The 144,179-nt window shown below is 40.3% G+C and overlaps 3 protein-coding genes across 12 annotated transcripts in view; 1 reads left to right on the top strand and 2 right to left on the bottom strand.

The window, feature by feature from the left end:
- Nucleotides 1–14,168, bottom strand: part of LOC110483312 (p53 apoptosis effector related to PMP-22) — a 15,856-nt gene extending 1,688 nt beyond the window's left edge. The window contains exons 1-3 of one of the 2 annotated variants that reach the window (XM_085575340.1): nucleotides 14,094–14,168; nucleotides 13,671–13,984; nucleotides 137–280 (exon numbers count right to left, since the gene is read on the bottom strand). In XM_085575340.1, coding sequence (XP_085431466.1) covers nucleotides 137–280; nucleotides 13,671–13,881 — 355 coding nt within the window. In that variant the 5' untranslated portion in view covers nucleotides 13,882–13,984; nucleotides 14,094–14,168. Of the gene's footprint in view, nucleotides 1–136; nucleotides 281–13,670; nucleotides 14,021–14,093 lie in introns of those variants that run through there. The other variant, XM_021553096.4, reaches the window with a different exon arrangement.
- Nucleotides 14,169–21,735: 7,567 nt separating this feature from the next.
- On the bottom strand, nucleotides 21,736–32,197 carry PERP (p53 apoptosis effector related to PMP22). Its single transcript, XM_021553053.3, has 3 exons — nucleotides 31,906–32,197; nucleotides 24,774–24,917; nucleotides 21,736–24,171 (listed from the first exon to the last, which is right to left on the bottom strand). Exons 1-3 carry the CDS (start codon nucleotides 32,114–32,116, stop codon nucleotides 23,936–23,938), a joined length of 591 nt encoding a protein of 196 aa, XP_021408728.1. The 5' UTR covers nucleotides 32,117–32,197; the 3' UTR covers nucleotides 21,736–23,935.
- A 20,592-nt stretch (nucleotides 32,198–52,789) lies between these two features.
- ARFGEF3 (ARFGEF family member 3) lies at nucleotides 52,790–138,645 on the top strand. Of its 9 annotated transcripts, none has more exons than XM_085575299.1 (36): nucleotides 52,790–53,169; nucleotides 54,259–54,310; nucleotides 66,278–66,359; nucleotides 69,395–69,526; nucleotides 83,134–83,202; nucleotides 85,869–86,000; nucleotides 87,761–87,880; nucleotides 89,347–89,389; nucleotides 90,370–90,448; nucleotides 92,332–92,436; nucleotides 95,131–95,455; nucleotides 96,806–96,918; nucleotides 97,660–98,570; nucleotides 101,782–101,865; nucleotides 103,041–103,207; nucleotides 105,169–105,334; nucleotides 106,715–106,822; nucleotides 107,061–107,276; nucleotides 107,520–107,630; nucleotides 109,006–109,156; nucleotides 109,582–109,896; nucleotides 111,509–111,642; nucleotides 113,146–113,291; nucleotides 114,015–114,194; nucleotides 114,553–114,697; nucleotides 115,788–115,910; nucleotides 117,952–118,055; nucleotides 119,399–119,543; nucleotides 121,965–122,093; nucleotides 122,626–122,802; nucleotides 123,358–123,472; nucleotides 124,241–124,343; nucleotides 124,759–124,890; nucleotides 126,692–126,822; nucleotides 129,606–130,836; nucleotides 131,543–138,645. In XM_085575299.1, exons 1-36 carry the CDS (start codon nucleotides 53,085–53,087, stop codon nucleotides 131,732–131,734), a joined length of 6,753 nt encoding a protein of 2,250 aa, XP_085431425.1. In that variant the 5' UTR covers nucleotides 52,790–53,084; the 3' UTR covers nucleotides 131,735–138,645. The 9 variants fall into 9 exon arrangements, with proteins under 9 accessions (XP_085431425.1, XP_085431424.1, XP_077638266.1 ...); XM_085575298.1 differs by having other exon boundaries at nucleotides 87,761–87,883; XM_077782140.2 differs by lacking the exon at nucleotides 85,869–86,000.
- Nucleotides 138,646–144,179: the final 5,534 nt, after the last annotated feature.

The raw sequence follows: 144,179 nt of genomic DNA, 5'->3' as shown, positions 1-144,179 counted from the left end.
ACTTTGATGTTTCACAGAGAGCTCAATTGCACATAGGCAGAGGCTTGGGTATAGGATCAGCTGAGGAAAATATCAGCTCTAGAATGCACAAGCATATATCTGCACAAGCTAAACTTGACTCCATATGCTGCCTTACCAGCCACGAAAAGCAAGCCTCCGATCCCACGAATGAAGTTGAACCGAAGTGTGTCAATGGCAAATGCTATGATGGCCAGTGCAAAACAGATGACTAGAAGTAGAAAGCCAACCAGGTATGTGGCAGCAGCAGCTCTTCCCCAGGCTGAAATCAGAAGGAAGATACATTAGAAAGGAACAAAAACAAAAACAAAGGCTGGCTTTCTCTGGTTAGTAATTAAAGGTTAATTTTAAAATCAGTGAAAAGAGGATCATCTCCCAAGAAAGAAAGCATGGGAGCTTTCTATCCTCTTACAGGTGAGCATTTCAGTTCCAACAGAAATCATGCACTAAGTGCAGAATGCATAAAATTTCAGATTGGTCTTCTCATTCAGAATGAAATGGGGTCTTGGGTGCGAGCTTACTCTTTAGTTTTAACAATTAAGAATTAAGAGAGAAATGGCTTTAAAGGTGTAAAACTGGACACTGTCCTTCAATAGCAAATATTACCTCAGCAGATGCCATAAAACCAGCTTTGTTTTGCACAGACAAGGAGAATTAAACTATCCCTGAAACTAATAAAATCTTCCTTTGAAACAAGTTGCTTATATAATCTGGCAACCTTAAAGGAATGGAAATAGCCCATAAATGTCAGAATTCATTTCTGTCTTTCAGCCTTAGTTTAGCTCTGTGTCCTAAATGGAGCTAAAGATTTGAAATCTGTTTTGTAGGGAAATTGGATCTTTGATTTTTGTTCAAATTTAAACCACTGAAATTCAAAAAGCTTGTTCCAGATATTAATTTTTTCATTTTCAAATTATAAATTTTTATGTTATAACATGTTAAAGCAAAGCATATTGCATTGGCATAACAACTGGAAAAAATATTTATTTAATATTTCAAAACTTGAGGAGCAACTACTGTTCAAAGAGATCAAAGTGTCTCTTCTGGATGTAAAAAAAGCCACTTTGACACATTTTAAATTGTGTATTAAATTGAGCAAGCAGTTAAAGTCTGCTACACATCTACACACTTCATCCCCTCATCTAAGCCACTGTCTTTGTCAAGCATTGGCTTCTAACCAAATATATGCAACAGCAGTGCCAAAAAATTATCACAGCCCAAACAACCCTGACAATAATTACAATTCAACTTAAATGTAGTGTATGCTGTTCAGTAAAAGTTCCCTCTGAAACTGAGTGAGTAACCTATCAATTTGTTTGCTTTAAGCATGGAAGTAATAAAATGCAAAGTGCCCTGTCTTTCCCTTGACCAGAGTCAAGCAAGCATGAAAGCAACTGTCCTGTCTTCAGTGAGTGACAGCTTGGTGTTCAATCAGTCTTTCCCCAGGGCCCACACCCACCACTATTCTTGGGCAAGAAAAATGGATCAGGATTTTCCAGCTATCCTTTTCTACCCCTCAGACCATCAAAACCGATTTCCGTTTTGTTTGCATTTCAGCATTCTTTATGTCTCCTTCTCCACACTGTATCTTCAGTTTTATTTCATCTCCATTCTCTTTCTTATTCCACAAAGTTTCTGTCTACTTGTAGGGCTTTTCAACTGGGTTCCCAGTAAACAGGCAGCTAGCTGCCTAGGAAGACTGAAAGGGACAGCACTTGTGTTCTTACATCTTATTTTCTAGCCCAGTGTTTTAGCTCAAACTCTTTTCTCTAGGAGTTTACAGGGGGCTCAGAGGTATAGGGTGCAGTGTGGAGGCACAGGAGGGAGGACAGCACCTCAGGCAGAGTATCAGAAAAAACAGTTAAGAAGAGGAATTTCTTATACTGCTCAATATACCCCATTGAAGGTGTTCCTTTTCCCAGTGTCTCTGTTACCCCTTCAAAACAGCAAAAAAAGGGGCATCTGGCCATAAGATATTTTCTCAGCACTGGTGACCTCACTGCTCTTGGATACAAGAGTTCTGGACACTTCTAGCAAAAGGGTGAAATTACAAGAACATCTAGAGGTGATGTTTTTTTTCTTAGGTACACAATTGCTTGTGGTTAGATACAAAACTCCCAGGCAAAGGAGCAGACTCAGAGCACAGCTGCCTGCCCAGCAAGTTCTAAGACACCAGGAGTCCTGGGGGTTCCACCTCCCCTGCTGCCAAAGCTCAGCCTTGCTTCCCAGGAGCAGCTGATGGTAGAGCACCAAGCCCTGGGGTGGGAGCAGCACCTGGGCTGGGGGCTCAGGGAGCTGTGCCTGGTGGCTACAGACATGTGGGGTGGCAGCTTGCCCATGCCAGCAGCTCCCTCCCCCTCCAGGCTCACCCAGGTGTTTTTCCTGAAGTAGTGTTCCAAATGCTGTGACTGTATGGAAGCAGACTGAGCGCACGCCCAGCCCACTGGGCGCTGGCTATGTGGCAAGAAGAGACATGTTTGTTGCAGGATGCTTACACCATTTGGAGGCATTGCTCAATCAATCACCTAACAGCCAATTTTGTGGCTCTCAGTTCTACAAAAGAGAAAAAAAAAAAAAAAACTCAACGTTGGAAGAAAAACAACACACAACTCCAAGGCAGTAGAGCATATGAAGAGTGAGTCTCTACAGGGTTTTTTTGAAGAACCCTTTTTTAAAGGTTTTTTTTTTACAAAAAACAGCAGCTATCAGTAGTCTAAGACCACAGTGTGTAAGCATCTTACCTTCCTAGAGTAAAAGGTAACAAAGGCTTTGTGCAGCAATAATTACAAGTGTTTCTATATTTGAGATGCTCATTTTGTCTTGTGCCAGCCAGGAATACTAGAGTAGCTTAGTTCTTTATGAATAGAACTAAGACTTAAAATTCCTTAGAAATGTCAGAATTAGAAGAATAAAATTGGTCAAAAAACACTGACAAGCAAGTGGCTGATTTGGTCCCAAATATTTTCTTACCTTCCAATGTTGTGGGGGTTTTTGTCTTTAACATTGAGTAAAAAAATAAATAAATTGTTTTATCTGCAAAGCAGTTTCTTAAAAATATGGACTCTAGGCCAAAGAATCCTCGTTGATGCAACACCAATTCAGTGTATTCTTGGCTGTAAAGCAAGGGCAGTAAAAAGCTGAAAGGGCCCAGTCTACCTGTCACCAAATCAAAAATTGAAACAGAGGGAGCAGCAGGTTACAGGATAGCAAACTGACTTTGTAAAATATTCAGCAGTTTTTGAGATTTATTTTCTCAGCCCCAAAAATGGTGGTGATTTTTTGGCTGTTTAAGAGTTAAAATGTGCTTGTGGGAAAAGAAACATGAGTTTATACAAAAGTGTTCTTGAATACCAGCAGCATCCTGTAATGCTTTGGTGCCAGTCTCATTTCTCTCTTTTTCAGTTCCTCCACCAGCTGAAAGATCACCAGTGAACACTATGAAAGAGTTTGTAGGCAGCTACACACCAGACACTCTTCAAAACTCCTTCTAAATAGCAATTTTCTGAGCAATTTGGTCTTTAAACAAGACATTGCTATCCCAAACAGGCAAGAGGAACCCATGGTCTCACACTGTCTCAAGTGGGTGAGGACAGTGCTTCTGATAGCAGAGTTTTTATGTCAGTCAGCAGTGATTTGTGAGAGTCTGGGCTAGCCAAAGTGAATACAGTAATATGTGACTACTAGAAAATGAAAATAAGTGCCTGACTTCTATAACTCCCAGCTGTGTGAGAAGACCCCTGAGTTAATTTAGAGACCAGAAAGAGCCCTCCATGCCAGGACAGAACTCATGATATCCTATGAGCTACATAATTAGCCGAGACAGAATTCAATAATAACACAGATTCATTACTCTGCTATTAAAGCTAACTCGGTTCGGAGGCAGCATTACTACCTCTTGTATTGCACCATATTAACATATTCTGCTTATCCTGTATCTGGCTGCAGCCACAGGGAAGCTGATGGACTTAATTAGACATCCAGGACTAAGAATGTCTCCAGTTTCCTGCCTTCCTGATTTTGCTCTCTCACACATTTTAAAGTTTATGAAAGTGTAAACACTGTTGGTGCTTCACACAAAAAGAAACAAACTTTCTTGCTCAGCAGCAAGTTGAGCCAAAACTTTGAGCCATCAAACCTAGTATTTCCTTAGCCTGTCATCTTTCATGTTCCAAATGGTACCTTCAAAAAAGGGCTATTTTGTCTTGAAAAAGCATATAACCTTTACTTCCTCCATGACAAATACAAATGCCCAAGTTCCTGGTGTATATGTTTCAAAACATGGGAAAACACAATAACATTCTCATGTTTTTCTTGATCTGGTACTCCCACACCACATAAACTGCTGAGTCTCTCCTTGGGTGACATTTTCGGAAAATAATCCCAGAGAGTTCAGAAGTACCGCTCCTTGTATAATCAATAAGAACATACTTTAAATTTTCCTCTTGGCTGGAAGCTAAATACACAACTAGCATTGGAAAGAAAAACAAGTATTTATTGCCAGCTCAAAGACACTAACAGTCATCTAGAGGTTCTTGCTGACTGATCATTTTCACACTGGAGTGAATTGTGCAGTGGCTTGAGGAAGGATAGCTTGAATTCACAAGAACCAGGGAGGGGTGAAAGAAAATTTAACAGATATTTTGCTCTGTTATCCTTCATACCACTGAGGGAAAGAAACATAAACCCTGCAGTTCTAGCTGCAGTCTTGCAAAGCAACTCTTAGGAGAACTAAAATCTGCAGTGGTAGCAATTCATCTCTGTGTTGTACGTAATGAGAATGTTTCTAGGCTGAGTTTGCAGAGCTCAACCTGTTTAACATCTCTCTGATTAAAGGGAAAGAGTATTATTTTGGAAACAAAGCTGAACTCACTTGAGTTTCTCAACCTGGCGTTCTTTGTCAGGGTGTGACGAACACTGCAGAGCACATGCTTCACTTTGAAAAGGAACTGCTTTGGTCAGGTTTTACCCATTTCCCTTTGGTTTGTTCTCCTCAAGAAAGTGCACGTTTGCTGCAGAACTCGTGTTCCCTTAACCTGACTCTTATGGTGGTCCATCAAACCCACATCCCTACCAGCTGAAGGGTTACAAGCTGCTGGTGTACATGCACAACACTATCATCAGGACTCTGGATTTCCTATGTTGCCTGTGCAACATGACACAGTGCAAAATCCTGTCTTCTGGAAATACTGACTCTGTAACATGCCAGCAATGGGAATTTCTGTGCTCTTTCTGGAAACAAATGCCCACTGTAATCTCTGTAATTCTTTGCTGATCACATGAGCTGGCTTTGAAATACCAGTGTGTACAATGCGTTTGTATACAGCCAAGATAAATCAGAAACTACCAAAAGCAGCTTCTTTCAAATAAACTGCATGTGCAAACTAACAGCCATTGACTGAAAGTTATTTCAAAGGAAGTTTGTAGAAATGAAAAAAAAATCACGTATTAGTCATGGATAATTTATTAACAAAATAAAATGAGGAAAATAATATCAAAGGTATGACTTTTCAGAGTTTCTGTCTTCATTGCATCTGGATCATTCATAAAAAAACTTCACTGTCTGTATATCTTTTATGTGGGTAGTCAATACTGGGTTGAAATTTATATCTTTTGCAGTGGAATATAGAATTTTTAGTCTTTCTATATGGCATCCTCTTTGGCAACTCTGTTCTTTCCCCCCTAGCATTACTTTTTTGGAATTCATTGGCTGTTAATACAGATTTCTCATTTAATAACAGAGTATTATCTCATAAAAGTAGTTTTTGTGTGAGCCAGAACCAGCTTTTAGCTTGCCACTATTTAAAAGACAGCCATAGAAACAGAGAATGACCTATATAGGTTCACATTAGGATAATGTCAAGGCCAAAGTTTCTCAATGATTAGTAACAGGTCCCATATAAATGAGAAAGGATTAGGACATTAGGACAATTACCCCACAATAATGATTTTAGATGACAACATTAAGGAAAATAACCTTTATAAGTAGTTCTTCTATCAATAAAACACAGTATACATTAGCAGAAGGCAGTGTTTTGTCCATAGCTGCATGCTAAAGTGATAGCTCAGTGTGGCTTGCTGGGCTTTAACTCCTTTAAAGGAAAAACTTATTAATTCCTCACCCCTGACTTCACCCACAAACAAACACAGGCAAAACCTTTGTGCAATCTCCAACCCTCTATTTTTACTGAGGCAAGCAATTAAACTTAGAAGATATTCTGACTTGAATTTGAGGGGAGGAGCAGTTACGTCTTGAGGGAGTGGTTCAAATTCATCTCATCATAAGCTCAAGCATGTACAAACTTGACTTAGAAGCTGGCTTCTGCAAATTCTGCATTAATGAGGACTGCTCCCTGATGCTTGCTTAGTGCTGGGAAGGCAGAAGGGGCAGAAGGTGTAGAGCCATCATCAAAGGCAGCACCAAGGGAGTAAGTTAGATATTAAATATAATGCACACACAGTGCCTCAAAATCAAAGGTTTGCTCACGAGACAGTCAGGGAGTACCCCTATCTCACATTATCTTTACAAGCAGTTGCACATACTGAGAAAATCTCAGGATTAAAACTCAGCCTCACACACTTTAATGCTGTAACATTTTTTCCTCCTATTTTTTTCCTATTTATTTTAAATTAAAGCAGGATTACTTATATGTGGATGGAGTTTGGGAGGGTCAAGTAAATAAAATAGATAAGGTATTGATTAATCGGTTCATTTACATAAGCTCAGTTAATGAGAATAGCAAGATGTACCTGCTTCCTAATTACCCGAGTGGGTTGAAATATTTAATGCAAATTAAACAGCATCAATTTCCATGATAACACAGGCTATGAACTAGGACTTTTAATCAAAACAGTAGAGTGGAACCTTTTTTAAAAAAAAGTTCTTTTTAAGTTTTATATTCCCAGAGTCATTTGGGACTAATGAACACTGAATTTACATCTTATTTTCATGTGCGCTAAGAATTGTTGTCATTCTTGATCTGTAGTTTTCATGCTGTGACCAAACTTTGTTCTGGAACCCTGATGAAAATCACCTCTTGCACTAGGGAATTTCCCACTAATAGACAGCAGCTGTGAACCTGGATCTGATTTTCTGATGGAAGCAATATAAAACCTTCAGAATATAAGCAGAAGTTGTGCTTCATACTCATAAAAATATATTGAATTTATTTACTCTTCTTGTTAATGAAACAGCTTTTACAATGCATCCTGAAAATGTTTGTCCCTTGATACTTACTGCTGATGAGGTTAAATGAACTGCACAGAGACTTCATATTTTCGGGGGCCTGATTTGGGCACAGCATACATATGTCAGCACAGTAGGTGACATTAGATGTATTCAGTTTCAGATTAGTAATTCAGCAGGACAGAGGTGAAATGTTATTTAGTACTAGTAGAAGGAAGCCGGATACCTCTGCAACACAGGCTAGTGTCAGCACTCCACAAGCTACTTTGAGTTCCTGGGAATTTTTGAGCAATGAGTTATTTTGTAATGGTACTTGACAAAGAAGAAACATGGCATTACAATGCTCACTTGTCAGTGTGTTTGAGGTGTCTCAAAACAGCACAAGCTGCCAGTAAAAAGTGATACAGAAATGTGAAAGAATGTTTTGTTTCTTTTGCTATTTAACACCTTCCCACTTAAGTAATATGTTTAAACCTACAGTGGAATTTGAAATACATCTTGCAGCCCTTATCATTGTTCAGACTATGGAGATATTGTTATGGCCATGCTGTATTAGTTTACCTCAGTAAACTAGAAGAACAGATGAGGTGAAGAGGATTGAGAGTTTGGCCACAAGTTTCCACATGCCTGTCAGCAGAGATGCCTCCTGTGCAAGTGAATAGAATCCTCTCTTCAGGACTTTAGGGCCTGAAAATACAAAGTGTTGAGGATCTTCTCAAAATCCTCAGCACCAGCAGTTCATATCTCCTGATGGGCAGATGAGAATGTTCCACATGACTGCTATTTTTCCACATAATCTAACCATAATTATTAAGTGAAGGCTGGATAATGAACAGCAGGATTACACATGCAATTGCTCTCTGGAGCATTAATTGCTCAAGAGCAATACTATTATTTAGAAAAGAATCTGATTAAATGAATCTGCCACTGAAATTATAAAAGTACAAACTAAAAGTACGAGGGAAAGCACACAAGCAATTGCAGAAAAGGAATAAAAATTGCCACGATAAAAAAATGTACTGGCCTTGATTCCCTTCTCTTATACCTGTTTAGAAACAATGGAGTGTCTTCTACAAACTGGGGAAAAATAAAATATTTTCTTTCCTTCTTGCATCATTCCTTACAAACACTGCTGTGATTTTTTCATTAGCTATATGTTTAAAACTGTATTTTTTCTAATTCTAAGCTTTGAATAATTATTAAGTATTCTACATTATTCAGTAGCTAATCTTGTAATCTCATTTCTCGCTGGTTAATCCCAGGAAACCTTACACTTTAAGGAGAACAATGTCTTAGGAAATTGTACACTTCTCTACACACTGTCATTAAAACTACAGCAACCAATTTATATAAATACAACCATTTTATGCTACAATGCAGCAGGAACAGCTGCAGCCCTTTGTTTTCATTTCACCCTGTGCCAAATGAGTAGAAGCCTTTAACCCAGGCCATGCACAGGGCAGAGCTGGGCTGCATCTTGGGCTCTCCCACAGGCTTTCTTGAACTACTCAGAAACCTTCCTAGCCTCTTTTCCAGCTGCAAAGACACTTTTGCAAACCTACTTGGATGCTACCAAATTCTTAAAGCTGCTAAGTGCAGAACCTTGACTTCAGGAAAAATCTGCAATAAAGGCCCAGTGACTTGAGTTGGTCCCTACTTCAAAAGCACAATTACTTGTTTACTTCATTTCTCTTGTGATGTACAGACACCCTCAGGTGCCAGAGAGCCACTGGGACATCTTGTTTGTCCTCCATCTGCTGTATCCCATCCTGTCCCTCTGGAAATATCCCCATGTGACTCTGCTCAGGGTGCTTACTTCATCTTGGGGCAAGTAAGTGTTTCCCCATGCTGGGATTAGGTGCTGGCTGTGATGTGATGGGAATGTGGGGAAAGGAGAAACAGTTTTATGTAGGTAGTGTGGCAGTGGCAAAACTTGGTGTCTGGTCTGTCCTGTGCCCCAGGTGTAATGAGTCCTTGCTCTGATGGAGAAGGTAATTTTCCAGAGGGAGAGCTGTGCAAGGCCAGTGCTAGGTGCAGTATCAAGAGAGAGATTTTGGAAACTGATCCCAACTACATCATGTAACCTTGTTGTTGTATCACTACTTGGGGATTTTTAGTAAGTGATTTCCATTTTGTTCTTCCTCCAGGATACTATATGTGCTTCACTGTAGCAAAAGATTCCCTGGAAACAAAAGCCTGGTACAGGAAAAACAGGGGAAAAAATCTACTCATCAATGGGGATGCAGAATATTTATTTTCTCAAAAGGATATTACTTTTGCAACATTTCCTTCTTTCATTTATCCTGTAGCCATACTTATCTGCTCTCATAGTTGAATTAGTTTTTGTTTATTATAATCATACTATACTAGTCTACTTATCTTGTAGTATTGCATTCATATTCATAGACCAAAATAAAACTGGATACCTAGAACACAGTTGCCTATTATTTGCCTGGAGGACAAGCTGCATAAAGGCGTCCTTTCCAGATAGCAAAATCATTAATCCCTCCACTAATCTCCACAGCCACAAACCCCTCCACATATCCCTAGAAAAACCTATAATAAGATGTGAAAAAAACCCTATTTTTACAATGTGAAAATAACTGAAGATGTGGATTCCACTTGCCATATGGAAATACCCTTTCCTGATTTTCCCCCAAGATCTCTGTTTGCACTATGCAAATATGATGACCTCTTCAACATACACTTTAACATTTCAGTTTTTTTTATGGCAGCATCTGCAAATGGAAGAACTGCAAGGCTGGGTGGAAGATAAGACAAATGTAGTCACAAGTTTTCCACCCTTTGTGCATCACATTCAGACAAATAAAATCAGCTATTTCCCCCCCCCCCCATTATTTATGTTTATTATGTATTTATTTACACATGTTTAAACATCTTCAAAGCCTGCAGTGGAATAAATTACATACTGAAGAAATGTCTCAGGTCTGCAAGACACACCTTGTTCAAGACAGGTAATATAGCCAAAGAACAAGAAAAACAAAGGAGTGTTTTGCCAGCATCATGATGAGGTTTAACCTGTGCATTTTCTTTGTAAGCTCAGCCATGTCCCACAGAGACACATTCCATATTGCTCATTATCTATCCAAAAAGTCTTAATCTCTCTTTGTATATGTTCAAGCATGTCACCAGACTGAGCCCTTTGTTTTTTCAAGTGCAAGAAAAATGAAGAGCAAGAGCAATGAATCTCTCAATGAATCCCTCATCCTAAATTCCATGCATTTTGAGTAAGTGCCCTAATGCATTGGATATTTTTCCTAGAAAGTTATATTTATTTGAACTAAATATGCTTGAAAAACGACAGTCTTTGATAAAGTATACATGAGTGTCATGTTTAAAGCAGATGATCTGAAGTCTTGGAGAAGATACCTGAGTGTATAAACTCTTCATAGTCTCACTTTTCACAGTGTTCATAAACTTTGCAAAAAAACATGGGTGAGCAGATACTTTCACAAAAGGTAAGTGCACCTGGGGAGTTCACTGTCTTTCCAAAAAAAATCAAAACCTCTGAACTCCACTGATGCAGCCAATGAAATATTCATCCTTCTTCCCTTCCAATATAACCAATCTCAATTACATTGGGGTTTTGCCTTCCAACTGTATAAATGTATCTTAAGCAAAACAGCCGAGATTCAAGGGGAATTATAAACATTGCCCGTGCAGAATTTGATTTGAATTTGCACATTATAATTAACAACTTGCAAGGATGTTGCAATTATATCTAATTATGATAGAACGAAAATGACTGTAGTGGATTAAGGTAACTATACTGTCCAAGTAATGTTGACAATATTTGCTGGCAGCTCCTGGGGTACACATACACATGTTTGTCAGTGAAACCACCCCTGCAGGAGGGCCAAATTTCAGAACCTACCCAGCCAGCGGCAGATTAGGCAGGGAAGCTGTGAGTAAAGGTCAGAAGAAACAAGACAAAAGCTGTGGAACAGCGGGGGGAGAAAAGAGATCTCTCCTCAGGAATGCTATAAAACATTTCTGTCCTTTACGTTTACATCACATCTTTGTCTCTGTGCTCAGGAAGGCGTGTAATTACACTTTGTTTAACCAGCATTGTGTTTAGCTTGGCACAGAGTTAAACATCCCACAGAACATGATGCTAAATGCTTGTTTCCATGACCTTTCTGCAGCACAGGAGATAAATGTAATCCCAGAATTACTAAAACCCTCTACTTCATCACAAAGGCAGGTAAAATCAGGCTCAACACAGGACCTGGATGTTCACACATGACATGCTTTCATGACCTGGTCTTTTGGGTGGAATCCAAGACCAGCATAGTTACCTCTGCCCTGCATGAGAAAAGGTGGGAGTCACAAAAGCAAAATCCCAACCCCGCATCACTGAGCAAGATAAAATGGAGAATGGGATTGGCTCTGAGCACTTCCCACCTCTGTAGAGAATGGGTCTGAGAGAAAGGTCTGGAAAAGTTCAGGACAGTGACATGAGTTTGAAGCCTTAACAGTCAGGTCTACAGTCCTCTTCTGGGTCAGGGATAACTCACCCCCATGAAGGGCAAGATCTGCATTTTAATGGCATAATCTGGCAAAGGCAGAAGCCTGGCAGAATAACCCTCTCTCTGCATACAGGCTTCACGTATTCTCCCACTGGCTAGGTGACTCCATTGTGCCAGACATATCCAGGAAATTTTGTCCAGGAGGGTTCTGAGGATTTGCTTAGGCTTCCTGGGTATTCAATCACCTTGAAGAGTTCAGGTGATAGGTGCATGCCTATTGAGGGCATAATGCAGTCATGCAGCTCAGGAACAATGTTTCTAATGCTTTCAGAAGCACCAGTGGACTCTCCAGTATACCTGCTGGATAATGTCCTGCATGTGTGTAGCAAGTCCACAATATTTGTGTTAAAAGTGCTGGACTTATTGTGGATGTTATTCATGGTAACCCCAGACGTTCCAGGACAGTCGACACAGAGGATGACGTCCCTGCTTTGTCTGTAGATGCTGTCCAGTTTCCAGGGAAACTGTGCATACAGGTGCAGAATTTAAAGCTATCAGAGTGAGGCAGGATAAGGAAGGAAGTAAAATGCCAAACACTTAACTAGGTCCCAGAAGTAAGGAGAAATTTCTCTTGTATTATCAAGAGAAACAAGGTGAAACATCTCAGTGTTTTCTGTCCACCTGGCATTCATAGCATTCTCCAGGGGCTAACTTGGAAATCAAGAGGAGGGCTGGCTTTTCAGGAAACTTAGGAGGAAACTCAGGACTGGGAAACCCTCTACAAGCATCAAGTTCTTCCTCCTTCTTCCAAGTGCCATGTAGCAGAGGCCCATTTGCTGGCTTGACTTTCACCCAGCCACAGAGATGATGCTAGAGCCCTGAGAGCAGGACTGGATGGTGATGCTTGATGGAGCTGGTCATGCCTGGAGCCCTACACTCACAGACGCCTGTTGCAATTAACTCGTTACAGCTGAATTTTTTGCATAGAAGGTAGAGTTTTATGACATACAATAAACCTTCAGGAACAATTTTGAAACACTGTAATAAATGATCCCTGAGATTGCTTCAGCAAGTGCTGTTACTCTTATTTTTAACAAGAAGAGCTGAGATTCTGAGCCCTAGAGAAAACTTTCTTCCTTGTAATTTGAATGATCATAAATTGTAAGAACTCTTGAACATCCTTTCTGTCTTAACCTAACAGCCCTTAATTCACAATTACTTATTTCAAACCATGGCCAATAGCAAATATACAGAAAGAAGAAAAAGGAAAAATAAAAAGAAACAGAGCACATCCAAAGTGACCCTTCTCTTGGGCTAACCTCCCACACTTGTGGTTTACAAGTCTTTTCAAGCTGAAGATTGCACCAGGGTCTACATGTTTAATAGCATACTTCACCAAAACTTAGTGCGAACAAGAAATCCTTTCATCTTTTAAAGCTTTCTTTCATAATCACAAGGAGACTCTTTCACACGACCCACCCACCAAAGCAGTTTCAGGGCAGCATTCTGTAGCCTGACACTCCCTGGGAATATCTTGCTACCACCTTACATTTTTACCTCCCTGTTTCTGGCACTCATACCTGCTTGTCACACTAATGCCAGGCTTACCCACACAACTTGTTGTTTGGATGTTTGATCACCAGTAGCCGTTGAGTTTTGAGAAGCAGCGATAAGTGAGAAAAGGTTACCAGATCCTTCTGAGAGAGGAAGGAAGTCCTGTATTTTTTTATTTTTTTTTTCACTGGTACAATACCGTGCAAGGGTTTTTATGTATTATGTAGCCGTCTAGGTTCATTTCTGCACAGGAGTGTTGAGGGCATTTTATTTCTTCACCCAGTTAGTCAAAAGCCTCGGTGTACTCAGCCACTGTTGCCTGTGGCTTCACCTATAAATGCCAGGTACTGAGTGCCAGGGAAGGTGTCCTGGGGGACGTGACCCTCTGCTTCAGGGCCTGCTCCCGCCACCCGGCCGGCGCTTACCGTAGCCCATGAGGGACTCGCAGCTCCATTCCCCGCCCTGATCAGGCCTCCTGCAGATCTGCCACAGCGACGCTTGCAGCACATAGGGCAAGGTCTGCGACTCCAGCCAGCCCCAGCCCGCCAGCGCGATGATGCCGAAGATGACCCCAATGCCCAGGAGCAGGGGCAGGATCCACCTGCAGCGCGTGTAGTCGAGGCCGTACTTCACCATGGCTCAGGGCAGGTGCTGGCAGGACGGGGCCCTCTCAGCCGCAGGCTCGGCCGCGCAAAGCGATGGGTGCTCTGCAGAGCCCCTGGAAAGGCGGTGCTGGCACCTGCGAATGTGTGTGCAGATGTTGGAGAAAAGCTTTTCAGCCAGCACAGACACAGCAGAGAGAGAGGGAGGGATGGAGGGAGTGAAAGGAGGGAGGGAAGGAGCTCCACCTAGATTCGGATGAGTAAGAACTGCCGCTGAGCAATAACCAGTTGAGCTGGGGAGAAGCTTCGAGGCTGGGTTTATCTGTGAGATCTTCTGTGCCCTGCTGACTAGGTAACAAATCAGGAGATGTTTGCTCTCAGCATTTAACACTTTCCTTCCTGACATCCCCACTAGCAGCGGTGCTTGCACCTTTCCATCTCTTCTAAGGGATTTGCGTTACGGCAGGAGAAAGCAGAGACAAAGAGGGAGCTGTTTGCGTGACGTGGTGGATGCCTCTGAGACGTGGCACCTGGAGGCTGTGAGCTGCCTTTCTAGGACTCCATTGAAAAATTAAATCATACCTTATTTTTCACAATTAAAGAAATCCCCATAGCTGTTATAAAGCTAAGGCAATAAAGAATGTCACTGTCGGCTCTTCCCCTTCTGGAGCACAGGTACAGAGGGAAAGAAAAATGCAGTATGATCTGGATATAGCCTTATTGGGAGAACAAAAGCTGAGTTCTGATTTGACTAAGCCTCACAAACACTCCCTGAGTGTGGGTCTGGCTGTACAAGAGCTTCCTGGGGCCTGTCAGAGCCTGTCTGCAGCTGCTAAGAGTGCAAGGCAGAGATGAGCCATCACCTCTCTATGCCTTGGGAGGACACCCAGCCAAGTGTGGGGCAGAGCTTTTTGTCTGTCGGCTCAGAAGTGATATTGCTGTGTTCCCTGCACTCTCCCTTTGAACTAACACATGCTACAACCTAGTATTTTGGTAGGGCCCAACTGCATTTACATCTGGAAGCAGCTGCAGCCCTTGATCACAGTTGATTTGTGTGAAAAACAGTTAAGCCCAGAGGATGCAAAGTATCCTTTGCAGTTGTCAGGTAGGGCTGCATCCAAGTACTGAACTCATATACTCAAAGAAATTTGTTATTGTATTGCAGCTCTCATGGTGCAATGTGACAGCTAGGAACTGTTTGTGAACTGCAAACTCCACAGCATTTTTCTGAATTAATATTCATAAATCAATAATGGCCTAAATGAAAGAAATTAATAATTTACATTGCAATGATACACTGTGGCTGAAGAGGTATTGAGCTTGAACCAAGCTGGAACATCCACAGCAATGAGCTTCATGGAGTTACTACTTCACTACTTCATGAAGAATTCAATTTGAAGAAGTAAATTTGACACCATGCCTTATCTCTCATAAGATACCTGATTTGCCTGCTGGTAGATTAGCAGTGGTGTGGCTGCATTATCTCTCATTCTGGCCAGCTGAAGCATCCTGCCAACACCTGCCCTTTGGCACAGACAGTCCAATATCCCTGTGGCTGTGAGAGGTCCATCAGGGATATCCAACAGGACTCTGTGGGAGCAGGAGATATTTTTACTGTTTTGGCCATTGAATTTGAATGTTGCTGAAAGCTACGTCCAACTATGAAGACACCCCAGATGCTGTTTTAAGTTTGAATTAAGGGACAATCTCACTTTTTTTTTTTGAAGTAAACTTTACGGAGCAACCATTTCCTCAGAATGGAATGTATCTTCCGTTGTAGCCCACATTTGTGCTATCCACAAATTCAGTTATCATTAACCTAATGTTTAAAATACCATTTACATGTTCTATAACACTGCAATATATAATTTTTATGCATTATTTAAATAAATATTTACATTAAAGCCAGTATAATTTGAAGCCTAACCTTAATATGCTATGCTTTTACCTGCAGGTTGTCCAAGTCTTTATATGCATGTTCTTTCTGTTGCCACAGCTGAAGTAGAAGTGGACACAATAGAATCCAAAACTTGGAGAGAACACAGGTTTGGATATTGAATGGCTTTTAAAATATGGCTTCAGAAATACTTGTGAATGTGGCAGCAGAGTGTAGACACGCCTTCACTCAGCTGTCTCTATCTAGTCTCTTGCCAAGTTTCAACCTTTCACAAAATTACAAATTTGTAAGGATATACGCAAATCAAATTAAAGAAATTTTGTACCTGAAATCTAGTATGAAGATAGGTACTGTCATGCATTTGAGAGACAATGTCTGTTGAGGACTAAAATGGTCCTCTCTGAATTTAGAATGCTCAGCCATGTTTCAAGTAGGTACTTACTGAAGGATTTGTCATTAGTTTCTAATTCAGCTCACCTGTGGATGAATGAATGCTGTCACAAATGTTAGCATTTGCAAGGTGATACCACAGAGAACATTGTTATGTTGTGAAAGACAGGTGAGTAGTGTTCAGTCACCACAAATGTTTCTGTGTCTTGCCACCTTTGTCATCCTTAAGTAATTCAGAAATTCAAGCAATCTTCACATTCAGAAAAGGCTGATTTGAGATATCTTGAACAGTAGAGAGGGAGATACATCCAAAGGTAACAAAATTATGTATCTATCTCATGTAATTCTGGTACTCCTATGGCAAACAGGGAAAAAGTATTGGAAACTTTAAGTGAAGGGATGACTTACCTTCACCATGCTTCACCTTTTACAATGTATAAGCTGGATGTTTACATGACAGCAAAAGCTTGTTCTCCTTCTCCAATATCTGTGGCTAGACCTTCCTGGCTAACAGCAACATCATCCATTGAAAATGAAGATATATTATCAATGTTAAAACTGTTAGATTGTAGTGCACTTTCTGCACCTAAAAATATTCCTAATGAATCTTCATTGTTACTTGAGGTAACCAAGTAAGTAGAAGGATATTGATAAAACAAACAACTCTACAGCATTAGAGTTAGAAATAAAATATGCCTTTTTCAGCCAAGACACAAATGATTTTCTTAGTAGAAGAAGAAGCTAAGAAGTCACTAGCAGCATATTTTCATTCATCTTTTGTCTCTGGTCAGCTAAGCTGTATAAATTACTGGATTGACATAAACTGACCAGCTGTGGTGCATGGTCATGACTCTTGCAGCAAGCACATTTTCATTCTCTTACATTTACACTGCTTATAAACAAGAAGTCCCCAGAGTCTGAATTTTAAAAGCTTTGCTAAAATGGTTTTATGATCTGTTCTCTTGTGTTACATCTAACAAGTCACTCTCAGCATGAATTTTGTAACTATTACTGCTATCTTTGTTAATCTATTTACAACCAGACATCCTTTACTTTTGCTGGTAATGCCAGTGTACTGTTTCTCTTTGGAAAGGGCTGCACTGCAGTTATTGTTACAACCACAGCCCAAACAGTGATGCCAAATTGTACTTTGTGGTACCCTGTACCCTGCATCCCCTGGGCAGCAAGGCAATAATGTTCTCCATGTGACTAATATGTCATCCATACCAAGCACATGTAGCAAAAGACCTTTAGACATCATTGTAGAAATCATCATGTAGAAATACATTCTAAACAAGACCTGACTTTACATCTTTTTCAAAATGAAAACATCCTCCAGCAAAAATGCACACAATTGAGATCTTGTCGTTTTGCTACACCAACCCTTTCAGAGGAACTCTCCTGTGGTGGCCAGGAACCGGGACTTCTCTGTGATGCTTATGATGACGTGGGGAATGGTGAGTGCTCAGTCCTGCCACCATGCACTTGGGAAAGCCTTCTTCTATCTGTCCCGCACACCACAGGAAAGCTCTGCAGATGTTGGTTACTTCCTCTGTTCACTGACTGCTGAGTTTGGAGGAAAATTCCTACAGAGTTTTGTTAAGATTTTTAGCAAGAGTCATCCAGGACCAGCTTGCTGCAGGGCCTCTGAAGCCTGCCCCACATGCAGCACTGTCTGGCTCGTTTGTAAAACAGGCTTGCCTGGACAGGATGAAGGTTTAGGATTAAAAGGGCTTTCTTCCTCTCCTTAGCAAGGCTACATGTGCAAACCAGTAAGTGTTAACACCTGAGATGCAAACATGGGGCGGCATCCAGGATTGTAATTTATGTGAGCAATTCAAGACTCTATTGGGAAAACAGAAATAAGGAAAACACAAGATGAGGAAACTACAAAGACTCTGTATGCCTGAACATGGATTTAATTGGCAGCTAGTTTTTGCTTAAGGTTGTGATAAGCTATATACTGGAAAAAGGTTTAATCCCCAGGTATTTCCTACAGAGGTTCTGTAGAAGTTTAATCAGTTCAGTCAACTCCTCATTCTCCAGGCAAAAGGCTGAAATCAAGGGTGTCCTGTAAACCTACTATTCAGTTAGGAACTGAGATGGCCTCTGGACACTTGTGACCATTGTGAGTGTCTGTATTTTCCATGAGTGGTCAGGAGCACAGTCTCTCCAATGAGCACACAGAATCATAGAATGAAATAATCATAGCATGTTATGTACAGAGATTTTATGAACCCATGGGTAAGCAGTTAGAGTGGCACAGCACAGTCCTGTTCTACATATGGGATAATTTTACTTAAGCTACTTTCTTTGGGCTCCAGAACTTCTCTGTGGCATAGGTAAGATAACTAAATACTTGTCCTGTTGTAGTGGATCATACAGTAACTCCTTGTAAAGCATAAAGGCCCAGTTACCTTAAGAGAGGAATAAAATCAGCTTCACTTAGGTAATTCCCTGGTGCCACAGCCTTGCTATTTATAGTTCCCTGTCAAAGAAATAGCTTTTATCTGCTCTGCCTTATGGGTCAGCTGGGAATAGCTATTTGTTTAAAGCTCTGAGATTTACAGATAGGACATGCATGCTAAGCATGTCTTAAGGGGTTTTAGCCAGAAATTTTGACTTTGAGATTCTCCAGCCATAAGAAGGATTTTGCTGAAACTAATGTGGACATGGACATGATGCCTTCAGTTTCAAATGTTTGATGTGAAATTGATTTGACAAGATGGCTAAAATTAAAACAGAAGTCTCCTAGCAACATTTTCAACTTATTGTCTTATTACTGAATGCTAATTATGATTTTCCTAAGTTTGGTTTTGTGAGTTGTTTTGCCTTTCTATTTGAAGTCAGAAATTAATTTTCATGTATAAAAATTCACCTATTTTTTTTTCATTATAATTTCTGCTTATTTCCTGTTGCAAGCCATTGCTAACACAAAGAGAGCTTAAAAATAGGCTATTTCCCAAAAAGGGACTGTAATGGCTAAAGGTCAGGTCCTGCCCCAATCATATACCTCCACGCATATTCAGAACTATGACCATCAAACCAGCCTATTCAATCCATGATCATTCCTAAGGGCAGCACACTGTAGGACAGGGCTTGCCCAGCCTTTCTATTCAATTTCATCTGAGTGCTTGCTCCAAACCTTTCTGGAGCCTCTCAAATTCAGTGAACATTGATTGGCAATGTGTCACCTTGAGTCTTAGCAAACTTTGATGCTTATAAAATAGTCTATATTCACAAAGAACTCTGTAAAAAATAGCATGTATTGTCCCCATTCCCATGAATAAACAAAAAGCAGCAGCCATACCAACTCTTCTCATGTTATTCAATCCTGCAAAGATAAGGACTATAATTAATTTCTATTTATTAATTATATTATGTAATGTATAGTTCTTATCACAAATTATTATTTATCTTGTTTATAGCTGTAATATTTATATTATAAATCTCCAGGCATTTCTGTATGTTCTGCTACAGTCTTTATTATAAATACAGCCTTATTAACTTCATGCGTTCAAAAATCCTAATGAAAAAATCCTTTGGATTGTTCCAACAATTCTCAAGTAATTTAAATGTAATTTTACATAGGCAAAATTTGAGGACATCGGATTTTTGCCTGGAATTTCTAGATGTCAAGTTTCATAGCTGGTGCAGCTTTGCCCACACCTTAGGACACCAGGGAATCCCAGGCAAAAAGCTGCTTACTGTACCACTGCAGACCTGCATCATGGAGTCATTGGAATGATCTCATAAATATACAGCACATGTGCAGGAAATGGGGTCCACACATATAAACTGCTGCACCTGTGCAGTATCATTGGCATTTATCAGGTTATGTGAATCCACTGCACATGGCTTTCACTACCTCTGTACTGATGCCTGTTATGGGAACCAAATTTAGAAACTCAGCATCCCTATTTTTGACAAATGCATCCTCCAGATTTGATTAAACTTTATTCTGGTTGTGAGTGTCATCTCCAAAGTCCATTTAAAAACGTGCAACTTCACCTACTGGCACAGCAGATATGCTGTTCCATATCGCCAGTAACCCCCACTGCTCCGAGTTGTGGGACCAGAACCTCAGCTCTCACATGTTTTGCATCTCCTGAAGCATTTTGGTTTCCACAGATATGTGTGCTTGGTTCATCATTAGTTTTTAAGTGCTCAATGACCTCAGCAGCTCCCTTTGTGTGTGTGTGTGTGTGCCTGCAACATTTCTCTTAGCATGCGGTTGTTTTTGTTTCTGGAGTGCTTATCACCATAACAATCCTCCCCCTCCCGAATGATCTGTTACTACACTCCCTTGATTTATGCACACATTCTACATCCAAAAGCCTTTGTGTGCAGCATGTAAAGGTCAGGTGAATAATCTTTCAGAATTCTATCTTGTCAATGAATTGTCTAAAAAATTAGTCACTTGTTACATCAACTAAAAATACAAAATCCCAGCAGGGTGTGGCAGCTGTTTCCCATATCCATGAGATTTAAGCATTAATCATCCCATTCAGGTCAATTAGTCTTCCCTAGCACTCAGTCATGCACATTTTTGACTGCTCATAACTCTTCCTGAGACAGGGGCCAAGTGTGCTCAGATTCCCCATAATTGCTCTCTCTTCTCACAAACTGAATTAGAAGGAGCAGCCCTGTGGCCTGAAGCTCACTGGAGATATTCAGATGATTTTAGTGAGCACAGATTTAGGTTGCAGCTTAATACAGACTGGTAGGTAAACAGGAGTACAAATTTTCTTCTTGTCAAAAGAAGGGCATTATAGAAACCCTGCAATTATCTTGAGGGCATTTAGGAAGCTCTAAAAGGAACCAAAATATTTTTCCTATTTGTTTATTTAAAATTAGAAGTAATTAAAAAGGGGGATACATGGAACCAAAGCCCAAAAAAAACTCCACATGGAAGGCACCAGAATCCAGGGTAGTAAATTAATTTTAAAATTAAGAAATTTAGGGAAGAGGACAGATAAAAAAAGAAATGAAGAGGAGGATGATGAACCTGTCTTTCTAGAAATCAAAAGCCACAGGCTGGTACAAGACAGCAGTGACTGACTGATTTGCTCTCTTTAAAAAAACGTCACTAGGACAGGGTTATAATATGGGCCATGCATAAACTGAGGTTAGAACTGGGAAGGTTTCTAATCATGGGAAAAGTGCAGCCTTCCACTGAAAATAGCAGGCAAGTACACCACCTTTTGTTCATTATTTAGATTTCTTGATCATTGTAGGAAAGGCACTTGGAACAGTTTTGATAAAGAACAGACCTCCCACACACGAGACCTCCTGTAAACTATTGTGTATTTAAAATGTTTAGAGTTCCGCCTTATCTATGATGCACTTAAGAGGTTTTGGCTCAGGAAAAAACATTTCTATACCTGGAACTTCAATAAAAGCACACAGACATGTTTTGCAGTGTATTCTGAAGCTTATTTGACTGGAAAATGAAGTTGCTGCCTCCTGGACATGAGGTCTTTAACTTCATTTTATTAATCTGACACTTTATGGATATTGATATTCAAATTAAGAGAAGGAAAGAATGGCTCATTTGTTTGATTTTATGAAATTAATCTACTGACCACAAACACCACCAAGTTTCTAGAACCATCAGTTAAAACATTTTTAATTAAGGCACCACATTTGAAACAAGTGTCACATACATTAATATCTCTTGAAAGTAATTAATAACTTTTTGCAATAGCTTTCTCTGGAACATCGAAGTTGTGTAACATGCTGGTTATGCTTCTACCCCTCCCAGTACATTCAGAGCCAAGTTTATTTTACATTAGACCTCTTCTGACAAGTTATGCCAATGCTTATAAAAAAAGCATACAAAAGACATAGATTATGCTAATCCTCATTACCATATTACAATACCATCCTCCCTGTCATTAGGAAAGGTGTGCATTTTCTTACACTTTCTTCTCCTTTTCAGCTTTAGTTGTGCAAGTGTTTTCCTGACTTGAGATTCTCTGCAGTCTTTTGAATTCACTAAAAGTAGGTACTATAATTAGTTACAATAAAGTCTACACAGTATTCCCCACCAGCCAGTACTGTACAGAAAAGGGAAAAAAATTTAAAAGGACACATTTGCCTCAGAATTCTCTTATTCGGCAAGAATCATAAATACAAATGGTTGTATATGCCACAACTGAGGTCATAATACAGTTCTGAAGTCTGCAGACATTTATGCTCCGTAAAGTTATAAAACACAGGCCTAGAAGGGACCTTCAGGAATCACCTGGCCTCTCTAAAACAGGATCACATGCAATATATAGCCTTATCAAATTGAAAAAGGTGTTACAAAATGGAAAGCTATACAATATATAATACAAGAAATACAGGACATTGCAAAAGATCAGTTGTAAATTACTTTAGCTTTACAGTCTGTTTTAATGCTTTCTAAGTTCCATTCTGTATATGTGCACAAATACACATAGCCACACACTTACCCTCTCCTAAGTACCAGGGTCATGAGAGTAAGAAATGACACAGAGCAACATGTAGCATTTGCTTTCCACCTCAGTCTGTCTCTCCTAAAGCTACTTCCCCCACAGCTGGGAGAGAAGTTCAAAAAATGAACTTCTTCCTTCTTCCCCAGCTGAACAAAGCCCTGACAAAGATTATAGACCATAATTAAATCTGCTGGAAGATGCTGGAGGTCCATGACCAACACAGACATGGCCACACCTCGCTGGAATACTTATTTGGAATTGCTGGCTGCAGAAACACAAATGAGGAGCCAGCCAGATTACTCCAACACTGATGTCTGTATGAAGTTCACACATGTAAGTTGCTCACAGAACTGCCTTTCTATTTCTACCTGTTACCCTCACTCACTCATAAAGCAGCCCAAGTTTGCTAAACTCTGAAGTACATGCAGTGTTAGAAACTTCTGGAAGTTTTTAAACACCTTATGCTAAAATTTCCCTTCAAAGCACACTGATAATTAAAACACTGCAACTTTACAAAGGTAGACAAATAGAATAGTTTATGTTTCTGCTCAAAGATACTTTCTGAATCAGAATCCCTCATATACCATGTAAAAATGTATGTAGCTTAGCATCTGAATCTATTACAACATATATATGTGATTCCATCACAAGTCCTACTGTGGCCACAAACCTGCCAATGCTACATTAGCCACTCTTATGTTATACACACCAGCTCCATGCTTTGGAGGAGACCTTGTCCAACAGCACCAATTGGTGGAAAATAAATTTTAATTTTATTTTCCCCTTTATTCAAATAGCTAATAGTCAACAACAGTCCAGTAACAGGAATGAGAAAATATTTTTAGGCAGCAGGTGACTGTGATAGTATCACAGAAGTTTCTTCCTTGGGGCTGACTTTGACAGAATAAAAAGTATTCCTTGGAATGCTGTGTTTTTTCCTAGCTCCATTTAAAGCAATTTTGCCAGAGGTGAAAAAAAACAACCTATCTTGCAGGACCCACTAATGGGTTGTTTAAAATCTGTCCTTTTCCTTTCTACACTTGAAACACTATAATCTATATTTATAAGAAAATATTTGAATAAAATAAGGATGACTCAATTACTTGGGAGGGGAAGGAGCAAGTAAACCACCCAAGCTGAATTGACATAAGAATATGTAGATAATACTTTGGATAAAAGCTATTTGGTTTAAGATGCCAATGGTTTTCCTGATTTATTGCCAGGCACAGTAAGAAATACACTGGCAAAATAAGGTGAGTTTTAGTCTTCTACAATCACACCAAATTCACATCAGAGCTGCTCCTCTGTTTTGACAGTTGACTGTACTTGGACTTAATCTTTCAATTTAAGTATGGTGCTCTCTCTGGGGAGGAGTAGTAATAGGTAGGCTTGATGTTTCCCAGGACTTCATCTTCCCAGTTGGGGAGGCAGCAGAAGAAGAAGGCACAACCAATTACAACAACAGTGCTGGCCCAGCCAAAACCATAGGCCCAGCTGAACATGTTATCTCCTGTCAGTGGAATGTCTTCTGTGAATTTCACTGGATAAATGACCAAGCCAATGATCTGGAATGCAGCTGGAGAGAGAAAAGAAAGAAAACCAGGAGTAAGTTACGGCTCCCATTAAGAAAAGGTAACTGGAGATAAGTGCATACTTAAGATATGTAAGGGTTATCTTCAGACCTGCAATCACATCTGCATTGTTACAGAGGTATGTGATTTCTGTCCCAGGCAGATCCCCACGCCTGTGTGGCTGCAGCACCTTAGCTGCCATTGCCAGGTTGCTAAGGCACATACCTGCATGCTGTGACCAGCCCTGTCCCACAGCCAGCACTGGGAACCCTGCCCAGCCGGTTACCTCCCAGAGCCCCGTTCCTCCTCCTCCCATCAGAAAGGTGGGAAGAACCCACAGCTCTTAAGTCTTAGCATGTGACATGAAGGGTCAAAGGTCTTGGGTGTCCCCATAAATTGCTCTTGGGAAAGTGAGAACTGACAAAGGCCACTGCAGCTCCCCTACCCATTATGCTTTCAGAGAACAATTCAGCCTTCCCTTGTTCCTCATGAAAATGAGTCATAAACCAGACAAAGCTAATTTCATAAAGGAGGCTCCATCTAGCATGTTTTTCTGCTGATGCCTGTTTCACATCTAAAATAACCTCGTCTTTGTGCCCCGCCTTACCAACAACGAAGAGCAGGCCTCCAATTCCTCGCACAAAGTTGAAGCGGAGGATCTCAATAGAGAATGCGATGACTGCAAGGGCAAAACAGATGACCAGGATCACAAAGCCAACGAGGTATGTGGCAGCTGCTGCTCTCCCCCACCCTTGAAGAGAAAACAAGTAAGGTATTACACACAGCAGTACTCTCCTATAGGTCTTTGCAGCTCTTTGGTTTTCTTTAATCATTTTTATTGAAACCCTTTACTGTAAGAAGCATGTCCTTATGTCAAAGCAATACTGAATGCCTGCAAAGCACACAGCTGCAGAGCAGGGGGGCACCATCACTGCTGGAGCAGCACAGGTATTCCTGCCTGCTAACTTGTCTGGCTGAAAAGGGGGATAGAGTGCAGCATAGTAGAGAGATAATACCTTCAAACTCTGTACCTGTAAGACACCCACAGATATATAAGCAGATAGGGCACACAACTGCTGACAGTGCCCTTTATTATTACAGCTCCTGTTTGATATTCAGGTTTTCAAAAGCACTTCCATGCACGGGGAAGTGTGAAAGCAGACAAGAGGGTACCACCACAGGAGATAACTGCTGGGAAATAATAGTGCTGTCTGCATAAAACTTCTGGTTTTTTATGACAAGAATAGGGCATGTGGAGCAAAATAAGCATGACCAAAAAGAAGTAAACCTGCAATAGCTGAAAAGATGACAAAAAGAAAGTTCTTGAAAATAAGTATCTATTCATAGCTAAAATGTAGCAAGCAGGTGGAGGAGAAACAACGAAATCTGAGGTAAAAGTTGATGAGTCCTCTTTGAATCATTACTTTGACATTTGCTGGAACAGGGTGTATCAAGCTACTTAGTGTCAAGCTATTGCATGCTGGAGAGGCTCAGGCATGAAGCAAGCGCAGCTGTATTCCAATGGAGCAACACCAGCATCCAGAACTCACCCGGCACAGGCCAGGGCCAAGGCAACAATGGCAGGAAAACCTCCTAGATCAACAGCCAGTGATTCTACTTTGGCAGCAACATGGCCTCGTGAAAAGGCCCTCACACACCTTGTCCTCTTCAGAAACCAAGCAATTTAGGTGAGCCCAGTGCAAACAACTCCAAGCAAAGATGTTCCTGCCCTGGAGGCAGGATACCTGCCCACAAGGGCTAAACCATATTGGCTAGTGCTTTGTTTTCCAGTCAGCTGTCATCACAGTTCAATTCCCACATCTACATATTATGGGTTTTTACTTTCACACACTCAGACAGAGGTAGGGCTGGATCCTGAGCTCCCTCCAATGTAGGAACAAAGAGGCCAGTGAGATCTAGGTCAGAACATAAAAAAAAAAAAAATCTCTTTCATGATAGTTGTCCATTCCAACACAGTTGAAGTGACTTTGGAGATATCCTGCTATCATTGTAGTCTCCATTCTTTCTCTGCAATTTGCAGTCTGAAAGCAAAGCATTGTTTTACAGCTATTTTAATTAGATCTATTTGAACTGGTTTATTTTTCTTCTAATCCAACAGCAAAACCAAAATACAGCAGGTATCCATCAACCAAATCTCTGCCAAAACTCCCAACAAGCACCACTGCTATCTGAAGACAATAAAACTGACCTGACATAGAAAAGATAAGGAAAAGTGTTTCTTTCCCTTCCTGGAGCTACTCAAGACAATACAAACTTCTCAAATTCCTTCTTCTTCAACTTGTTATGCGTGTCTCATACCCCTTCCCTGAGGGAATGCTGAGGGGAAGAAGTGAGAAGGAGACTGATGAGTGTCTGGAGAGTAGAGCTATGTCAGTGGTTTGACAAAATCTTTTCATACAAAATATTCTCTGCCATACCTAATGCAGGTATTGAATATTGTCTCCACAGTAGGATTTCTTTAGTGATAACTAATATAAAGGGATATGTAACCATTACACACAGCCAGTCCAGTAAAGCACATTCAGACTAGATGATTTAGGCAAGGTTTTATCAATATTTGCCCTATTAAGGAAAAAAAAAAAAAAAAAAAGGCATGACAAGAAGGAACACTAAGTTACCATAGCATATTCCCTTTCAGATGCATTATTTATGCTGACAAGATGTAGGAAGACAAATCTGGCATCTGTTTGATAAAATGTAAGTTCTAAACTCAAATACACCTGCATGTTAGAGACCTTGAGGTTTAATGCAACACAAACACAGCTGAAGGAGTACAAGGCAGAATGCCATAGTGCTCTCTCTGCCATTTTTGTATCATCTGTACTGTCTTTACAAGCATAATAAGCTTTTGGATACAGGTCAGCCTAGGCTCTGCTCGCAGTGATTTATTTTCTTGTCTCTGGCAATAAGAAAATGACAATACATACAACTGCAGGAGCTATCTTGTCAGGAAGATTAATATCAAGCTCAGCTTTGCTTCAGGTCTTCAGAAACAAGGCAGCAGTAGGTACCATCATCATGAAACTCAGTGAGTTTTGTGCTTATGTGTGACAGGGCTCAGTGCTGGTGACCCAGTACCTTCTGCTCTTTCTTCAGCTGGATTATCTTTTCCAACAGCACTTAGCAGCAGGTTGATGCTGACAAGACCTGATAAGACTGAGTCATAGGTGCTGCCCACAGCACTAGATGGGTGTGCTCTGGGCTGGGTGAGTGTAGTCAGCCACTGAACTGTCAGCCAGACACTTGATCCCCTGGAGGAATCACAGCATTTATGCTTAATTTTGGAGATTTCTCTTACATTTTGTATATATATATGTGTCTCTTAATAAATGACTGATGGGAGAGATTAGGGTGGGAGGGTGCACCTTTCCTGAACATAGAGTGCAGCTCTGGGATGTTCCTTATCGACATGACCTGTTGCCAGCCCCACTGACAGGGAGACTTTTCACCAGAGACTTTTCCCCCCGTCTTTCTGAAAGATCCTCCCACTACAGCTCCCAGCTGCCAGGAGGGGAGAGTGCAGGTTTACCCTCTCACTGTTTGCTGCCATAAGAGCTGGAGAGACCGGCTCACAGTCAGAGAATGACAGATTAGCCCCAGTTTCTATCTGGTTTATGCTCAAAAGTACCTTGTAATCATAAGATATGAAGCCAGAATTTAAGCTTTTCCACAAAAATAGAAAATTCACAGGCCCATTAATTTGTCAGAGAGAGTATTTCTTGTGGAAAATAACATAAATATGATGTATGTTTATGAAATCAACCAAGAACACCACAGTGATTTGGGACTGCATAAATAGAAAGGCAAAAGAAGAGAGGAACAGAAAAGCAGATAAATAGTTGGAGGTATTAGTGTTTCCAGGTCAGCTTGGCCTCAAATAATAGTCAAGTTCTTTGCATCTAATCAGCAGAAAAGTATTTATCTATTAGGTGGTGTTGAAAGAATATTTAAAAACAACTGTTCAGAAGGTCTGTAATTATTAGGAAGGATTAAGAGTTTTATTACATAGCATTACATTACATTAATGATTACTATGGGAAGGAATTAAGCTGCAAATATTATCATGCAAATAACTAGGAGGGGTCATGATTACTAAATGTTAATGATGAGCACCAGTAATATGATGAAATTAAAAGAAAGCAAGCAGCAGTGCCTTAGCATTAAGTGTCTTTCCTGACTTCATTCAGCCATGCCTCAACCTCACCAGGGAGGAAGTGGAATCTCTAAAGGCTGAGATATTTAAATCTAGATTTCTCTTTAGAAATCAATAAAAGAGCTGTGAAAATAGTCTAGCAAGAAGATGAACTGCTACAGGATTTGAATTAACAAGACTCTCATATTTGTTCATTCACTTCTAGAAGCCAAAGCTAGTTTGTTAGCTTGTGAATAAATTGAAGTTTTTCTCATGACCTGCAGAGACTGGGCATGTTTTGGCAATGTAGCTTTAATATTCTTGTGTATGTAAATGGCAGTAGCAATCCTTGTTTGGCCTCAAGAGCCCATTACACAGAATGTCCAAAAATATCTCCCTTTTTTGATGTAATAAAGGAGCAGTGGACTGCAAGCAAAAGAGCAGTGTCAGCTCTACTTTCTTGCTCAGATAATGTGCAAACTTCCCTGATAGCATGACTGGTGAGAAGAAGTTATGTGCAAACCCACTGAGAGCATAGAGGACTCCAGAACTGAAGGTTTGCTGGGAGGGCGGGTTGGAGATTAACGCTGGGAATCACAATCTGTTTTGGCTTTAGGAGTGCAGGAAAAGCAAAATATTAAATACAAGCCTCCTAATATAAACTTGGCTTCAGTTGAAAGCTGAGGAGAGGCACCATCTTACATATTTCCAGCTTTTAGTCTCTGGATTGTTAGCAGCAGAAGTTTGCTGCTCAGGAGCCAACAAAGTGCACTGTCAGAGACACCAGCCTCACATTTCACTGGGATCTTTTACCAGGAAGTTGCAGTAAGTGTTTTCTGGGTGTAGGCAGGGACGCCAACTGTTACACCTTTCCCATCAGCATTTCCCAAGTGCCTGCACTGCACATAATGTTAGTTTGTCTTGAATGCATCCTGGCATTTGTAAATGAGACAAAAGCATGCCTGAAAAGATGTGTATTGGAAAAGTAAGCATACACCTAGCATTCCTCCTTTACTTACCTGGCCCCTCAGTGAAGTCTCCACATGCACTCAGTTTCACCAATAATCTGTGGTATCAAAGTCCATGCCTCTATGGACATAGGTGCAGTGGCACAGCTCCAGTGAAACATGATTCACAAAGGTTGGGCTCCTTTTTATTTTTCTGGCACGTACTAAGGATCCAGAAAAATGCTTCCCTTTTTCTTTGTTGGCTGGTACATGCTAAATGAATACCAACTGGCTCTTAGGAATATAAGAAGGAGTTAACCTAATGAGGTTATCTTTACTGCACATGTACATGCCCATCTTTTACAGTCTTAATTCAAAGCAAAGTTGTTGGGACCAGTCACTGAGAACCAGGAGGGCGCAGCCACCCATAAATATTGCTCCTAAACTTACAATCTCATCACTATAAAGACAATCATCCGTTCCAAGTTACACAGTGCAAATAATCTTTGTCATAGCTGATGGCTTGCTGATATGTTTTAAACACACAGTCAACAGTTAAATCCTGCAATGGTCTAGACTTAGTCATCTTGAGTCATTCTAGTGCACTACAGCACTTCTGCATTGCAACATTTTGATAATACATAGACACTGCCAGCCAGGGCATTTCTCAGACTTAAACTGGAACTCTAAACAAAATCCCTTCCCTGCCTCCCTACCACATGACATCCTACTCTTCTTTTTCCCTTTCACTTTTTCCCCTCTCATGTGGTATTTGCAAATGGGCATTAAGGAGCTATGCAGTTTAGGAGACACTCCTATTTGCAAATCTTTGTTTGCCTTTTCCTGCCCCTTTCCCCTTATTTAAAATAAGTGACTTGTCTGCTTTTTTCTTCCTCTTCCTCATACACATGCCACAGCTCAATTAAGTATTTGTCTAATAGCACATTCTGTTAATGGAGGTCCACTCTGAAGTCTTCATTTCATCAGAAGAGGTGCAGGATGGTTAGTGCACAGCAATTATTGTATGCAAAACACAAGTTATGCATCTCAATTAGTTAACCTTTATTTTCCTGCAGCAGTACTACAAATACCTGCTAGGCATTTTTTCCTCACCTCACCTATTTTGACAGTAATTGCATTAGCATAGAAGAAAGAAAACAAAACAAATCAAACCTGAACTCATGTGTTACATCCTGTCTCTAGATGTAAATACTATTTGAATGGACAGTGGCATTGATGTTATGAAAATTTGAGAACAGGCAAATTCATATAAATAAGCCAAGGACTTAAATAAGTTTTGGTTTAAATAAGACAAGGCTTAAACAAGTGAAGTCAAGGATGCTATTCTTCTGTGTCAGCCTGTTCACTAGGAAAAAAATGCAGAAAATTACTTTTGTCCCACAGTGCTGAGGGCTGACGCAAAGCACACACCCATCAGTACTCAGGGACATGCGAAGCCATGTCACTACAGGAGAAAACCAATTCCAGCGTCTGTACTGTATTAGCACTTTTCCCCTGTGCAATGCAAATTTCAGCAACTCTGCTCTAGCTTTTCTTCTCTGTCTGAGGGGGGAGATGGATATTTTCATCTCACTAGCCAGATTTCTTCTACCTTCAGTAAAGCCCAAAGTCATCACCCAGCTGAGAAATGAAGCCACTTCTCTTAAGAATATTCAGGATTTAGCTTGTGCATGAGTGTTGCAATGAAAAGCTTCTGGAAGTGAGTCTGCCGTGCTCAGGCAGCAAGGGATCTGCGCAGGGAAACAGTCCCAGCTCTCCCAGCTGAAACACACCCTTCCAGCCCCCCAGTCCCTAAAGAACCCTCATCCAAGATCTTAAGGCGGGTCTGCTTATTTGTCCAGAAATATTTTGTTTGAGGGAAAAGCAGATGTAATCAGACCCACGTGTCCTAGCAATAAAACAAAAAGTCCCTCAAAAGACCTAGGAACTGAGAGTGTGCAATAAGAATGTTACAGTGGCGATGCCAGATACAGAAGCAGCTAAACAAGTTAAAACAGAGGCACCCTTATCCCGGATTTAGGCCCCAGTGCAACGGAGAGGTACAAAGGAAAGAGCATTTTTTTTTCTCTGCCTGCAAACCCATATCAAACCATTTTAAGCTGCAGATCAGGAAGTATTTTAATAACTGCACTCCCTTGGCCAGGAGAGTTAAATTAAGGTGCTCTCTTCCCCCAGAGGGTTGGAAAAATACTGTTTTACTATTGTCCAGGTGTAGTTCTGCATAGGACACCTTGCATGAAGGTTTCCACACTCGCCATCCGACCGGGGAAGCCAGCGGCACAGGGAGGGAGCAGCCAGGTAAGGCTACGGCCAGGTAAGGCTATGGCTTCAGGGAAAGCAAACAGACAGCTTGGAGCCAGTTGCTGTCTTACTTTGGTTGTAAAATGACTTCAGAAAAACCCAAAATAGCAACAACACGGCTTGTCAACGTGGTACTGATTTAAAAAAAAAAAAAAAAATCGTTCTGGAGTAGTCTACTCCTGCGTTTCGGAGCTGGTTTAAGCCCCGAAACAGCGCGGATACTCCATTCCAGAAAGCAGCTGCTCCACAGCGGAGTTAGGGGAGGTCCATAGCCTCTCAGCCGCTGTCCCGGATCCCTCGGAAGGTTCCTCACTCACCGTAGTCCATCAGCGACTCGCAGCTCCAGTTGAGGTCCTCCTCGCCCCGCGTGCAGCTCTCCCACAGCGACGCTTGCTGCACATAGGGCTCCGACTCGGACTCCAGCCAGCCCCGGCCCGCCAGGGCGATGATGCCCATGATGATGGCCAGGCCCAGCAGCAGGGGCAGGAGCCACCTGCACCTCCAGCAGGCGAGGCCGCACACCACCATCGTGCCCGGCCGGCGGCGCGCCCAGCGAGCCCGGGCGTCGCGGCTGTGGTGCGGGGAACCTCCGCCGGGACGGGAGACTGCGAGCGTGCCGCTCCGAGCGGGGTTTTAAGGCGCCGGGGAGGAGGCAGTCCCACCCACATTCCTCTGACTAAGCCTGCCGCCGCCGGCGGCCCCGGCCGGTGAGGCGGCGGAGGGAGCGGGGCCGGCCCCGCTCGGCCCGCCCGGGATCACCCTCGCCCTTCTCCTTCGCTGCCCGCCACCCTCCCGCACCCGCTCCCGCTCCACCGTCGTGGCACAGACACCGCAAAAACGCAACCGGCGGTTCTCGGGGCTCCAGGAGCTCTGCCTTTCTCATGGGGGCTGGAGATCATCCTCCTCCTCTCTGATCACTGGGTAGACCAAACAGTATTGCCCAACATATTATCAGTGTTGATCCTTTCCCATTCTGTGTCTGGAAATGCACCCCAAGACACCAGATGGCTAAAATGAATACTTGCCCATCACATAGCATGAATGGACACCCAAAGTTTTGATCATGAGAGAAGCGCTTCTCCACAATAAGATATCTATATATCCCATTGTGTCACTCCGTTGCCCAGCATCAAATCAAATTCATTGTCTGAGCAGGCACGTGCCCATGAGAGGACTAGAGGAGCTTGTGTTTTGGGCACACAACTCACACATGTTTGAGTTCTGGAGCAGTTTCTGAGGCGTCACCAAAGAAGACATTAGGAAGACAAATCTCTGAGATCTGAAGGACTGAAAATAATACTGGATGAGAGGGATTACATGTGCTTCATGGAGAATGGGAGCATGTGAGTTCGTACTGAACTGCATCAAATGGGATTTTGCCACAGCTATGTCACGTATAATCAAACTGTGCCCAATGCCAATTCCTCAAAAGATATTAATGGGAGGCATCCTGTAAGGAGTGATGGTCAGCCTCATTTGAGTACTATTAGGGAATGGATTGAGATGCTAAAATAAGGACAATAAGATGATATCACTATAGGCAAGTTGCAAAAATCTCAGGCAGGGTACCTCAAATCATGTGGAGTTTCACCAGTTCTCTCAACATCCTTTTGATGTTCATTCCTACTGTTCAGACATCATTTCAAATTCATAATAAAGCAGAGTCATAAACAAAATTTGCCAGGACTACTTGCAAGCCTATGTCATCAGCACACAGGTTTTGCATGCTGAAAAAGTAATGGCAGAACTGGGCACTATCATCCTCTCATTTTGCCACACAACAGAACTTCTTTTGTGCAATGCCAAGCAGTGATTTTCCAGCAGTCTCATTATCAGCACTCAAGTCACGTCAGAAAGAGGTGCAGAAAGTATTTTCTTCAGAAATTCTGCAGAAAATATTTTCTTCAGAAACTGAGTGCGGTTGGAAGAGAAGTGAGAGTAAATTTCATCCATTGATGAAATGCACCCCTCAGGAAAGTGTTGTCTTCATTATAAGGTCAAAAGTAAGAGAGTTCCCCCAGTTCAGACAGGAGTATAGCAATTTTTAGTAATTGCATTACTTAGTTTCCCAAGGCTATTCTACACCAGGAGTGCCTCAATGTCTGGATGCTACATTGGTGTGATGAGAAGCTCTGAGAACAGCCTCCAAACCCACCTCTGGCATTAGTGGCTTGTGTTGCCTGTGGCCTAGCCTACTCCCAGTGACACCATGAAGAAAGAAATGCCATCTTCTCTTTTCTTCTTAAATCCTTGGCTTTTTAGCAACTAGGAAATCCAGCTGAAGTTAAAGGATAATACACCAAAGATTACATTCTGTATGAGTGAGGGCCTATTACAAGTCCACGACATTGTCTGCCTTCAGTCCCAATATACTTGGATTTATTAGCAAAGAGATCTAGCGAACTATTAATAGTAGTAATAAACCCGTGCCTCCTGGAGCAAAACAGGCAGCTCCAGCAACATATGCAGCTTTTCTTTTCTCTGGGCTGTATAACCCACATCTTCCAGAAACCAGGTGGTAGGAGTCAGCTTTGTAGGGCTGCAATGATACAGGTATGAAAAACAAGTAGTGCTTTGATTATGAGGAAAAGATGCCCTTATATGTATAAGGGCAAAACAAACAGGAGGTTTGCTCTCCTTAACACCAAACCCTCCTGAATGTAGCTGGGCATTCTGGATCAAGCTGCACTGACAAATGTACATTACCTTCAGCTGCGAGCACAGCTACATGTTCTGTAGTCATGAAAATAAGAAAATTTTCCCCAGTTTTATCTTTGGCCATGTTAAAAAGCATCATAAGCTTCTTTCACCACCACTACCCTTACCTTTATTTATTTATTATGCAAATAATAAATTAATTTCATAATCTTTGTGGCCCTATAGAAATATTTTTCTCCGCAATGTAAGAAGGGATATGCCTCTCTAGCAGGCGGTGCTTTACATGGAGTAAATCATTTACTGGTGCTGGCAATCATTCACCTAGCTATCAGAGAAAACCAAGTAGCACTGAGAGAAGGTCAGGGATCAGCTCCAGCCCAGACAGGTATGGCTGGGCTGTCATGGGCTTTGAAATACACCAGCAGGAATCTGCAGGCTGGTTGCTGAGAGTGCATCTGGGGTGAGGGGAGGGGAGTGGGACACAGTGGGTAGCACAGTGCCAAGGACATCTCTCTGCCCTGTGGAGTCCCCTCAGGGATAGGGTACTTTCCTTTAGCCATTTTACATGCCTGGTCTTTTCTAGCCTGTTTACTTCTCAGAAAAAAAAAAATTCAGAAAAAAAAGTCCACAGTCTGAGTATCAGTTATAAATCCAATTCCTATGTAATTCCTGGGTGTTGTCCTTCAGCAGCGTCCTATGCTCACTTTCCTCCATGTCCAAGTGCCCCAATTCTGCTTAATCTCTCTTCAGGCATCACAGCCATCTAATTAACATCACCTAAACAGGGTAGTCACTCAACCCATAAAACAGGATAGGCATGGGATGTAATTTGTATAACACACAACAACAACTCCATCAGTGTTTTCAGATCTAATTTCAATTTCCTCATGCGTGCTCAAAAGCTGCCATTATGTGAATTTACAAGAAAACAATTTTTCTGGCCAGCTCTTGTTAGTAGCCCTAACTGAGTTTACATTACAGACTCCTCTATGGCTGGCATAGATGAAATAAGCTGGCTCTCTGCAATTGATGTGCTGTGGAGACTACTTCAAAAGACTTGTGAAAATACTGGGGCAACAGTTCAGCCTGCAGAGGTGTGACTAATGCTTTATCATTCCTTCAAGGGGCAACTCATGTGACTCCATCAGCCTGAGATGACCTAAAATCTTAGAAATAAAAGGATATTAAAGAGTCCTACTTCTGTGCGTGCAGTTCCTATGGTTGTCATACAGTAGTGAAGGTGCATGTGTACTTGCTAACTTCAGTTTTCTACATTTAGGTTGTGCAAAGGTCTCTCTATTGTCCTGAAGTGGGTGAAATTCCATTTCAGTAAAGGACATGACAGAATCCCAGGTGGCAGGGATTTTACCCCAAAACTCTCTAAAGGCTTCAGGCTCACTTAGACCATACCCACAGAATAATGAGGGTCTCTAGACAACTAAGTCCTATGGACTTGTTGCTGCAAATTTTCCTCCTTTGTCTCATCCTCTCATTTGCATTCCAAAATGTAAGAAAAGAAATCATCAAATAAAGAACTGTGTCATCTTTGATCTCATTATTGATTTTTATTTTGTTCATAAGACCTTTTCCAAGGTTGCAAACTGGCCATCTTCATGTGTGATGTTACAACATCCTAGCAATTGCCTGGCTAACACTGGAACTATTCCTGTAAGAATGGGAGATTGGTGCAGTGTGTGAATGTTTTTTCCTGAAGTTGCTATTTACTTGAACCATCCCTCCAAGAAAACCCAAGGTACAGTATGTACTTGTCTGGAGGGGCCAGAGGGTTTTACTGGCTTTTATCTTTATTTTCTTTTAAGATAAACTTTCGTTTATTCAAGAACGAGAAAGATTAATTCTTGCAGAGCAGTATGCTTGTGTTTCTTCTGACTTTTACATTCATATCTGATAAATCAAGAGAATATGTGTCTTAGAAAATATCACATTTGTGTAATATCAGACGCAAAACTGGAAACCTTTCTTCGCTTAAACTCCCCTTCATACCTGAGATTTCTCCTGCGCTGACACTGTTTTGTTTAAACAGCGCCGCGGCTGCCCGGGGGCACCGGGGCGCGGCCGGGACCGGCAGCGCCTCTGCCGCCAGGGGGCAGGAAAAACCTGGGAAAGCTGGGATCGGGAATGGGATCCGGGGCAGAGACACATGGGGAGAGCTGGGATCGGGAATGGGATCTGCAGCAGAGACACATGGGGAGAGCTGGGATCGGGAATGGGATCCGGGCAGAGACACATGGGGAGAGCTGGGATCGGGAATGGGATCCGGGGCAGAGACACCTGGGAAAGCTGGGATCGGGAATGGGATCCGGGCAGAGACACCTGGGAAAGCTGGGATCGGGAGTGGGATCCGGGGCAGAGACACCTGGGAGAGCTGGGATCGGGAATGGGATCCGGGGCAGAGACACATGGGGAGAGCTGGGATCGGGAATGGGATACGGGGCAGAGACACATGGGGAGAGCTGGGATCGGGAATGGGATCCGGGGCAGAGACACCTGGGAGAGCTGGGATCGGGAATGGGATCCGGGGCAGAGACACATGGGGAGAGCTGGGATCGGGAATGGGATCTGGGGCAGAGACACATGGGGAGAGCTGGGATCGGGAGTGGGATCTGGGGCAGAGACACATGGGGAGAGCTGGGATCGGGAATGGGATCCGGGGCAGAGACACATGGGGAGAGCTGGGATCGGGAGTGGGATCTGGGGCAGAGACACCTGGGAGAGCTGGGATCGGGAATGGGATCTGTGGCAGAGACACATGGGGAGAGCTGGGATCGGGAATGGGATACGGGGCAGAGACACATGGGGAGAGCTGGGATCGGGAATGGGATCTGTGGCAGAGACACATGGGGAGAGCTGGGATCGGGAATGGGATCCGGGGCAGAGACACATGGGAAAGCTGGGATCGGGAATGGGATCCGGGGCAGAGACACATGGGGAGAGCTGGGATCGGGAATGGGATCCGGGGCAGAGACACCTGGGAAAGCTGGGATCGGGAATGGGATCCGGGGCAGAGACACATGGGGAGAGCTGGGATCGGGAATGGGATACGGGGCAGAGACACATGGGGAGAGCTGGGATCGGGAATGGGATCTGTGGCAGAGACACATGCGGAGAGCTGGGATCGGGAATGGGATCTGGGGCAGAGACACCTGGGAGAGCTGGGATGGGGAATGGGATCTGTGGCAGAGACACATGGGGAGAGCTGGGATCGGGAGTGGGATCTGGGGCAGAGACACATGGGGAGAGCTGGGATCGGGAATGGGATCCGGGGCAGAGACACCTGGGAGAGCTGGGATCGGGAATGGGATCTGTGGCAGAGACACATGGGGAGAGCTGGGATCGGGAGTGGGATCTGGGGCAGAGACACATGGGGAGAGCTGGGATCGGGAGTGGGATCTGGGGCAGAGACACCTGGGAAAGCTGGGATTGGGAATGAGATCTGCGGCACAGACACCTGGGAAAGCTGGGGGTGGGAATGGGATCCTGTGGCAGAAACACCTGGGGAGAGCTGGGATCAGGAATGGGATTCTGGGGCAGATGCCTGGGGAAAGCTGCGATAGGGGATGTGATCTAAGGGACAGGGCAGCCTCCTGCCAAAATTGCCTGCCTGTAGAGGGGCTTATCATGTCCTGGGACACTCGGCCCAGCACCCTGGATCTTCCTGAGCAGCTTGGCCACGCTCAGTGGGGCCCTTTGAGCCATCCTTATTTCTGTTCCTCTGGCACCAAGACAGGTGGTCTAGAAGGCAAATAGCATCCTGGCCTGCATCAGGAATAGTGTGGCCAGTAGGATCAGGGCAGGGATTGACCCCTTGTATTCAGCACTGGTGAGGGCACACTTCAAATCCTGTTTTGAGTTCTGGGCCCCTCATTACAGGAAGGACACTGAGGTGCTGGAGTGAGTCCAGAGAAGGGCAGTGAGGTTGGTGAAGGGTCTGGAACACAAGTGCTATGAGGAACAGCTGAGGGAGCTGTGATTGTTTAGCATGGAGGAATGGAGAGTCATGGGCGACCTTATTGCTCTTTACAAGTCCCTGAAAGAAGAGTGTAGTCAAGTGGGGGTCAGCTTGACAGGACAAGAGGAAAAGCCTTCAAGTCATATCAGGGGAGGTTTAGATTGGCTATTAGGAAAAAATTCTTCATGGAAAGGGTTTTCAATCCTTAGAATACAATGCCCAGGAAAGTGGTTGAGTCACCAACCCTGGAGGTATTTAAAAGGTTTGTAGGTATGGCACTTGGGGAAATGATGTATTGGTGGGCTTGGCAGTGCTGGGTTAGTGGCTTGACTGAATGTTCATACATGTCTTTTCCAACCTAAATAATTCTATGACTCCCTGGCATTTAGGTGCTTATCCCCCCTGAAACTGCAGGCCAAGGACCTAAAGTGGAGTTGCTCTCACTCAGATGTTTTAGACTGAGGCTGAAGTGGAGAAAAGTGTCTGATTGTCTCACCACTGATGATGAAGGGTCACCCAGGCCATGGAGTTAGTTTCCACTCAGACACCTGCACCACTGGTGTGTGCAAGGCAGAGCCTAGCACCTGTATGCCTTCCACTGGGAGAATGGCACTGTCTTCCATCCATGGGTTTGAGTTCATTTAGGGAGATGGAATCCCCTATACTGCTGTCCATTCTTAGCACTGAGATTTTACATTTATATACATATACACACACACATGCCTCTGTGTGTGTGTGTGTGTGTGTGTATGAGTATTTAACTCCGTATTTCTGGGAGTTTTTCATTCCAAGATCTCATGGAAAAACTGGTGTGATAGATATACAATTTTTCTTTCCACCAACATTTGCATTTGCTTGCATCAAATCTGTATTTCCTGTCTCCATTCCTTCTTCTTCTCTGTAAAAGCCACATGTATCTCAGAGCTGCCCACACAGCATTGTAGAATCACCATTTTTGTGCTTTCCAGCCTCAGCACAGTTAGCTCTTGTGAAACAGCATCTTGGTTCCCAGGAGTGACATCAGGAGCTTTTGGGATAAACATAATCACCACCTGCACATCCAGAAGAAAACAGAGTACATTTGATTGAACAACTCCACATTAAAGTCTCTGTATAGCTTTTATAAATGACTCACCCAATAGCTCAGTTCACTGAGGCCTGATTTCAGAGTACAGTCTGGTCTTTAAGCACATACTCAGATGAGGGATCACAACTCTAAATCAGCAGCACATGTGGACATGATGCTGATTAGCACAGCATGCATGAACGTCAATACTTTGAGTCATTATTTTCAGGGGCAAATCAGAGGTGCTGCTTCTGACGCAATTTCTCCCAAGCCTTGTTCCACCAGGAGCTGCTTCTGTGCTTCTCCCTGGCAATGACCCACTTTGTTCTATTATTTAGAAAAGCATAACCATATAATTCTGAGTTATAATTCTGAGTTTTCTCTCCCATTGTGCTGGATAGAGAGTATAAATTTCCATCTATTTGTCCTGCTGCAGACAACTCACCTTCTTCACACCAGGCTGATCACACTTGTGTGGTTTAGCTTTCCCTTGCAGAAACCATGCTGTACCTCTAATTTTAAAAGCATGTCTTTCTTGAGCTCCTTGCTGTGACAGACAGAGTTGAGTGCAGGAAGATGAAACGGGATTGTGCAGAACATGGTGTTGTATATGCCTAAAAATATGGGAGAAGAAGTAATTTTAAAACTACACACAGAGTTAACACATACATGACCAAGAGTATCGAGACCAGTAAGAAAGGGCTGGGAGTTGGAAGAGAGAGGACAGGGAAATACTGCTTGTGGGGAGAAGTTTCTGTTTTGGGGATGGTTGCAAGGAAGTGTGACAGCATCTACCTGTTTCCCTCAAGTGTTGGTGGGCTTATTTTGTAAGCTCAAAAGCTCAAAGCTTTTGTGCTTTGTAGTAGCAAATACTGAGGTAAAAGCATTGGACCCATGTAGCAAAGAGTGGAAATGAGGGATTTAGTTTAAATGCTGTCATTGATAAAAAGTAAGCACTGAAACTATGTGCTTACATAGAAAGAGAGGAATGGTAGGCAGGGGAAAAATACCCTCGTCTTTTTGCTCCTCTCTCTCTCATTTACACATCACACAGTAGATAGCAATTATAATGAAATACAGTCTGTGGTATAGCATGATCTGTGGGAAAAGTGAGACCACAAGAGACTTTAACTGATCACTGAATAACAGATGGGGTTATAAAACCTGGGACAATAAGGAATATTTGTGGAACAAATGAAAGATCAATTCCCCTTCTGTTGTAGAAGCAAGAAAACAGGCAAGTGTTAAAGAACAATCTAAAAGGCAAAATGATGAGGGAAAGAACATATGGCAAAGATAGAAACTGCTAAATACACACAGAGGAAAATATATGTTTTTAAACTTGCTTTATAGCATGCCTCTTTCTAGTTTTTGCATGCTTCTTTTGCTAGCATTTGTGAAGAAATAATTACTTGGATCTCAGTAGTTGGATCTCAGTAGTACAAACCATGAAGAAACTAGGTACAGAATATAGGTTCAGTAAAAGTTTAAAGCACAATAGGCAGAGGAAAAATGAGATTTATCACAGGTCGTCTGAACAAAAATGCTACCAATTATCTTTTTCCCACACATATTATTGTAAAGAAGATTATGCCATGTTTAGAGAGTGAATGCAATTAGAAATGGGAAAGAAATCAGCTCTGTGCAGCCACAGCCACTATACATTATAGTGCAGTATCTAAGCAGCAACACCAAGTGTGTCCCTTACTCCATTCTCCTGGGAAAAGAAGTGCATTAAGCATGGGAAGCACTGATAAATGACTCAAATACTGAAATCCCTTTCAACTACTCAGAGTCTGTTTGTACAGTCTGATGAAGGCCAGGAGGAGGCCAGCATGTGAAATGAATGACCAGTGCAGAAACTCAGCCAAAGAGGGCAGCTCCAAGGACAGCCAGAGCTTGCTGGCAACCTGTGGAACATGCAGGGCTGGATATGGTTGGCATTTCAGCAGCCCCAAATGGTATTCAGTTTCTGGGTGAGACAGATGTGAGGATGAGAGGTACCCAGATCAGCGCTTGCTGCCATCCCCAGCTTGGCACATTCAGAGCACCCTGGATGTGTGCAGTCGTCCATGTCCAGCAGTGACCACTCCAGGGACCCTCTGTGAGAAGTTCATTCCAGACTCAGCACTGAACAGCCTCACTCCCACTGTGAGCTGGAAGGCTGCATTTAAACATGTGCTGGAACTGCAGATTTCGGGGAGAACACCGGGCTTTCTTGTTCCCTCACTCTATGCCCAGTTCTTTGCTACAAAGTCCCACAGAGTTCACTAGGACTGTCCTATATTTAAAAGAAAGACCTGCCACCCAGAAGTAACACCTTTTATTTTTATGTTTCCGTGTTTGTTCTAAACAAGTATTTATTTTTCTTTATGCTGCATTTTTTAAAATCATATTAGTATGAAAAAGAAAAAAATGAAATTAAAAGAAGATAGCCCTAAATCTGTTCCTACAGCTCAATTTGACTTCATCACAGTGAATATTAGACTACATCACAGTGTGTAGTATCATTAATGGCAATATGAGACCAACAGCATGGAGAGAACAGCAACACTGATTCTTATCACCTGGGCTACACCGCAGAAGAGTGTGAGCTGTATTCTCAGCAGAGCTTTTTCTGGGTTATGACTCATGCAGAGCCCAGTTTTTCTGCTGCTGTCCCACCTACTGAGACAAAAAGGAGAGCTACAGTAAATAAATAAATAAATAAATAAATAAATTACCAGCTATTGTTATCAACCAGAATTCAATAAAGAAATTTACACTGATACGCATCCTGCATGCAGGCACCCTGGGATCCTGAATCCAACATCACACTTCTGCCTTGCCCCCTCCCACTCTGAAGCTCTGGTTGAAGCTCCCTTATTCCAGGTTTTCTCATTTGCAGGCATTTACCTATAAGAGTAGGCCAGCAAAGAAGAGATGTTTTTAAGGACTCTACAGCTAAGGAAGAGTAGGTGGAGAGGTTGGAAGGAAGATGTGAAAAAGCCAGAGGAGGTAAGCAGTAGGGTAATCAGATGCAAGTCTGGGCAGTGGGTGAGAGCTTGCTGACAGCAGCTTTGTCACCCTGTTACAGACCTTTCCAGTGATGTAGGTAGGGCTTGTGACTGTAAGGGCTTCAGTTTTCTCTTTTTTAAGAATGGGTGTGTTCATGTGCCAGATGGAAGTTACAAATGTGAACCAGCATTTATGCAAGTTCGGTGGAGAGCCCTCTTCTTCATACCCACCATAGCAAAGCTGATGCTGAGATAATCAGAAGCTGAACTTGGGGTACCAGCAATCTTTTACCATCCGGTGACCTTTGACAAAGTGAATTAATATAGGAGGCATCTGCATATCTAGATGGGAGGGGATATGTGCTCCATGAGCCTGCTTTGTCTACACTGCATTTCATCTTTTTGCTGGCTTAATGAAGGGGCAAAATCTTGACATAATTGTAAACTCTTAACTACCTGGAAGTAGAGACTGTCTTTACAAGGTTCACCAAAATAAAGGACATCAGCATCTGTTTCAGATAGCTGTGCACAACCAGACTTGAAACAGTAATAATAATACAAGTGCTCAAGTATGACACATTAGGATAAAATCAGAATGCACAGCCAAGTAAGTGACTTAATCTTCCATGAAGCTGCTTTTATTTGGAACCCTTTAGAAAGCTGCAATAAATTCATTCTTTTGGCTGAACTGGCATAAGCACCTTAAAACATGGCAACAGGTTTCCAATTTCTTGAGTGTTAGGCTTTGGGGCTCATCTTTTTGAAATATTTAGCAGTTTTCTCCCATCAAGTCATTTTGTGGGGTTTTGTTTTGTTTGGTTTGGTTTGGTTTTTTGTTTGGTTGGTTTTGTTTGTGGGTTTTTTTTTTTTTGTTTGTTTGTTTTGTTTTTTTCTGGGGAGGATTCTGCAAGGTGAAGCTCTTCCCTCGGGCTGGTTTTATTTTGTAGACATCTGAAACATTTGGGATCAGATTACATACTGGCAAGTAGGACAATGGCATTGCTGTAATGAGCTGGAGGCTAATTTATAGGCTTTGCAGATGTGAATACATTACCATGCAAATCATGTATACTCCTGCCTATAAATAAAATAACTTACCTTGCCAAGGATGGCTGTCCCAAAAATATAATGAGTATTATAAATTATAAGCAGGTGTCAGATTTCCATTTCCTTTGTATTCTTGTTTGTGCTTCTCTAAGGAAGCATTTAAAGATAAAATGTGCAATACAGCGTATGGCACAGGCAGTTACAGTCTTTGCTGCCCAGTACTATTATCACCTTTTGCCAACTGCCACTCCTTCATTTGTTAGAAAAACAGCTAGTCAGACTTGTCAGCAGCTTTGAATAATATGTTCCTACATGGTAGTCCTCTGGAAAGGAAGGATGAGCTGTGGTGAATGCACTGAGCAGTGGTGAATGCACTGAACTGTGGCTTAAAAGTTTTCTGTTCACAGCTCTGCCTCAGACATAGCTCTTCCTCAGACCTGGTGTGTGGCCATGGGCAAATCTTTTAAGCAGTCCATTTCATTATTTCTTTAGCTAAGAAATAATCAACATTGAAGTTTGTTTTACCAGTATTTCCCATTCAAATATTGTTTTGGACTAAAGCATGTCTTTGCTGTCTACCTGTGCAAGTTTGTTTGAGTTGGCGCACAATGGGCACACCTGGCGCAGAAATAACAGCAGAAATAATTTCTGAATTTACAGCTTCAGAAGATATTTAGAAATTAGCTCAAATCTAATGGGTGCAAAATCTAAGGGTTTTTTGTGGTTTGTTGTTGTTATTTGGTTTTTGGGATTTTTTTTGAAACTTGAAGAGAACCTAATGAGACTGCACTTAATCATGTGACTTGCTTAATCAAGTCATGAACACAGGCAGGACTGATGTCTCTATGATTTTGCCAGCTTCCTGCCACTCCCTACTTCCCCAAAACACCTTTTAATGACAGAAGAGCAGAAACAGCAAAACTGAAGAATTTCTACAAGTTTCACTGGAAAACACTGCCTTGTGGAGGAGAGAATCATGAAGTATTGCCTTCCTCCCCTAAAGAAGAAATTCAACAGTGAACTTAGAGAGAACCTCAAAACTCTTAAATTTTGGTCCTAGTAGAACTACTAGTTTCTTCTTTAAATCATATTTTTGAGGCTGAGTCCAGTGCAAGAAAAATCTTTCTCAAAGTGGAATAGGCCTGCTGGAAACAAGGCTCACTGACAGTTTTGCTAATTTTATGGACATATTAGACCAAGCTAAGCCTTTGCCATCTGCTCTGCCACCAATTTTAAATGGAAAAATCTCATACCAACCAAACAAATAGAACAAATCACAAGAACATCAAGGAGATAAAAGTGATTTAACCGCCTGTATATACTCCACCAACAATGCAGCTTGCACTGAAGGTGTTCTTTCTCATGATTCTGACACAAATCACAAGGAAAACAGTTCACACACATGGTAAGTTTTCTGCTGAGGTGGAATTTTCTTGAATCAGACCTGACTCCACTAGAGTGTTCAAATGTATTTATATGAAATTATGTGAACTTTATATAAAGAGTGTCCTTAATAACTTTTTATACTGTTGGCATCACAGGCAGTAAGGTACAATGGGATGTGCCCACAGCTTTGCAAATACTACTGTGGCTAACTGCAATTTACAAGAACAGCCTTTAAGAAGCAAGCAAGGAAGGAAAAGAATACAGGAATTGCTGCTGCCCTCCTCAGAGTCGAGTGTATGTACATACAATGAAGCATCCAACAATTGCATGGAATATGCGAGGTATGTTAACTTGTGTATTGGGAAGGGTTATGGTAGCTACAGGATTTGCATCCAGTTCTGAAGAGAAAGCCTTTCCCTATAGTGGTGGTAGGGAGATGTATCTTCATTCCATGGCCAATAACAGTAAATTAGCTTAAAATATCTTGCATAAGGCTGAATGGAAACAAATGGAACTTGAGCATTTAATTTTAAAAAATTATATTTCATATACTTTGTACTTATAAATCATGGCTTAAACAACATGACTAAATCCTCTTATTCTGATATCTACGTCACTGTTCATTAATGGGTCAATGATGCTCTGTTCTTCTGCACCATAAAGATCAGCTTACCCCTGGCCTGGGAAACAACTGGATTAATTTGTTCCCAAATTAAGAAATTATCCAAAGTAGACCCTTGGTATTTAAGAGGATAATGTTTTCAACTTTCACAAAGATCGGGAAAGACACAGTAAATTAAATGAACACTTTTCTCATTACTAATTACATGTAGCTACATAAAATCTATATTGTATCTGTAATACATATGTCATTTATAAAGTTGGCTGGCATGATAGGTGGCATTGCTTCAAGGTTACCTGGCAACTGCCACAGTACAATCTCTTTCTCACCCACTTTATCAAATACTAACTGGAGCTGAAATCTTCCATCTGGATGGGTGCAGGGGTGATTGCTTTGCATTTCAATCAGATCAGTTTCACCATTTCGGGACAAAAGAGAGCAGATTATGTTTTGCCAATTTTAATGCAATCTGATAACCTTTATTTGAGAAAATGTCCCTGTTTGTTTTCATGAAGAATTAAAGCAAAATGTAAGATTGGCTTATGTATCTGGGTCATGCTTTTTGTTGGATGTCAAAAATTTGTCCAAATGTGTACAAATTTCAGATCAGCTTACACACATTCAGTAAGGTGACTAGTTTTTATTAGTTCTTACAGATCAAATGTGAGAGAGCACATTGCAAAAGTAAAGGGCTGTGGTAGAAAAGCTGCACTCATTGCACATCAACAAGACCCAAAGTAACATAGTTCTGCTGGTTGCAATTGTTTCAATAAAACATGAGGGAAAAAAGCTGCACAGGACCAATCATGTACTAATGAAATCAATGAGACTTACAGTACTACAGAAAGCAACAATACTGGTAGGCATATTTAAGATCAAACCATCAAAATCCATTTGTGCTGTATCCTAAAAATAGTCTTTGTTCTTTAAAGGACCATCATTTTAATAATCTCCCAAGAATTTCAATCTTTTATTTTTCTTTTTGCTTGCCCCATAGTACACTGAAGATAGCAAGCAGTCCAGTTTGACTACTAGAAACCAAATGAAACTGAAATGAAAAACCCCAAGGTTTTTCATTTATAGTCTGAATACGTTTGATCTGGAAGGTACTGACTTTTAAACACATAACTTTAGAATGCCATTCCTTGAAATCTCTTTTCAAAATACATGTTGAGAAACACTGTATTTCTGCTTGATTTTTCATTTAATGCAACAGAAGTTTTCAAAAATTATACATTTGGATATCAGTGCTCTCCCTCAGGTCCACAAGGCTGGGTGCTTGTGACTATTGCTGTAATGAGAGCTTTTGTGTGGTTCAATATCACTTAGCATTGGATCATGACTTAGAGGGAATTACTGTCTATTCCCAGAAAAGTGGAAGCTGAATGCTCTACTCTCTCTGATTATATCTCCAGAAAGTACATGCCAATAACAATCTGAGCATTGATTTCATGTTGATTAATACTAATAGTGAAATATAAAAGGACATCACTCAATATACAAGTTCATCAGTCAGTTTATAGCAATCTGGTCTCTTGAAGAACATTCCAAGAAAGCTTCCAAGTGTGTGACTATACCACAGGTCTACTTACAGGTCAACTTTACTGCTAATATGCAATTTAAGTGTCAAATTCAGAAAACTAGTCCTGTGCCCAGTCAGATGGCAGAGGGAGATGTAGAAGTAATTGATAGTCTTTTCCAACCTAATTGATTCTGTAATTCTGTGATACCTTTGAGATGAAAACTAGTGTCCGCAGGGACAAGAGCAAATGAGGTGTAAAATATCCTTATACCCTTTGGAAGAGCTTTTGGAGACTGGGACTTAATTCCCTTGAAAGCAGTTCCCACTTACTATTGTGAGGAAAAGGCATAATAAGTAGGAACTAAACTATGATCTGAAGTTAACTATCTCTCTTAATTCAGAATGTTTTATGTTTTAAATCTTATAAGTTGGTTTTTAAAGCTGGAAAAATATGAATCATTGACTAACAGAGTCAAACTATATCTCAGAGAGTTTGGGAGCATCATGGAGAAGAAGGAGATTTTTTCCTTGTGTTTATTATTATGTGACTGCATAAAAAGATGGCTCTGAACTGAATTCTGCCACTGTTGGCATTGTAAACCTAAGAGCATTGCCCTGAAATCAGGGAATTCATTTCAGATTGATTTGTCTGTGGCAGAACAAAATCTACACATTAACACTATTAAACATCTACTTGTCCCTTTGTGTGTCTCTTTACTTCGTACCATACTTTACAAACTCAGAGATTTGTCAGGGAGTGCTCCTACCTTAAAATTTGTAATAGTGGTGGGAAAATCTATTTATCTATTTCAAAAAGAGCATAGGAAGTTGAAAACTTATATAATATCTAGCTTTTCTAGGAGTATTTCTAGTACTTCAACTCATGTATTTATATGCTTAACACTAAACTGGTGGTGCAATTCACAGTCTATTTCCTGGCCAGTAGAGATGTATTTAATTTGACCTTGCTGACTTTTCTTGAGTTTGTAACGCAAGCCTCTGACAGCTGCAGATGTGACAATGTCCTTGTTTCCTCATAATGAGAAAAGGCCACAACAGATTTCAAAGCAGGTTATGAACACAAATATGTAGAATACATTTGTAACTTTCAGTGACCTACATTTCATACAGTTACCAGCTCAGTGACTTTTCAGAGACAGCTTCAGAGAGTTTGGGTTTGTCCATTTTGCATATTCCAAAAATATGATGGCCAGATGATACAATCTTTTTGTATCCAGCTTTTTAATAGAATACACTTTTAAGCTTTCTTTCCACAGATTAATACTAGAGGAATCCTCTGGATTAGAGGAGAAAAGTTGGACACAAGGAGTCCCCTGAAGTTTAGTTTTCTGGTTGACTTGAAACTCTTGTGGTATTAAGGTTTTATAGTACACATCTCCATGCCACCTTTTGCCATGTACTCCCTCTTCTTCACAAACTCTTGTATTTCAGGGTAGAGAAAAACTAGAATTAGTACAGAGAAGGACAGTCAGAATGACCAAAGATAATTTAGGGAGAAAAATTAAATAGAATAGTCCACTGTAGACTGGAATAAAAACAGCTGAGGGGGAATATATTCAATGCATAAGCAATCACGAAAGACAGGGAGAAAATAGGGGATGCTTATGCAGTGCTTCTCAAAGCACAAAAGAAGTACAAAAGGTAGGTTGCTTCAAAAACCTAAGCAAAAAGAAGATAAAACTGGTCAAAAAAGAACTTTCTTTTGTTTGCACACAACTTGGCTGTGGAACTCACTGCCAAAGGGTGGTAGTGCAGGTCACAAGCATAAAAGTTTCAAAAGGTACATTCCCAGAAGAAAAATCTGCCACTGTCTCAGGAAATGCCTAGTCTGCAATTTAACAGAAACTGGGAGAGTTTGGAAACTGGAAGGGCATTATACTTTTTCTGCCCTTTCTTTAAGAATGCCCAACTAACTTCTGCCACAAATACAACCACTAGGTAAAAATTACCTTGATGTGGCCCAGAATAGCTGTTCTGATGCCTTCTTCAACTGCCTTGGCAACTCTGCAGGGATGAAAAGATTATGGTAAATTGAAGATAGTCATGGTGAGTTCTGTTTTCTGTCTGTCTTTGCAAAAATTATATCTTCAATGAAGTCAGAAAGTCGGGTCTCATATTTCTATCCTGGCATGGATCTGAAGATTCTACATTGGTTTCAACTGTTCTTCACAAAATAAATGCTGTGAGGCTGTACTGAAAAGACAGTTCTGAATATATGCTGGCTTTTTTATAGCTGCCACTTCAGAGGCTTTTTCTCCCTAACTCTGTAATCCTGCATTGAGCAACACTGATGCTTAATGTACTTTGCTATGCTGAGAAAGGTCATCATTTAAATGGTGCAGAAAGCAGCAGCAGCCCAGGAAGGTTTTCATTGAGCTCTCAGCTATTGCCTCTGGTAACTCACTGTATAATCAGGCAAACAGTGACAGATGCCACCCCACCATCAGGGGTGTGCTTACAGTCTAGACAACCAAAACCAAAATCCTGACAAGGGTCTTGCTTGTCTGGGTCTTGATGCCCTCTAGGAGAGAGAAGAAAGGGTACCTCCATCTGCTACGAGGTGTCACAAAGGTGATGATGAGCCCATGGTCCAGCTACTCCCTTCACTTCAAATTTTTTTAGCAATTTATCCTTCATAAGGGGAGTCAAAACAGAGTACAAGCTTCTGACTGCTGGTCAGTCCAGTTATAGAGGTGCTTCTGGGAAGAATAATTTTGAAAAATCTGGCTAGGTATAATTTTTGAACCATGGAATCAAGTGGTTTTCCTGTCATGAGAGGGAATTTCTTAAAATTTTGTAATTAAATTTGTAAGAAGGTCTCAGGAGCACAGCCCATTTCTTTGGTCCATGCTTTCCAGCATCTGCAGTATACAATGAGATCAAGAATATTGTTAAAATGGCTAAAGCACAGGTAATACATGAGTGATAATGACTGATGGAAAATATATGTGATTATCTTGCAGTCTAACATGCCCGTCTCACACTTTTCCACTTTTTTTCCACTTTTCCTCATACTTTTAAATTTTTTTTATATTCCCAAAGACCAGAATTACAGGGCAGGTGTGTGCATGACTAGTATGGCTTATGCTACTAGAAAATATTAAAAATAGGGCCACATTGCCTTCCTTGGCTACTGGAAGGCACAGAGACATAGTAGCATGGTGACCTTCTTTGAAGTCAAGCAAACTTTGCTTTCTAGCCTAGACAGAGAATTATAATACAGATCTATTACTCCAGGTATCTTGAGCAGCTTGGCTTTGCTTTCACACTCCTTGGCTTTGCTCAGAGCTGTGAATGTATCCTGGGATGTAATCATTATTCACATAATGCAAAAGATCAGTAGCATTGGCACTGCCAGATGAAAGCTACAAAAGCACACTGCACATCTGCCACTGCTTTTTACTGATACAGGACCACTGCATTGTGCAAATTCCAGATCTGCACAGAAACCTTCTGACTCCCAGTTGGACCAGGCTTCAGCTGTGCAGGGGATCAAGACCACTGACTCCTAGGTAGCCCCTACCGCTGTAGAAGGCTGCTTTGCACAGCCAGGACCAACCAATAACAATTTATGAGCTGTAAGGGTGACCATAGAAGGTTTCATTTTCTCTTCATGATAGAAGAGAGGAGCCTTCATCACCATCATCCTAACTCTTTAGCTGTACTTTCAGATATTGTGACATTTTAGGACACTTGCCTTGAAATGGCATCCAGAGCACATGATTAAATATAACCTCCTCCCTAAGCAAAGCTTATGCATGGAGTGACTTTCAGCAGGACATAGTAACAGTGTATTTATGTGAGTACACAGACAACACACCCAAGGACTGATGGACTCCTGTCCATCTGGAAATGGAGGGCCTCAAGTGAAAAGTTTCAGCAGGCTGACTCATGGCATTCTGACATACATGCTCAGGAAGAGTCACCATGCCTTACTTATTTCTCCCTCTGCATAATCTTACTGGCAGGCCTTAAGGTGCTCTAAGGAGCCTGAACATGACCTTTGTTTCTCACAAGCTGATGACATTACTACTGAGAGAAAGTGTTTGGCAACACAGAGTCCATTTTGCTTGAACACATTGGACAGCGAGTGAAACACAAATGAATAAAAATCTTGGTTCAGTGACATAGAGCATCTATGAAAAACAGCATAGCTCTGATGAAGATGTCAGCTACAAAGGCCTTCCTGTAGAGACTACAGAGAAATTAACCAGTAAATTCAGGATACATATAGCTAGAAATAATATGAAATTAAAAATTAATTCACTTTCATCAGAGGTTCCCTGAAAATATGTAATTAATTATTTACTACTTACAGATACATATTTATCTTTGAGTGTTTCAGAGGCCCAAATGAACTCTGGTATGTAATTTCTAGATTAAAAATATTTAAGTCATCATCATGGGGGTTTTTCGTTGTTGTTGTTGTTGTTTTCCCCCCAGGAAAAACAAAAACAAAGCCTTGAAAAGCCAGAAATTGACGCTCATGCTTCTTTCTACTAAGCACAATGCAGAATAAAGAGGAAGAACATAGGTGGGAAACAATTTATCATCACTTCAACATGAGTCTTGACTTATAGCATCATAGTGCCCTGACAATCCCAGCCACTAGCTATGTTTTCCTTCCAAGGAGGGTGGCAGAGCATGGTCAGAGAGAAGAAACTTTGAGAAACTATTTTCAGTTTCTTAAAGGTTGTGTTATGGCCTGAAATTGGAAGCTAAATGGTATTTCTGTTAAAGTTTGGGGTTTTTTTATTATGGTCGGGGGTTTTGTTTGTTTGTTTGTTTTTGTTTTTGTTTTTTGTAGGTCTTGGGCTTTTTGTTTGGTTGTTTTTTAAATGCTTAGTATTGTAGCAATAGGCTCCACCTTTTCACCTCCAGCAATAATCTGTGCACCTCTAGACCCTTCTGGTATTATTCTAAATCCTTTTCTTTTCTGACAGGACTTTTACATTCTGGCTCTAAAAGGCAACTATAGATTATGCATTCATTATATGTCTGAACACAGGATGAGCCCTTGTAAGTATTTGGACAAGGGACAGCCTTTGAAAGCCCAATATCCTATGGGAAATGCTATGGCTGATTCACCAGGTGCCAATATCCTGCCTGGTAATTCACTACTGGTACTCTTCCAATTATCAGTCGGAGACATAACAGGGCTAATACCACCAGCTGCTACCTGGAATGCCTTTCTTATCTGCTGTCTTTTCATTGTCTGCTTGTTTTCTTGTCTCTTTTAAGAGAGATTCTGCAAGAAGACAAGGACGTTGTAACACTCAGTTAAGCGATGCAGTCACAAAAAGGGCAACTAGCATATAAACTAGAGATAAGGCAGGGAAACAGCAAAGAGAAGAAGGCAGAGGTTTGGTGAGTAGGAAGCGTTCCAGGTCTGAGCGAGTGGAGTGGCTGCTCTTTCTCCTGGAGGCTGGCGTGTTGGGGACATGAAGGTGTGCGTTCCTGTGAAGGCACAGACAGATAGCTAAAGCCGTGACCTTCAGGAGAAAGGCACAGAGCTCACAGCCCCTTGCTTGACCCCACTCGTTTCAGGGTACACCCAGCGCCGGCACTGACGCCGGTGCGCTGGCCTGGCGGCTGCGCCCGGCCCGGTGCTGCGCTGCGGCAGCGCCGCCGGAGCGGAGCGCGGGCAGCAGGAACCCGCCCCGGGTGCGCTCCGCGGCTCCCGGCCGGAGCGGCGCGCCCGAGGCGCGCCCAGCGCCCGCCCCCCGCTGCCCGGGCGGGCAGGCCGGGGCTGCCCGCGCCCCCCGGCCGCCGGTCGCCATGGCGACCCGCCCGCCCGCCTCCCGCGGGGCCGCCGCCGCAGGCTCTGGCTCCGGCGGCGCCGGCCCCGCTCCGCTCCGCGCCTCCTCCAACCCAGCGCCGCCAGGGAGTCCCCGCGCTCCCGCGGGCAGGCCGGGCCCGCCCCAGCGCCCTGCGCCAGCGGGGCCTGCCCGCGGTGCGAGAGGAGGAGGAGGAGGAGGGACTCCGCAGCGCCAGCAACTGACGTGTCCCCGCCATGGAGCTCGGCGTGATTCATCGGCGGCAGCGGGGCGGCAGCGGGGCGCCGCGCTCCGCTCCCGCGTAGGCGCTGCCGCCCGCGGACAGCCCCGGCTCCGCTCCGCCGCCCGCGCCCTCCTCCCTCCTCCTCCTCCTCTGCCTCGCCGCCTCTCCTCTTCCCCCGCGGCTAGGCGAATATCCCGGGGGAGGCAAGATGGAAGAAATCCTGCGAAAGCTGCAGAAGGAGGCGTCGGGGAGCAAGCACAGGGCCATCAAGGAGAGCTGCACCTGGGCCATCGGTAAGGGGCGCGGGGTCCGCCCGCGGCGGAGCGGAGCGGGAGCCGCCGATGGAGCGGTTTTGTAACGCAGGGGGCTGGGAGACCTCAACAAACTTGTTCCGCGCTAAGGAGAGCCTCCTTAGCTGAGCCTCCGGGGCTGGGAAGAGAGCGGAGCACCCGGGCCGTTCAGAGTGCCCGGGAGCTCCGCGCTGCGGGAAGGGGCCGTGGCACCTGCTGCCGGTCCCGGAGAGCATCCGCGCCCTCGCCTTCCCCACCGCCTGGATCTGCTTCGTGGCTCTTGCGAGGCAGATATACGGGTATCAGTAGCTGTCAGTTTCCGTGTATGTTTTGGAGGTGCTGTCTTTTTCTTTAAAGGCCCCCTCCCTCCCTTTAAATCATCGTAAAAAACATGCACTACAGCTTTTCTGCTGGCTTATGTTCGGGAATCTATTTTAAAAGCTAGAAGTTTTGTTTTACTGGATTACATGAGCTCTTTTATCCTTGCAATGTAATGATCAGTATAACGAGTTAATCTTTCAAGGGAATAGAAGCTTAGGTACATTTTAAAATCCACCCATTTTCCGAGATTGTTTGTGGCTTGAATTGTTTTTTGGCATTTACAACCTTGAACACTGATCATCAAGACCCATAATTTAAATCAACATAACTGGGATACTTACAATTGCTTTAAATTTTTGGGTTTTATCCATGCATAGCTACAACATTCTGTGGTAGATTAGACCTGTTGCTGTCTTATTACTGTCCTTTCATCTTGATGTTGCATGAGTTGCTTCATTAATTGCATGTTAGTCTTGCACAGCAGCCAGGCAGGTATCCTCTATACTGTTCCAGTTTTAGTGGATGTGCTACTGAAGTGCTGATAAGTGAAAGGGAAAAGATGGTACTTGGTGCCTTCTCGTTGGGCATGCAATGTCCTGACAGATTTAGGCAAAGCTTTGGCAACTCAGAGCAGCAGTGGTTGTTGTTCTGTCAGGTGGAGTAGGTGTAAACTTTAGGATCATTGGCTCAGAGGCTATAGCCAGATGCATTAACTGTGACTGAACTTACAAGTTTCTTTTAAAAGCCCTGTTATTTCTTTTAATTATACAGAAACCTTGGATTCTCCTGATGCTGCTATCAAGATACCACCATATCAGCTGAGGTAAGAGCATTGAACTTGAGTTCTGTAGAGCTTGTATTTGTAAAATTGAAGCAAAAATTTTGAGTTAAAAGTGAGGTAGAGGAACAGGTTGCATCTCTGTGTTTTTTGTAGTTTGTAGATTTCCATATCTAGGCTGGTAGTAGTAGATAATTTTCCGATATGCCCTTGGCCTGAATGAAATGTAAGGAAATGTGATAAAATGGCATGTGTATGGATAGTGGTGACATTGGTTGTAAATAGGGCTCTCTTATGAGATAAAGGGTTTCCCTGCTAAATTCCATCTTTCAGTATAAGCAGTGATGCTTCTTAGTTTTCTTTGCAGTGTGCTTGTGTTCTTTTAAATCTAAATCAGGTTTTGTTACTGAAAATAAATATTCCAGAAATGAAAAATTTATATCATCATATAGCTAGGACACTGACTAGGAGCTAAAATAATACAGTTTCTATGCCTACTTCTTCCTTTAGCCTGCTAAATTATCTTGAGTGAGCCTTCTTCCTTCTTCCATCTTCCATTTGTACACATATAAAATGGGGAGAGATGGCATGGCCCTGATTTATCTAGCTGTTTAATATCTCATTTTGGAAATTGTCATTGTTACGGAGTAGGTAAATAAGCAAAATTATTCACTATCCTTTTTGACAAAACCATTAGGAGTCATCAAAGGAAACTAGCAAGTGCACTGTTTAAGACAAAAGCACGTTCTTTCATACAGCTTAATAGTTAAGATGTGAAATGCTTAGGCTTGCCTTATTAGAGAATGTAATGGATGCTGAAAGATTGTGTGCATGTAAAAACCACCTCAACAAATCCATGGAAGAAACTGATTTTCTTATTCAGAAGTACTTTAATCAGAGGTGATCGAGTTTATAAATGAGTATGTAGGAATGCTGCTGTATGTTTGGCCTGTCCTGTGATCCTCTCAGGTATCCACTGTGAGCTGCTGACAGGGAGGACATTTTCTGCTACCATGTTTCTCTCCTGGGAGTGTTTTTATCACCTCAAGATTCCCTAATCTTCTTCCATATATGCTTTGCAAGGAAAGTTAGGGATTGGAGAGCTAGTTATTCCAGTGTAGTCGCCAAACAGGGAAGGAATAGGAGCAGTTCTTTTGCCACTCTGAATTCCTGTCAGCTGCAGTCCACAAGAGGCTTCAAATCCAATGGGGGCTGGATGTAGCACAGGTCTGACATGACCAGTACCAGACACAATATATTTCCAGCATGGGATGGAAACAGCTGGATGATTAATTCTCAATAGGTCTACTAGAATTATGCTTACTTGACACTGGCTGGAAAAAACTTGGCTCTTCACCTTCCCTTTTATCAGCCTCTAATGTGGTGTGTGGCCTTTAAGTGCTATTGTCATTCCCTATGAATTAGTTAGCTAGCTGTTACCACATTTCTTCCTTTTTCCCTTGCCTACTACTTCTTTACAGAGGCCTTTTCTCTTCTTCCTCCAGTGTTCTTAATGATGTATTTGTTTAGTTGGGGTATTTTTTCCACTGTAAATCCCAATTTTTAAAAATAAAGTTAATACCTTTGCAGGTGTAGCTATGATTAAATAATCTCTTAATGTTAGACTTGTCAGTAGCAATGGACTCATTATTACTGGATGTTTTGGAAAATGAAAGATACACAAGAGGATTTGGACAAAAGCTTTTCTTGTGGGGTCCTCGGTAAGGCTTAGCCACATAGCCTTACCACACTGTGGGAGATATTGCTAAACATACCCTTCACTGTCTGATAACAAACTACTGCCAGGCTCCAGATCAGCACACTGGGCCACATCTTGGGATGGAGTTTGCCTGCACAACGTGCAAATTAGATAAAAGTTCTTTGCTTGGTATTTGTTAAAAAGCAGCACCATGATGGCTTGCTTCCTAAGGCTGGAAAAGAATAGCCTGGAAAGAGGAGCAATGGCTGTGACAGAAAGAAACAGAGCCAAGACACAGGATGGAGGTGTCCTGGCCATACCTTTTTTCTTTATGCTTTCATCTTACATCAGGTGCAGGTTGTATCAGCTGCTGTAACACAGATAAGCCTCTGGCTGCTCATCCAGTTGGAATCTTAATCTACACTTCAACTTAGGTTTTCTTTCTAGAACTGAAGAATGAAGGCTGCTCACAAGAATGAGAGTATGCAAACTCTACTCGCTTTTTTCTTACTGATAAAAAAACATTTTCTACTTCTGACGCCCCAGTTCTAGATGAGTAGAGGTTCTTTGTAAAGTTGTCTTTTGTAAAATTGTGGTCCTAATGTGGTAATGGGGAGGACAAGGTGTCTCTGCTTTTCCTCAGAATATGGCCATTTGAGTTCAAGAGGTTTTTGACATGTATTATATCAGCCACATGCTTACTTCTGCTGTAGTATTGGGGTAGATTGTGTTCTGTCTTGTTCCTGACCTATCCATAGTTTCATCTTGTCTTGGACTTGTGTTACTGAAAACAAGGCAGGCCACATTACAGTTCCCTGATGTCTGTGCAATTAAATGAGGACATCAACCGTAGAATTTTCATGGGAGCTGTTTCCAAGCAGTTATCTGGTAGCAGTTTAGATAACATGCCTGCTATGTTTGGGAGCACCTTTTACCCCAAGGGAGTCCTAGTGACTGACCATCCAGACTGGTATGGAATTCTTTAGTTAGTTGGATAGAGATCTGTTGAGTATATCTTCAGGGAGCTATATAAGACTATTTTGCTGTTCAACTTCCTTTGATATCAATTTGACTTATGAATCAAAATCCCTGTTAATGACCTTGCATATTGATTCTTGTAAGGGGCATTATTTAAATGTCTCACTTCCTAAAGAAATACAAATCTCCAACAAATACAAAGTTTCCCACAGAGTCTTGTCAGCTCTGCCTTGAGATAAGAATATGTGTGTGATTTTTCAGTACTTTTAACTTATAATCAGAGTATTGGGCAAGGGTGTGACATAGTAACAAAGATTAAAGTGGATCAAGATGGAAATGGCCTTAAGTCAGTTAAAGGCTTTGCTGTAGATGTTCCATGAATTCTTGAGAAGGGAGAGTCACATAACCCATTGGTAACTGGCCTCTTGTTATCTGTCTAGTACAATGATATTTGTCTCTGAACATGAGTTGAAAATTTGGTATATACTGAGTGCTTAAGGAGGCTGGGTAGCTGACTTTTAAATAATGAATTAGATAAGAGAAATTGATGTGCTCGTGTTTTAATTGGTGAATTGATCACATGGAAAATAGCTTAAGAGACCTTAATGTTGTCTGCCAGCAAACAGTTGTTTACTACTCAGCTAGGCTATATTCACTTCAGCACTTTCAGGATGGCAAATTCTCCCCTAGGGCTGGCACTATACATTGAACAAGGTTCTCTTCTTGGCTTGTTGTGATTTTAGAGGCTGAAATATGAGCTATAAAAGGTAACTGAACAGACACAAGAAAATGAGCTTTGAAAAAGAATGTTTGATTGGAGCAGTTTAATACTCATGAGGATTATCTACATATCAGAGGATAAAATAAGAGGCTAGACAGCAGTTGTCAGCCACATACTGCTTTGAAAAAACTTGGGATTTCTTGGAATGCATTATGTCATTAAGTCATGCCTTACAGGCTATGTAAAACTAAGTGACTTGCTATCATCACAGACTTTGCTGGAAAGAAGAGGTTGGTGGGGACTTCTGAAGGGACATTTCTTTTTTGAAGAAATGTGAATTGGGTTTGTATGGCCAGGTTTGGTAGCAGGAGGGGCTACAGGGGTGGCTGCTGTGAGAAGCTGCCAGAAGCTTCCTCCATGTCCAGCAGAACCTGTGCCAGCTGGCTTCAAGACAGAAGTGCCCCTAGCCAAATATCAGCCAGTCAGAAGTGGTGGCAACCTCTCTGTGATAACAAATTTAAGAACAGGAAAAAAAGATGTTTTGCAGATGTAATTGCTTCCAGAGAAGAGTGGGGTGAGAATATGTGAGAGGAACTACTCTGAAGACACCAAGGTCAGTGAAGAAGGTCAAGGAGGAGGTATTCCAGGTGCCTGAGCCCAGATTCCCCTGAAACCTGTAGTACAGACTGTGGAGAATCAGCTGTGCCCCTGCAGCTCATGGAGGTCTGTGGGGGCACAGAGATCCACCTGCAGCCCATGGAAAAATTCACACTGGAGCAAGTGGATGCCTGAAAAGAGGCTGTGAGCCTGTGAGAGGCCCATGCTGGAGCAGGTACCTGGCAGGTATCTGTGGATGGACTTATGAACAGAGGAGCAAGTTTCCTGGTAGAACTTGCATCCTTGTGGAGGACCTACATTGAACCAGGGTGTGACTTCTCCTAACCCATGGCAGGAACAACGTGTGATGAACTGACCATAACCCACATACCCTGCTTCTCTGTATCTCTGGGTGGGAGGAGGGAGGAGTAGGGGGGAAGGTGTTTAGGTCTTATTTTACTTCTCATTATCCTGCTCTGGTTTTGGTAATAACAAATTCAATTAGTATCTCTAATTTGGGTCAGTTTTGCCTGTGGCAGTATCTGGAGAGTGATCTCTTTCTGCCCATACCTCAAACCACAAACCCTTAATTATATTTTCTCTTCCCCATCAAGTTAGGGAAGAGAGTGACAGAGTGGCTTTGGTGGGAACTTGGCATCCAATCAGGGTCAATCCACTAAAATCCTTCTTATATTTTTCACTGGCTTTTTAAAAGTGATCAGTAGTTCTGGAGATTACAGCTGGAAAGTCAGAAATGTAGTAAGGAGCAGGGGTCTGTGTAATAACCAGTTCTGTCTCTTCCTGCTTGTGTCCCAGTACTAATCATGTTGGTGCTAACTTTTGAGGGCAGTTTGTGAACTTTTTCTATAGCCATGGACAGGTGGGGAGGAGGACATTTGGAGATGAAAGTGGTAGTTCTGCTCTTTTTTTTTTTTTTTTGGTATCTCTAGATTAGCATCTGGCATACTTCTTGAGAAATATGCAGTTTATAATCTCTTCAATAAAACAACATGCCCACTCATTTTACCTTGCATATGCTCAACAAATAATAAAAGCAGTAATTGTGGTGTGATCATCACTAAATAAATGATGCTGTAGAGATTTTCAGTCCAATTAGCTGTGCAGGTAATTTAACCACTTACAGCATCCCGAGTCTTGGGATGCATTTCACCTTTTCTATTGTAAAGAAATGTTTGTGATTTCATAACTTTTGTCTTCTCCCATCTCTTAATTTTGTTCATGTTTTCTGTTAGTTTCTTTCTACTGGGAGAGCGTGGCTAGGAAAGCTGATACATACATAGCAGATCCCCTGAACAGAAGCAAGGAGTGGGGAGGGAGGAATGGTTGTCTCTGAGGGTTTTTTTCCTGGAAGGTGGTTTTAGTATATCTCTCTCTATTTTACTCTTTCTCTTTTTTTTTTTTTTTAACAATTTATTTCCTGTTCTTGCTGCCACAGCCACCTGGCATTAGGTTCTCCTGTGCTTTCTTCCTGCATGTGACTGCTGGATGTGACTCATGGTGCTCAACCATTAGACGGTCACTCTCTGCCATTCAGCAAGTGAATTATGAGTTCCCTGGCAGGCAGCTGGCCAAGAAGAGATCCTAGTGACAGTGTGGATTACTGAACTGCATCTCCCATGCTGGCAGCCTGGATCCAGACTTCTGGGAGCACTTATGTAGTCCATTTGGTGTTTTGATGGTGTATACACACTGGTCTTGATTTAAAATTTTACATTCTGAGTTCTAATGTTGAGGAGTAGATGAGGGAAGGAAATCAGTGTTTAGAAAGTCAGTGTGCCACTGATACAGTATTTGGATCAATCTGCATGTTTAATCTGGGATATATAAGTGGCCCTATTTCTTGTCCAATGGGCAGGTATTCTTATCTCAGCAAAACTTAGCAACTGTTCTGGGACTCCAAAAGGTGGTAATGCTGGGGAGGAAAGGGATATGTAGGGTCAGCCTCAGGAGTCCCTGAAAACCTGTTAGCTGGGGTTGTGACTCTTGAATATATTGAGCCAAGTTTAGCATTGTTATGAAAAAGACACATTTCTGTTACCCTTACTTGTGAGTTTGAGTGAGGTTTTTTTCCCTTGGTTTTAGTGGGTTTTTTTGGTTGTTTTTTTTTTTTTTTTTTTTTTCAAAGAGCAGTGCTTGCTCTTTCTGAAGCTGACTTTCTGCATTTCCTGATGTTCTTTGTATTAGTGAACCATAATAATCACCACTGCCTTGGGTCTTTGTTCCTTTTACAGACTCTTCTAAAAATTCATTCTACTTTTGTGATGAAAGCCCACAGTCTTTACCGGGCTGAAGTTATTTTTCTTCATGGGAGTTGGTAGAATGGGAGTAGGGAGCGGCTGGGTTGGGCTGAGGACGAGAGCAGCCATAGTTTTAACTCTCTGACTTCTAACAACAAATGCAACTGAAATATTGACTTAAGGTTCTAAGGATGATAATGGGATAGCAGTGTGTGTGGTTGTTTAAAACATTTGATCACTTTCAGTGCTTTCAGAAGAGAAGACAATGAGAACATCATGAAGCTTTTGATAATTGACTTAGAGAATTAAATATGGTTGGGGCAGGAAGAGGAGAGGCACTGAAACTGAGAGAACTGTTTTCCTGTTAAATGCTCTGCTCTGATCTTTGTGTGATGCTGTGCAAGTCGTGACTTTTCTTTGTTTTGAAAATGAAGGGGTGAGTGGGAATAATGAAAGTAATTTCTCACATTTCCTTTATTTACATTCCATGAAAAGTAACAAAACTGCAGGAGATTTAGTACTTTTCCTTTCCCTCAGTGTTTGTTTGCTTAAGAAACTGAATATGTTGAAGTGCAGTGAGTATAAAATTACGTAATGCATTGCAAACATGGGGATATTTTTAGCAACCATCCTTAGGTCTGTCAAGATTTAGCACTGAACTGCTGTGAAAGTTGAATGGCATTGCAAATTACAGCACTGACCTTGAAAATGTAACTAGTAATGACCAGAAATATACCTCATTCTCCTGTTTCTTCATCTGATTTCTGTAACTCACAGCTGCAGTGGAGAAAATAAAGTAATTTGCAGGATGTCCATGTGATGGTACCTCTGTGTCTCTTTTTCCATTCCCTCAGCCTGCCTTCTTCCAGCATTGTAAAACTTCTCTTGATGGAAATTTAATTCTCATAAAACACTTTATTTGTTATTTTGTGCTTAAAATTTGAAACAAAATGCTTTCACTAGACAAATCTTTAGCTTCCCTTGCAGAGTTACCAAACATAGGGAAGATAGGTTTAATGGAATAGTTTGATAAGCTCAAAATTGTAGACTGAGCAAGTCTAGCTTGTCACCTCATCTTCATACTCTAATTCAAATCATAATCAACAAAATCACCTAAAGGCTACAGATTGCTTTATGATTAAGACCTGGTGAGGAATACATGTGTCACCAAGCTCTTAGGAGCAGAAATTGCAATTGGTACCTTGTGCAAAAAGGGCAAAAGTATCTGTGGGGGTGGATGTTGTAGGGAAAGCAATGATAACATGTCAGAGAGAGATTACACTAGAACTTTGGAGACTGGAAGCATCTGATTATTATTTTGGCCTTGTCCACCTTACTTTAATATTGTAGAGAATCTTCTGCTGTCTCTCTTCCTCTCCTCTCAAGTAAAAGTACGCCTTGTGCTTATAGGGTTTTTTTGTTCTGTTTTGTTCTCATCTTGACAACAAGTTCCTATCTAGGAACTTTGTGTTTCTGTTAAAATCAAGATGTTATTAGCTAGTATAGCAAGGGGGCAAATGACCTCAGAAGTGCTCTCCAGCTGAGTGATTCTGGTGAGCTACTTAATTATGATAGTATGAATTCTGTTGTCTTGGCTGCACTGGGTTGGCTGGAAGATTGAATTGCTCATGTTTGCCTTTCATATGAGTAGAGTTATGCTGCTTCTGTAGTGGCAAATTCATTTATCTTAGAAAGGATGTAAATAAAAAAGATTATAAATACCATTATGTCACTTCTTTAATACCAAGCAGTTTTAAATTGCAATCTCATTCACCAGTACAGGTGGAAAAAAGAATTATTAAAGTTCTAGCTAAGAAACTGTGTGAAATTACATTTAGACATTATTCTGCACTTTTTTCCCTGCTGTGTTATTAAACATCCTCTGATAAGCAACTCATATTTTCCTGCAATGGCAGGCTTATTTAACTGTTGGGTGAAGACTTTGTGTCTGGGTTTGAAAAGCAAGAGGATTGAAGGGAAGAAGGAATACATGGAAAAAAGAGGAAGAAAAACTTAAATACTGAGTTGGATGGAACTCTGAGAGAGAGCTGATGTCAGCAGCTGAGTTGAGAAAATTGGATATGGAAAGAAAAGGAGCATTAACTTTAAGTCAGAGGAGAAGTCTTTCCATTTTAACTGGATAAAACCAAAGAGTTTTGTGCTCTGTAGGAAGGAAAAGAATGAGATTTAAAAAAAAAATGAGGTGCAAGTGGTGAGACAAAAAAATGAAAAGGCTTTCAGTCAGAAATTACAATTTCTTTAGTTATTAGTAAAGGTGGAAGCTCACTTGATGTGTGCAAATATATGAGGTAAATCTTTTGATATGGGAAACATGCCCACAAGTGTCGCTATGTTTGTGAGTAACTAGAGTAAAATCCTGGCCCTGTTGATGCAAGTCAGCATTTATATATGCATAGTTTGGCAACAGTCTCCCGACTGTTTTCTTTATTTTTTCCAGAACCTGTAAACTACAACACTGAGTGCTTGTTCATTCTTATATAGCATGGTAGCACCAAAGTTGTCTAACAGTGCATGATCATCTTGTAGTGGCACAGTGTCATAATTTGTTGGTTTTTTTCCTTGAAGACGAGGGTTCTAACTGGAAGGCTTCAGATTTTGTCTTTTATCTTATTGCTCTACTATGCCCCTAAGTACTATTGACAAACTTGTACTTGCATGGAGGTGCTGGTCTGTTGTAATCATCTGGTTTGACTTTTTGCATTGTGGAGGTGGGTGAACTTGCCCTGTATTTATATACTGTGGATTCCAAACCTCTCTCCAACCTGCAATTATCTTTGTAAGAGGGATGATAATATTTCTGCAGTAATAATTTCTCTAGAATGTAAGGACTTTAATCTTCCTTCTTCTTGAAGAGTTGTTACTTGAAAAATGATGTATTTATTCCATGTTCCTATTCCAGATTTTAAATACTTCCATTACACCTAAACTTGTTGGTGGAATCTTTTATCAATGTTCTCTAGACTAGTACAGGAAAAAAGATTTATGGTTCTATTTTTATATTTACATGTGTTCATATATACAACACTAGAATTTGTTTTATGTAAATTAAATCATTCCTATTTGTGCAAGGACAGTGTTTGCTTCTGTTTGGTTTACTTAAGGATAGCAGCTGTGGGTACTTGCAGAATTCTGAGAATTCGTCTCTACCAATTATTTTCTCATCATAGGCCAACTCTTCTTCTTGAATAAGTGATGCTAATAATATTACACTGTGCTACTCTGTTCTTTTTAAGCAGCCAAGACAGAGAAAATATTTTCAATCGTTGCTTACTCTGACTGTATGTCAGACTTCAGCTGTGACTGTTATCCTGCCTAATAAACAGTGTGTCAGAAAATGGCAACAGTGGTGAATCAAATTCTTACCTGTTTTTGACTGGGCTGTGAATTATTCTATGGAATGCAAACTGGATGCTGATAAGGCCTTGACGTTCTGAATTTTGCTTCTCCTATGTAATTTTCAGCAGAAAAATAATGCAGAGAGCTGTCTTATTTTTAATCTTTAATTTTCAGAAATGGGATTAAAAATAATAGGATTATCACCATTTGCATGAAGGGAAAAATGCTTAATTTATCATGCCCCTTTCCTTAAGTCAAGGAGGGGAAGGTGGGCTGTGAGACTGTGTTCCAGGCACCAACAACAAGGAGTTTAGATTAGGCAATTTCCTATCTTTGTTACAGTTTTGATCATGAGAATGAATTAATGAACCATTATTCTTTTCTCACTAAAGCCTTTTTTGTCATTACAGTGAGAATAGAAAGATTTTTATGATCTCTCTATGTACAGTAGTGATTTGTCTTGCTCTGACCTTTCTGGCAGTCTGTTTTGACTGATCTGCCATAGCATCTTTTATTCCAGACCTGCAGGGAAAGAGGTAGGTTGATAGGCTGACAAGCCTCAGCAAGCTTGGAAAACTAGAAAGGTCATTGTAACCTACTGTGTTGAATATAAAGGCTGTGTGTGTTCTCATCACTCATTCTGCAGTTGACAAACTTGACAGTCATGGAGTGAGGTAGCTCAGGAGGGACAGCCTGTGCTCTGGGAGGTACTGGCCCTGGATTATGCACTTGGTTCTACCACTGAGCTTTTTTGCTTGCCCTGGCAGATAGCTCCCTGTCTTCTAAGTCAAAGGTGTTCCCTTCCTTTCATTCTCCCTTTGTGTTGTACTTGGTATGTTTCAATCAGGGTTAAGTTGGTATTTGTGCCTCAGACTGTATGTGTATGTATGTCCACACCAGCATGCAACAGTATGGATACTTAAGAGCTTTGGTGTGAAACTACTTTCTGTACATTATGTAAATGGAGAATATTCCTAAACGTGTTTTGAAGTATGTTGTTGTGCATCAGTTTATTCTGAGAAGTTCAGTTATGTAAAATGTCATACATGTGTAGAACCACAAAGTGTGCATGAATTGTCACTTAACCATGCAGAACTGCAAACGGTGAAGTAAGCAAGGAAATCCCATGGTGAGGGACTACTCAAAATAGAGTGGAATTATAAAAGGGCTGCAAGGTGCCCTCAAATCTGTTGAGGTAATTTCAATCTGCGTTCTATGTTTTGCAGCCTTACTGAACTGAATTCTTAAGATGTTAGAAGGGTCTGTGTTAATTTACATCATTCTCTCCTGTTCTGCCTGAGGATTATCTGCTGTGTCTTTCATGTTATCATGCTATCAGATGATGCATTTAAATGGCAGGTTGAACTGAAGTGTGAAAGGTGCTCAAGCTAATCAAACATTGTAAGATATCTGCAGCTGTTTCATAGCTGTAGCATAGAAATGCTAAAAGCTTAATTGACTGAGTGTGTAACAAGAACAGGAAATGACACAATGGCAATTCATTTGCTCCAAGAATACAGTGGGAGCACAGTCTGCAGCAACCTTAATTAGATTTTCAGTTAAACATTTTTAGCAAGGATGGGAAGTTCAGCTAATTGAATCTGTTCTAATTTCCATCCTCCTGTTTGTAATTTTTTGCTCTTCTTTTTGGGACATCTATCAAAGCTCTTATTGTTCTCTGCCCACTGCAGTATGTGATGACAGATGGCAGGCAACATGCTGATAATGCAAGGTAGCTACACATAAGCCATAGGAGCTCCCACCTGTCTTCATTATCATGAAACTGAACTGGATCCACTCCAGGGGCTTATGAATTTCTTAATTTTCCCCACTCCTCCCAGTGTTCATCCACTTTAATGTGAGAATAAATTCATTCAGTATTAATAATGCCCAAAATGTTTATATGCTGTTGCAAAAATCTTTAGAAAGTCTAAAACAAATGTGCTGTTTTGCCTGTAAGAGATGCAGGTCCAAATAATTATCAGTTTTTAGCATCCTTCAGTTAGTACTGTGCATTGTAGTATAGTATTTGAACTTCATTCTTATTTTCCTGTTTGTGTCTGGCTGATGGAGTACCAGTTAATGCACAGATACCTTGTTTTGACACCTGTTCATTTACTGATTTCAAATGTGAGTTCTCCTCAGTTTAACAGAGGGAGTATAACAAAGTCACAATGTAAAAGCACTTAAAGGTGCTTTCTGGATTAGAGATGAGAGAAGTGTGTGATGAAATATGCCAGCTTTCTTTAGAGGGTAAAAGTGCTTCACAGAATTGTGAAATTATCTTTGGATGCTATATGCAAACGTGATCTTTTTGAAACTGATACGTCCCTTCTGGTATGTTACTTGAATACCAATTTTAATTGCATTTTCCCCTCTCACTTGTTTTAAATTTTCCTTAGGGAGAAGTGTCTCCTTCCTCTTCAACTGGCTCTGGAATCAAAGAGCATGAAGCTGGCCCAACAGGCTCTAGCAGGGATGCAGGTATGACTTTGGAGTGGGAGTGTGTTAGCATGCAGTGGGTGTCAAGAAAATCTAGGCTTTTCTTTTGAAAAATACTATAGAAAAAGCATCTGTCCTCGGGTGAACCTAAGAATAACATTCACATTTCTGTTCAGAAGTTAGGATGCAAGTAAAGGCTGGTGATTTTGAAGAAGCTAAAAATGTTTTGCAGGTAGGTGGGAGGTCCTGGATTTTAACATTGAAATGTAGATGTACTCTTCCTTGTGGGCCCTGTGCTACTCCCAGGAAAGTTTGCCACTGCTAAGCATCTTAGAAATAAAGCTGATAATTAACTTGATGTTAATAATAAAAAAATAAAAAAAATAAACTTGATGTTTTCTTTGATTAAAAAAGAGGACTGCTTGGAAGATGGAGAGGTTAATAGAGGATCTGGAGCTGTGTTCTTTTTGTGTGGGTGCTTTTCTGGGCTTTTGTACACTGAAAACAGTAGAAACAGCGTCTGATTTGGAAGTCTGTGAAGTTGCAAAAGAAAACAGCAGTGCAGCACAAGCAACAAAAAAGCTCTCCTGGGTTTGAAAGTATAAAAACTAAAGTAGTTTGCTCTTCTTTTAATTGGACAAATGAGTACAAGTCAGTAAATACTTATCACTAGGGGGATGCTAGTTGTGGAAAAAGCTGGCACACTGCTGGGGCATAATATCCATTTTCCAAAAAGATTTTTTTCCCTTGGAGGGCCAAAAATAAATTGTTCTGGGAATATAAGGATGTAAGTGGATTATTCAAATTCACCTTATCCAGCATATGAGGTGTCAGACACTTGGTTAGATAGTTCCTCGTATTGGGGCACGGTGTGGCTGTAGAAGGGAAGGGCTGTTAAGATAACAAAGGGACTGGAGCATCTCTCTTAGGAGGAAGGGCTGAGGGCTGGGACTGTTTAGACTGGAAAAGAGGTGCCTCCAGTGCTGGAGTCACCACAACCTCTCTGGACAACCTGTGCTTGATCACCCTTACTGTAAATTTTTTTCCTGGTGTTCAGAGGAAACCTTCTGTGTTTTAGTTTGTGCCCAGAGCTTCTTGTTTTGTCAGTGGGCACCACTGAAAAGTTCCTGTCTGTTCTTTTTGCACTCTTCAGATATTTATATGTGATGGTGAGCTTTCTTTTTCCGATCTGAATAGTCCAGCTGTCAGCCTTTCCTCATAAGAGAGATGCTCCAGTTCCTTTGTCATCTTAGCACTGGACTCCAACAATTCCATATCTCCCATAATGAACTAAACATTCTTCTTTATATAGAAAACCCCATTATTGTCATTGCAGATTGAGTTAAATCTCATCAGGCTGAACAGTGCTAAAACACTTGATATTCTGGTATGCGGGGAACGTTCTGAGTTAAACCCTGGCTGGCAGTTCAGCTTTACCTACTCACTCCTTTCCTTTCTGAGGTATGGGAGAGAGAATCCAAAGGGTAACAGTGAAGAAAATCGTGGGCTAAGACAAAGTTTAATAGCAAAAGCAATGCTGCATGTGCAAATAAAAGAATATCTGGAGTTCGTTCGCCATTTCCCATGGAGCAGCAAGTGTTCAGCCATCTCTAGGAAAGCAGGGCTCCATCATGGGTAACTGTTATGTTGGAAGACAAATACCTTAAGTCTGAATGACTGTGTCCCCTCCACTTCCTCTTTCTTTGCCCAGCTCTTGTTGCTGAGCCCAGTGTCATATGGTTGGGGATATCCCAGTGGTCATGTTGGGTCAGCTGTGTCCTCTGCCAAATTCTTCTGCACCCCCATCTTACTTGCTGGGGAACCAGTCTGAGAAACAGGCAGCCTTGAGGCTGAGCTCTGCTCAGCAATAGCAAAAGGTGGGTGTGTTATCAATGCTGTTTTGGTCACATATGCAAAACACAGCGCTCTTTGAGGTCCTGTGAAGACAATTAACACCATCCTAGACAAAACTAGTACAAGCATAGGAACTAAGAGGTAGGAGTGAACCAGTGAAAGGTACTGCAAGGTTGAAGCTGAGGATGAGCACCAGTACAAAAGTGATGCAGAATGTAGAGAGGAAAGTGTGCTGCTCAAAGTCTCTACTAGGACAGAACAAGGTTGTGTTCCTGGGATCTAGCTTGATCTAAGATCTAGCTAGTTTTGCTCTGTTGTGGGATCTTCTGAGAAGACAGGAGCTGGGAAAAGACTTGTGTGGACACATCTCTTGCAGGATGCCTGCCACTAATAGGAGACACTCATGAAGATGGGTATAGACTATATGGGAGAGGCATTTCTAGTAGAACTCCAAGGAAATAGTGCCATTGACAATGTCAGGAGATAGTTTCTGAGGTACTGGGCAAAGTAAATCTGATCAGTCTAAAATATTCAGTCTGAAGTTCAGTCAGTCTGTACTAAATTCAGTTCAACCAACCCAATGTCAGGACAAGGAATTTTGGTATCACATCATCTTGGGTTGGTTTCTATGTGTGTGTTAGTCACTTGTTAACTGTCCTCTTTGTCTGAGGACTTGATTGTATCCATTAATGGTCAACTTCTGTATGACACAAAACATGTCTTGCCAGGGATCAAAACTGCCACCTCCACAGCACTTGTGCTCTATTGGAGTAATTGGGACAGTGGGTGACTGTCTCCTGTTGGGCAGGAAATCTGACAGCACTAGTTAAATGCCAGGATACTAGCCTGAGTGTGTTTTTTTTAAGTTTGTTGTTGTTGTTTCGATGGTTTAGGGGGCTGCAGAGGTTCCAGTCTCTCCCAGCTTCTAAAATACTGGGAGGTTTTTCTAAGGACATTATTTGAAGTGATATCAATTACTGATGTCTGCTTTCTTCTAGGCATTGGGGATGTAGGATCGGCAAAGATGATACTGGAATGGCAACTGACGTGACACAGATCTCCCAGTTTTGCTGGTTTTCTTGTATTTTATATTATTGGATTAATTTGAACATTTTAGACAGAAAGCCTAACCACCCTTGTACCAAGTGCTAATTGGTTTAGGTGCAGTACTTTGCAGAGGCAGTTTTTGTCTCAACACGTACATTGCCATTTTCTCTCTGCAGAAGCTGCTGTCTGATGAGAGGTTTGTATCCGTGGAAACAGACTCAGATGAGAAACAGTTGCTTAATCAGATGCTGAATGCTGTCAAAGTGACTCCTTCGCTCAATGAAGACCTGCAAGTTGAAGTGATGAAGGTTAGTGTTTCACACACATCAGTGCTTGCAGCAGAGGCTGCATGACTGAATGCTGGGGTTAGCAAATAAATTAGCTGTTGCCTTGAAAATCTTCATTTTAGGACAGCGTTTGATTCCCTTTTCCTACTGGCAGATGTCAGTTGTTTTCATTTCTATTTCGTGTTTCCTTGGATTAAATAGGAGATAGTTTACATTAAGATTCAGAGTACTGGTTGTTCCAGTTTTAGCAAACTTAAGCAGGGCAATCAATTTCCTCCATGGGAGAGGACAGACAAATGACTTGTAGATCTGGAAGTTTGTTATTGGGCTTTAGTGGTCGTGAGGTGGGCTGTGCACACTTGTAATTTTGTATTGTGTGTGCATAGGTGCTATGTAATTTGCTAGCTGTATTTTCTCTTTGTAAAATGTTAATGGTGGAGCGTGATTTGTTTAGGCATCAAAATGACCCTGGACTGTGGCAGCAGCTCTCTGGCCACAGAGAGCAGGCACAGACTTTCCCAGGCATTTTCCCAGGGAAGGGAAAATCACCCAAAGGGTGATTTCTTAATTGGACACTGGATGGTGTTTGGATTGCTTGACCAATTGGGTCACAGCTGTATTGGACTGGCTGTAAGGGTTACTGAGTTTCTGAATAAGTATAGTATAACATAGAATAGGAAGATATAATAAAGCAATTGATCAGCCTTCTGCAATCATGGAGTCAATGCTAATTATTACCCGGCTGGGGGCCTGTGGCGACACTGGGCTTGTGCATAAGGGAAATATTGTTTTGCATACTCTGTCACAACTTCAATTTCTAGGAATACTCTAGCATTCTCCTGTGTTGTATACTAGGAAGCTCACCTCCCAGGGGGTACTGTTTTGAGGAGGAGGTGATACCAAAATTCCTTTCTCTATGATCGTGTTGGTTGTATGACTTAGAAGTCACTTTTCGGTATCGATATTGGCAATACCCGTATTATTTGTACCAAGCAAGATGGTGGTGGACAGTTTTCAGATGTTTAGGTGTAAACTTTGTGCTGCAGGGTTTGTGCTATAGCTGATCACTGGCTGAAATAATTTTGGAACAAACTTGGTGGTCCTTTTTGCATGTTCATTATACCTAGTACTGATTGATAGATTTGGATCTATTCCTTGGCCATCTATTTCTAAGTGCATAGATTAGTTACTTTGTTTTCTTGCATGTGACATCTTGGGTCTAGTGAATATATGTTATCCACTCAGAAACTGCTCTCTACAAGCTTTACTCTTTACCTCTGGAGGTGGAATATGCACACTGAGTCAGAGCATGCAGAGGGGTGAACATAGCAACAAAAAAAGGGGGTGGTATTTGTGTAGACTGTTACCTGTTTTATGGCAGCAGGCATCTGCTTAACTAATGATAACCTACTTTGCATTCCTAACCCAGCACACCTCCTTCCTGCCTCTTGTCTCTGCAGAGGGAATGTGGAAGAGTTAAGTACTTGCTGTACTGAACCAACAGGCCCCTCTTGGAATGCAGTAATTTTTTGCAAGTTGCTTTTTTTACATTCTTGAGTGTTGAGTGTTGAGTTCTTGAGATTCAGAATGTACATGCACAGTTTCTTTGAAAGCTTTAATGTACATCTGTGAGGCAAAGCCCCCACACTAAGAAGAATGTGAGCACTGTATTTTTCTACATTTCTGAGTAAACATCTTCTCAAGTTGTCTTGACATGTGAGAAGCAAATATAATTTCAAAACATCAAACCACAGAAAACCCAAGCCAAAATATTGTATTTATGTATGCTTGTTTTTTAAATTAGAAAAACATGTTCAATTACAGTTTAAGTGCAAAAGAGAAAAGAGAACATTGTCTCAATTTCACTGAGTGAAATTTTAGTGTGCAAATCCTGAGTGAAATGTATGTATTGTAAAAATCAGGCTACAACTTCAACTTTATATTCTGAGAACAAAGCAAAATTCTATTTTGATTTAAATACTTAAAGAGACCAGAGGGCCAAAACATATTGTAATCAGGACAGTTAAAACACAAACTCATTAGCCTCATCAGCCTTGCCTGACAGTCAAATCAAGCAGACATCTCTTCAGATTGTAACCTGAACGTTACAGATGCTATTGCAACACTTGAAAATGCTAGCTAACAGAAGCTTGATTAATGGCTAAAGCCTTTAGGGGGGAAGGAGGGAGATTTCTAGCAGTGGGTCTCAGCAATATCTTTATGTCCCTGGATCTGCTAAAATGTGTCCTCAAGACAGCTTATGATTGTACATTAGACTGTGTTATTCCATCTGGAGGAAATAAAATACATCTTTATCTAGTGCAGATAGATATTAGACACTCCTGAGTGAGAGCAGGTTTGTGTGAAACTCTGTCAGCTGTGGTGCCAGCCTGGTTTTTTGTGACTTGCTGCACAGTTGCAGAGGTATTAAGAATGCAACCATCAAAGACTACATGAAAGCTTTTAGTCTTGTAAAATCAGTGTGAAAGCAGACATGCAGGAGTACAGAATTCACTTTAAGTTGCTGGGGTGTAAGCTCCTAAATCACTTAAATGTATTTGGGGTTTTTTTCCAAAGTCCTATCCAAAATATCTCCTGCTGTTCCCAGTAAGAGTATAGCAGAAATTCACACTTCACATACTATCAAAAAGAAAGTCTTGGATATTTATGTTAATGGTTTGTTGTGACCCACCGGTATTACACATGGAGGTGTGAAGGGATCTGATTGGCTGAGGAGAGCATTCTGTAAAGATCCTTTTTACATTTAGATGACTGCATGTTGGAATTGGCAATGAAAGGAAAGAGGTGCAAGGGCAGTTAGGTGCCTTGCTTCACACACTTTTTGAGCATGTCCAGTATTGTGAAGGGCCGTCCTTAGAGAGGAGTGGTATGAGTAGCTGTAATAGTTGCTGTAAATAAATGGAGAAGAGCACTAGCTATATCTCTTCTGGAACTGAAAAAAGCAAATAGCTGGGGCCTCTGTTTTAAAAATGGAAGGACATTGATTATGGCTAGTCAAATCCTCCTGATTTTTAAGGGTGAGTGTCGTGGAATGCTCTGTGGATTGTCATATTGGAGAATCACAAAACCGGCACTATGATAGCATCCAGACTTAAAGGCCATGGCTGGGGACTGTTCAGGAGTGAATCCTGGGCAGCCAGGGAAGATTTAAACTGCCCAAATGCAACTGTCAAGATGAACTTAAAGCCTTCCCCTTTCCTCTGTGCTAGGTGAGGTACCTCTTACCTTTGCATGAACTTGGCTTGACTAACCCTCTGCTTCCTCTGAATACCTGTTGGTGATTGTGCCTTTCTCTTTAGAATGATTTTTCATGTAGTCATTATATGGGGAAATTCCTCCCTTGAATTTCCAGAATAGAAGTGATACTCTGAAGTCCCTGTTAATTTTTCTTGTGGAACACCCTTATAATTGCTAATCACTGGGTAATTCTTATGCCAGCAGCACGTTTATGCCCAAAAAAGGCAGTGATCTTTTCAGTGAGAAAGGGGGAAAGGCTGTGGTTTCTCTTTGACATGAATGGGCATGAATAACAAACACAGGTGTACTAACTGGCTTTCAAAGCAAGCTGCCTGAGTATATAAATTTTGCATTCAGACTTGTATGTTATTTAACTGCTAAGCCAAATATTTCTTTAGAATATCTTAATTACTACCTACTCTGTGTATTCTTTGTATCTCTGATATATTTTATATATTTTATGGTAGAGATTTATTAGTATTTTCACACCAGGGACTAAAGTGAGGTTATTTAAGTGCTTTAATTTATATTAAAAGATACTGAGATAATTCAGAAAGTCTGACTAGAGAGAATAGTGTATCTAACACAAGGCCACTTTGATATTCATCTTTGTTGTTGTCATCTTTCTTGCCATAAGACTGAAAAGCTTTCTAATATGTGTGTTACCAGTTTGTGTTTTACTATGCTCAACTGGCTGTATCAGTGGAAAGGGAAAATCACACAATCATACAGTACCTTGCTGATGATTTTGTTATACATTAATAACTTCAGTTTCAAACTGAATAATTAAATATTTATACTTTTATATTTTGTTTAGAATATTCATGTAGGAAGGAAGAGATATATTGATCACTAATCAAATGCAGTATTTTGTCAGTGAGATACCAAAGTGACCCAGTGCTCTATTTATACAGCTGCAGATACATAGGAAAAGTCAGGGGGACAGTAATTTAGCACTTTCCTTGGGTGAACACGTTCATGTAGTGGGGCTGGATCAGAAGTGGGAAAAAATTTGTTGTGTGACATGGTGCCATGTTATAATTGAGTGAAGTGCAGGGGTGTATCTCACATTGAGGGCTGGGGACATTTTGTTGACATTAAGCACTAGACTAACAAGCTATAGATAGTCTGCAGCAGAAAGGGGACATGTTCTGGACTGAAGATTAATATTTGTTTTTGAGTTCAGTTGTAGAATCAGGGGATCCTGATTTTTTTCCTCTCCCTGACTTGATGCTTTTAAATTCTGGCTTCAGATGTTTTTAAAATGGCTGAAGTACTTCTACTTTGTGCAGTTAGACCTTTGCTTGGAGGAATACATACAGTATTGACAAAAGCACTGTCAAATATTGTCAGATCAGCAGTGGAAAAGGAAACTGGGAATCTAATCCATAGCTGAACCTCTGGATTGCAGTCACTTCAGACCTCAGCAATTCTGTGATTTTTGCTTTCTCTCTGAGTTTTTGGTAATTTTTCATTCCTAGCCCTGACCCTAGAATGACATCCCTCTGTGAAAGACTGGAATTAGGCTTTGAATGTAAGTGTGGCACTCAAGCAGCTGAAACCAAATATTGAGGAAGTGGGAAGTGTGGAAGGAATCCTAAACAGCAGAAACATTTGGATTTTTTTTCTTCTTTTTTTCTTCTTCCTTTATTATTATGCATATTATAGTCACTTTCATTTGAGTTGATCACCTTCTTAATAATACAGTACTTCTATCTGACTGTGATAACATTATTCTCAGATAATAACAAAAAATGTTTAATGAAGAATTGCAAATTACTAGATGAGTCTTCACACAGAAACAAGTTCTTCAGACAAACTAGATACACAGAAACAAATTCTCTCGATAAACCAGATACACTGTAATGTAATGGGAGTAAGAAAGTTGCTCTTGGGACAAAGGTGTGATTGATCATGTAAAATTTCCCTTTCTACCACATCCTTCTGTTTTCTTCAGTCACAGAGACAGCCTTGTGATGTAATTCAGTGCATTTCAGTCCAGTCTGTGTCCAGATTTCTGGGGAAATTTAGAGCTTGCAGGACAGAAGTTTTCAGGCAAGAAAAAGAATAATGACCTCTTGTGAAAGAAACTCAGTTTTTGCATTTGATGCTTTTCCAAATACTTGTTCTTTATTTCACTGTTCTAATTAATGCTGATATGCTAGGCATGTTATGAATATACACTGTGTTTCTATTAGTGAAGTTTCCAAGCTTTGTTTCTTATTACATCTGACAAGACTTCGCACTGTTGAGTTGCAGCTACCTTATTTGTGGTGGTTTTTGAATAGACTTGAGGATTGCTTTGAAACCAAAAACTAATCTTCCAAAGTGGCTTTAGAGGGAAGACTCTTCTAGTTCCTATTATTTACCTATTATCCATGGTGAACAGCAGTTTCACTTAGGAAAGATTATTTTATTACCAGTGACTCCAACTTGCATTTGTTTGTGGATTAGGTGTATTTATTGCAGATGGGCAAATTTGGGATTTTTCTTCTCTAGCCTTTCAGTAAGGAGTCAGGCAGAAGTCTATTTTATCTGTGAATGAGGTTTAATGAACCCTTGCTAAGTCTGCTGTGTCAAGGCAATCATTTCTCTTTGTCTTTTCTCTGATCCATTAATACAGCATTTGGGAGCTCTCCAGTAATAATACTAGACAGCTCTTTTTGTGATTTCAGTTTTCACTTTGGATATATTTGGAACTGAAATCTGACTTAGAGTTCTGTGGTAAAACTTAGTTTGTGTAAGGACAGACTGTCTTTAGGTTGGGTGTTAGCAACTGTTCTTTCCAAGATTGCTACCATAATGCTTTAAAGGTGCAAAGTGATTCTTTGAGTGCTAAGACTCATCTCCTAGTTTTATTAATTTATATTCTGTAGTAACTAATTAACTTGATAGGACTCCAGTTACAGTGTCAAGTTAGTCACTTGAGAAGATCTATTGAAAGTCTACAATGAGTCTGAGAAAGTTTAGTGATAATTTTTTTTTTGCCTTAATTTTCATAACATTTATAGTTTACCTGTTTTATAGTCTGTACAACCATGTTGTTACAGGTTCAGGGAGGTAGTCCTGATCTGGTGCAATTATTGAATGAAACTGGACTGTGCTTGACCAGTCAAGCAAAACTTACAGTTAATTATTTCAGAGAACTTGTCAGGATCTTTGTTGCTGCTGGACCCTCCAAGACAGAGAACAACTTACATGTTTGAAAAATGGCTCCAAAGTGTTTGATCAAAAATGTTGACATAACACAACTGTACAATCCCAGTCTCTGCGCATTATTATATTCTAAACCATTGAATATTAATAAATTAGATAATCACTCATAAGCTCTCACAGATACATATCTTCTCATTGTTTTAAGATTTATGTTTATGATGTGGCTATGTGTAGTAGAATATAATTTACAACTGTTTTACTTTGTCTTGAACTGTAAAATCAAATGGAGGTGTGTTACCATCTGCTCTGTTAAAGAAGGGATTCTGTAAAGACTTGCACAGTATCATGCAAATAAGATTTTTTTTTTTGTAAGATCAGTCCTGCTGAGAAATGCTATATAGAGTTCTTAGTGCTTTGCCTTTTCATAAGTTAAATTTTTGTAATGTAGGCCAACTACAAATTCAGACCCTCTTGGGTTTTCTTGTCTCATTTTACTTCTTTCTGGTTATTTTTGAAAGTCATTTTATTCATGTGCTTAGTTATAAGTAACCAGGTTAATTCCACTGGATTGAATGACCTACCTTGTGTGCTTCAAGATAAGCTCATCCTTTCCTGAGTTAATTAGAACTATAGTAAATGCCTAGTACTGTGATTAAAGTATTCCCCTGGTTCTTAGGTGCCTGGTCATTGTAACCAAAACCAGTCTTGAATTAAGTAACAGAGCTTTCTTCTTAAGGAATCCAAAAGAACGATAATGGTAATGGCCTGAATGTGACCAAATGGATGCTGGAGGATAACTGCCTAAACCAGTCAGTAGTGAATGCAGTATCTCTATAATGAAACCTCTTTCTAGGATCCATGCTTTTCCTCACTACCTTTCTGCACTTGAATTCTATCCCTGAACAACCTCTGTGGGTTTAGTCAGATGTGTAATTTCAAAAATCTCAGCAGAGTGTTGGTCAGCTTATAAGATTTGCAGGATAGAAAAGTAGGCTTAGTTTCTTTCCTGAAAAAATTCTAGTGCAAAAATTTTAACTGTCTCAGAGTTGTGAGGTTATGAAAGTGTTTTCAGATAGAGAACATACTCATTCTGTCACATTGGAACTGTCACATTTGGTGTGGCATAATCAAAATCATTGGCATCAACCAAAATGCAGCAAGTCCCTAGCTCTGTAAAGTGTAAATTCACACCTATCAAGTGTGGAATTACAAGTTCTTATAGACTTTTTTTAGTCTGACACACATACCAAGAACCTGGAGTTCACTTAACCATTATGAAAATGAATTGCAAAGACATTATATGGTCAGAACCCCAAATATAGAAACCCTTTAACTTTGACATATGGCCTTTTAGTCTTTTGCCTGCTGCCAGACATTAATGCTTATTGGTGGTGACAGTGGCAAGTTCTGCCAGCCAAAGTGGCCACATAACAGTGACATGAAAGGGCCACTTGCCATACATAGCTTTTGAATGCAATTGTACCCATACTGCAGGTGTGCCACAGCTGTGCACAGATGCACCCAGGATAGACCTTTTTGCTTATGAGCATCCCATGACTAGGGCCACTGCTACCACAGCTGTTGGTAGCACCATCTGGTCCTGGGGGCAGCTGAGGTGAGAACTTGTGTCCCAATAAACTGTTCTGACATTGCCAGCCAGCTCCTTGGGTCCTCCACCCTGGAGCTGCTCACATCTCTTGTTAGAGAGGAAAAAGACACAAAAGCTGTATGTGGTGTGGTAGTTGGTGAAGTAACCACAAAACCAGCTTATCTGACTTTTCAATATCATTTTCCTGGGTGCAGGTCAGGATATGGTCTGGGGTAGGGTAAATTCCTCTGGCAGACCAAACAGCCTGTGGGACACCACTTCCTAGGTTGTCTTGAGGCTAACTTATTGCCATTTAATCTAGAGACAGTAATTTTAAATTGGCTGTTGTAAAGTACATTGCCATGCAGAACATTTCCCTGTTGCAGTTTTGCATTATCTGAGAGCAAGGGAGTTATCTTCCCTCTCCCTGCCCAAAAAATTCTCTTGTTGTCAAGAATAAATGTCAGAATTTTCCACCCAGGGGAGACACCAGTTCTTTTTTTCCTTGATAGCTCTGGCTCTACTTACATCCATGTGTTGACATCCTTTTGAATAATTTTAGTAATTGGTGCATGAAACTTCATTTTTATTTGAGAACTCTTTAAACTACTTGTTGATGTTTTCCAGCTTGGTATTTCTCCGTTTTCACTTTTGTTTTACTCAGATTTGCACATTATAATTTGTAAAGTAATGCAGTATATCTGACTAAGTTGTAACCTGTAAAGGGGGAAATGTCATCCTAGTACTGCCATTCAGCCTTTTTCTTTATTTTCCCCTGCCTTTAATAGTTAAAATTCTAAAGATAAAACCTCCTGTCAGAATGTTGACAAACACTGTTAAGTATCTATCAAACTTTGAATAATTTATTTCCCTTCTACAACTATACTACATAAGCAGAAGTTCCACTTGGTTTCATGCCATCATTAATAGTGCTCAACAGCAGTCCTGTTTTAATCCAGTGAACTAAATGTGCATTTTCTTCTTGGAGCATTCAGCATGTCGTTGCTGATGATGTGTGTGGTTCTCCTGTAGCAGATATAGTCCTTATGTCTGAAGCACTGGTGCATTCATAATGCTGAGCAGCATTTATGAGTTTACTAATTCATAGCAGACACACTCCCCTCTCTCTCCATAATTAAAATCTGCTGTTTGGTGCAGTGACACATGGTGACACAGTGTAAATGACTTCATTAATGTGCTTTGTTTCTCTTGCCCTTGTTTTCCTTCAAGGCCAAAGAGTGTGACATGAGCAGGTTACCAGTTATTCTGACAAATAGGGGGACACCTCCTGTCCACACTGTTTTGCAGAAATACTGGATGACTTTAAATGTCAAGCTACTGAATGAGGTAAAGGGCTGTCTTTCCTATCCAAGTTTTCCTCCGAGGGGCAGGATCTGAGAATCATCTGACACACATTGCATCCAAGTTAACTATCCTTCAAATAAAGTAAGTTAGGAAAAGCTTCTTTTATAAATCTCACAAAGGGATTAGAGGTGGTTGCAAAATTGTTTTCTTTGTAAATTGTAAAGTTTTGAACCTTTTCTCTTTTTTGGGGGTACTGCTTGCTTTTCTACTCACTGTGTTTATTTCATGTGCCTCCACCATAAGCTCTTCAATGTGAAAATTGCTTTGTACTACAGATATGTACTAAGCACTTAAGGAACTTGGCTAGAAATGCTAGGCAGCCTTACAATCTAAACACCTTCTTACTTTTTTCATCTTAAAAGGGTCACAGAATGGTTTGGATTGAAAGGAACCTTAAAGTTCCTCTAGCTCCAGTGCCCCTGCCATGGACAGGGACACCTTCCACTAGACCAGGTTGTGCAAATCCCCATCTGACATGACCTGGAATACTCTCTCTTAAAGTACGGAATCCCACAGAATCACAGAATGGGTCAGGCTGTAAGAGACCACAGTGGCCATCTGGTCCAATCTCTCTGCTCAAGCAGGGTCATCCTAGAGCACATGGCACAGGATGGATAGACATTGTGATGTAAGTTTAATTACATTGCACCTCAAATCCTGTATATTTTGTTTCAATTGACCTATCTGAATTAGAGATTTTGGTTTTGTTTCTACATATTGTGAAAACTACCCATGTGCATGCTCTTATACTACATTTGGGACTGTATCCTGGGACTCTAGGGAGTAGGAATTATATTTTTTGTTCCATGATGGTCAGAACTTCAACAATAATTAAAATAAATACTTTTGTTTTGAATAAACCCTTTATGGAAATGCAATCTCATTGTGTATTTGCAAGATAATGCAAGCCAATTAAAAAATCCTGGAAGTTGTGTGATTTTAAAACTATCTCTACAGTCATAAAAGTTCCTTCTTGGAAAAAAAAAAAAACCAAAAGAAACAAAATGTGTTTTAGAGTCCAAACCAATCAGTAAAAGCTAATTTTCAATTTATTTTTTTTTTTTACTGGAATTGCTTTCTAGTTATTAGGAACTGCTTTGTCATTTTGTTTCTGCTTTCCATACCAGTGCTTGCAAAAACAACATGTCATTGCCCAAGAAAGCCTCTATCTTTCTTTTCTTCAATTTTTTAAAATACAGATTGCTTGAGTTAGTGTCATAGGTAGTTAAGCAGTCTATGGAGGTATCCTATCTCCAGACTCAATGTTGTCAGTGTATCGGAATTATTAAGTTTGGATTTGTTTTTTTGGTTTTAGTCCCATCTTTCATCCAGTAATCTAAAAAAGGAGCCTGCTGTCTTCCTGTTTGTTCCACATAAATGGGAAAACATGCAAGTGTTTGGATCATTGCCAAGACTGTAAACGAGCCCTGCAGCAGTGCTGATGGAAATCATAGCTGAGAGCAGTCTTGTGTATTGGTCAGAGATGTCTTTCAGAACTTACAAATGACTTGTGAGGGAAAGTGGTAGCAGTGGATTAAGCCAAGAATATACTGGCTGGTAACTTGTGCTTCTGTCATATGATTGCATCAGACCGTATGCCCTGTCTCTAGCTAACGGGTTCCCAGATCTTATTTTTCACAAAGAATACCAGTCAAAACTTAGCAGTCTTTTTGCTGAAATTCTCTTTTGCCTCATAGCAAAGTTTTGATCATCACTTCCTTACTGAGCTTGATCTCTGATGTTTCTATCATTCACGTCTTATATGCAGGTTTTTGGCATTTGTGACATCAAGCAATATATGTGTGTGTATATATACATATGCACTATTCACAATTCACTCTATAAAAGATTAAAAAAAAAAAGGAGGAAGGAAAGAGATTTTGAAGAGCAAAGGCTTAAAAGAACACTTAAAAGAAACCTTCCATGAATTGTAGTGTATTGGCATCCAGGTTTTGATCTGTGGAAAGGATTAGGTAGTAACGCATCCTACAAAGCCAAGATGGGACAAGAGAGCAGAAAATCGCATGAAGTAAATAAAGTTTTACAAGCAGGGAAAATCAGGACACACAAACCACTGAATAGGATTAGTCATGGATGTCCATCGCGGTTCTTACTGTGATAAGAAGAGATTTGTCAGTGGGAGGTAACACTTGTCTCTCTCTGTGTTTAGGAACTGTGTTCTGCACCTGTGTTTTACACAGCAGTGTCTGGAAGGTTTTCCTTAAGTATTGAATATATGTTTTTAGCCAGCTGCTGAGCTTTCACAGGGTAATTAACAGCTGACTGTGGGGCTAGCCAGTAGTTAAGAATCCAGTTAGTGCTAAACAAAATTGTTTGTCTTCAAAGTTTAATTTTTCACATATGGACTGAGCAGCAGATGGAAATAACAGCCCTTATAACTTATGTAGTTATTAGCCAAATTAAATTATTGAGTTTTTATAATTGACCGTTTACTTTTCTGTTGTTCTATAGAATTTGTTCTGGGGACAGGAGGAAAGGTACCAGAGTTCCTTTTCATTGGCACTTGTGCATGTACCAGTAAATGTTATGGATTGCAGAGAAATTTGTGGAGTTCCTACCAAGAAATACAAAGTACAACATTCTTAATTGTTTGTGGTTAGAATTAGATTGTTTCTCTGGCAAGTTCAAGTGTTGTGTAGCTTGTATCTCTCCTTGTAATATTGAGGTGGGCTGTATAACACTTTAAAGAAAATCCATTTTGTCCATTTCAAAGAAAAGAGAAACTGTGAAGGACTTTAGCTCAGAAACTTTGCTTTGCTCCAAAGACAAATGCTAAATATCTAAAAAAGTTTCTAGTGCAGGACTATTGTAATTCATTAGAGTAGCATGCCCTTTTCTGTTGTTTTCACTACCTCTAGTATTTATCCACATCATTTAGCTTCTATTTATGAAGGAGTCAAGTCATCATATACAGAAAACTGTAAAATTGCCATTACACAGTGATTTACTTGGAACACTTTTTGTAGTAAAATTGTCTTCAGTAAGAACAGGATCAAGCTCCTTATTGGTATTTTATTTACAAAACAGAAATGCAAAGAAACAAACAGAAAACCTTACAACTTTAGAGTAAGGTGTGACATCCTGTAGTAGTGAAATACAGGTTTTCTGCTAAGAAAAACATTTGTAAAGGTATAGTGCATTTCAGTGTATAGAAACTTTTCAGTATGACTCTCAAAATGCAAAACAGTTTATTTATGTCTTCCTTTAGGAAAATGTCACACTCACCTGTGGACAAACTCTTCTGTACTTTGCTTCTAGTTAACAGTCAGTAATGTTGACTTATCTGATGCCCCAAACTTCCTCATGAAGCAGAGAAGAGTAGTTCTGCATAGGTCTGAGAAGGGACCAATACATTAGTGTTAATGTGATTGATATTTGCTGGGACACGTACCCCAAGAAACTCGTACTATTTCAGACCAAGCCAAACATAAATTCTGGTGCTGGAGGGATTTTATGCTTGGAAGGAGAGAGAACAGTAGCTGAGACTCTGTCTTCTGTAAGGCAGAAGAGATTGGAAAGGAAAACAGGAGAGAGGGAAGATATCTCCAGACACAAAGGGCATCACACCACAGCACCTCTCACCACATTGCCTCACTCACCCATTTACCCTGGTGGTTTGCATTACATTCTTACTCCCCTTCTCTTCAAAGTAAGGTATTGAATTGGTCTTTTAGTGTCTTATTCTTCCTGCTGAATTCAGGACAAGCCTCCCTTCATAAACTGGGGCTTAGGGATTGTTTTTTAGCTACTTATTATCAAGTGACCATAATACACTTACTGGAAATTACCTGTGCTGGGAAATCCTCAGGCAGTAATTAATGGCTTGGTTCATATAATACTTATCTGTCTGTGCCACTTAAGTAATAACTTGCACTGTATTTTTCCTTCCTCTTTTGTTATATTGATAGAATTGGTTGGAAGGACTGATTATAAATAATGCAAAGCTTGTGGTTAAAATATGAATAGGGGTCCAAGGCCAGAGTTTATCACTGGATTGTCTTTCTTTTGGTGATCATATGTAGGAGGCAGCAATAAGTAATCTATTGTGTGTTGCCTCTGGTGCCAACAGATGCAGCTTCTCAGGAGGATCTCCTCTATCCCAATAACATATGGTGCTAAGAAGCTTCTGATGCTTTTCTCAAAATTGGAAGGAGTTGTGACTAGAAGCACATGGGCAGGAAGAAGAATCAATAATGGCTGAAACTTAATTTTTTTTTCATTTCCTCTCTTTTGATGCAAGGTCTTGCTCTGTATAACATATACCTCCACCTTTGAGCTGAATGGCAGTTCGGTGTTGAAGATTGCTGAGGTAAGTGTCTCTGTTATACCACAGCTTGTGTCACTTAACCTTCCCCCACTACCTAGAGTGTGTCTTCCATATGTAACCTGAAACTGAACCAGTCTAAAACACGTCTACTGTCTTTAGGACTGGTATTACCTTATCCCTACTGTGAAGGAATAGTTGCAAGTCAATCATGTTTGGGCTTGCATGGGAAGGCAGTCTTGGAAGTTGACTGATAATTGTATATTACAGCATTGCACATTTACTACTTCTCATGTTTATTTTGCTTTTTGCAATAGAAAAATTTTCTTGAGTTCTTCATAAAACAGCACTGCACTGATTTCTTACTGACTGCAACTCTAACACTAATGAAGTTTCCTGAAGATAAGTTTATAAGCCGTAGTGTGCCATGTTAGCACAAGTGCCTCAATGTTCCTTGTGTGTATCTCTCTCTTGACACATCCAAGTAAAATATTTATAATGCCCCTTGATCCATTGGGTTCTTAGTCACTCTACTCCCTTTATTCCATTAGATTTTAGTCTGAATTAAATTGTAAAGAAGCTTTGGTTTTAGAAAAGCATACCTACAGGCATATTACCTGAGTCTTTGTAGGTGTGTGATATTTTTAGTAATATGTTGCAAGCTATGGCCTGTTTGTTCAACTTAGAGAAGATGCACAGGAACACTTAATCCTCCTGTGCAACACACACTGCTGTGTGCAGAATCTATTATAAAATTACATTGTTAATGTAATATAGGCAGAGCTGGTGTCCATGAAGGAATGTAAATGTTATTTACATGTCCTACACTCCCAAGTGTCTATAGACATTTAGAGATGTGTTACTTCTCAGTTTTTGGTATCTGGAGTGGGGTCTTTTTGTAAAAACAAGAATCCCATGTGAAAATAGCTTACTTTAGCTGGAAGTTACAGTACTTTCTGAGTTCAAGAATAAAACTGACCTTGCCTTTCTTACTGGAAGCTGAGAAAGGAGTTATAGGGATAATAGGGAACAAAAGAAAACTACTTCCATTTTATAAAATAAAAAAGGGCTTTAAAAGGCAAGGATACAACATAAATAGTTCATGTATATAACATATACCAGATGAAAAAGATTGTAATCATTCTAGATTAGCACAACTTAGATTTTGGTTTCTCTTGTGCTAGGTGAGACCATAAGGTGTGGCTATTTTTGGAGGTCTTTGTAAGCCCCATCTGTAGATGCTGCAGCAGGGGTGAACTGAATTGCTACTTAAAGAAAGCCACAGTTTTTAAATTTCTACTAAACCCTCTTTATGTCAGTGTCACACACTGAAAAAAAATACAGATAATTTCCCCTACTGCAGTTTTTCTCACATTTGTCACAGACTTCCTAACATGCAAGGCAAAAGCTGATGAATTCAGCTTAGTGCATTTCTTGGCTGTAGGTAAAGAGCTTGAGATTAAACAAAGTGCTTGCTGGCAAAAGCATTTAATGATTCTGAACCCTTCATCTTTCAGTCTTTAAGAGCACTACCTGAGAATGGGGGCAAGTGGTCAATCAGTCATGGTCTGTGTGGTATAAACTGTAGAAACAATCAGAAATAGTATTTTCTGTTCTCTCTGTACACAACACGGTTGTTATTCATCAAAAGTATTCTGAAAATTGGTAGTTGTCTTTCACAGTTTGATGTGAAACTCTGCTGGATTTGGTAGTTGCACTACACTTTTATTCTCAGAAGGCCAATCTGGTTTTTGAAAACCTTTGCTAGTGTACTGATACAAATTAGGTCATTGCTAGGTCTTTTATGCTGAACAAGACTCTAATGCATGATAAGATGGGCCAGCAAAGCAAGCAAAACTCACTTCCTTCAATGAAGTGGAACAAGCAGTAATACAGAGTGTACTTGCCTCTGTTTGGAGTGTTTGGGGGTACAGTTATTTTCTCCACACTTCTTGAGAAAATACTGCCTCAGATTTTTTCTAAATAGCCTAGGTCTTTCTAAATAGAAAATCCTACCAGGCACATACATGCTTCCACAAGTTTCTCTTGCTTTAGGTAAAGCAAAGACTTTAACAGCTGGCATCACTATGCCTTTGTATCTGAATTATCCAATGTATAAGCAATAGGAAACAGAAAATAATTTCTCAGTTCAGCATTTGGTTAACCTTCTGACTTGCTGTAAGGGAAGGGTGGCAAAAAGGAGCTTTCTGTTCCAGTGCCCATGCTATTTAACATTTCTTTCCAAGTCAGTTTCCTTAGTTTTCCTAGCCTGCACTCTGCAGCAAGTAGAACCACTGCAGGATTGGAAAGATACTGCCTTCATTACTCGTGGAACTCCCTGAGGACTGTCCCTGACAAACAAAGCTACAAAGTCTGCACAGCTGATCGTTTGCAATTCATGTGTACAAAACAGTGGCACTTGAAATCATTCTGAACCTTAACAGCTTAAAATTAAAGAAGCATCCAAGATGAAGAGTACTATAATTTGTGCCCTAAGTATTAATAGTATTGAAAATAGATTAGTAGTATTAAAAATATATTAAATCTTGCCCTGTGAGCCTTCCCATGCTTGCCTAGACACCTGCAGGAAAATTTAGTTGATGCTGTTGCTTGTTTTTATGTGTGTGTTTGTTGCTCCAGTGTGCCTTCTGGAGGTTTATTTTGTGTAACTCTGTGTTTCATTAGCTAACCCTTCTGTGTTTTGCTCTTAGTTGTGTTTTGCATGCCATAGAGCTGGAAGTCCCCGAATGCATGAAATGATCAAAATGTCCATTGCACACCTCTTTGGAGCCCTGAGCTCTCGCATTTTTACTGCTGCTTCTTCTTCAGTGGCTTTTCAAAAGGTACCTTGCCCAGTCACTTAGAACACAGACCTTCTGTAAGATTGCCACTCAAGTATTGTTTGCTTATTAGCTCGCATGGGGAGGGGAGAAAAGGAGGAAATATCAACCATGCTCTTTTCAGAAAGTCAGCCTACCTTTAAGAATGGTATTTCATTAATTAATTCATATACTCCAGAAGAAGGCATATAGCTCAAAAAGAATGATCTCAGCAGCACTGGAATGGTTTGGCCTCCATGAAGGACTGTATGTGGTTAACAAGCTTTTAGAGTTTTGTCCACTGGGGTTCAGGTGATAGCTGAATGATGGACAGAATTGGTCCAGGGCAGCTTACAAGAACATCTTCATCACTGACCTATTGACAGCTTAGTTTCATTTCAGTAGGAGTTAGAAACAATCAAGAGTCTTGTTTGTCTGCCTATGTCAGTAATTACTATGTAATCTGATCACTTTAATTTTTCCTTCTTAAAAACCTCATCCTCATTAGGGAACTATAAAAATTACTTTATAGCACATAATATCCTTCTTATTCAAAAATGTACACCAGATGGATTTATGTATACTCCTTATGTATATAATTTATACTACATATTTATATTTTTAAAAATTAATACTTTAAATAATTTTTTCACAGCTAGTTCCATTTATATTTACAGTTCTTACTTGCTATATATCTAAACAATGGCAGAATAAAACTGCTAAATCTGAAAAATATAAAAGTATGTGAACAATCATTTACTTTTTTGGGAATTTTTTTGCTTGCTTGGTTTGGTTTGGATTTGGGGGATTCTTGTGGTCATTGTGAACAATAAAGCTCAGTGCAGGACAAAGTACCAAAGCTGCTTCTTCAAGAAGACTTTATTGTACAGTTCTGTCACAAACTTGCTCAGCTCCATCAAGACTTTTATCTACTTACTAGCTACTGTGCAATGTGCTTATACTGTTTACTCCAGTCACAGCATGTCTTAGAGACCCAGCACCTCCCACAAAATACCTGATGAAGGGTAGAAGCTGCCCTTTGCATTGTGCTGTCCCCAGGATCCTACTGTGTAACACTGTACAGCCATTTGTGCAGCATCACCTGGGGCAAAAGTCAAGCATGACTCTGGGCACAGCACATTGTCAGAAAACTGCCAGCAGCTGGGCATGGAGCTGGGCACTGCCTGATCCATCAGTGTTCTTCTATTGCTACCTTGGTTCCCGTGGGATCTCTGAGAAGAGGAGCCCTCTGCTGGATTGCCAGTTATTAAAAGGCAGTTGTTTGTGTTATTTGTGGTAAAGTGCTATTGTATTTTCTGTGTTAAGAAAGGCCTTAAAGGTTTTCAGATGTGTTACAGTACGTCGTGATTATCATAAAATTAGTGACAAATACCTGTCCATCAGAAGCAGCAATCTTGAAGAATGGGAGGGTATTTATGTTGCAGACATAGACTTGCAGAGAGGTAGTTACAATAAGTATCAAGAGATGAACAATCAAAGCAGTATTCAATGAGTTCTGTACAAAGTGAGACAAGTACCAAAATCACTTGGGTTTGACAGGAGACTTTACCAGTTTTGCCCTACCATTCCTGCAGCTGTGTGACGGATTAATTACTTGATTTTCCAACCAAGACTGCTAAAAACTTCTAATGTGCTAATAAAGCAATAAGAAATAGTAAGGAAGGCTGACTGTCTGCATGTGAGAGACCTTGGTATCCTCCTGAAATGTGTTCCTGGTAAGTGGGAGTTGATCTCTTTGTACTGCTGTCTTGTTTCCTCATCAGGTTTGCATTGAGACATATGTATCTAGCTGTCACCAGCGGAGCATTAACACCGCTGTGCGGGCAACCCTCAGCCAAATGTTGAGTGACTTGACTTTACAGTTACGACAAAAGCAAGAAAACGTGGTGAGCCTTCTGGCATCAACAAATGGTTCCATGTCCATGGCTTCATACTGTTTTGTTCTCGTTCATCTGAATGCCTTATGGCTTTTATTTGACACTTCTTCAATTAATCCTGTTTAAAAGCCTTTTTGGGTTCTGACTATGCCTGCCTCAGAGCTCTCACATTGTCAACTCTAGTTGGCTGGGTTGTTGTTTTTTTTTTCTTTCCATTAAATAAAAGAGACATTGTTCTGATGTCAGGCTGCCTCAGCCTTTCCATTCTTTTATTTTGTTTTCTAAGGTGTATTGAAATGGTTCTGCCAAAACTTTTTGCATGACAAATATTTACATAGTGAAAACAGATTCTCAACTAAGGAAGGTGTAATTGAAATTTTTCTTCTACTTTTTTTTAATAGAGATAATTTTAAGTTAACGAAATTATTTTTTTCTTTGTTAGCAAGAAATAAATATTATTTTATTTCTTTAATTATTAAAATGCATGAGAGCTGTTTGAATGGCATCCCAGCACATTTTCCACTATAGATGTTCTGGGTACATGTGGAATTACATTGGTTTCTTACATTTTTTGTACTGTTTTGTATAATACCATGTTGTCAAAGTACTATTTGTAAAAGTTTCTATTTATTAGGAAAACTTAAGGACTGTAGTTGTACAGATTGTTTTCCTTACATCTGTTTTGGGTTAAGATGATCACTTCTATTCTGGATTAGTAGACTAGATTGCTTTTATCCTGCTGAGCAACTGCAAAAATGGTTAATCAGTTTAAGTAAACTTGTCTTCTGTTGGTGCTAAGTAGATGCATTTTACTAGCTAAAGCATTTACCAAAAAAAATACCTCAAACAAACAAACAGAAACACTTTGGGTCTGCAAATTCAATTTTGTTAGTTTTTTTTTCTTAGCTGAGGAGTAGATAAAAGCATATGACAACTGCATTTAGTTCCTGACATTTTGTTATTGATGCTTGAGAGAATTCGGCTTGACCCTCTTGTGCACAGTAGAAAGAATCCTATAGCACAGCTGAACCAAACAATTTATGAGGTCATTTCCTGACTGACATCAATTCTGTTGGTACTGTAACATTAACATTGTCAATGTTCTAAACTTTCTAATACTCAATTGATTTTGGTTTCTAAGTAGTTTGTGACATCTAAACTATGCTTTTCTCTCAGTTATTTTCAATGCAAGTTAGATGTCTAATTATTACTGAGTTGTTCTAGGTGTAGGAAATCCCATAAAGACTTACAAAACTTTCACCTAAATGAGATGCAATTTCCTGTAATCTAAATGGCTGTTAAAACAGATCTTAATTTTTAAAAATGTTTTGCAGAAAGTTCACTTAAAAACCTTAAGAAAAAGCACAAAACAGAGGACATGAATTTAAGAAGTTCTGCTGTTAAACTATTACTTCTATTAACATTCCTCTGCCCCTTGCACCAATTACACTACCTTTGTCTTTCCTCAACAGATAGTTGAAAACCCTGACACCTTGCAGAAATTCAAGAGTCAAGGTATTTATAATACTTTTTTAGTGACTCATTCCAATCCAGCTTTTTTATTCTTGACTTTCTTTTTATCACCACAGTGCTGTTTGATGCCATGGGAATTGCACCCTGGGATTTTGTAACTTCTCTGTAGTTTGGTGCTTTTGTGGTTATCTGTGGTAGGAACTGAGATAACCCTATTAGCTCCTAATATTTCCAGTTGTGTCTTCATTTGGACCATGGTAACAGCATTGCACTCAACATAGTAATAAATTATTGTTTCAAGGTGCTAACTTCTGTAATTAAGAAGTTTCAGTGGTCTGAAAAAAGTTTTAGTAAGTGGCTTTACTTCCTGAAATAAAATAGATTTGCAGAGTAGAATGTGGAATCTGAAAACAATTGTTACTCTATTTCAGGCCAAAGACATTGTTTATATAATGACTACTTTCCAGGTGATTATTTTACAAGAGAATGTTTTTCTGTTCCCATTGTGGCTTACTTTTCAACATCTTCTAGTAGGAAAAATAGTCTCTGATTTTGACCTTCACTCAGGATTTCTGTAGAACTTGTGTGAATGGAGGCTAAAACCTTTGAAGAGCCCAAGCATTCTTTTATAAGATCAGAAGTGTGTCAGACATGAGAAAATGTGTAAGAGAGAGAAACTGCAGGGAGAGATACAGAAATCAGCTGCCATGTAGAAATACTGGGGCCAGTCTTTTATATTATTTAATTATATATTTATTTTATAACCTAAATTTGATTTCAGCTAACCTTCTGTAAATGCATGTAAGCAATTAATGCTCTCTCCAGGTTTAATCCTGCTGATTCTGCATTTTGTGGCGATCACTTTCCAATCTAGCACTTTTCCTACTGCATCTTATCTATTAATTTTGGTAGCCCTGCTCCTTGTTTAGAAGCTCTGACCAGTTCTGAAAACCCATGCAGTTAATTGATGTTGTTATCCAGCTGCTCATATGTAATGCCTCTGATCCTTGTCCTTTTTGGAGGTACTTCAGCTGAGTCTCTTTGTGATGATGTTGTATCTGTCCTCACTGTGCTCTGTGAGAAGCTCCAGGCTGTCATAAAGTGAGTTCTTTTAAGTTTATAATTTAAATTAATTACCTGGAGGTTGAGAATTTCACTGATGCATGTGATTGTACTGTTGTAGTTCTGGAATTATGGAGCAAAGCTGTACTTAAATGAAGTGTTTACTAGAGAAAGTATTGTTCATGATGCATTAATTTAATCCTTGCTTGAAATGAGGAGCTAATTTGCCTTTTTTGTGCACTGTTCAGCTTTACAGAGCTTCCAGTAAATCTAATCTATACATAAGTTCCATACAGCAGCAAAATACTAATACAAAATACTAATAATCCAAAGAGAAGTTTTCTTTTCTGGCTGGAATAACCATCATAGAAAGAATAACAATTACAAGAGCCGTGGAAAGACCTAACAGATACTATATTCAGAATTAATAAATCTGTCCTTCTTAGGCAGCTTTTATCCAATTGAAATAATTTGTATTTTCAGTGAATTCCTCCAATTTAGGAATATCATACACTCTACCTACTTGAAAATGCATAATGTTAACTTCTAAAGTGTGGTTGTTATGGACAGTAGGTGTGTTATATGCTGTACAATTTATAGAAACTACCAGAGGCAAAGATAGCACAGGCATCTATGTGCAGTTTTTTTTCAGACTTTCTTCCCATGAGTCTCTCTAATAACATCAAGATTACAGAGGAATGCCTTACTTAGCATTATTTAATCAGTGTCAGCATCTGGGAAAATAAAATCAAGAGTGCAGGGATGACCTGTGCATGCCCATGCAAGTGTTAACTGCAAGGTGATGATCATCTGCATTAAGACATATTGTAAGAAAAAGCTGTTGGGAAAGAAGGCATCTGTACCTGGAATGCATGTATCTTTCCCAATAGGCATGGACTGTAGTGAGGAAAAATCTATCACCTTTAAAATATATAAGAAGCCAGCAGTTTTCAATCCTCCATAGCACAGAGTTAGAAATCCAGCTTTGAGCCTCAGGATTCAATGCTTTCTCCATGGCATGTGAAATGGGAATTGTTGTACTTGGATGCAAATTCATATAGGTGAACAAAAGGAACTTGGGCAGTGACAGAAGAATGGATATTTCTCGCCTCTTAATTTCAATTCAGATAAATCCATTCTTTACAGCTTCCTTGATCTACAATCATATATCAGAAAGTGCATTCCTTCAGTTCTCATTTCTGACCAAAAAAGAGTTATTAAATCCTGATTTTCTTAGGAATGAAAACAAAATTTTGGGTAGACTTGCCATGGAGTGCTCCTTTTGTAAGGCAGACCTCAGCCTTGCTTGTCTCCTGGATCCCGAAGTTTGATGTTAAGAGTAGGGGCAGGCACAGTGCATTTTACAAGTGTATCAGTTCCAGGTGTCTACAGGTTATTTAATATTCTTTCTTATGAGGCTTTCCTTGAGTTTATGGTTCTGACAGAGTTACTGGCAAGGCACTGAAAGGTAGCCATGTTACCATGTGACTTTCTGCTTCGAGACATTAACTTTTGACCACTGTGGCTGTCACCAAGAAAAAAAAAAACAGAAGAGAGTGGCATAAACATGCTTCAGATTGCCTGATGAAACTATCCAATAGTCCAAAATCTTCTGTTGTCTCCTTTTCCTCTGTTTAAGGTTCATTCCCAAGCTTTTACATTGAAATTGAATAGTTATTTGGGTTTTATTCTTCCTATTTTTTCACTTTTTTTAAAGCAGTAGATCACTGCATGCCACCAGTACAAAATAAATGGGATGATGCAGGTCACACCATTGCAAATTGATAGAAGCAAAATAAATCACTGCTGTAAATTATGGTGTAATTTTCAAATGAACTAATGTGGTTATTTTAGAAAATTATTATTAAATTAAAACATAATTAAGTTTTAATATTATGTGAATGGCATCTTTTCTTTGCCAGTGACAATCGTCAACTTCAGCTTCTTTACTTGGAGTGTATCCTCTCCATGCTGAACAGCTCCTCCCCCAGCATGCACCAGCACAAAGGATTCACTGATCTAATATGGTGAGTACATCTGAAGACTAATGCAAATACTCAGTTTGTAAATGTAAAAGGGCCTGATCCCCCCAGCCTTGCAAAAAAAACCTGTTAAAAATCTCCAGGTGTGAGCAGAGCTTGCTGCTAACCTACTATCAGTTCTTTCTGTGCCTCATATAAAATTGGTTGGGACTGCCTGCTCAGCTATCACGTTAAATCCCAGCAGTGAATTATCACTGTAATGAGGTCTAATGGATTTAGCCAGAACAGAAAACCTCTTATGCTTTTTGCAGTAGTTTGGATTTCTGTGTGGCATTGAGCACAGAGATGCTGTGCTTGTTGTAGGAAGGTACTGTTGAGATTCTTTCATGTTCTGATACAATAATACAGGAAGAAAAGCAAAATTAAGGTCAAATGTGTGCTGGTGACCAGAAATGCTTAATATGATCTGCATTATTGTGTAAGTTTTGTGGCTAAATAGTCTTAATGGTGCTTCTATCTTAGCAAGAAATTCTCCTTTTTAATACACTTCACCAGGAACGCTTGATATTTTTGGTGTTCATATCTACCTCTAAATTGGTACCATCACATCAAAGTACCTGCAATAATCCTACTTTCCTTGTGATTGAAATAGTGGGTTTCTTATAGCCTGGGGATAATTGAGTCATGTAATAAAGCAAGAATGTAACTAATATGCAGTTCCTTGCAGTCTGTACCCATCTTTTGACCTTGTCAAGTGATTGTATTAAGGAAAGATGTATGTGACTGTTAATGACAGATGTGTTTCTTGTGCTTTTATCGGGTAATTTTTGAAACTGAAGTTATAGACTTGGACCCAATTCTAAGGATGGAACATGTAACAGCGCTTGTAACTCCCCTGCTGTCCCAGGAACATCAGTGGCTGCAAGACTGGGAGGTGTTCAGACTGGCAACACTTGGCAGTGTTGCACAAGAACCTGGTGCTGAGGCCTCTTGGAGGTCTAACATAACAGCAGAACTCTCTCATGGCAGATTTGCTTCAGAAGTTTCTGCCATTGAATTTCACCCAACCTTTTATGTGACAGACTATGAGGCCATCCTGTGAGCAACGTCACTGAAATTATCTCAGAAGAAAATACTTCCTATTTTATTTTTGATTTACATGCTTTTGACAATCCAGTTTATGCTGGAAATCTACAGGTGTTTGTATCTCTAACTGTGTGCCATGAGGGCAAGCCATCAGGGGTGGGACTTCTTAACCTGCACTGCTGCCAAGGAATGAACATGCATGCTTCAGCTACTTAAATGGGAGAAAACAAACTGCTTAAGTTGGAGAAAAAAAACCCAAACACTAGGATGATATGAAACAGTTTAAGCTGCAAACATAATCTTGAACATTTTGTACGCTCTAATACATTACCTGTCTGGTGAGGTTGTGATGCAAACTGGTGGCTGTCATTATTCTTTATGGAGCTGTTGCCTACATGCACACAGATTTCACTCTACAGGCACTTTGTAGTCAGTTCCCAAAGAGGATAAAGAAGGGAGCAGACAGAGAAAATTTAGCTCTGTGTGTTGGCAGTGTTCTTCGTAGTTTGATACAGAAACACTTTGGCAGGACTAAGATGTGTGCGGAATATAGTGTTGTTGCAGCCTGTGATTATGCCTGCTTTGAGACAGGCATATTTCTTAAGTAGTGAGATGTAATTGATTGGAGAAATAAATGGAATAAGCAGATTCAAAGTCATTTTCTGATGTCCTATTAAAAGCTGTTTTTCTTTCTGTGACTAGGGGAAGCTGAGCTGTTTCAGATATCTTGTTAAGAGAAGCAATGAAAATTCTAGACTGCATAAAACCTTGAGAAAATAAAATGCAGTTACCTATGAGGATGTGTTTCATGAATTGTTACTTGTAATTGGGTGTTTGTTCCAGGTACTTGCTTGAACCTCTAGACATGGGTGAAAACCAGATTTGGGACTCATTCTCATGGAGCACTTGACTTCTTAAATTAAGGTCCTCCAGGCTGAAGCAAAATGCCAAGTGCGTGAGTTCAAAGCTGAAATAGCAGCTGATGGAGCAAAGTGCTGAGCTGGCTTTTGTTCCACAGAAGAGTGATCTGCAGTTGTTGAATCACTTAACAGGAGTGTTAGACAGTTAAAGGAAGTATGGGTATTTACTGTATAGTGGTATATGTGTAGTATAGTGCACACTTTGAGTTATTGCAAAGGGTTTTCATTCTGTTGTCAAAAGACAGACAAACAGAGGCTCATAACTAAGGGTGCTTACTAAAATAATGCATATGCAGCACAGTGATGGAACATTCAGCCTTCTAGTTGACATAGATTAGTTCTTGTTTAGTCAGGTTTTTTTAAAGCTCCCAAGGTGAACTGAAAAAGAGACACTGAGCAGCGGAAGCCTAGGATTTCTACCTTGTGATAGGCTGCAGCCAGTGAAAGAGGCAGGCATGCTATCCTGCAAAGGGACAGCACTGTGCAGCAACATGAACTTGCAAAATCACTACCATGTTTCTACAGCACACAGAGGCATTTCCATATGGACTAGCATGCTGATGCTTGAGAGATGAAAAAAGCCTGGCATAATTTGTTTTTCTATCTAACCACTGCTGTTTGACTGATCATTAAAACAAGAGTATGTATCTAATTTAACCATGGGCTATCTTCAATCTGTTCTTGTAGGAGTAATTTTTTTCCAGTTACCATCTGCTGCTTTTCTCTTTCTCAGGAAGCAACTGTGTCCAGCCCTAATAGTAATCCTGGGAAATCCAATCCATGACAAAACTATCACCTCTGCCCACAGCAGCATCTGCCTTGAGGCTGATTCACCTTCCTCAGGGATCTCTGATCATGGCCGGGGTTCAGGTTGCTCTTCCACAGCACCTGCCCTTAGTGGGCCCGTTGCACGGACCATATATTATATTGCAGCAGAACTGGTTCGACTGGTGGGGTCAGTGGAATCCATGAAGCCTGTGCTACAGTCTCTGTATCACCGGATGTTGCTTTACCCACCACCTCAACATCGAGTAGAAGCCATCAAAATTATGAAAGAGGTAGGGCAATCACATGTGCAAATCCAGGCATGTAAAACAAAGTGTTTAACTGTAAGTTTTTCTGATGCGTGCATACCTTCCCACTTCCCAATGCATTTCAAACCTTCCCACTCAGGGATGTTGAAATTGTCCTTTCTGAGCACAGCTGGTACATCAGCACCACTCTGACAAATAGTTTGATGCAGCTGTAATAGCTGTATTTGTCTCCATAATACAAGCTACTGTGGCAACTCTGTCAGGGCTCATGCTGTGATGCTGCATGGAGCAGACCCTGTTGCTGAGTCACGACTGCTCTTTTGGGTGAGATAGAGCATAACGATCCAGTTTGCAACTTCTTTGGCATCTTTCCCCAGACGTGTGGTTTCTAGGCATTAAGGTGAATATATGCTTTGATTACATGCCAGATTTTTGAAATCCTGTTTCTTGGAGCTTTTTTTGAATAGATACAAGAAAGCTGCCAATGGCTTAAGAAACTGTTTCAAGACCAGTCCATTCTGGCCTCTTCCCCAGCATCTCTGAAAGTACTAGAAGTGTAACACTGGGAGACTTGTTTCAGCACTAGCTGAAATTATAGACTTTTCTATTCCACACAGGCACCTTTCTTCTCATGTTATGTAAAACAAGGAAATTTATGTAATTTGTGGAACGGTGGTATCTCCTAGAGAATTTTTCATCTAGCTTGTGCATACCTAGGCTGTTCTGTTTCTGAAAAATCTCTCGTAATACCACACAGCCACCCCCTTGGTTCCTGTCTAAACTAGGAGTTATCCTGTCATTGTCTTTCTCAAATTTTAAACAATAGAAAGAAGATAACTGAAGGTTTTGAAAAACCTTTGTCTAATGTTGTTTTGTGCAGGACATACCTGTTGCTTCTTTGGGCTTATTAATACATGCTTGTTTGTATTTCCTGGTGGGCATTAACAAGGTGCCACCTAACAGGTTGAGTCTGAAGGAATCACTTTGCCTGTCTTTGCATAACTCCATAATTTCATAACTAGGTGCCTGAGGAGAGAGGCTTCCATTGGTATAAACACTGATATAATTTTTATGTAGGCATAAAAATTGTCTTGTGTGCAGTATCAGATGAAAAAAATCAGTCAAAAATGTAAAGCACCAGAGAACATTCTAAATGTGATTCTTGCAGAATATTCTCCTTTACTCACTTTTCTGCATCTAAAAAGAAGAAAGGTAGCTTTAATAAGTAGAACATCACTGTGCATTTTAATTTGCTGTGAGAAATTACAGTAGGGCTACCTTGGGTTCCAGGGCTTGATAGAATTATGAATTATTTATTGTATTTAAATAATGCTTGGATACTCTTCTACTTATTTCTGTTTCCTTTCATTTCAGATACTTGGCAGTCCTCGGCAGCTTTGTGATTTAGCAGGGCCCTGCTCTTCTGAGTCAGAATGCAAGAAGAGGTCGATTTCTAAAAGAAAGTCCCATCTGGATCTTCTCAAGCTGTATGCTTAGATTCCTCTTTTAGCCTCTTCTCTCTTAAACCTGTGCATGTAGAACACTTAAGCAGTTCAGGAGCATATCCAGTATGAGCCAGGGTATCTGCCTGGTTAAATAAGCTCTGGAAATGGAAAAGGTGTAAAAGCTCTTGCTTGGTTTGTCATGAATCTGGGCCTGTTTGCAAAGACATAGATAACTACTTTGTTGAGTTTGCCAGAATTCCCAAATATGTTGGATTACAGCTGAAAATTTTTGGGTATGAGTCCTTAAAATTGCAGTAAAATAAACGTGTGTTTCTTTAGAAGTATATTTTCTAGATGAAGTCAAAGAAGGTCATAGAAAATTTAAACATCATCATATTGAGCAAGAAGGGTTCTCAGTTCTTGGGAAGATCATATCTTGTAGATAAGATCATTTTCAGGACACAGATGGCCTTTAAATTTAGTTCAGCTGGGTGTTGAGATTTTTTCTTTTTAGTTTAAGTGCTTGTCTGTAAGAGAGAACATGCTGTGCATGCTGGTATGAATGCATGGTAACTTTCTTTTGTTGGCACTCCCTTTACAGAATGACCATGTTTGCATGGGAGACTCAACAATTTGTTCTTATACTAATCATGTTTCTCATGAATAGTCTTAAAGGCTAAGCTCACTTCTTTTTTTCCTGGTTATGGAAAGATGGTGTTGAATGTCAGTGATGTGCTTACCCTACATGTTACATCACTTAAATAAACTCTGTGTTGATTGTAGTATCATGGATGGGATGACGGAAGCGTGCATCAAAGGTGGTATTGAAGCCTGTTATGCTTCAGTGTCCTGTGTCTTTGCCCTGCTTGGAGCGTTAGATGAGCTGAGCCAAGGGAGGGGTCTTAGTGAAGAGCAGATCCAGCTGCTGCTCCAGCGCTTGGAAGAATTGAAAGATGGGACTGAGACAAGCAGGGACTCCATGGAGATCAATGATGCTGACTTCAGATGGCAGAGACGCATCCTGTCCTCAGAAAACCCTGCCTGGGAATCGGGAAATGAGAAGAGTCCCGATATCAGCATTAGCGTTACCACAGACACTGGTCAGACTACTTTGGAAGGGGATATGGGACAAACAACTCCAGAGGATAATCCAGAAAATCAAAAAAACTCCCTGCCATCTCCAGCTGTACATGAAAGCAAAGAAATTCATTACAGAGAACCAGAGTCAGAAACCATTGACCAGCCAGATGTTGTTCAAAGAAGCCACACCATAGTCTATCCAGATATAACTAACTTTTTATCAGTTGATTGCAAGACCCGGTCCTATGGATCCAGATACAGTGAAAGTAACTTCAGTGTAGATGACCAGGACCTTTCTAGGACTGAGTTTGATTCATGTGATCAGTATTCCATGGCAGCAGAAAAGGATTCAGGCAGGTCTGATGTCTCAGACATAGGTTCTGACAATTGTTCCCTGGCTGATGAGGAGCAGACACCACGGGATTGCCCAGGTCACAGGTCCTTACGCACTGCTGCTCTCTCTCTGAAGTTGCTGAAGAGCCAAGAAGCAGATCAACACAGTGCACGGCTCTTCATCCAGTCACTTGAAGCACTTCTTCCTAGGCTTATAGCTCTTCCCAGCATAGAAGAAGTGGACGGAGCACTGCAGAGCTTCTCTTCAACATTCTGCTCAGGTTTGAAAGCAAATATTTACTGTCTAACCAGCATGTACACTTTGACTACACTGTACACAGATTCCCTTGTAGGATTTCATCTTCAGAGAACATACTCAGCATGGGAAGGTTTGGGCTTTAAACCATACATTCCTCCACAGGAACATATTTCATTTAAGGCAAAGCAAATTGAATATGCAGGCACTGATCCAAAGGGAGGTAAATACATTGACTCTTAAGAGGCTCTGGATTGTGTCCTGAATCAATAACTAAATGGAGTTTGTTGTAGCAAGATACCTCTCTGCAGGTTTGTGAAGCTCTGTTGAGAAACTTGGCACATGGCATCACTAAAGAGAGGTCAGGGTTGCCCCTTAGCATAAGAGGGGTATGGGAAGTACCATCACTGGTTTGTAATGAGATATAAGTAGCTTAGTACATCACTGCACTGATATTATTAATAATGCCAGCCTCACAAAGAGGGTGGTAACAATTCCACACTAGTAAGCTCTAGAAAGGATAGGGAAAGAGGAGAGTTTGTCTTCACTGTTTTTTTTTTTTTTCTTAATGCTGCTCTCTAATGAGTGCAAAGCTCAAAGCCCAGACCAAGAGAAAATTAAGATCTTGTCTTCTAAGAGATTAAGTATCTTCAGTTCTTTCATGATTAGAACATTTGGGATCTTCACCTGTCAAACAAACAAAAAAAATAATGCAAAGGCTAGTTTGTCCTGTTGATAGCATATTTAAAATGTGTGTAAATATATATTTTTAGAAGGGTTTCACTTTCCTGACAGTGGCCAAAATGAAAATGTTTGCTACATATATGTCTATGTTTCTTTAACTTACTTTACTGCAATTGCCTTTCCTATTGCTCATCTCCTAATCATTGCTTCATTCATTTGTGTTCTCTCACACACATTAAACTCGTACAGAGTCAGAAGGGGGGCCTTTCCCATCATCATACAGCATAATTTAGAAATGAAGCTGAGTGAATAAGATTAGATTCCTGATATCCTGTTTAAATGCTACAGAAATAAACCCTAACTCAGGAAGATCATAAATTGTATTCTTAAGAAATATTGTCTATTTTATATCACAGAAAGGAAATATCCTAAAAGAGGAATTAATGCTAACTACTTTCATAATTGAGGGGCTCAAGAGCACCCTTTCTGTCACAGGTATTTCTTTATTCCTGAAAAAGCGTAGTCTTGAGATTATGATAAGACCAGTGCTAGCCCTCTAGCTCAAACCTTTGTGCACCTGTTCCCTTGTGCATGAATGAGTATTTCTTTTCCCTTTTGTCTGTAAAGTCTTTATAGAGTGCTTTTAAAACTTTGGAAGTCTAGATTTTAAGACTAAACATAGCTTTTCTTGGCATTCACTATGAGTAATACAGTGAGTAAAATGGAAGAACATAACTCAATTTCTACACTAAATCCATGATTTGTGATTTGTGTGTCTTTAAAAAAATACCTAGTCTTGGGCTTACATTGTTGAGACAGATCCTTCACTTTTCTAAGAAAGCCACCCCTGTGGCTTAATCTGTACTTTAAAAATGTACACCACATTTCCTGATGGATTTTGTGAAGTACTAATGAAAGACACCATTCAGTAAGGAATCGTGGAAAAGTAGAGTAGCGAGCTCTATTAAGACAGCCTGGAAGAGGTATCCTGGAGTTTTCACGAAGACGTGGCTCTAGCAGGGTTATGCTTTTATGTTTTTGTAAGATCTGGGTGGTTCCTGTTTCATTTGGACACCTGGAATGAGACTCAGTCCAACTGAAACAGTCCCTTAACTTGTACCTCAGATCTTAAGCAAATGTCCATCAGTCCTCTTGAGGTGAGAACTTGTGCTCCTGTATAAGTGAGAGAGCTATGAATTTGAAGACCTTTAGAGAGAGATACTTAGGAAAGTTGAAACAAATGGCAGGGGTTAAGAATTCCCCCTGAGAGTTTCTGAGACACCAGTTTGATTTGCCTCTATATGCAATGTGTAGGTCCTTTAGGAGTTCCTTCATTAGCACCAGCTGCTCAAGGAACAGATTAGGTAAGGAAGTTAGAGGGATTGATCCCATTCATTGTATATATGACATTTATTCATGTATAAATCTTGAAGAATACATGGGGAAATTCGAAAGTTGGTTAAGATTTGAGTTGAGAAAAAACATAGATGCAGTTCTGAGACCACTCAGTACAGAAGCAGTATTTCTGTTTCTGGGAAACCTTATTTAACTGCTTTGTTTCATTTTTTGATTTTTATTTCACTTTGGAAGAATAATACAATTTAGTCTTCTTTCCTATAAGACAGGTCCTTATATAGATAGCATTGCAAAATTAGGATGTTTTCATAGGATTGAAAGGCAATGAGTGGAGGTAGGAATTTAAGCACTACTGAGATAAGCATGGAAAAGGTGAAGTCAGCTAAGAGTTATAGTGAAATTAAAATTTGCAAGTAAGTTGGTTGACTCTAAAGTTAGGAGTAAGTTGGCCCATCTTCAGGTTTATTTCATACTTTTTAGAGGGAAGGTTTTTATGCTGGTAAGAATCATAATATCTTCTGTTTCTGTGATCTGAGCATCTCACAAATTCAGCTGTTTTCCCATATTTTAAAGGAAGTTAAGGAACATATTTTTCCCCAACACTTTTTGGTGCTTAAATGCATGCCTTCAATGAAGTAGCCACTTTTCTGTGCACTTCTACACCTTCCTTCACTTCTACAACCTCCTTGTATAGGAGGTTGCACATTTTTTAAACATTTTAAAGCAAAATAAAGTGGGCTTTTTTGTTTGGTTGGGTTTTTTGAATTTTTTTTACTTTTACATATGTCTCTGCCTTGAGATTTTTTTTTATTGCTCTAGCAGGTTCTAGTCTCTGAGGTACATATTTAAGAGAGATAAGACAAAAAAAACAGTGGGAGATGAGATATCTACATCAATATCATGATCCTCCATCTGACAGAGTGTTAAGATGTATCTTTGTTTTCAGTGAGGAAGGAATCACTACAACTACTCACAGGCTACTTTCAAGCACATGGTTGCAGTTTTGGTACTAGGTAAAAGTTCTCTGTTAACATTCACCATGAGAAATCTACCCCAAGCAATGTCAGCCTGTGTGGCTGTTGTTTGTGACCAACCCTAACACCCTTCTTCCACAAAGGTTGTTCCCTTGAACAGATATTCATTTTTTAGACCCACTCTGGAACAGTTATTCTCTTTCTAAATCCACCCCCAAACAGTTACTCACCTTATCCACGCCCCCAAAGTGACGACAGTGGAAAGTCCAAGAAGGCAGCAGCACAGAACTTTCAAACCCTCACGAGGCAAGAAAAACATTTGCTTCTTTTCTGTGTGTGGATTTTTTTTTTAATGTTAATGGTTTGTTGTATTTTGTCTAAGAAGAGGTATGAGCTTTATGGTGGGAGGAATGTATTCACAGTAAAACCACTGCAGCAGTTAACAAATTACACAGCTTTGCTTCATCATGTAACTAACCTTGGAAGCTGGTTTTTGTTCCATTTCAAACACTCCTTTAGGATAAAGCTGACTTCTCAATCTTCCTTAATTGACATTATATGAATGGATTTCACAGTTGATGTGAAAACCGTGAAATATTGTGAGTCATGTGGGTGGATCTGGTATTTTTGGTTTTTTCATGGTTCAGAATACAGATCATGGGGATTCAATTAGGTGTTGCTCGTACTTGATTGATACTTTTCTACCAGTAGGTCAGCTATTTGCCATCTGTGGGAAAAAGGGATTGTGCCACTGAGCATGGCTGTAGGCTTCATACAAGTAGTGTTTTCAGGACTAGTGAGTACTTTACACATAGTCTCTGTGTCTGACAGAAGTGCAAGAGCTCAGCTATTTAGAAAGTAGGCCTTGTATGAAATAAATAGGGCTTGGAGTTGTAACTAGTTCCAGCCAGCTTGGCCCCAGATATTTGTCCACATACCTCTAGGTCATGGAGAGAAGAATCGCCATGTCCCTGATGATTACAGACTGATCTTGCAGGGTGTGGAGCACTCCAACCCCATCCAGCAAATTACTTAGCCAGAATGAGTTTACTAGGGGGTTAAAAGGGCTGTTGATCTCATTAGCACCATTTGGTGCCGTGTATTTTCAGCTAAGTATACAGGCTTTGGGTCTGCTCCTTTCCACCTCACTTTTCTAGTTAGCATTGCAAATATATCCTGCCCTGTGCTTTATATGTGATAGTCATCCCAATGAATGCTGATGCTCCTTGCTTATTTCAAATTTAGCATGTTGTTTTGCTGGACTGTGACTGGAGTGTTCAGTTTGTCTTGCATTCTAGACTAATAAGTAGATTAACTACTTATTTTTCTATTCCCTACTCTGTTTAGTGGAGTAATTTCTTCTGATGATTCATTAACTATTCCAGCAATCTGTTGCTGTCAAAATGCAGCAGATAGTTTCTGTTATTTTTTCCAGGAAAAATCTGTGTAAAATATAAGAGCTCACATGGTGTTTTTATTAGGTATGATGCACTCACCAGGATTTGAGGGAAACCTAAATTTCAACTTCCAGACTCTGATGAATGCAGACAGTCTCTACGTAGTATCACATTACACGTTGCTGCTCAACCTAAAATTGGCAAACTCAGATTACTACAGGAAGAAGCCTGCCCAAGCCCCTGTGTTGCTGGTGAGTTGGGGAATATGGGAAAATTGTTTTTAAATAATGAAAATTTATTTTGCTTCCTTTCACCCACACATAAAGCTTTCAGGCTTCTTGCTAAGTGGAGAAATAGTAATTGCAAATGAAGCATTCTCCAAGCTACTTATGAATCTTGCATGATAAGTTAATTACTCTGATTTGGTGGGAAGGAATGCTGCTTACTGATTGTCATTAAGGTCACAGTCATTTTGATGGTTAAACTATTTTCAGAATAGATTAGCATCACGCATTGTCTCTTGACAATGTGCATGAACGTATGTTCATCTTGCAACTGGTTTTTTTTGCCTAATACATGATTTGAATTTCTGTAGATGAAGACATGAGAAATTAAAGTGGAAAATAAGTAGGTCTTAGTAATGTGAAATTATGATTTTTGTTATACCTGGAATTCCACCCCTTCTTGGGCTTTTTAAAAATAGTTTTGAAAACATGGATCCATGTTTTTCAACTTAGTTGCCCAGGAGACATTTTCTCAGAGTTTTCTGAAAAAAACAAAAAAAATTTGGGATATGTGGAAAAATTTTTTAAAAAGTGTCAAAATGTATAATTATTGCTGAACTTCCAGTGTAAGAGAATTTGTAATCTAGATAATCTCAAAAACAAATGGAGTTTAGTATCATCCTTAGTTCTGGTGTGTTCTGCAGCAGATCAAGTGCAGATATGTGACTCAGGACATTCTCTAGAGCATTCAGTGTGCACAACAGGCCTGAGCATGACCAAAGTATTCTTAGAGATCATTCTGATAAATAATTTGAGACCAGTTCATCTGATGACTGTTCAATGCAGAAAGGCTCAGGTGTTGGGCAGGCCGTGTTAGGTGCCACAACTTCTTTTAATTGGATTTGAGATCCTACTCCTAACTCATGGAAATAATGAGAGATCAGCATGTCCCATTGTCACTGTGCAAAAACTGTCATTCTGATTTGCATCTTGCATTAACTGCAGTAGGAGAAGGGAGAGTTGTTCATGTTCATGTCATTCTCCACTGCAGAGGCAGTCTCCTTTTGCAGACACAAAAGGATCTGGACAGGCTGGGCTTGATGGGGTATGACCACTTGTATGAGGTTCAGTAAGGTGAAGTTGTCAGATCCTGCCCTTGAGTCACAAGAACCCAGTGTAGTACCGCAGGCTGGAGGAGAGTGGCTGGAAAGCTGAGGGAAAAAGACCTGTGAGTGCTGATGAGCCAGCTGAACATGAGCCAGTGTATGCTCAGCTGGCCAAGAAGGCCAATGGCATCCTGGGCCTGCATCAGGAATAATGCGGCCAGCAGGGCCAGGGCAGGGATTGTCCTTCTACTGGTGAGGCTGTACCTCAAATCCTGTGTTCAGTCTTGGACTCCCAGTACAAAAAAGACATTGAGGTCCTGGAGAGAGTCCAGAGAAGGGTAACAAAGCTGGTCAAGGGTCTAGAGACCAAGTCCTGTGAGGAGTGGCTGAGGGAGCTGGTATTGTTTAGCCTGGAAGAAAGGAGGCTCAGGAGAGACCTTCTCATTGTTTATAACTCCCTGAAGGGAGGGTGTAGTGAGGGGAGGGTAGGCCTCTTCTCCCAGGTAACAAGTGACAGGACGAGAGGAAACGATCCCAAGTTGTACCATGGGAGATTTAGATTAGATACTAGGAAATTTCTTTTCATGGAATGGGTTGTAAGGGAAAAGAACAGACTGCCCATGGAAGCATTCAGAAAACACGTGGGTGTGGCACTTGAGGACATAGTTTAATGGTGAACATGGTGATGGTGCTGTGCTGACGGTTGTACTTGATAAAGATATTTTCCAATCTTAACAATTCTAAGATTGCAATCCTCCATTAATTCTTTTCCTAACTTAATTTCTACTTCTGCAATCCCTTACACAGAAGTAGATTTGGGGGCTGGTGCTGTAGGGCTTATACTGATGTCTTCTTACACTTGGTTTTTATGGTTCTCTGCAGAAGGAGTTCATGAAGCAGGTCCAGTCCAGTGGAGTGTTGATGGTATTTTCCCAGGTGTGGGTTGAAGAACTGTACCACCAGGTACTAGAAAGGAACATGCTAGGGGAAGCTGGATACTGGGGAAGCCCTGAGGAGCACAGCCTTCCACTTATCAGCATGCTGACAGGTCAGTACAATATTCTGGTGGCAAGACTAACTTCCAAATGTGTCTAAAACAAGCTACAGTGACACACTGCTTTATTGCGTTACATACAGAACAGCATGTCATCATGCAATATGTAGTGTCTTGTGGAATTATCAGCAGAGAAGGAGCCCAGACCTAGCTGTGGCAGGTACTAAAGTGTTTTGGCTCATCAGAGTGTTTTGAAGCATAGGTTTAAAAAAAAAATCACAACTATCCCTGGGAGACAGGGAGAGTAGTTTTGTTCACTGAACCAAAACATCTCTTAATTCTGTCAGCTGCAATTCTGGTTGAGTTGATACTTGTTAATTATAAACAGTAAGGCTGCTGTTTTCCTGATGTCATAGCAAAGCCATTTCAGTGTACCTGCGGTGCAGTACAAATATAAATAGTGGCATCTGATCCTGGAAGCCTTCCACAGATTGGACTCCCCTTGGTTCAAGCTTGAGCTATGCCAGGGATATGCCAAATGGCACTAGAGAGAAGCTGAAAACATGGAGCGCAAGTGCTTAGAAGCAATCCTTAGCTTCATTTGAGGGGAAAAAAATGAATTTGTATTAGTTGAAAGACAGCAGGATGGCTATGATACTGTATTGATATAAAATGCACTGTGTGCTTTAATATGTCTGTAATTAAAATAGTGTATGCAGGGAGAGCAATGGCTTCAGCTGAGCCATTAAGTGATGATCAAAGGGCACTGCTCTGAAAGTTTTTTGCTTATTGTGTTGAGCTCAGTGTTACTTTTAGCTACTGAACTGGGAAGAGGGAAGAAACACTTGGAAAAAATGACACCCAGATGTGGAGATGGGGCTTATTAGAAAGGAAATCAACCTGGTATCCCAAACATTAAACTCTCTGCGAGAAATGGCTTTCATTGTGTTAGAGAAAGGATTGTATTTCTTTTGTTGAGATTAGGCATACACAGATCTCATACACAGATCTACTAAAAATCGCATTTAGGAAATAGGATCCCAGTGCATCTTGAGGACTGAGACTGAGGTTTGGAAACAAGTAAATACAGGATTTAGCAAGATTTGAAATATTATACTAAGAAATGCAGAGACTTAAATGTGTGGCAAGTTCTGAACTCTAATAACTTAAGATCTCTGCTGTTCATTGTGTAACTTGAAGAAGGGGGAGAGCAGCTTTTGAGAGTGGTTGTCTCCCCTGTTCAACCAAACATTGCTTATACTGGGCAAAGCCTAAGATGTCATAGTTCATGTTTATACCAAGGCTTTAGAAGGCTGCCAGAAAGAGTAAGAAAAAAAGCAGACTAGTACTTAGTTGAACACAGAGCCAGTAAGATATGCTTTTGTGCCATCTGTGTGTCAGATAATAATCTGATGGTTTTTAATGTTCTGGCAGACATCGACGGCTTGGGCAGCAGTGCAATTGGTGGCCAATTGATGGCATCTGCTTCAGCTCAATCTCCTCTTTCCCAGAACCAGAAGACAGATGATTCTGTTGTTGCAGGTACTAAGACTGTGTTGTGAGTGTGTTATCCAGCAGTGGGTTGTTATATACCAAAAGCCTATGCAGATAAATAGTGTAGGATAACAGTTTAAAAAGATGGTATATCAGTACATCATACATGTGAATTGGCAGTTCAGTTTGCTGTGGACAAATGTGACTTGGCTTTTTACTATTAATGGTAAAGCTTCTGTTGTGCCATTTTCTTGTAGTAATAGTATTAATGGTTTTTCCACTCTAGGAATTGCTTTTGCCCGATACATTTTAATTGGCTGTTGGAAGAACCTGATTGACACTTTGTCCACCCCGCTGACTGGCCGCATGGCAGGCAGCTCCAAGGGGCTGGCCTTCATCTTGGGAGCAGAAGGAGCCAAAGAGCAGAACCAGAAGGAGAAGGACTCCATCTGTGTGAGCCTGGATGGACTAAGGAGGGCAGCCCGGCTGAGCTGTGCTCTAGGTAATGCTGCATGGGGGATGTTCTTGGCAGACTCAAAGAATAGGATGGTAACTTTCTTTGAAGGAATTTGTGAGAAAAACATGCAGCATCCTGCTCCAGTTTTTCACAGGAACCCGGATGGTGGCCGTACACATCGAGTGCCCTACAGCATAAACATATCCCCTTGACCCTGCCTCTTGTTGAGGTTGTATGGGATTGGGGAGGAAATGTTGGTCATGCAATAATTGTGTTGTTGCTTTACAGGAGTTGCTGCTAACTGTGCATCTGCTCTTGCCCAAATGTCTGCGGCCTCCTGTGTCCAAGAAGAGAAAGAGGAAAAAGAAATCCAAGAACCCAGTGATGCTATAGCTCAAGGTAACTACATGATTAAATTACCTACCTCATTTTACATTGCCTGTGAGGCTGCAACTGGAAAGCACTGTGCCACACATAGTGGCATTTCCCTTTGTTGTTCTGCTGTACACCGCTTGCTTGTAGGCACATGGGATGTGTGTCTTCAGTACATGCCTGCTGTCCTATGTTCTTAACATATTGTTCCACTAATTATATTCTATATGAACTGAAATCTGTGAAACAATGCATAAGCCAGCAGCATTTTTCAACATGTGCTTTTTAAACCTTGTGATATTAGTACAACCAGAGAGCATCAGAGAAACAGCTTATTTGGGGATTTTTGAGTGTTGGGTGGTAATGTAAGCTGAGTTTACATCACTCTTCCTGTCTGGTTTATCTATCTTTGATTATATTTTGTCATCATCAGATATTTAAAACTGTTTCTGAATCATATTTGATTAAAATGGAATAAAAAATGGTGCCTTTTTAGCATATAAAAAGTTCTGCATCTCTATACCACGATTTCAAACCCACTGGAAGTTGAAGTTAGTTGTTGTCTCCATTGACTATTTGAAGTACACAAAATTTCTCTGTTTACGTCTGATTTCTAATGGCAAGAAGCCCACAACAAAAGGCAGTGTTGCACAAATAACTCTGCTTGGTACTTATTTTTGGTGTCTTGGTAGAGAAAACAAAACTGAAAAAGCCTGAGCTTACACAAGCTTTTGACTACCCTGCTGGACATGGCTGAAGTGAGTTGGCCAGACTGTGCTGAAGCAAAGAGGAGGCAGCAGCAGTGGCCAGAAGCCAACAGATCTATTCTGTGAAAGCTTGCAAAACTTCAAAACTTGTTTCCATTCCAATGTAGCATGCAAACGAAGCTTTTCAGGGATTCTCAGAAAAAAAATAAATAGAGCCAAATGGTTGTAGCTCAAGCGAAGATTAGTTTTCTTTGACAAGAGCTTTTCGGTGAAATTTTTTGTATGGTAATACATATGAAATCCACAAATGCTATTTTTTTTCCATAGCAAAGGAGATTTTGGTAAAAATAAATATCCAGTCATCCATCTGTGAAGAGAAATATCACTGGCAATCTGCAACTGTTCTGTGGGCAACAGGATGTGAATTTGGGGGTGGAGGGTGTCAATCTAGCATTGATTTTTTTTTTGACATATATAGGATCAGTCAAAAAGGATTTTAGTTTTAAAGCTGCCTTAGATTTATTAGGAAGAAATGGGTTTCTCTGATTTGGTGGGGTTTTTTTTTGTTTTTGTCTAAAATTCATGTTCTTTTATAGATTTCAGACTGTAATCTTTTGCCAGCACCCTGTATACAAACCAGTGTTTGCTTAAAAGCTGAAGAAGTTAATTTTATTTAATTCTTTTTTATGCTACAGTGAAACAGAAAGTGGAGCAGAAACTGGAGCAGATGGGGAAAGTGCAGGGAGTCTGCCTGCACACTGCTCATGTTTTGTGTATGGATGCAGTCCTTAATGTGGGTCTGGAGATGGGAAGCCATAATCAGGACTGTTGGCCTCATGTATTCAGGTACTCACCAGTTTTCCCAAAATAGCCAGAATTCAGGCCATGTTGCCTGAAAGTAAGGGACTGAGAAAAAGGGCTTTGCAGACACCGTGAATGTTCTGTATAAACAGTGTCAGAGTGAATTAACTGCTGGTATCTCTAAAATAAAAGATGGTGCTGTTTTTCACCACTACTTGGGGCAAAATCAATGCTTAGAAGCTTCAAAGTTACCAGAAGACTATGGCAGACCCAGGAACCAAAATGGGCTTTTCAGGCACCTCCACCAAACTATTTGCTTTGGGAGGCCAAAGGATGTAAGAAGAAAGGTTATCTATGTGTAGTTTGAGAGTTAGAAAGCATCTGTTTATGGTTTGAGGGAAATGTCTTAGTGCAGGGAGGAGTTGTTTTAGGGTGTTTACTAATTTTTTGCTTCTCCTGTGTGTTCCCAGGGTGTGTGAGTACATCAGCACGCTGGAGCACACCCACTTCAGTGATGGTGCTGCCCAACCCTCCCTTACCATCACCCAGTCACAGCAAGCACCCGGGGGGCAGCACCCCGACTCTGAGCCCGGGGAGGCTCCTCAGGCACTGACCCCCGAGCAAGAGGCCACCCTCAGCAGCCACCCTGTCATTCAGCCAGTTTCTATCCAGGAACTCATCAAGGACAGCAGTAAGGGCAGAGCTTTTGACTTCCGTGGGGGCAGTTTGCTGTGTGGTACCAGTGCTGCCAAGGCTGTTCTCACGCTCTCCACGCAGGCTGACAGGTAAAAGCACTGCTGTCAGGAGCCAGAATCCTTGTTCCCAAAGCAGTACCAAAGTGGCCCTTTTTGTGCTGCAGCCTAATCTTTGTTCATTTCAGCCACTTGCTTCAGTTGAATTTCATGAGAGAGCTGCATGTTTGTCACAACCAGCAGTTTCTAAAAGACCTGGGGTTTTTTTTTCATGTCTGCAGTACATGCAAGTGCTGAGCTGAGTGTGTCTGTGCACAGCAGTGAATATGCCAAGCAAATCAAATGCATCCTGAGAGTGGTGGATTTATTTCTTGCATGTAAATTGATAAACATATCATTCAGTTAAGCAAAGTAAAGGGGTGTCTTGTCCTGACAGGAAGGGACTGATTGACAAGAGCAGTGTCAGTCAGAAAGCAGCTGCTTCTGTCAGGGCTGTGTGGACAGTTCGTCAGGCTTCCCCAGTGTGTCCAGAGGAGGAAGAGAACCGAGTATGGTCACAGAATGGCTGTCTTAAATGTCCTTTCATCATGGTCTGCCAACTGATATTATTTCTGCTATTTTTTAAGCAGCCCAGGCTACAGTTGAAATTTTCCTGGGTTTGCATCCTTGCAATTACCTTTTTGATCCAAATGACATCATGATCTCATCTTGATCTCTGCCCATAGGAAGGTGTAATGTGTAAATTCAGAGCCAAAAGTAATGCATAAACTGCTTGTAGAAATTTGACTCTGGGCAAAAAAATACCTTTTATTTAGGATATTTACAATACAGCTTGGTTGTAAGGACTAGAGACTAGCAATACTGTAATTTTAATGATGCTGGTTTCATTTCTACGCTTTGCTCAAGTGCAAATGTTTATTAGGATTTAATCCCTTGTTTCTGAGGACTATAGAAAGTTTTTCATGAAAAGCAATGACAGAAAATCATATTTTTGTCAATTTCTGGCTGCACCGTATGACATTTCATTGTAAGCTCTGTGGAGCTTCTCTCCAGTGTAACCACACTTATTGTTTTATGTGTACAGATTTTAACTGTTAAATCCTAGGAGCCCATTGCAGCTGAAAATAACTCTTGGTTGTATTTTTCAGTATTAACAAAAACATAGCCCCATACTAGCCAGTGTTAAAAAAATTAACTCTACCCCGGCCAAAACCTGCAAAATATTCCAAACTAGCAATTCAGGTACAGTAACCTTAGGTTTAAGATTTTAATTAATTTATTTTTGAAGTTAGGGTTGGTAACTTCAGATGGATCAAACTGGTGTAACCCTAAAGTCAGAGAAGCTATGATGATATGTGTTGTGAGGACTGGACATGTTTCAACTGGTTTTTTTTGGTTACTGGTTCATGAACGGCTCATAGCATTAAATTAACTTGAAAAAGTGACTTTCTGTTATAGCACTGTAGTTGAATCTTGAAAGGGTTCTGGTTGATCCTATAGCATCCTGCTTTCCACTCTCCAATTAATAAAGCTTCTAGATCAAAGTATTGCTGCTGCACTGTATAAATGAAAAAGCCCTCAATAATCAATGTGTCACTAAAGCCAGCATATAGAAGCTACAAACAGACAGGAGTTTTCCTTTTACATACACATTTATGTCTGCATCTCATGAATTTTTCAGTTAGATTCTCTTCTTTACATACAGGCTTTTTGAAGATGCTGCTGACAAGTTAAACCTGACGGCATTGGCAGGCTTCCTTTACCAGCTCAAGAAGGCTTCTCAGGCCCAGCTTTTCCATTCAGTTACAGATACAGTTGATTACTCTCTAGCAATGCCAGGTAAATCACTTGAAGATCCTGTACAGTGTTTTATATGCAATTGTACTGCTTACAGGACTAATCTTTATTATTAGGATTGTGGGAAGAATTTTTTGTCTTTAGAAAAGATTGAGCACTTTATTTGGACAGGGACCACATCCACACCTGCTTTGAAAAACATCACAGGATGAAAAACATCAGATTTTTGGACTTCTCAGGGTGTTAATGGTGTGCCAATATATAATCACAGTTCTATTTTTGAACCCAGGCCAGTATGGGAGCTTGGGTCAATCTAGACTTAAGACAGTGGTTTTAGGTTTGATACTTGACAGTAGGATAACCTCAGAAGTGTTCAGGAAACGGGCAATAGAGAACAGAGCAGACAGATGAAGAATGTTAAAGCAGTGGGATTTGTCCTGCTTGATTTTCCCCAAGAGTAGAGTATGTACCTCGAAGTACAACACCCATAAATAGTTGTTTCCATCACTGTCTCAGACAGAGCAGAAGAATTGGACATGAGGTGAGATAACTTCACATAAATTTATACTGTGCCTGTAGAAGCTACATTAGTCATGGAGATTTTGTTCTGTACTGTGGCAAACACCGTTTTTATCTGTCTCCAATTTAATTGGTTTCCTCTCTCCCTGAAGTGCTACTTGTCATTTTCTCAGTATGACACTTCAAGATTTTGTTTTTTTTGGTCTTGCTTGTCTCCAAACCTCAACATTCATTTCTCTAGTTTTAATAAATATATTTCATCTTTTCATGTTATGTAGTGGTCAATCAACTGTCATTTTAATACTGAAATTAAAATTAAAATAGAGGAATTATTATTTTTATGAATAAATATAAATATAAATATAAATATAAATATAAATATAAATATAGTAATTATTCTGGGTTTTATTTTAAAAGTGGTATGTCCCCTGATTACATCTTTTGTTAGAGATAAAAGCACCAGTGTATTTGAAATGAGAGGATGAAATGTCTTTCCAAATGTTGTAAGAGCAATGGAAGATTAATCGCTTTCAACAGGAAATAACAAGTGTTAGTGACTGGGGAACAGAAAAGCATTTTCTCACATTCTGTTCTTTGAATCCTTTGCTTAATAAGAGATACAAAGTTAAATACCCAAGCTAAATAATTTGCAGTTTATAATCTTTCCTGTAGATGTCACCAAAACCTTTCATAACTACCATTTTGGGTTTTAATATCAGTTAATTCCTTGCTTAACTTTTCTGCGTGGCTTTTCCAAGCCTTTATCTTTCATATGTTTGCAAAGAAAGTGATTACTTAAAGTATATTTAGTAACCTTTAAACTTGGGTCCATCTCCTGTCCTTTTACCTTCACAGGCATAGGCTGTGTTTCATATTGGTTTTGGTTTTTTCTTTCTTTTTCTCACCCCCACTAAAGCTTGTCAATAATAAGTAACTTAATCAATAATTTCTAATTCCAGTTCAGACATTTAGGAATGGAGGAGCAGCTGATGCTTAGCTTCCATTTATTCTTATACTTTCTCGTAGGTGAAGTAAAATCTACACAGGACAGGAGAAGTGCTCTTCACTTATTCCGCCTTGGGGATGCCATGCTCAGAATTGTAAGGAGTAAATCCCGCCCATTGCTCCACCTCATACGCTGCTGGAGCCTGGTGGCTCCTCACCTTGTAGAGGTAGGAAGGGGGGACAAAACTGGGAATGTGTGCAGAAAGCAACAAAGCTGAGAGAGATGGAGAAGGCTTGATAGCTCTTAAAATGTATAGCAACCTTCAACATTGTCAAATCTGCTCTGTGTTGAATACACTGAATACACATATTTGCAATACTGCCACCAGGGAGTGTGCTTGTAAGTGACTGAATTGGGCAGGGACAGGGTGTTGGACTTCTGCAATATGATGCAAATTGTGCCTGTGAAAAAATAAAACCACTCCAAGTGGCTCTAAGTTACTTCTCCATCTGCCTGTATTCTAATGTCAATGCCTGCATCCTTGGAATTCTTCCTATAAAGGGATGCCGGTTTTCTTTTCCCATATAAAGCCAGCTCAGCTGCTGTCTTTAGAAAGGAAAAATGGTCACATGGTCCAAACAAAAGACAACATTTCACACAAGTTCAGATCTGTGGATTTTAGCATTTCTTTTTTTTTTTATATTTATATGTGTTTTTAATGGTCAGCCAACTTTCATACATCTGTGGACCTCTAGGCAGCTCAGAGTCTAAGTCATCTGTTTCTAGGGCAGTAGTTTCCTATTTTCATTACTGTGGGGTCCCTGGTCACATCAGTGGTGAAGCTGTTTTGAAGGTTCAATATCATGTAGTGCTTACCTCCCTTGAAAGTGTCTGACTAAAAGCGAATTTTTTGCTTGGACACAGTTTAAAACTTCTCCTTTCCCTGCAGGCTGCCTGTCACAAGGAGAGACATGTGTCTCAGAAGGCTGTCTCCTTCATCCATGACATCCTTACAGAAGTGCTGATGGACTGGAACGAGCCTTCTCACTTTCACTTCAATGAGGCACTTTTCCGCCCCTTCGAGCGCATCATGCAGCTGGAGCTGTGTGATGAGGATGTCCAAGACCAGGCAAGTTAGCTCTGATCAGTGTGTCTGTATCTGGTCTCTGTGCCCATAAGAATGGTTTCCAGAGTGCACTTAGTCCACCTGAAGGTGTTTCCCAAATTCTCTTTGAATGCTGCCCCTTAATCATCTTCAAGGAATTGGGAGTGCTCTGCCTACCAAGTCCAGCATTGTGGCAGAGCACAGAGACAGTAGACCTGGCCTTAAAGCAATTAAATAAAGATTTTCTACTATCTAAACTAGATTGTCATAGCAAGGTCTAGGAATGTGTTTAAAAACATTCCCATTCCTTCTGAAGATCCATCTGTATATCAGTTCTGCTTTTTGGTTCTTTTTCTTTTAACCCCTCCTACACTGGCTGCAGGTGATCACCTCTATAGGAGAGTTGGTGGAAATGTGTTCTACCCAGATCCAGTCGGGATGGAGACCCCTGTTCAGTGCCCTGGAAACAGTGCATAGCAGCAGCAAGTCAGAGGTCAAAGAGTACCTTGTAGGAGAATACTCTATGGGTAAGGACTTCCCGCACTGTTTCAAATATGCTTTTGACTCCCTGGGGGACACTGTAACTAACTCAATATATTTAAATGTCCAAACTGAACAGTGGCACTACAACACTCCAGAACTCTACCAAAGTATCTGACTTAATAGTTGGGGTAGGAAGGAAAGAAGACATATTGTTCTGACCCTTTGTCCTCTACATTCTAACAAATTATTTGAATGAGAAAGAAAGGCGTCAAACCTACTTGAATAATTCTCAGCAGGACAGTAGTGCAAGGGTATTGAGCTTGGCTGAGCATTTGTCACTGTCTTACTGGAGAAAGGACTGTATCCAAGCAGCATATCTCTTGTGAACTGTCTTCCCTATTGTATGAAACATAATGCTCTTATACTTCACGGTAACTTAATGTGATAATCTAGGCAAGTGCTTGTCCAGGCATCTGATCACAAGACTTTAAGATTCCTAGTGCTATTACAGACCACATTTCTCTAAGAATGTGCATGCTTCCCAGAGATGTTTCCTTGTATGGAAATGTGTTAATACAGGAAAATCCATTTTTTCTTTTCTTTTGTCCCATTAGAAGGTATGTTTAAATGTGACAAGTCACGTGAAAGTGTCGTGGTTTTCCTCCTAAACCTTCTTATTGAGTTCTGTTATGGTTGATGGCTGAATGCTGGTGTACACAGCTTTTGAACACAATAATCTATTTTGGAAAATCAAGGCTATTTTGTTACTCTATAGTCTGAATAGTTTTCTGCATGATTGATGTAATCTTGGCAGTTATCAAAAATTAAACCAGAAACCTCCACCAAACAGAAGTATTCACTGCTAAGTTCAAGAGCTGAAACCTGCTCTTACCATTTAGGCAAGCATTTAAACTGGTATTTATCATAGACTGGGCAAAGGAGGGAGTCTATCACTTCCTATGAAAGACTACACAAGTTGCTCCAGGAACAAGAGAAGGTTTTACTTTTAAGACTATTTCTGTCTCTGCCCAGAATAGAAAAGATTCTACAGGTTCAGTTAAATTGTTGAAAAATGGTTGGAAAATTATTTTTAAGAGGGTGTGAGGAAGAGTTCTCATCTTGTTATCTCCACAGGGAAACGCCAGGCTCCAGTGTTTGATGTCTTTGAAGCATTTCTAAACACAGACAACATCCAGGTCTTTGCCAATGCTGCAACCAGTTATATTATGTGCCTTATGAAGTTTGTCAAAGGACTGGGTAAATATTTTCCTATTAATCATGATATCCCACAGAAGAAGATAATTCAATTATGTAATACATAGCATGGTAGGCAAGAGAGGGGCATTGAAGATGTTGAGTCCAGAATGCTTTAAGAAATAAATCAAGACTGAGGGATTATTTCTGTAACATTTTTAATACTATCAGTTCTTTAAGTTTATATAGCAGCAAAGATGCATATCTCTATTGTCTGCTTCATAATTTGATCTTAGTTACACCAGGAAATAATTAAAGAAAAAGCCATCCAAACCTAGAATATTGCAGAAATGGCCTGGGATTGTGCAGAGGCTGCATGGATTGTTTGCAACAGAGCAGGGCCTGTTTTACACTGTGGGCAGCAGAGACCAGGCATAGCATGTCAGGGTGACCCTGCAGAGTAATTGTCATGCTTCACCAGCCTTTGGGACAAAGGCATATGGTGCTGGCTCATTCTACCCCCATGCTGGTGATCCATGGCTTGCCTTGGTCACTAGAATTTGACACTTTTCACTGAACTGTGACAATGCTGGGGTTTTTTTGTGGATGTAAATTATAGAACTCTTAAGTAGTGATAAAATGGGGCTTTTGGTTTATATATGAATATCTATTTACAAGGTGTCTAGGTCTGTAAGCAGCTCCTTTTGATTTAAATGAAGCACCTAGCTGCAGCAGATCTACTCTTCAATGTTGCTCTTGTCTTATTGAGCTATTTCACCATTAATTTCAATGGGGGAAGAATTCACCTTGTGATGTAATTGTAGTTATTAATACAAAAGAGAAATAAACTTGCATTTCCAGTACCAATGGAGGGAACTCATGTTTCTTCTGGAGACCTTAAAAGTCTGTCTTATATTTCTTTACATTTCTTGCTTTCATTAGATAATTTTGACCCCACTGTGGTCACATATCAAAAAGCAAGGTCTTTTTTTATATTAAAGGTAATAGGACTATGGGAAACATCAGCAAATACAATGCCATACTATGTGCATTTTATTGTAAAACTTAAGGATTCAAACGTTACTGGCTGACTTGGCTGTAGTAGTAGACAGAAGGTTAAAATACATTATGCTAGTTAATAGTTAAGAGCCTAGAAAAATCAAATAAATATAGTGAAAGAAGAACAAAGTAGGATCTAATAAAATAATTTAATATTTATCTTGTGCTCTTTTTGAGAGGAGTAACTTTTTAAGACAAGAAAATGTTAATGTTGGTAGGCATTTAGTCATGCTTCAGATTTGGCACTGAATGGGAAATATTTGGCTAAACTGGAAAAATGGTTTTGAGCCAAGTATTCTCAGGTGGACAGAACTTTAGCTGAGATGAGACAGGCAGACTGGCAGACAGGGAAAATGATGGAGTGAATGGAATTATCCAGAGAGGAGCTCTGCAGCAGGATGCCTTGGAACTGCTCTGCTTATTATTCCCTTAGTGAAGCTGGCCTGAAAGAAGCAGGTGCCAATGGAAGTTGGGAATACCAGCAATAGACAGGCCCTGGAACCTGACGATATGTGTCATACAGTTGAAACTGTGAGACCTTGATGCCTGCATTAGACAGCAGAAGGAAGTGTAGTATACAAAATATAAAATCATGGATTTAAGCAGTAAATAAACTAATAGGAAGAACTTGTAGTAGAAAATTTTCTGGGGCAGTGGGGTGCAAATGAATAGAAAAAAATACTACAGTAATTGAGCAAATGCTGAATATAAGTAAGTAATTCCTATACCCATGGAAGAAAGTGGAATAGAGTCAATATGGCAGATAATACAATATGTGATTATTAGAACTCCCAAAGACTCTACTAAAGAGATATGAAATAGGCATATGTTTATTAAAGCATTTATTAATATAAAAATTTGTGTACAAACTCTGACCAGTATTACTGTATTGTTTGTGTGGGGGTTACCTGTCTGTCATCTAAGAAGATCAAACAATTTTGGATTCTGTTCAAACATTAGGGTGTAACTGACTGAGAAAAGAAAATTAATACTCTATTTATTTATTTTATTCTGTCCTTCCCAATGCTACCTTTCCTGTCCCCAGGGGAAGTAGATTGTAAGGAGATGGGTGACTGTGTGCCAGGATCAGGATCTGCATCTACAGACTTGTGCCTTCCTGCACTTGATTACCTCAGGAGATGTTCTCAGGTATGAGGAACAATCTTATACAGCCACTGACCTGACCTGGGAAATAATTCTAACCTGCAGGCTTTGCATCAGTTGCATGAACCCAACAGAGTCTGTGGTGATGCTGACAGTGATACCCTGCACTGCCAAATGGACAGTGGTGATCTGAGGGAATACCATACCTTTCAGGCCAGTTAGCAGTGGGAAAACCAAGGAGATAAAAACACTTAGACCCAGGGAGCAAGTGAGAAAATGTGAATGTTCAAAATCTCATAGTAACATAACTCAAAATTAAATTCATTCTTAGTTACCATAAACAGTGTTGTGAATGAAAGACAAAAAAAAAAAAAACAAACAAAAAAAAAAAAAACCACCAAGAAGTTGAGAATTCTTTTCTTTTAAAAACAATAGGTTGCACCCTCTGAAACACAGAAGCAGCTTATTCCGAAGCTCGGGTCAAATCTCTAATAATTAGAATGCTGGCATGTTTCCTGTAATCTCCTTGCACACAGCATATATTATTATCCAGGGTTACCTGGACAATTTTTGTCTGATTTTATAATGTTATTTATATTTCTGTAGTACCTGCAGGACTTTTTGTTGGACCCAGGCCATGTTTTTTTGGGTACAATACAAAACCATAATAATAGATACTATTATTACTGAAAGTACTTAATATCTAAATTCAGAGATAATGGGTGGATTCAGCATGCAGGCTGAGAAAAGAAAGGAAGAATAAAGCAATTCAGAATAATAAACAGCAGGCATACCAAACTCAACTTGCTATCTTGTTCAACTAAAATAATCAGTAAATATCTGTGTATATATCTAATGTATGTTCTGTCCATATACTATTTGTACCACATTGCTGTTCCTCATCCTTACAAACTCCATTTCACAGTGGAGAAATTATTTGTCCTTTTTAAAAGAAGCAGGCATTTATATCTTTTTATACATATTAACTTGCCAGTAAAAGTAGAACAGGAATGGCTAAAAAAAAATCTTGTCTGTATATTGCAAGAACATTATTTACTTGTAAAGACCTAATTAAATGCTGGTAGCATCCCTGCAATAGTACAGTTAATGGAGCTTTGTAGGTCATAGATGCAATCAGTGAGTTATAACATTTGCCTTTCACATATGAGAAGAGAGCACACTCCCATCTTAGAAATGTATTATTTAAATTGCTGCTCTCCCTCTCTTTACCCACAACTCTTTACTTGTCAGTGAACTGAAGACTTCTGGCCTCTAGTTGTGTTTGCATACCTTTTATTTTATTTTATGTACCTGTGTTGGACGTAATTGCTCCTACGGATATTTATCTTCTCTTTTCTTTTCTCTCTCCTCTTCTCTACCCTTCCAAGTTGTTAGCCAAAATCTATAAAATGCCCTTGAAACCCATCTTCCTCAGTGGCCGGCTGGTTAACTTGCCCCGAAGAGCACAGGAACAGTCAGCCAGCAGTGAGGATGGGATTGAGTGCATTCTTTCTGACTTTGATGATGACACTGGTAAGTGCATTAGAAGTATTAAGGGCAGAACTAATCAATTGCTTCTTTTATGTGTTGCTGCAAATTTTGCCAACTGCTGAAAGCAAAAAGGAGGGAAAACTTCATAGTTTATTGTTTCCTTGTTGTCTACACAGACCCACATGTGCACAGAGCTTGGAAGTTCAGGTCCTGTCACCTTCTTTATGTAAAAGATACAATTCATATATAAGAAAAATGCAGCCCCTTTCTTAGAGCAAGATAACAATATTTTGATTAACAATTATTTTGATTATCCTGATATTCATAATACAACCATTGTGTATTTCTGAAAGCTAACACAAAACTACTTTCTAGACCCCAGCTGAAGTAAAGGAGTGAAAATCTTTTAAAGTTGGTATTGGCAGACATGCATTTAACAGAAAAAAATACCACTATTGAGTTACAGTCTAGAAAGATAAAGAATAATTGTTTAAATGTTTCCAAACTTAGTCCCTGTGGTCTGTTGAAATAAACAGTGAATTTCTGAAGTCCGTAAAAAGCAGCGTGACCTCCAGAAAAAACAAGGAGCATTTGTCTCCTGATTGTTTGTATGGTTTTTATGGGCTGTGGATTAATCAGGTGTTGGATGAACTAGAACGTACAGAGCCAAGCAGTGGAGGAATGCAGCCTTATGGCTTCGGGGCTCAGGACACCTTCACAGCAGTACAGTTGATTCTTCAACTAATTAAAGTTGAAAAGTGGCATGTTTATTCAGCACACTGGACATGTCCTCTAAAGACATGCAAATTTCCAAAACTCTAGCTTCTCCATATATCTACAAAAGCTCTACATATTCATAAAGACATCCGACCTCTGCATATGCATCACCTGCTCCTCATGCTTTGTATTTCAATGAGCTGAATGTTCATTATGACTGCACAGTCATCTTCTTTAATTGGGTCAGCAGGCTTCTGAAGATGAAGTATGAGATCTTCCTCGTGGTAAACTCTTCACCTTTATCTGGTTGCCAAAACTTCTTGACCCCTTGGTCATGGTCCAAACTCCCTCTCCTGGGCCCAATCATTCCTAGAAGCCAGGTGTATTTATGGTTCCTACCGTTTTACAATACTTCATGTATTCCCTGTCATTTCTAAGAATACAGCTAAGTCAAATACATGATATATTGTCTTTGCTTCAATTTTCCCCATCTGGTAATAATTACTTTTTTCCTAATCCCCTTGTTAAGCCCTTAATCAAAATATATGGCCTTTGTCTTACTAGCTACTTAATCCCTTGCTTCACAGTCACTTCTGAATATGTGGACTACTGAGGTGTTCCAGCCAGGCTGCCTCTGTGAAGAGTCAGCTGCAACCTGGCAAAAAGCAGGCTGACTCCAATGCATTTCATTCATGTGCCTCACCAGACTGGCTCTTGGTACCTACTTTTATCTAGACTCTTCCACCACATGGATTGTCCTGTTCCTGCTACCCTGGATAAAGGAGAGAAAAGCTGCTCTTTGAAACCAGAAAGTCACAAGTCCTAGTTTTTCACAAAACAACCTTTTACTTCTTTCTGTGCTGGGTTTGGTTTGGTTTTTCTCCCTCAGGGGATTCTCAGATATTCACATAGGATGTAGGAGACCCAAGTCATTGAAGCCTCTGCTTTGAATCAGACCACTGGAAGCTGCCACTGGAAGGGAACAGAAACTTAAGAGTGTAATATGCAAGATCCTTCTAGTTGTTCATGTTATCATGGGGAGCTAGCAAATACTTAAAGGATCTGTGAAAAATTAAAGGGTGGCAATTCCTAACCATCTTCAAAATAGTACTGAATACTCCTTGTATCCTGTAATCTTTTAGGGGATACCTGTTTGCCAGTGTAGACAAGAACTCACCTGTGTTATATCTGCTGTTCTGGCAGTTGACCAGCTCTGTGACCTCTTCAACATCTAAAGATGATGTGTGAGGCACCCTGATCATACCTCATGAGACATTTTTATTGTTCAGTCCTGAGTACTGAGTACCAAATAGAGCCAGTTAAATTATGGCTAATCTTCTCAGGAGCCTTGCCTTACTTTAAGGCATAACCTAAGGGAGTACAATCTATTCTGGGCAGCATTTGCAATGGTAATGAGATGAGGTTTTATTTATGTATTTTTGTGGGATGCTTTACACAAGGTTAAAGAGACTGAGCTAATAGGAATAGTAAAGTGTGACCAGAACAAGGTGTGTATTGATGACAAAGGATGGGACAAAACACAAACTTGATAAAGGGAGGGAAAAGGAAACCATAATTTCAAAAATTACTATTGTCCACAACCATTACATGGCAACAGTAAACATGCAAGAACCATAATCTTTAAGTTGCTTAATTTATTAATTTCCATCATTTCTGAGGGCAAGTTTCACCTGTGTCAAGCAGTATCTTGCTCATGGTTTTTAATCTTTCTTTCTTTACTTGTAGGCCTTATCAATGTCTGGATTATTCTGCTGGAAGAATTAACAACTGCCATATCCAACTGTCCCCGTCAGCACCAGCCTCCTACTTTGGATCTGCTCTTTGAGTTGCTAAGGGACGTTGCCAAGACACCTGGTAATGAAAGGGCTCAATAAAATGTGAGCTAGTGGAGTCCTAACCAAACTTTTTAGACTCCTAAGCCATTTCTCTAAAGTATGTTACTTGTGTTAAAGCTGCACAGACACATTCTCTGCTACAAAGGGATTTTCTTAGAGCTGATAAGTTGTTCCAGTTAGTCTATCATTCTGTTGACAAAAGGCATCTTGTAAGAGCCTTATATTGAACATATGTTTAAATTCATTGCACAGTAAAGAGTGTGGTACTCTATTGGTGTCCTAGCCACAGAAAATGTTTGTTTCGTGTCTAGCAAATGGAAGAGAAAATTACATAATCCTGCAAATCTGCTGGGAAACACTGCAGGTAAACACTTGGCTAAATGTACCTCATAACTACATCAAAATTTTATCACTCTCATCCCACAAAAAAGTTTCAGAACCTTTTGGCTTCAGCATTACCTCAAGCTTCAGCTTGGAACAAGTTAGCAAATTTACTGAGCATGTAGGCTTTGTAAGCAAGTACATACAACCATTATTGTCTTTATTTTAAGGACCAGGATTTGGCATTTATGCAGTTGTACATCTTCTTCTTCCCACGATGTCTCTTTGGCTCCATCGCAGCCATGGTGACCACTCTTACTGGGATGCGGCATCTTCTAATTTCAAGCATGCCATTGGCCTTTCCAGTGAACTTGTGGTGGAGCACATTCAGAATTTCATACACTCAGGTATGTCATTGTAGTGTCATATCTACTGTCATCAGTGACATGTTGCTGAACAGCTACTTGAGGAGGTGGTCTCATTGCTTTTTTGGTTGCTGAAGCATAAAATAGGAGGAGAGTTAAAAATTTCTGATTGGGACTTTTTCTTTATAGGGTTTAGAATTATGGGGAAAAAATTGTATGAAGAAAAAATTGTAAGACGCTTATAGAAATTATTTAGACCAGAATGTTTCTCAGAGCAGGGCTATCTTCAAAATTAAAAGATCATAATCTTCAATATATTCCCAAAAGAAGATTCAAAGACTTTGATCATAAGGAACTAGAATATCAGAAACAGGATCTAAGATAATTTTTCTTGTACCACCTCAGTCCAGACATTTTATATTGTTAACTTAAAAAGGATTGTTCTTCTTTCAGCTTGATGCAATGCATGTTTCAATAGCAGCATAAAAAGCATTTGGTTTTGCAAATTCTCTGAATAGCAGTAAGTGTAATGTTGCCATGTTTAATTATAATGAAAAGGCAATGATGTTAAAACCAGTCTGTGGTTTTTCCTTATAGATATTGGTTATGAAAATATGATCAATTCTATGTTGAAAGATCTTTTCAAGTTACTGGTAGCCTGTGTAGCAGAACCAACAGAAATTATTTCCAGAGTTGGCTGCTCCTGTATCAGGTAACCCAATCTATTCACTCTTAGCACATTGAAAAATATGTCTATGTCTTTGAAGAACTTGGGGACTGATAACTGGTTAACATCTCAGAAGAAGTCTACAATATGTCTTAGGTCTTTTTAGTGGAATAATGGATTTTAGACTTATTAACCTTTTCTTGCTGTTTTCAGTGTGCTTCAGAACCTATGATTTTAGGCATTACTATGTGTATGAGTCTCAAAAAAAACCACTTGCACGTTACTTATATATAGTTAGTCAATAATTGATCCTTAAGAAAAAGGGTCTTCTGGCATTCACAGGTCTTTAGAGATAATTAGAACCTTTCTCAGTCTTGAGGCTATTATAGTCATAATCAAAATAAGAACTGCATTTATGCAATTACATATGTGGTTCTTGTGGCAAGATGTCTACTTAAAGAGGAAAAGCAAAGGAAAAAAAAAAGTCAAAACTATAGTGTAATTACAAAAATAGGTCAGGGTAACAACTGAGGAGATTGGATAACATTAGCTAGCTACTTACTGAGTAAGCCTTTTGTTCTGTTTTCATATATTCATAGAAAGGTTTGAGTTGGAAGGGACCTTAAAGATCACTTAGTTTCAACTCCCCTGCCATGGGCAGAGACACTTTCCACTAGACCAAGTTGCTCAAAACCCCATCCAGTTTGGCTTTGGACACTTCCAAAGATGGGGATTTTCAACCTTCTCCCTTTAGGAGTAAGAATGGTGTAGTTCCTTCTTGAACGTTGGTAACATTTTCCTGTGTCCTTGCAGGTATGTGTTGGTGACAGCAGGGCCTGTTTTTACTGAAGAGATGTGGAGGCTTGCATGTTGTGCCTTGCAGGATGCATTCTCTGCCACTCTGGAGCCAGTAAAGGTAAAACTGCCATTTTGCTGTCAGTCAAAATGTAATCACACAGTAGATGCACTAACTTTTGACAAGTTGTTGATTTTCAATTCACAATTAAACATGTTGGATCAATAGTGGAGATTGAAATAAATTTTTCTAACTGTATACAGACCACACTAGTAGCTTTCAGTTCAAACTTATTTTAAATTTCCTTGCCAGTATGAAATCAGAAGAGTTCAATAGGTCAAAATTTCCTGTGAAGTCTTTGCAGACCAGCATCCATTAAAAGCTGCCTTAACTTTGGGTATATTAATTACTAGATGGCACGTGACCAGCTGATGGCAAAGGTCACTGAATCTTGTATTTCACACAAACAGGCAGGACATGCCTAGAGACATTTATTTAACACACAGTGAAATTCTGACGTTGTGTCTCTCTGTAGAACCTGTTGGGCTATTTCCACAGTGGTACTGAAAGCTTTAGTGGAGATGCCTGTGAAGTGAAGGTGGCAGCCCCCTCCCTCTCGCCAAGTGCTGAAGCTGAGTACTGGAGGATCAGAGCCATGGCACAGCAGGTACTGGCAGATGTTTCAGGGGAAGTCAGAAAACCTTTTAAACTTGGAGCTTTTCTTTATGAAGATATATTTTTTTCCACCATCTTCCTCACAAGCCCTACAGGAAAAGGCTTTCTCATCACCAGGCTAACATCAATTGTCTTATATTAGTATTCAGAAAAATTAAGTACTCTGAATTCAAAAACTAGGAAAAAAAAAAAAAGAAAACCTCAGAACTGTTGCCCTGTAAACAGGAATTTGAAATACCTAGGGTGGGAAAAAATACATAGTTATCTAAAGAGGATTGACAATGAGCCTACTGTGTAATGTAATTTTTAAAATTGCCAGGATAGCATACATCACCGAAGATGTTTCTGATAGAGAAAGGGAAATAGTAATGTCACTGTAAATCCTCATCAAGAATGTCACATAGATTTGTGAATATTCTGTTAAGGAATGATAAATTCAAAGGACAAAAATTGCACTAGAACAGAGATGGTGGTATGAAAATAGGAAAACAAGATTTGATTAACCTATATAAGCATTTTTCTCTATAAATACCTAGGTATAGATTGCAAAGAAGAAAAAGGGTTACTGGGAACTAGAGGATAATGCTGACATTTAACAAATGATTCACTAACTTCCTAATCAGAATCAGCAGAGTAAACTTGGAACTTTCCTAGGGTCCCTTTGACTACAATGAAGGTTATTCATTCTATGAAAGTGGTTATATGAAACAAGTTCTTTGAAATATGGCAGACTGAACTTAATGACCTGCAGGGAACCATAAAATTGTAAATACCATATGACAGTTTCGGCATAGGAAAGCAGATAGGTTAAAACAGGCAGCAGATGTTCTGACTTGATAAATCATACTCTGATGCTGCTTGAAAATCTGAGACACACAGACCAGGATTGGTGATCACAAATAATGTGGTAGTGGTTGTTTGAATAGAAAATGTGTTTTCAAATCAGTTTTAAAGATGCAGAACTCAAGAAAGCAGGGAATGTAACATTAACACTTTCCTTGTAGTCCCTATCAGTGGCACTCCCTGAGTCCTCCACAGTGAGGATTTGCTGCAACTATGAAGCTACAGCAATTGAGAGTTTCCCTCTTTCCTACTGAACTGATTTTGGTTGGGATGGAGTTAATTTTCTTCCTAGTAATTGGTACAGTGCTGTGGTTTGAATTTTGTATGAGAATAATGTTGGTAACATACTGATGTTCTAGTTGTTTCTGAATAGTGCTTACACTAGGTCAAGGACCATTCAGTTTTCCATCCTCTGCCACTAAGGAGGGACATGAGAAGCCTGGGAGGGAGCATGGCCAGAACAGCTGATGGAGACTGGCCAGAGGCTGCTTGGTATTTAGTTGCTGTTTGTGATTAAATCACAACATACCCCCAAAGGATTGCATATTAGGTGTCTGTTGGCTGAAAATAATCCTTCCAACAACCAATCTTACTAGATGCAACTGGCTAACTGTGCAAATAGGTCCTTGTCTCCAGTGTACATGGTATTTTCAGATAGATGCATACAGACAGCAGAAAGCTTGATTTGGCATTTGGTGTTACACCTTAGACAGGTTCAAAGAAAAATACATCTGTCCAGGGCATCTGGAGGCAGCCCATTGCTGTTTTACCAAAGCAGCATACTCCAGTAAAGGTCTGCCTGGGGGGATACCTTGTATTCTCTCTATCACTGTAAAATAATACAAAATGAGATATTTCACACTGCAGGAAATTCTATTCCCAGCCCCTCCCCTCCCCAAACCCACTGCAAGTGCTAAACTGATTGCTTTATGTAACTTGTTGTTTTCTAGGTATTCATGCTGGAGACTCAGTGCTCCCCAAAAACTCCTAGCAACAAGGAAGGGTTTGAACATGCCCAGTCATGTGTGCTCATCATTGACCTGCCACCAGATAAGAAACCAAATGGGCATAACCAGAGAAGGTAAAATATCTTCCAAGGAAGACACTGTGTCATGAAAAGCAAGATAAAAGTATTGCTGAACAGGAAGAGATGTGAACTGAGCCTGGTAAATTGTACCTCTCCATAGGGCTCATCAGGAAAAACGAATACACTGACCAAATTAGGTTTTCTGACATTGTTGCGGTTTTAGTGATACCCAGCAAATGCAATGTCTGCTTCACTAAGGGTCTTTTAAATTCAGTATTACTTGGTTAAGAAGGTAGAAAAAGGTAATGGCTGAACCGGGGCTTTATAAACTGAAGAGACGACATCCAAAAATGCAAAACTGTCAACATTGAGCTAGGGAATGTTGTTTTTGCTTGGCACATTATTTTTGTGGAAGTCTTTCTGTTATGTTACCAGCTGAGAAACTCATCTATTTGCACTACAGTCTGATCCTGTGAAAGAATATTTCCTTTTGCTTGCATGTGGTTGTTTAAACAACTGCTGTACCATCATTTGGGCCAAGAACCAGAATTCTGCATTCAGGGTTTGTGTTTGTATTGCAAGGTATGTAATGGCATGAAATTGTCTTTTACAAGATACCAAACATGGCTTTATACCATTCACATTTAAACTATTGCTTGCAACAAGGAGCCAGAATGGGATGGTCCTTCTTTGGATGGACAGGAAGACCGTGCAAGATGTCTCTGTTCTTACACTGCTGTATGGAAGTTTTCTCCCCAGAGCAGCTGCTCTGTTGCCTCACTACCAGAGAACAGGGCCCTGCACAGAGACAAAGAAAGCTTGAGGTCACAGGTTAAACCATTCCTTTATAGGGGAATAGATCTACTTCATCCAAAGGCTAGCAGGTCATTCTTCTTGTTACTATGAATGCAAAGCAAAAGACTGGAATATTCACCTCTCATAGCATATAAGGCCATGCAATCTAACGGGCTGTATTTGTAAGCGTAGCAAGGGTCTTGCTTTATTTAAACAAATGAATAAAGCTTGCAATTAATGCAAACTCTGAATGCTTTCACACTGCTCTTTGCCCAACCAACTGCTGAAGGTGTATATGCCCATAGCCAAGTGTTATCCCAGCAATGCTCATTTTTTCACCAAAACACAGCTCACAAGTTGACTGTGCCACTGTTATCATATTATTTGCTACAGCAGTGCAGTAATATGGCAATCATGCATGATAGTAAATGTGGCCTTTCCAAAGTTTTACTTTAACCTTAGCAGGGTTTCACTTCTCCCTTTTGGTTTTGTTTCCCTAATGCTGCATCGTTTCACAGGAAGCTGGGGTAAGGGAGCTTTTCTTCTTCCTGAAAAATAATTATATATTTCAGTTTGAAACTTTGGGCAGAATAAGAAAATATTATCCTTAGCCAGCTTTGGCACTGTGTTTTCACCTGTAGTTCTCTACCAGTTTCTTTTGGGATTGAGCAGTACTTTACACTGTCCTTGTAAATTGCTTTTTTGGCTATTACAAGGAAAGCAGATCTCCTTCATTCCTGACCCTGCTTTTGGAACAGGATTAGTTGCTTGAAATCACTGCAAGCTCTCATTTGACTTTATACATGCTCTTAAGAGCTTTTTTGAGTCAGAGCCTCTAATGATTTTTACAGCAAAAAACTACTTCCCCATAAAGAGCTCAACTGTATGTGCTAATCATTAACATTTTATCACTGTCAAATAATAAGACTACTAAATTTTACTGATGTATTAGCTGTGTCATGGTAGGCAGAGTGACACAGGGAATGTTACTGAATAGCAGTTTTGCCTGAACTTTTTTTAAAATGTTGTATTCTCAAAATTGGGTTTTGATAGGATTTCTCAAAAAAAAAAAAAAAAAAAAATTGGCTTTTTGTCTTGGTATTCCCAAACACTTGAAAGTTGTTTAAGGAAAGTGGAATAATTTTTGCAACAAAAAATGTCGAAGCTCTGCAGCTGAACTTCTCATGTTACTTGAAGATTTGCTTTGACTCAGGCCTAAAACTTCAGTATTGCAAGCAAACTAAAAATCTCTTCCTTACTTGATAGCTGTGCTAACTAAAACTTGACCCATCACATCAAACCAAGTATTATTATGTCCATCAGTTTCATTTAGAACATTGCCCTGTAATCTTACATAAAGACCTTCTAAAAGACCTTAAATGAGGTTTAACAGTTTATAATTTGAAATCCATGAGACACCAAATAACAATCCTGACTTTTTTCCAAGCCTTGCTTGTGTGTCAGCCTTTCAGTGTTATTTACTGGTGAAAGACCTGAAGACTTTGGTGAGAGGCATTTGCCATTCCTGTGTCCGCTGTACAAATCAAAAATCAGTGAGGGGTAAAACAGCTCCTAGCATCTCTCTAATGGGAGCACAGCTAAGAATCACCCAGTATCGTTATGTGAGGAACAGGGTTAGGAATAGATATGTCCATGCTAGACTCTCAGTGCTCAAGCTGAAGTCTTTAAGAGCAAGCAGTGAAATGTGCCTTCAGCCAGACTTCAGCTTCTTTGCATGCTGCATTGCACTGCTGATGTTTCTGTACATGTTTCTTTATTGGTTGGATACCTCTTCATGGTTTATTAAGTACTTCCAGGTATTAGTGGAAATTGAAACTGAGTAGTAAACTAGTTTTGGCCCCAGTTTGTCATGAAAAAATAAAGGTTGTCTGGCATGTTGGTGGAGGAATAATTTGTGTGTTAATAAATTCCTCAGATGTAGCAGGCTGAAATACCTGAGTCTGCTTTTATTCTTAGTACAAGCACAATGCACCATTTTAATATTCTATTATTTTTTTCCTTCTCATACTTGGTTTACCAAGTATTCCTTTTAGGACAATAGTGGTGAGCTTGCTGTCCCACCAAGTACTGCTGCAGAATTTATATGACATCTTGCTGGAAGAATTTGTGAAAGGCCCTTCTAACTTGGAGGAGAAAATGGCAATACAAGTACCAGAAAACAAGTTGGCTGGTTTTCTCAGGTACATCTCCATGCAAAACCTGGCTGTCATCTTTGACTTACTCCTGGACTCCTACAGAACAGCCAGAGAGTTTGACACCAGACCTGGGCTGAAGTGTTTGTTGAAAAAAGTGTCTGGCATTGGTGGAGCTGCCAATTTGTATCGCCAGTCAGCAATGAGCTTCAACATCTACTTCCATGCCTTGATTTGCGCAATCCTGACAAACCAGGAGAACATCACTGCAGAGCAAGTGAAAAAGATCCTCTTTGAAGATGATGAGAGGAGCACGGACTCATCACAGCAGTGTTCTTCAGAAGATGAAGACATTTTTGAAGAAACTGCCCAGGTCAGTCCCCCACGAGGGAAGGAGAAGAGGCAGTGGAGGGCTCGAATCCCATCTTTGAGCGTCCAGCCAGTCAGCAATGCTGACTGGGGGTGGCTGATCAAACGGCTTCACAAGCTCTGCATGGAACTGTGCAACAACTACATCCAAATGCATCTGGACCTGGAGAACAATGTAGAGGAGCCTCCAGTTTTCAAAGGTGACTCTTTCTTCATTTTACCATCTTTTCACTCAGAAACCTCCACCCCATCAACCGGAGGGCTGTCTGGAAAGGACACACCATCAGAAGATGACCGAAGTCAAATCAGGGACCAATTGGGAGACAGCTTGACACCTCGAGGAGGGAGTGGAGAAATATTGCTGCTACCCCCACCCCTGAGTCCTAAACCAGAAAAGAAAGAGCAAACCAAGAAAAAAGAATGGTGGGAAAGTGCTGGCAACAAAATCTACACCATAGCCACTGACAAAACCATCTCCAAGTTTATGACAGAATACAAGAAGAGAAAGCAGCAACAGGTCATGACATCCTTCACCAAAGAGGTCAAAGTGGAAAAGAAAGGGGAACTCCTGGGTTCAAGAGGGCCCGACTCACCTGTGCTCCAGCGGCCACAGCATCTTCTAGATCAAGGTCAAATGAGGCATTCATTCAGTGCTGGTCCAGAGATCCTGAGACAAGAGAAGAGACCCCGTTCAGGGTCCACAGTCAGCTCCCTGAATATATCTATTAGGGATGCAGAAGCCCAGATACAGGTAGGATATTCTTGTAGAAGGCTAATAATAATAGCAATAAATAAAAATATACCTATACATTTTTTTACGTTATTATAGTCTTTTTGTTGAATATTGTATTATATAATGAAGTCCTCATGATGAGGACTGAATTTTTAGGAGCTGGAATTAATAAAAACCTGGTTCTGCCCTATTAAAAGAAAGTCAGTCTTCAGAGAAGTGTCATCAGGCATATACTAGCTCAGCTTTCAAGAGTGCTTCTATAACTGGAGCTAAGGCTGCCCTTAATCCTGCAAACTGACAACCTACAGCAAACTCATTGCTTACTGTTATGGGCTGCAGCCCACTGAAGGCTTTTGAAAATGCCATGTTGCATGTCATGTTGCTTTTGTACTTAAGAATGGGTTTTTTTGTTAATTCCAGAGAAAAATAATGGGTTCTTTTGCTAAACAGAAGCTTTCTGTTTGTGTGTCCAAGTGAACAAATTGGTGAAAGCATCAAACTTTACAGATTTTGTTCACTGTGAGACAAAAAAAGGAAAGGGTGAGCATGATACCTGCAATACAAAGTCAAGTGATTTAGGAACATTAAATTAATATTGTGGCATTAATCAGTCTGCTTCATGAGACTGCAGCCACCTGATACCTTATTTTCTGCCTCAACCACTGGGCTCACCTATTTAGAAGTGTCTCCTAAAGAGGTTTTTTTATATCAAATTTCTTCGTAGGCATGGACCAACATGGTGCTGACAGTTCTCAACCAGATTCAGGCTCTGCCAGACCAAACCTTCACAGCCCTGCAGCCAGCAGTGTTTCCCTGTATCAGCCAGCTGACTTGCCATGTGACAGATATCCGTGTCCGCCAGGCAGTACGGGAATGGCTGGGAAGAGTGGGCCGAGTTTACGATATCATAATTTAAACCAAGCTGTGCTCTGTTGCAAAAGGCAGAAGACATTCAAGGTATACAGCGAAGAAGTACTTGGGGTTCATTAATTGCCTATTTGTTGGTGAGAAATTATTTATATTGTCTGTCCACCTGAGATTGTGTTTCCATCACTCACACCAGCAAAGGAGGCAAAGCATGAGTCTGTTTAGAGGATCTGGCATGGCCCTGGAACCCAGAACCTATCCCTAAATCAGGCTCCTACCAGAAGAGGTGCATTTCATAGCCTTCATTTTAATTCAAATTTGCAGCAGTGGGAGCCACCAGAAACTGCAGGAAAACTTCCACACTTGAAATTAGCTGTGATTGCAACTGTCATGTGGGTGTCAAACCAGGTTAGTAAACCTATGTAACTTAGAAAGTAAATAAATAAATAAATAAATCCAAGTCAGTGAAAAGGTGGGGCTGTAGGACAAGTAAGAAGGTGACATTTTTTTAGGGTAACATCTTCCCTTCAAAAATCGCTATGAGGGAGGATAGCCAACTAAAGATTGTTGTAGTAACTAAATGTGTCACTCACTAGAGAAGGTGGAAATTTATTTTGCTCCAAGAAGAGCCTTTGTAGTCCCATTTGGAGTAGCTAAAAATTCCCAGGTCTAAGATGGGTGAACCAAGCACAGACTATTGATCCTTTCATTGCTCTTATGGAGTATTGGTCGAAGAGAAATGGCACTGTCAAACTGCCCTCTCTGCAACACCACCCTGGCTGCCTCTTCACCTATGCCTACAGCTGAGCATTTTGCTACATGTCTAATTCCCTCTAAGGGCAAAAGGGAAGTTTGTTTTGCTCTTTCCTGTGAAGCTGTGGGGATGACACACCACAGCAAATTACCAGCATGTGCCAGTATCCAGCATTCAATTAAGCAAAGTGTTCCAGTTTAAGCACCACTGCAGCTGTTATTCTACTGGAAATTTATGTTTGATTATGTAGAGCTGCTGTAGCCAGAAACAACCTTATCACCTTTGTTAGATGTAGCCTATCACTCCACTTGGAGCTGAAGCAAGATGGAAAATGGTGTGAAAGGGAGGTATATTTCTTGTTTCTCTCTCATTTCTTGTCTGCTGCTGTAAATAGAAAAGGACAGATCCTCATGGAGGTACATCCCTCTCCATGCAGCACTCCTACTGGGACTATTGCAATTTGCTGTTATTAGTAAAAGGGAGAAGAAGGGGAAGGATTGACTGTTGTGTTGTCAAATGCATATGTGATGCTTTTCACACTATACAAAGCAAGGGGTTACCTTGCTGCACGAGTTATGTCACAGCCCTTGGGACATTTCATCCCATACTCCCATGCTATATCACCTGTTGATAACTTGAAAATTTGTTGATTTTAATTTTGGGTGACTCCTTAATGCTCTTCTCCCAAGGCTTTTAAAATGTGCATGCCAACTAAATATACAGCTTCAGTCCGTGCTCCAAAGCATCCTAAAAAGATCATCTCTTTACGTAAGGCCTGGATTTTGCAAAACTCACTGCTTTTAGCATCTTAAACCTGGAAAAACAGAGGGGGCCAAGAAGCTCCACTGAACAGCCATCTCCCAAGCTGCTTTGTTTACAAAGGCTCTGACACTATTCTCCTGCCTTTTCCCTCCATTGCCTACTTTCCATTTGTCACCTGCTAGTCTTGTGCAAGGAGTATTTGTCCCGTAACTTTCTGTAGTGCCAGTCATGCTGTTTCTCTTTATTTAAAAAGTTCCTTTTGCTAAATTATTTAAAGGACATCAAAATTCTGCAAAACCAGCTCTTTTATATCACCTAATCTGACTTTATGAATTATTAATTTAATAATGTTTTCAATTGTCAGTTTTCCCCCAACAGTCTTAACACTTCCTCAGGGACAGTTAGATTATGCTTTGGAATTTGGGAGAGTAGTAGCATAGTTTGATTTCTGTTGCCATGTCTTTCTTATACATCTTTAGGCAGAGTGAAAGTGTGGTTACACTTTTTATTAAAGTTTTTATTTGGCATTTATACTGTTTAGTTTATATTCGACATTTATTAGGCAACAACAGAAATCAGAATAATAAACAATATTCAAAGCAGCCACCTCTGATGGTTTTCATTATAAATGCATTGAATGGATGTAGGTCCTTGCTGTACTGATCTAAAACTAAAGCAAATCCCTAAATTATGTAGGGGAAATAAATTTATAGCAGTATTAGTGAAATCATTCAGGACTACAGTAGAGATCCTAGAATCTAGGAAACACTGTGGTTGCATTGTGGTTGCAATACAAAATTCTTCTGTAAATCAGAAACAAAAGCTTTAGGAGTGCCAATTACCATTACCACCACCTCCCTCAAACTCATGAAGACAGTATAACCTAGTGTTACCTCATTAGCCACCATCTTGACCTAAAATGTAATTTCATTTTAACTACTTACACTACAAATATCACATTGGGTAATGAGAATAAGTAAATTTGCTGTGTTGCTGTTGGCCTGTTTGGAACTTTGTCCTTCAAATTATGCAAAGTGCCCATTGTCATCCTCAGTGCCTCTACTCATTAAGACGCCTCCCTTAAAGGTCATAAGTAACTTAGAATAATTCCAGAAATGTAATTTAGAAGGAGGGGAGAAGAAATATTTGAAGCAGCAATTATTTACCGAGCAATTTACAGAGCAAAGTTCAGCATGTGCTGCTCTTCCTTTTCCTTGTGTGTATAAAATGGTAACCAGGTGAGGAGAGTGGCCCATGGCCACTTCAGTGACCACAACAACAAGCCAAAGCTTTCTGATGCACCTTCAAAATATAGATAAATAAAAATCAGTTGGTTCATCAGATTCTCAGAAATTTTTCTGCTAGTTTAGCTATAGACATCAGTAAGCTCCAAAGACATAGAATAATAAAAGTGCGATATCACTATTTCATAGGTTCTGTGTGGCCTGTTTCATGGCTCAGACCTCATAAAGCAAGCTTTTAGCCCAAAGGAGAAGTCTGCCAGAACAGTCCGAGGAAAAGGGGCTGGCATCAGCCTGTCCTGAGCTTCATAAGGGGAATTCCCTACACTGCACACCCCACTCATGTCCATGCTACACTGGCTTTTCTGCTTTCTGCTTGTGAATGAGGAAGCACCTCAGGCAGTAGCAGTAGTAGTCCTTGGATGCACGTGTGTATTCACACATGTATCCCATTCAAACCTTACTTTTAGCTCTATAACCTCATGCATGGCAGAGTACTGACAGCTTTACTGTTGAACCAAACATCTGAACCTTGAGCAAACCAGCCTCTCTGCATTGCAGCCTGAGCTTGCTCTTTCTCTTTGTCTTGGTTAACAACCACCTCTCTTTTCTTGCCCTTATTTTTTTGTCACATAAATATCTATAGGAATTGGGTTTGGTTTTCTTAAATGAGCTGGCCGGTTGTTTTTAAAACTGATTGCCCAGTAAATTTTGCTCAACTGAAATGCTTTAAAAAAGAAGATGTGATAGCTTGACATCTTTCTCAGGTACCAGAGCTGCACCTCTGCTGCCTTTGCCTAATTCACATTGCCCTCCTCAGGGCCACCACAGCCAGCAGAGGCAAGGACATGTCATTTTAAAATATTGTAGGCAGTTGCTAACAGAGAAAGTTTTTGCTGCCCAGCATCAACTACCTTTAAGCATATGAAATAGGTCATCACTGTGCAAATATTTAAAGCTGAGAAAAGCAGAGTGCTCATCAGGAAAGCAATCCTCTTCCTACAGAACAGGGGCAGGGTTTGACCCCAGCTTACATGGTCTCAGGTCATTGCATATGTTTGCACATCATTCTGCACTGTGAACATATGCAGTCATATGAAATTATTGACATGTATATGTACAGATACATGTGGCTCCAGTCACTGCCATATTCTGGGAATTCAGCATATTTTCAGAGAGCTATCCACATTAGTAACATGCTTATCTGCTGTGTTATGTATTTTTGTCACACCAGCAATGGTTCACGCATTATTCTGGTACCTTTTCTGAGCTACCATTTAATTACCACCACTATCTCTTAGTTAACATGCCTTCATGTCTTTATGATGTTAAAATACAGATTTAATACTTTCCTAGGGATAAACACTAATTTGGGAATAACTGACTTAATTTACCATGTAGAAAGAATTATTAGAAAAATATTTACACAGACCTGAGCAATACTTTCCTTGTACAACTCCCAGCACAGGCAACACAGCTTTTGCCTCATGACAGATGAAAAATTTATGTCATCTGCACTGTGGCTTGCTCATGTCAAGGCCATGCACAGTTTACACCTGCAACTTGTAAGGTGCTTTCCCTTTCAGTTTGAGCTTCAAGTTCTGTTTAAAACTTAAACCTTTATGTAAAATTCACTGAGAAATCCTCACTCACCAAAGATAAAACCCCCACCTCTAAGTACCATGTGCAATCTTCACCTGTACTTTATATAGAAGCATCTCAATATTGGTATCAACACTGCAGAGCCCAGCACAGCACTGGCATGAAACCAAGTGGCAAACAAGTTAGAAAGTAGAGTCCAGCTCCATATTCTGCCTCCACTTTGAACCTTTCTTCACAGCTTGGGCCCACACTCAAAGTGCTGAAGCTGTCACAATCAATGGAAGTTAAGTAGCTAGGGATCTTTAATACTCAGCACTCAGTCCTTGAATTCTTCAATCTCTACGTAGGGGTTCACAAGTTCTCAGGAAAGGGGGAGTCCTCTAAAGTTTTTTGTGTCACACTCTCTGCTGCTGTCCTCCATACACCTCCTGCTTGAAAAATCCATGGTGGCCAGCACACAGTCCTACACAACCCTATACTGCAAAACTAGAACCCTCACTTTTTCACAGATCCAGCAAGCCAAAGGGATTTATTTTTCACCTAGCTTATGTGTATAGAAGCCTGTTGAGAATTTGTGCGTGTGGTTTGGCTATTGTCACCTTCAGTAATCTGTTTTAGAAATGCCATTTCTTAGTACTAAATTATTTTAATTCACAAAAGAAGTGAAGTGGTTCCTTTCCACCGCCCTTTTATACTAAGATGTGTCTAAGGTGTCTAAGCAGGCTATTTACTCATTACTCCAGTCACAGTAATTTATGGGAAGACCTGTGTACAGGTCTCATCATGGTATATGACATGAAATAGTTTTTTTTCAGTTGCTGATCATTCCACAATTGTTGAAGAAGTAAGATGATACCATCAATTTACCAGAAGAAATTTCTCTTCTTTTAGTGTAAAGGACCAATTTACCATTGCACAGAAGCACAAATGTTGGATTTTATGCAATGTAGATAAAAGTATGTGGCAGCTAGCAATCCCTCTTCACTGAGCCTCCCTAATTTGAGTGGAGCTTCTATAGGGATATCACCAAAGGGTCTCAGCAGCCCTCACCAGCAACATGCCTGTGACTCCAGAAGTTGTACAACTGCAAGGTAGAAGTAATTTCCACTAATTCCCCTCAGAATAGATACTTTATGTGTGACACTAATATAATACTAAACAAACAGTTTTGGCCAAACATTTAAAAAGCCCAGCAGTGCTGGCTTTTTAAACATTAAAAATGAAAACACACATGGACTATGTGTGCATCAGTCTTTTCACTTAGTTCTCCAAGGTCTCCAAGCTGAAAACTAAAAGCAGAGGGAAGAAGAAATACCCTAATTCTGCAGATATTAGTGGAGCTACGCTGTACGATCCTGGATTAATGCAATAATGAGCTTGCCTGTGGAACCAGATCCCTCAAATTCCAATTTTTGGCAAAATCACAAGTTGAGGTTTGCATAGCCTACACTGCCACATTGAACCAGGGGGCTGAGTTTATGGAAAGAATTTTTGGTTAAGAAACATGGCAACAGGATCTATTAAATCATTTTACTCCAACATCCCACTTTTCAAAAAGTAGTTTATGTACTTCAGTAAATTTTGTCTGACTCCCATGGAGCATCAGGCCCTGTTTCCTGTCCACGCATTTGGTTCTTCTGGGCTATGGTGAAGTGCCACAGTTCCACAAGCAGCAAGCTGCAGTGAGAGAGCTGAGCTGGCAGACAGGCATAGGTACACAAGTTCGAGCAAGGGACAAATATCTCCTCCACAATCAGGCTGTGACACCTGAGCCCCCCACTCTGCAGAGGAAGACGGGACTCGATACCAAAGGGAGAACAGCGAGGAAGGGCAGAGCATGGTGGTGACAGAGCCCTGTAGTGCACGCTGTTTGCTAGAGCAGATGGGAGCACAGGATTGAAGATGTGCAATGACAACAGCAAGAATCTTCTTTCAGTTCCCCCCACTTCCTCTTCTCTGCCACTTTCCCCTCCCCACCTTTTGTCATTTTTGTGAGACTGCAAACATACTTCTATAGGCCCTTCAACTAGAACTGAAAGCAAGCCAAAGGGAGTGGACACTCCATTTCACCAAAGATCTAAGTCTTTTCTGTTTGAAAATTTAGGAAAAAAAATCAAATTTTATTTCCATGATGATGGCTGCCAGAGGAAGCATTTTACCACAAAACATGATTCCCAGGACTTAATCTCTCTAGCTGTATATTCAGGAGAAGCCAATAGTACTTCTAAAGAGAGACTATAAATTACCTTGTCAAACAAGTGCTTACATTGGGTTTACCTTCTGCTGAGTTCATACCTATCTGCAATTCCATGGTCTCATCCATGTTTCCTTCCTCTACCTTTCTGCTCTTCTTCAGAAGAGCACTTCCCCGTGTCCACCATGTCCTGTTGTGCCGCTAGCTTTGTATGGTCCTTGGGTGTCCAGTGGTTGGGCAGTCACTGTCAGCTGGCTTGCAAATTGTATTTTGTGTATATTTTATTCTGACTGAATTCTGAAATGGAAATATTTTAAAACAAAAAGTATAAACTATTTATGTTGCTTGTGTTGTAGAATAAAGATGCAAACGCAAAATAAATTATGCTTTGTTTTTGTCTAATGAAAGTTATTGTACAGTTCCTGATGAAGCAAAGGAATAGAGCAGAGAAAGAACCTGAAATATTAGGTATGTACTAGCAGGAACTGCAGTTTTCATGGATGACCTTGGGAATTTCGTTACTCTGAACTGCTATGTGTTTTTGATGGGAACTGAGATCTAAACACTGACAAATTACTCCTCCAGCACTTCTAGCCAGAGTCTGAGTTTGTGGGGTGGGGAACAGTGAAACTACTGAGATTGTTAAAGGTGCAAGTATATGCGGTGCAGAGTTTTGATGCATCTAGACAGGTGAAACATTTCTCCCTCCTTCAGAGACAAGACATAGCATCATACAGTAAACCTTAGAATACACTTCTCTGTGGTCAAGGATGCTACCCACAGCCCAAAAACAAGTTTTCCACATAATCTCAAGAGGGAAAATGCAGCCACCTTTCCACCTGGCCCCACTGAGGTCTCTGGGCCTGGGCTCCTATACACTGAAGCACCATAAGGTCTGGCCTTCACTGGTTGTTACATAACAGCCTCATCAGCATGAAGGTTAAGAACAGATTACAAAGCAACCAAATGAGGTTGTGATGCTTTAATAATCTTACACACTTCTGGCAAAAGAGAGTGTGTTAAATCCCAACCATCAGATCTAATTTCATTCCAGTGAACTACCTTCTGCTGCTCCACACATCTCATTTAGATCCCATTAGAAAGATTTTCATTTCCTCCTAAACAGCATTCAGTAAGGTGAAACAGCAACAGAGTAAATACAGAAACTAATACTCCACTATTCCACTCACTCCTTACATGTGCAAATTCCCAGTTGCCTTCCCACTAATGCTGGGGTCAGGCTAGCATGGCTTCTGCTGCCACTAGACTTACCTAGAAGACACTTGATCTTGTTTTTCTGTTGAGGAGCGGAGTGTTAAGAATACTTGCCAAAGAAAACAGCTGTCAACAAATATTTCAAAAAGCAATAAAGGAATTTTTAAAAGGGACTAAACAGGCACATCATTGAATCTCAGACATCCTCTTCGCTTCAGTGGGTTCACTAAACTCATTCATGTTTTCACAATCTAGGTTTATCACTGGCTACACAGTGTTAATCTGTGTTAAACAAAATGTTAAAAGCTCCCCTGGTACCAAGCCATACTAACTGTTTCTTAATAACTAATTTTTATTTTTTGACAGGGTGCCAAAGGAGCACCCAGTGTCACTATTAACCATTTTACAGGTGGGATGAATAACCAAGCAAGTAAATTTTCCTTGACCTCAAAATGGCCCAAAGTATCTAAACACATACTCTGACCTCTTGCTTATCCCAGAGTTTTAGATCTGTGAGATAGTCTGGCAAGAGAGGGGAGAAAAAGACCCAAAACAAAAAAACAGCAGCAAAGACTGATTATAGGAGGGATACAGAAAGGCAATCTAGAGATACCAGCGGGTACGTCAGGTACAAGACAAAAGGGAAACACACTTCGGATGTAACAGGTAATGCACAGTAGGGTTGCATAGGAGACTACTGTCACATCCATACCCCTAAGCACTCAGGTTAAAATGGGACAGTATTTTCAGTAAGCCTGCTGGAAGCATGCTTTCTCCAGGACAGATACCTCCTGATCATGTTTTCCAGATGAAGAAACCTTTTGATTCGCTGAGCAAACCTATGGCAGAAGTTGAAAGAAGTAGAAGGAGGTCAGGATTCTGTCCACAGAGCTATGTGAAATTCAGGGTGATTCTCTAATTTTGGAGCTTCTGGCAAAGAAGCTAGCATCAGGATAAACCTCTTAACATCTAATATCACTGTAAACAAACACAAATTGAAGTCTTTTTCCAAATGCATGACACAGAGTGCTAGAAGAGTGCAGTCAGTATCCAGATTTCAAAACTCGACAGAATCCAAAATTAATCAGAACACAGGTCAGCTAGGTCCTACTCTCATACTGAAGGAAAAAACAAACAAACAAACAAAAAAAAAAAAATACCAAACCAAACATATTAGCCAGGTTGCATTTTTCTGACTCCTGATAGAAATTCATAGTAATAAGGCTGGATGATTTTTTGTTTTGCTTTTACAAGAGATCTGTACCTTTGCCGGCACTGTAATTGCTGGGAAATAAGTATCCATAAAGCAGAGACAATACTTCTCGTTTGCCAGCTCTGAGAAGATATGAAATATTTTTCTTTGCTGTGGCTAGTGTGACCACTTCTGATCTCTTATTATGTTCATTCCCTACCACAGTCAAACAAAATTACTTAAAATAATGTGGAATACTTTTCTGCCTATCATTTATAGATTATTTACTATGTTTTTAAATGTTACATTATATTCCCAGCAGACCGCTTTGTACTTCAAATCAGGTTCTTTGTTCCAAAGATTACAGGGAGAGGAAGAGATCAAAATAAAACTGTGTAAGATGCTGTACTGAAATCTATCTTTATAAGTAATTTTGTTTAGGAGGTCAAAAAAGACAAATCTTCAAGCCTGAGAAACAATAATGTCAAACATAATGAGAAAGTGAAAAATGGTTTTGAAAAGTTATTGCAGTAACTCATGTGAGGAGAGGAAGGTGACAAGCCTTTAGGTTGGTTTGCTTGCTTGCAAAAACAATTCATCGTCCCTTGAGAAAAGATGGGATTGGTTTCTGGGTAAAATTGCAATGGTGTTACCACAAGCACAAGAGCCCTGACAAAAATGTTGTTTTTAAATTTCATCTACGGGGTTGGTCACCAGAGCAGATCTTACATCTCTCTTGCATACATTACCTTTTCTTTTAAAAGGACACTAAATAATTTAATATCTCAATGCAGACTCTTGTGATCAGCCCCAAACCCAAGAGAATAAAGATTATTAGTTTGCAAAGCCAGGCATGAAGGGTAAAAAAAAAAAAAATAAAAAAAAAAAATAAAAAAAAAAGCAAATATTTTAATGTCGTTTGATAATTTTTTTCTCACACATTTTCAATTTTTCAGGTAGAGCTGTGCTGAGAGTAAGGCAAGGATGATCATTTCTGAGGGTGTGTTGAGATTGTGGGGTATACAGGGTATGCTTTGTTGTTCTAGACAACATCCCAGATCTGCAGTGACTGCAGAAGAAAAACTGGATGACAAAGAGGAACCCAGGGCAAGACACAAGTGCCAAACTACATAATTTTGAGTGTCTCTTTTAGAGCCTGAGCCATCAAACCAAGCCATTCTGACTGGACAAGCATCCCTCTCAAGAAGGCTACACCCTGCACATAGCAAAATATAATGCTTGGAGTCAAAGAAATCTTAAAAAAAAAAAAAATCCTAAACCCTGAAGAGCAGCATCAGAATGTAAATGCCTGTAACCAGTCAGGCCTAGAGCTGCCCCTACAACCTGGGCAAAATGTGAATACTCACCCCTACAGACCCCATTGCCCCTCAGCAGCCACCTGGCTCCTCCTGCTGTTAACACACCAACTCACTTGACACAGAGTGTGAGGAGGGTATGCCTGGAAAAGGGGTGAGAGGATCCCCATCTTGTAGCAGAATGAAATAACTGCCTCAGATGTTCTTTCCATGACTGATTCCCTTTGTCCACCACTGGCCCAAGCAAAATCTACTTCTTCCTCAAAGAGAAAATCCACGTTTAATCAGCCTGGCCTTAGGCTTTTCCCCCCTGTACAGCTCTGAGTGACCCTGAAGCTTCACACAGAACAACATTTTGCATGCAGCATCAATGCAGTCCATGCAGGCTGACCTGGAATGCACCACGGGACAGACACTCTCCTCCCATTCCCTATCCAGAAGTGGGTCACTGCAGTGGATATTTTCTCAATACTCTCTCAAATGACAGTACAGACTCCTGAATTAAGGACTGCACATATGGAAGAACTGTTCAGATCATCCATTCAACCACACCAAGCCCCTGAGTAGAATCTTTTCTATATTTTGCTGCTCTTTTGACCCTTCTCATATAATCCCTGATTTTAGCATCAGCTTACTGCAGAAGGCACTTTCACATACGTCTGTACACCTTAACATCAGCATATCATTCTTGGGCTGCAGTTTGCATTTCCTAACTGAAAACCTGACCTGTTATTTGTAAAGCTGCCCATGCCGAGTAGTGGTTCTGAGCAGCTCAACTGCCCAGGTATTTCTAATGTGCAATTATTCCCCTCTAAATATATACACATCCCTCAGACAACAGGTTTCTTTCAGGATGGGTTTGCCATGCCACTCCCTTCTGTCAGGCTAAGCCTCTTTTCAAAAAACCACACTGAAAGCCTTTGCCTTTGTATCTATGGTTTGCTATGGAGGGTATTGCAGGACACATTGCATTTTCTAACACTGAGACTCATTTCCAGTCCCATAGCATACTTTCCACTTGCAAAGCTCTAATGTCTCCAGCCCAAAAAAACTGTGGCAGTGCCTTTACCCCACTGTTACAAGTGTTCTTATCCTTAAGCCCTTGCACAGGTCAATTCTGAAATGCTTTTACACTGGAAACATCTGCTTGTTGTGTTTAACTCATCCCTTTCCCTCTCCGCCTGCAGACCTTTTATTTTCCAGGCTATAGCTCCATTTTAGGAGCTCTTCAGCCTTCCCCTCACCATTTTCAGCAGGTAGCTTTAGCACCTACAAGGGTAATGGGTTTTTACTTATCCAGCAGACATTGCCCACTAACACACAAGCGCAAGGCACAGGAGCCAGTCAGGACAGGCACCACACCGAATGTGGCACAATTGATGCAAACAGCGTCATAAAGCAAAACCAGGCATGGGGAGTCTGAACAGCTGCCACAGAGTGACACTCAGCAGCATCACACGGCACCTGCTGCACCAGCAGGACACCCCAAAGAGGTGGGCACCTGCCTGGGAGTCCCTCACTTCCCACCTGACTGATGGGGAGAAATTTTCCCTTTTCTCTGCCCTTTCAGGTACCAATGGAGTCCATGCATGCCATCAACTCTGCTTTATTAGCACTTATTAGCATTCATTAACATTTATTATCATGCATTTAAGGCTAACTGACCTCCCTTTGTGTAACAAGGTTCATACCCTAAAACCTAGGCTTGACTGCAATTTTGCTGGCCAGTTGAACCATTAACAAGTGCACTTGAGAAAATAGTTATTCTCACTGCTGCAGATTTGGGGCCTTTTTTATATACAAGATTTTCTTAATATACTTCATTCCTATAGCAAACTTTATTCTACAGGTTGCAGGAGGCTGTATCTTCTCCCTAAGTTTGAAGTAAAAGTCTTTAGGTTCAAATCAGGAGATTAAACTTTAGGAATTGAGGTATGAATTGGAACTGTACAGAAAATGTGTTTTATTTCAATCAAAACAGTACAAAATTACTCAAAGCCTCTCAGTTGATGTTTTTTGGAATCTAGAGATAATAGCTGTGGCAGCAGATGATACCAGCCAATCAGGCTATATAAAGACATGATCATTCTTTTGCATAAAATCTACTGTGTTAGCAACAAGTAGTGACACAGAGACTGTTGTACTTGGATACAGTCTCAAGAGATTTCACTCAGAGATTCACAATACTCTAGCAGAATATTGCTTCAGTTTGAACAAA

This window comes from Lonchura striata, chromosome 3 (assembly GCF_050655825.1).
Source record: "Lonchura striata isolate lonStrDom1 chromosome 3, ASM5065582v1, whole genome shotgun sequence".
NCBI classification, from domain to species: Eukaryota; Metazoa; Chordata; class Aves; order Passeriformes; family Estrildidae; genus Lonchura; species Lonchura striata.
This window is presented reverse-complemented; position numbering and strand designations above follow the sequence as displayed.

What these genes read in the sequence shown, in the direction of transcription:
- PERP (XM_021553053.3), bottom strand. Translation starts at nt 32,116, where the DNA reads ATGGTGGTGTGCGGCCTCGCCTGCTGGAGGTGCAGGTGGCTCCTGCCC. An exon ending in CGAGTCGCTGATGGACTACG is followed by an intron (nt 24,918 to 31,905) that starts GTGAGTGAGGAA and finishes TTTCTCTTCAAG; the next exon opens with GGTGGGGGAGAGCAGCAGCT. An exon ending in AGGCCTGCTCTTCGTTGTTG is followed by an intron (nt 24,172 to 24,773) that starts GTAAGGCGGGGC and finishes TTCTCTCTCCAG; the next exon opens with CTGCATTCCAGATCATTGGC.
- ARFGEF3 (XM_085575298.1), top strand. Translation starts at nt 53,085, where the DNA reads ATGGAAGAAATCCTGCGAAAGCTGCAGAAGGAGGCGTCGGGGAGCAAG. An exon ending in CGGTGTTGAAGATTGCTGAG is followed by an intron (nt 83,203 to 85,868) that starts GTAAGTGTCTCT and finishes TTTTGCTCTTAG; the next exon opens with TTGTGTTTTGCATGCCATAG. An exon ending in TCAGAGCCATGGCACAGCAG is followed by an intron (nt 124,891 to 126,691) that starts GTACTGGCAGAT and finishes GTTGTTTTCTAG; the next exon opens with GTATTCATGCTGGAGACTCA.